The sequence below is a fragment of the Panthera leo genome, chromosome D1 (genome assembly GCF_018350215.1).
Source record: "Panthera leo isolate Ple1 chromosome D1, P.leo_Ple1_pat1.1, whole genome shotgun sequence".
Classification (NCBI taxonomy): domain Eukaryota; kingdom Metazoa; phylum Chordata; class Mammalia; order Carnivora; family Felidae; genus Panthera; species Panthera leo.
In genome coordinates, this window is record NC_056688.1 from 114,256,668 (window position 1) to 114,388,735 (window position 132,068).

General features: G+C 61.0%; 2 protein-coding genes across 13 annotated transcripts; one reads left to right on the forward strand and one right to left on the reverse strand.

The window, feature by feature from the left end:
- Positions 1–1,793: 1,793 nt before the first annotated feature.
- BRSK2 (BR serine/threonine kinase 2) lies at positions 1,794–62,727 on the reverse strand. 10 transcript variants are annotated; one of them, XR_006193642.1, is made up of 22 exons: positions 62,581–62,727; positions 26,331–26,425; positions 24,980–25,065; positions 22,287–22,427; positions 20,456–20,572; positions 19,738–19,771; positions 19,498–19,566; positions 19,260–19,406; positions 18,137–18,168; positions 17,640–17,804; positions 17,450–17,547; positions 17,214–17,364; positions 15,042–15,107; positions 12,934–12,994; positions 11,988–12,195; positions 11,327–11,375; positions 7,847–7,970; positions 6,353–6,533; positions 6,192–6,281; positions 5,906–6,000; positions 3,565–3,612; positions 1,794–1,946 (listed from the first exon to the last, which is right to left on the reverse strand). XR_006193642.1 is itself a non-coding variant. In XM_042905246.1 (21 exons), the coding sequence occupies exons 1-21, from the start codon at positions 62,672–62,674 to the stop codon at positions 1,927–1,929; spliced, it is 2,076 nt and encodes a 691-aa protein (XP_042761180.1). In that variant the 5' UTR covers positions 62,675–62,727; the 3' UTR covers positions 1,794–1,926. The 10 variants fall into 10 exon arrangements, 7 of the variants coding, with proteins under 7 accessions (XP_042761180.1, XP_042761183.1, XP_042761178.1 ...); XR_006193641.1 differs by lacking the exon at positions 1,794–1,946 and adding an exon at positions 2,346–2,387; XM_042905246.1 differs by lacking the exon at positions 5,906–6,000.
- Positions 62,728–112,417: 49,690 nt separating this feature from the next.
- Positions 112,418–130,935, forward strand: LOC122199663 (toll interacting protein). Of its 3 annotated transcripts, none has more exons than XM_042904917.1 (6): positions 112,418–112,564; positions 122,426–122,575; positions 123,746–123,928; positions 125,065–125,217; positions 126,034–126,124; positions 128,511–130,935. In XM_042904917.1, the coding sequence occupies exons 1-6, from the start codon at positions 112,532–112,534 to the stop codon at positions 128,723–128,725; spliced, it is 825 nt and encodes a 274-aa protein (XP_042760851.1). In that variant the 5' UTR covers positions 112,418–112,531; the 3' UTR covers positions 128,726–130,935. The 3 variants fall into 3 exon arrangements, with proteins under 3 accessions (XP_042760851.1, XP_042760853.1, XP_042760852.1); XM_042904918.1 differs by lacking the exon at positions 112,418–112,564 and adding an exon at positions 120,452–120,476; XM_042904919.1 differs by lacking the exons at positions 123,746–123,928; positions 125,065–125,217; positions 126,034–126,124 and having other exon boundaries at positions 128,511–128,659.
- The last annotated feature ends 1,133 nt before the right edge of the window (positions 130,936–132,068 follow it).

Below are 132,068 nucleotides of genomic sequence, written 5' to 3' on the forward strand. Positions count from 1 at the left end.
GGCTGGCCTCTTTGTCTGGAGCGTCCACACCCGGCAGAGCCCAGAGAAATGCACGTGGGGGACAAGAGCTGGACCCGGTTGTCCCACATCCCTGCCCCACCCCCGCCTGGACGGAGACTGGCGTCGGGTATTTTTACTGAAGGAATTTATTGTTCCAGAACTAAGGTTGCTCACAGTTATTTGACAGGGGATACACGGGGTGGGGCTTGTTCGTTTCCGTGACGTCTGCGTGTGTCCCGAGTACAAAAGAGGAAGGCTAACAAGAGGTATTGCTTTCGGTGTCTTCTGTCTCTGGAGAAGCCCCTCCCGCTTGTACCGCGTGGCTTATGCTGTTATAGGTGTTTAATTGTTTCTTATGTATTGAAATCCCAGCCTGTGGTGGGGGGGGGGTCAATGTAACAGAAGCATTAAAAGCTGTCCACGATGGGAGGGGGGCAGGGCGGGCGGGGAGGCGGAAGACACACCAAAAGCAAAGTGGACTCGTTACAGCGAAGGCATGCAATCAAAACCTGCCATCCTGGCCCGCCGCTGGCCTGGTGCCTCCCAACAGCAGCCAGGCCCCCCCCCCCCCCCCCCCCGCACACTCTCAACACCACGGGGGCCTGTGCCACCCTGGAGGGACCGGGCCCACCAACAGAAACAGGCAGAAGCTGGGGACAGGGACGGAGTGAGGCGGCCACACCCCGTGACCTTGCTGTGTACAGAGAACACACACTGCGGAGGACGCCGCCAACTTTTTTCTTTTCTTTTTTTTTTTACTTTTTGTCATTTTAGTAAAAAACCCTGCGGTGCCTCTGCTGTCCCGTGTGTGGGAGCCAGCCCAGGGCCTTCCTCCGACCCCCACTCTCAGACAAAACCAAGATGGTCCCCAGCCTGGGCCTGACAGAGGGGCCCTGGGCAGGGCCATCCTGCTGGGAGACAGCGCCCTGCCCCGTCCCTACCCCCCCACCCCGTGGGACTGGAGTTGCATCTACACAGTAACCGGACAGAACATGGGACAGAGCGAACCGCGCCGTTCTTTAAATATATATATGTGTATGTATATAGAAAGAACCAAGAGCAAAGACCTGAACACAAAACCTAGCCCTGCCCCAGCGGCTCCCCCCACCCCCACACCCTTTTCCAAAAACAACCAAGAAAAAAAAGTTTATAAAAATATCTTGCAGGAATTCTTTAAAGTTTACAGTAGCTTGCCGGCGCTGCACCCACCGGCCTGCCCCCGCCGCCCCCCAGCGCTCCGACGGCTCCCTCCTCAGGGCGCCTCCTCGGCCCCAGACCCCGCCCCGCCCAAGACACACAGATGGCAGGAGGACGCTGCTGCTGCCCCTTCCCTGAACAGAGAAGTGAAAGAAACTCAGTAAGTTAAAACAGCAAATAAATAATACTGATCTCGGCCAGCCGTGGAGCAGGCAGGCGGCTCCGGTGCCTGCAGGGTCAGGGTCCACCCGGGCCAGGCAGGGTCGCCAAGCGCGAGAGCACGCTGCAGCCCCAGGCGAGCGGGGAAGTGGGGGGGGGGGGGGGGGGGGTGGACGCGAGCGAGCGGCGGGGCGGGCGGGCGGCTGCAGGCAGGGGCCGTGCCGGGGGAGGCCGCGTGCAGGCTGGCCGGCGGGCCGGTGACTTGGGCTGTCCCGCCCGCCGCGGCCCGGCCGGGGAGGTCGCCGCGAGTCCGGAGCCCGGCCGGCCGGCCGGCCGGCCGGCGCGGAGGCGCCACGCGGGTGGGCGGGGCCTCGCCGCGGGCGGGGCGGGCGGGGCGGCGCGCGGGTGGGCGGGGCCTCGCCGCGGGCGGGGCGGGCGGCGCGCGGGTGGGCGGGGCCTCGCCGCGGGCGGCAGCAGCAGGAGACGAGAGAGGGCGGGTCCGCGGCAGCTGCCTTCGGTCAGCCGGTGTCCGGCGCGGAGCACAGAGGACGGCCTCGTGGAGGTGACATGTTAACTTTTCGGGATAATTCCTGGTATCAGAGCGGAAACAGTGGCGTTGTCAGAGGCAGGCAGAGAGAGAGACAGTGAGAGAAAGAGCGAGCACGGGCGGGCCCCGCCGCAGGCGCTGGCCCCCGGTGCCCCCTTTCCTTTCCTCCCCGGCTCCGCAACAGTCTAGCCGGGCGGACGGGCGCGGCCCCGGGTCCACGCGGGCGGGCGGGCGGCGGCGGGCGGGCGGGCGGCGGGGCGGCCTTGGGGGCCACTGTCAGGGCCGTGCTGGGGGAGGGGGCTATGTGTCTAAGGCTGCTCGCGGCGGGCGGCGGGCGGCCCCGTCTTGGCCGTGTCCTTGCCCGTTGGGTACTCGGCGTCCCCTCCAGGGCCGGGGCCAGCGGCCGCGGAGTCACCGAGTGGGCCGTGGGCACTCCGCTTGGCGGGCGTGCTGGGGGCCTGGGCCGCCTGCCCGTTCTTCTCGTCTGAAAAAAGTTGTTTAATTACGTCAAAGAAGTTACTCAATGGGCTGCCTGGGTACACAGAACAGAAGACAAAAGAGAAAAAAGAAAAAAGAAAAAAAAAAGAGAAAGAGGAAGGGGGGTAAGGAGAGAGAAAGAGAACAAACAAACAAATGAACGAAAGGGTCTCCACGAGAGAAAGAAAACCCAACGAGATGAGGTCTGAGCCGGGCGTGGCAGGTGGGGGGGGGGGCAGGTGGGCAGCAAGCGAGGGGTGGGGGCAGCAGGTGGAGAGACCCCTCCTCCCTCACCGCGCCTGGCCCTGAGGCCCTGGCCCCCCTTGCACCTCAGCCGCCCCATGGCCTGGCCACCCGGCCAGCCCCACTCTGGAGACCGAGGCAGAAAAGCCACCACTGCCACAAGCCCCAGGGCTGAGCAGGACCCTGGGGCCCCCGGCTGCCTCCTCGCACGGGACCAGGGAGCCTTCTCTGGGCTGGGGAGGCTGGAGCCAGCGTGCCCGCCACGCTCCTCCCGGGAGGCTTGGAGCCCGGCCCCCGGCCAGCCCAGGCAGCACCGCATGGACACAGAGGTCAGCAGCAGACACACAGATGGACGGATGGGTGAACAGGCATGGAGAGCTTGGGTATGGGAGGGCCGGGGGCAGGCAGCCAGAGTGGGGGCCCTGATCCCAGAGGAAGAAGGCAGAGATGGTTTGACCACCCCCACCTGGGGGCCTTGTCCTACTGTCCAGGTGCCTCCGCTCTACCTCTCAAACCTGACTCCCCCAGCCCGGAGCAGTGGGCAGGGGAGTGCGTGCACAGCACCCTCCCCCACCCCACCCTTCAGTGGACAGAAAGCTTTTACAGCAGCCTCCTGCCCAAGGTCTGGAGTCCACCCAGACCCCAGACCAGAGCCCACACAGACCCTTGCTGGCCCTGGGGCGTGGAGACCCTTGACTGATCTGTCTCGGGTTCCCTTCCTGGCCTGCCTGGATCCTAGGGCTGGGCCAGTGGCTGCCCTAGGGGGTGGGTGACCGAGGCTGCTCCTGGCAGAGGTGGGGGGGGGGCTGGGGGGGGGCCCCACGTGTATACAGGGACCCCAGGGTGGCCCTAAGGGTGGCAGGGGTAGCACGCAGCCAGGAGCGGGCTGCAGGTGGGGGTGACAGGCTGGGGGATCCCAGGTGAGCGTGAGGGGTTCTTACCACATTTGGAAAGCCTCCCCGTCATCATTTCCATACAGTTAGTGGTGTCTGGAGCACAGAATGGAGAAAGGAGGGAGGGAGACGCGTGAAAAAGTCTTCCCACTCGGAGCCCAGGCCAGGCACTGCCCTCAGCCTCCGGCCAGGCCCTCAGGGAGGGGCGGAGCCCGGGTTGGGGGCGGGGCCACGGGGAAAGGGGCCGGTGCTGCCGGGCCTGGCACGCTGGAGAAGGAGGCTAGGAGGCTGGGAGGGGTGGAGCCCAGAGCAGGGGCGGGGGGGTTGGGGCAGGTAGGGTGGGTTCCAGCTGGAGTTGGGTGGGACTTGGGGGGAGGGGGGGGTGGAGCCTGGGGTGTGGCCGGCTCAGACTGTGGGCAGTGAGGGGGGTGGGGCAGTATCCTGGTCAGAGGAGGGTCCTGCTGCAACCAGAGCCTGAGGGCAAGACGGGGCCCTGCCCATCGGGTGCCCTGCACCCACCTGGCCCTCCGTCTCCTCTGTCCTGCCCTGGGCCCAAGACATGTGCTCTGGAACGGAGAAGCTCAGGGCTCTGGTTGTGACCTACTCTGGACAGGTGAGTGTCCTCATCCTGCCACTCTGCAGCTCAGGCAGCTGTATCTGCCCCTCAGCCCGTGCTGGCACCCCGTTCCCTTCTGCTGGGCCTTGGGAGTGTTGGTGCTCCAGGGGCCTAGAGTGTAGGGCTCCTCAAGGCTCTCACAGGGGCCTATGCTGGGTGGGATGTGACCTCTTGGCCTCCTTTCCCTAATTGGAGTGACCACCAGGTCTCTTGCCCTAGTAGCTAAGGGGCCCCCGCTTCTGCCCCCTGCTCACAGTGGCTCTAGAACTGAGCTCGACAGACAAGAGCATCCAGACTGCGAGGGAGGGTGCTGGGAAAGGCCAGAGCGTACAGGAGGCCTAGGGATGGGGCCAGGGCATGGGCTAGGATCCTGGATTAGGCTCCCCAGGTCCCAGACCCCCTGAAGGAGGTCAGGGGAGACGGGCCTGGAGCCCAGAGGGGGTACCCGAGAGTTTGCGGGGACACAGCTTTGGACGCAAGGCTGAGTGGGGTCAGGACTAACAGGGGCCCCCGCTTTGGGGTGGGGGCAGGACTGCGGTGGGGTGTGGAGCCCAGGGGAAGAGTAGCGTCCACCTTGCTCACTGCTGTGCCTGGTACTTGGCATGAGGGACGCCGGCTGATGGGCAGAATGACCCAGCCAGGAGCAGGCCTGGGTACCCTCTGGGCAACACACCAGGCCCTGGCCTTCGCTCACCTCCCTCAACAAGCTCTGTCCTTCCCTGGCCTCAGTTTCCCTCTGTCAGCCCTGCTCTGCTCTGATGTGGAGGCCTTGAAGGCTCCCAGGGAGCCAGAGGCACCTGACACCTGTCCCCCCTGCTCCCTGCCTCCAGTGCCAGCCTGGCTCCCAGAGCCCACTCCGTGGGCTTAGGGCTAGCATGCTGGGGGCACCCCAGCCCTGACCTGCCAGTGGGGTGAGGAGGCACACGTTGGGGGTGAAAAGGGTGAAACACATACAATGGAATGAGGATGGCAGGGGCAGGGTGGATGAGCGGGGCTGGTCTGGCCCCTGGGACCCCACCAGGCTGGAAAAGGGGCCCCCTGAGGGGGTGCTCAGAGAGGCAGGGCTTGTGCTGGTCGCCGTGCTCCCCAGACCCTAAACCCAGACTGGGCCGTCACGGCAACAAGTGCCTTACCACCATCCTGACAGGACCCGCACACCCTCGCTAACGGACAGCTGCGTGTGCACATGCCCACCCGGCCCTACACAGGCTCACCCACCCCTGCCGCGGGCACGTAGCCCACTCCCCACCAGGTGCTGAGCAGCGTGGACCCTCAGGCTCTCGGACCCCCAGCACCTCCAGGCCTGGGCAGCCCCTTCTCCCTGTGTGACCACCCCCCCCCCCACCCCGTAGGCCCAGCTGGGGAGTTCTTCCTTTGGGCACTCAGGCCCCCCCGTCTTGCTCAAGGCCAGACGATCACGGGCCTGTCACGGGGAAGTGAGGTGGCAGGTAGCCCCACCGTGTGTCAGCCAGTGTGGGCGCTAGGCCCACAGCCTCGCAGGGTACGGCTGGGGGAGCCCGGAGGGTGGCAGGCTCCCCGCAGGACCTTGGCCACTGCTCTTCTGGAGCCTGCTCTCACCGGCCTGGGGCCAGGCTGCCCGTGTCCGGCTGCTCAGCCTGGGTGCTGGGCCTAGACGGTCTGTCCAGGGCCGGGAGCTGGCCGCTGGATGTGTGAGCGGGCACAGGGTGCCCTTCTTGGGGCCAGTCTGGCTCTCGCCAGAGGCTCTGCCCGCAGCCCCCTCCCTGCCCCTGCGGCGGGGGCCGGACACCTTACCTGCCAGCGTCAGAGGCTACTCTCGTAGCTGGTGGCCACCTTCTGGCCCTTAAGCCCAGCACCCCAGCTTAGTCCTGGCGCTGGCGGGGGGGGTTCTACAGTGGACAAGAGGCGCCTTTCAGTGTGGTGTGCTGGGCCCTACCTCCCTGGGTGTGCAGAGACGGGCCGGCCCACTGCGCCGGGGAGGGCCCTGCCCCCTGGGGGGCAGCGAGGTGGGCACGTCGGAGGGGGGCCACACCCCTGCTCACCAGCCCGCAGGGCAGCCCAAGCTGAGCCCCCGCCTCACCTGACAAATGCTGGGCGGAGGGCTGGTCGTGTGTGCTCAGTAGCTGGGTCTGAATGGTCTCCACGACCCTCTTGAAGCGGCGGCTCGGGCCTGGGGGAGATAGGGGGTCATGCCCAGGCCCAGGGTTAGCCCGGAGCCCGTGCCCTGGGCCAGCGGCTCACCTGACAGGAGCGTGAATGTGACAGAATAGATGCCATTCTCCTTCTGCGCTGCCCCGCCCTCGGTGTAGGTGATGTCCACCTGGAACTTGACCGGCTTCTGGAACACCGCCGGGCCCCCTGTCGCCTTATACTCAGCCCGGAAGCTGGTCTGGGAGATGACGCTGTGGCTGAGGCTGGGGATCTGCAGGGCGGCAGGGTGGTGTGGGTGTGCAGTGCCGAGCCGGTCCTCCACGCCACCCTGTGGACCAGGCTGGAGCCCCTAACCCTGAACTTCCGTGCAGGCTGGGACACGGGAGCCGAGTGGAAGAGGAGAGGGTGGGGGGGAACAGGGAGGCAGGAACAAGGAGGGCAGCGCAGGCCCCTGAGAGCAGCGGCGGTGGCGGCCAGGATCAGCGCTAAAGCCTCTGCTGTGCTTTGCGAAGGTGCCTCCGGAGGCTGAGGCCACTTGGCCATCGCTGAGCTCGGGCAGAGGGGCCCCTGTGCACCTGAGTCACGGGCAGCAAGGGGGCATGCCCCTGAAGACGGACTCAGGAGGTGGTTTTGCCTTGGTGGGGGGGGGGGGGGTCACCCCTAGGACGGTGCTCTGCTGCTCAGGAGAGCAGCCGTGCCAGGAGGCTGAACGAGGTGTCGGCCGAATCCCCATCACACTTGGGAGGAGCACTTGGGAGGGCTTGAGGGAGAGGGAGACCCAGACTGGGGGCACTGAGGAGGCGAGCAGGCAGGCTGCCCCCCACCCCCCACCCTGGGCCTGCTGCTGGCTCCTCCTGGTCCCCGGAGACTTCTCGTCAGCGCTCTAAGCTGTCCCCTCGCCCAAAGGGAACTTTGGCTGCAGCCGGGACGGCAGGGCTGAGGCCTCACTGAGCCCAGGGAACCACACTGGCGGGTCCTGCCCACCCTGGTTGGGGTGGCCCAGCTTGAGCTGCAGGGGTGCCGTGGTCCTGGGGGACCCAGCCCGGGGCGAGGCCGCCTGACAGGACCCGGAAGAAAACGTTCAGGGCTTTTTGCTTCACACACTCAAAGGTCTCGCAAAGACAAAAGGAGCACGCCCAGGGCCTGAGGGCAGCCCACCCTCGGAGCCACCAGGCCTCCGTCAGAGACAAGTGGGGGTGGGAGAGCACACAGGGGACAGGCCTCTGGGACAGTTCCCGAGGCCACGGTATGTCCACCAGACCCAGCAGAGGGCCTTCTGTGTCCAGACCCCACGACCCCTCCCTGGGGAGCTGCTACATGGTTGCCAGTCTCAGTGAGGTGTCACCCCCCGGGGCTCAACCCCAGCCCCCAGCAGTCCCGGCCCTAGGCCCTCGAGGCCCAGCCCCACTGAGCCCCATCTCAGCAGGACTTGTTTCATGCACACCTGTCTCCCGCCCCAGACACACTAGTGCCTCCTCAGGGGCCAGGGGCCCACGTGGTGACCCTCAGGCGCCAGCCAGGGCAGTTGGAGCCAGTGGCTGTGTGGCACGCGCATCGCAGGTGGGTGGGGGCACGGGGGCTCACCGACAGGAAGGCGTGAACAATGTCGGCTTTGATGGAGCTCAAGGGCTTGTCCTTGATAACCACGAAGATCTGCTCCTCCTTCTCCAGGTTGATGAAGTTCCCAAACCACGACTTCTTGGCGAGCCTGGGCAGGGGGGCGGGGGCGGGGGCAGGGGCAGGGTCTGCTCACTGTCGGCAGAGATTCTGGGGACAGGCCCGCGCTCCCCTCCAGGCCGAGGCCGGCTCACTGCCCTGCTGCCCCCTCCCCATCCCCCACTCTTGCTCTGGCTCCCGACTCCTCCCACCCCGCTCCCCTCCCGTGCCCGCCTGGGTCTGGGCAGTGCCCAGCAGAACCCACCACAAAGGAAGGTAGAGCCCAGCCTCACTCCTGCTTCAGCCGCCGAGTTTTGGGGAAATCGGCTCTACACCATCCCTGAGGGAGGTGCCCCTGCCCTGGGGCTGCACGGGGAGCGGGCGCAGCGCGGGAGGCCAGGGTAGGGGGTCGCGGCTGGCCGGGGAACTCTGCACCCACACGTGCACCCACGTGGACACATGGATGGGGGGACGCTGCGTGGAGAATGGGGGCTGGGGGCCCAGGAGGCTGTGTGCCCCTCCCACCTGACGGGGCAGCCTTGGCTCCCCGGGGGCCACCCTCTGTCCTGGAGGGCCAGGGGCCGCCCGGCCGTCCACATTCCTGCTGCCCAGCCCGGTCACCCCGTGGAACACGGAGGCTGCTTCCAACCCAGCTGCTCTACTGGGCAGGGCAGGGGCCGCATCCCCCCGCACACACTGAGCCCCTCACCTCACCGGCGCCCAGGGCTTCCCTTACTGTCCTCTGTCTTCCGTCCGGCCTTGTTATTCTGCCCTGCGTCTGGGGCCACCACGTGCTCAGAGCACACCGGCGCGGGAGACCCTCGGTTGGCCCCACCGTCCTGCCTCCCGCATTCACACACCCGTGCCGGCCCCTCCCTTGGGAGCCCCGAGAGGACAGATGTCGCCTCCAAGAACACATTGCACAGGCCGCGACTCCTGCTTGCCAGCAGGTCCCCACGGCACCGTGACAGAGCCAGCTAACACGACGGAGAGGCCCGTATCCGAGGAACCCGCGTCCTGCCCAGAACCACACGAGCTTGGCGCAGGCCCGGCTCCTGCTGAGCCTTGAGAGGACCACGGCTCGCCGACCGCCTGCAGCAGGGGGCCCAGCGGGGCCGCCCGGGGTCCTGACCCACAGAGCCCGAGAGGAGGAACGCGTGTCGTTGAAGCCGCTAAGCTTTGGAGCGGTCTTCCAGGCCGCCGTCTCGCCGTCTCTCACCGCCTCTCACCGAATCAGTGACACGGGACCCGAGTTCCGCCCGTCAAGCCATCAAACACCCCCATTCAGACCTCGAGGCAGCCAGCGAGGCACAGGCAGGGCCCCGCCGCGCACATTGCTGTGGGCCCAAGCGGCCTCTGCTCAGCTCGGGGACCCCGACCCCACAGTGCACATCCCCCCACCCCCCATTCCTGCCTCCCCGCCAGCCCTCTGCTCTGCTTCCTTGCCCTGGAGCGCAGGCTTCTGCCCCAGCACCCGTCCCCAGGGCCTGCAGCCCAAGAGGTACTCGGGAGTCCGTCTGGAACCCGCCGGGGGTTCTCTTTCTCCTCCTTTGACAGAGATGATAGGAGAGTCACTGAAAACGTCATTTGTTTGTACCCTGGGAGCCCAGCTGTTGGGCAGCCGGCACAAATAGTCCCGTGCCTGAGGGAGCCAGAGAGGCTCTTGCCGGTCGACTCCACAAGTCAGCTCGGCCCCCCGGGCGGCTGCCAGGTGCTGCTGCTTAGACGTGTGGTAGCCAGGCGTCTCTGAGTAAAGCAGACCACTCTCCAGGATGTGGTGGGCCTCCTCCAACCAGGTGAAGGCTTCGAGAGGGAAGGCTGCAGTTTCCCTAAGGAGTTCCGCTCGACAGAGCACCGTGGGGTTCCCCACCTGCACATTTCACACTCGGGGCTGTAACATCACCCAAACCTGCTTATTTCCACCTGCCGAACGCACGGCCTGAGGCCTGCCGGCCCCCACAATCATGTGAGCCAGTTCCGAGAAACAGCCCCACGTGTACACACTGGTGCACTCGCACCCCACCGGGTGGGGGGACCCTGACCGACACGCTGCCGGCGAGGACGTCCCCTGTAGGAGGCGGCGCTGGGGATTAACTGCACCGAGCTCCCTGGGCGGCTGCGCACCTGCCGGGCCCCATAGGGACCCCCAGGAGGGGCGAGGCCCCCAAAGGGACTCAAGAACGGGAAGGCCTCAGGGCATCAGGTGCTATGGGACCTAACTGGTCCGCCAGCACAACAGTCCTGTTACAGGGCTGTCTGTGAGTGGTGACAACAGCAGGAAGGGTCGACGAGGCCCTAACCCAGCACGTGGGGCCCGCCTGCCGCACCTGCCGCGGCCCGGGTGTCCGCCCTGCCTGCAGGCACCGCGTCCCCAGGCCCCGCGGGAAGCCTGCCCCATGGCGGCACCTTCTGCTCAGTCAGCAAGACCGTGGCCTTCGAATGGGCTGCCCATATGAGGCCATGGCGGCTTCCTGCTCCCCTCACTGGCCCTGTCCCACACCCACGCCTCGCTTCCTGTTTGTGCCATGCTGCCAGAGCCGCAGGCCAAGGCCACCACGAGGGCCAGGAGGGTGGGGGCGGGGCCTCTCCAGGGTCTCTGCCACAGTTGAGGCCAGCTGCGGGGTGGCTGTGGCTCCGCTCGCCCATCGCCTCCCACGGGACCTGCTCCTCCTTAATGGCGATGGTTAGCTGAGGGCTTGGTCTGCCCCTGGCACCCTCCTGCAGTGCCACCCTCCGCAGCCCGCTTCCTCCTCCTCCTCCTCGGCCAGCGCCAGGTTTTTGCCTTGAGACCCTCCATCCTGACGAGCCCCCAAATTCCTGGACGCATCCTGGGCTCCACTCCGCCCTTGGAAAGCCCGTGTCAGCACGGCCCAGCGCTCCTCTCCCCGGAGGCTGCCTGCCGCAAGCACCACAGGCTGGTCCTTCGCAGGCCCCCTGTGCCCAGCGCATCCGGGGCTGAGCCTGCGCCCGGAGAGTCGTGAGCACGCCTGGCCACCAGGGCTCGGGCTCAGGGTCCACACGCTTCCCCCAGTGTGGAGCCCGGGCTTTCAGGCCGGTGTGCGGCAGTCTCTCCAAGGCACGGCCGTGCCCTCCCTGGTCTCCAGCCAGGCTCCCTACCCCAGACCCAGTTCCCTGACCTGGCGTTCACAGCACAGGACACAGAGCTGTGAGTGCCGGAGAGGAGGTGTCCCAGAGGCAGGAAGTGGAGGGGGCACCTGGGGCAAGCACAGGGTCACAGGGAGAAGGAATAAGCACCCGGAGGGGCTGGGGTGTTTTACCCCAAAGCCCTCGCGGGTCCCCAGCCCGCCATGTGGGAGGACCCAGCACCAGCCTCCCCACGCACTCGGTGTCTGGGCACCAGGAGGGAGGCCGGTGGCTCACAGTGGACGTTGGGCAGTGGCCACTTACTCTGGGGACGACTCCGGGGTCAGGTTGGACATCTCCTCGGGTGTTGGAACTGTGCACATGGGAAGGACGGGAAGAGAAGGCATGGTGACCCTCTGCCCTTCCCTCACCAGGGATCCCCCTGCGCTGCGGGCAGGGCCTTAGGGAGCCACCCCACAAGCTCCTGGGGGCTCACCACCAGAGCCTAGGGCCGCGGGGCAGTCCCACGGTGCTGTAATCGGGCCGTGCTTTCTCTAGCCTCCAGCCAGCCCCGCTGTCACTGACAGACGGCCATGGTCCCCCCACACCCGCCCATCGGCTGTGCTATAGGCTCCAACAGCCAGCGGAGCTGCCAACCGCCCCTCGGCACCCAGCGCGCAGGAGCAGGCTGGCCACCGCTGCCCCGGTCCCACGGGCTTCTGACTGTCCTCGCCCACACCCGCCCCTCGGCTGGCTCCCCTCCGTGGGCTCAGGTAGCCCGGCCCGGCCACACCCGCCAGGCCCTCGACGTGCACCGTGAGCAGGCTCGGGAGTAAGCAGGCATCGGGGCTGCTGCCTGGGCCCTCGCTGGCCTAGAGGACTCAGGCCACTGCCTGGTGCTTTTGATGGGGTGAACCAGGAAAGTGGGGAGGGGGCGGCCCCTGCCACCCTGCCTGCCCCACCGGTCCCCCTCCCCTCCGCTTACCCTGCAATTTCCGGCGGTGGAAGCGAGGTGACCCCAGGAAACTGTTCTTGATGGAGTTAAGCCGTGTCCTCCAGGGCACCCCTCCGACGCTGGGGCTGGATGGTGGCGTGGGGTTGGGTGTGCCTGCCGGGCTCTCCTTGGGCGTGTGCACGGGCGTCCCCTTAGGGGTGGGGAGGGGACTACCCCTTGGAGAGGGGTGAGGGGTCACCTGTATGGTGGGGACAGATTTGGTGTTCGGTTCAGTCCCAACGGGTGGGAGCCGGGTGGGGGCTGGCATGGTCGGCGGGCCCGGGGGCAGGGCCAGCTGGGGGCCTAGGCCCCCCGGGACAGGGGGTCGGGCCTGGGTGCCGGCCGGGAGTGGGTTGGACTTGGTGCCCTGCAGCGGCTTGTCGGTCAGCTTGGCCTTGCTCGGCAAGGTCTGGGTCTTGGGGTTGGGCCGCGAGGTGGCCTGTGGAGGGAGGGTGTGTCCGGGCCGAGAGGCGCTCCGACAAGCTTCAGGCTCCACGGAGGTGGCCAGGGGGCAGACCACAAAGGGGCTCTCGGGGGGCGGGGGGGGCAGGGCAAACTTTCTAACAGGCTACAGGGCAGGCGCGGAGGGCAGGGATCAGAGCGCGAGGGGTCCCCGAGAGCCACCGTGCATGCGCCCACCCCCGCCCCGCATGCACACACGGCACCAGGAGAACCAGAAAAGCAACGTTCAAGCAGGACCCCAAGGCAGGACCAGCGGGGGCAGGCAGGCGTGGGGGTGGGAGCGGGTGCCATAAAAGTACACAAATAACACAGGAGAAAAACAAACAAAACGAAACAAAACAAAGACGTGCAGTTAGCGAGGGCAGCGGCAACCGCGGGCGGCCCCAGCAGCGGGCGAAGGGGGCCTGCTTCCCCGGCTCTGGGAGCCTCCCCTGCCCCCCCGTGCACGCCGGGCCTGTCGGGGCGGGGGGCTCACCCGGGGGCTGCTCAGCGGGCTGGTGGAGAGGCCCGAGGAGGCGCCGCTGATAGACCTGGACCTGCAGACACAGGGGCGGGCAGGTCAGCTGGGAGGGGCCGTGCTCTCCACTTCCGTCCCCCAGGCGGACCCTCCACGAGGACGGGAGCCCCGGCCGAGAGCCTCGAGGCGGCCCAGGGCTGTCCAGCGGTGCCCCCCACCCCGTCTCTCCCCAGGCCCGAGAGGGCCCCGCAGCCCCATCGGGGTCCCCGTCAGAGCCCCAGTGGGGTGGCTGGCTGCCTGCCCCCCCCAGGGGCTCCGCCTCTTCTCTACGTGGGAGCTGCCCCGGGTCCAAGGCCCAGGCCCAGGACGGCACAGGGGAGCCCTCGGCAAGGGTCTGTCGGGGGCTCAGGTGGCTAGAGGGACGAGGGGAGACGGGTGCCTCCGGTGAGCTGAATCCGGCCCGTGCCTGGTCCATTCTCCAGGCCCCGGGGGCCCTGAGCCCGGCCCAACCCCCAAGGCTGAACTGTCACAGGCCCCGAGTCCTGCGCTTTGCTGAGCACCTCCCATCCTGCCACGTGGGCCACCAGCTGGGCACCAGCCCAACCCTTCCATGCCCATAGCCCACCTGCCCAGCCCAGAGCCACCCACAGCACACCAGCCTGCAGCCCTCTCCTCCTGGCACAGGAGGGCCTGGGCAAGGCAAGACCGGGGTAAGTGTTGGCCGAAACCACGAGCCCAGTCCACCACTGGCCCCACTCGGCCCACAGACCTGGCCGGGCAGGAACCCGGCACCCCAAGAGGCCTCGCTCCACCACACCACACGGCCTCAAGGGAGGGCACACCACGCCCGCTCAGCCCTGGGTACTGGCACCTGCCCCCTTTCGAAGAAGGAGATGGGGGGCGGGGGGGGGCGTGGTGCCGAGGCAGCCACGGGAGAGAAAAGGAAATGAGTGAAGGCCCGCCCCCACCAGCCAGCCTGGCCCTGAGAGGGCTCCCGCCCGCCCGCCGGCCTGCCCGCCCACGCCTTGGCCCAGCCCTTGGGCCTCAGGGAGGAGCTGAGCCCACTCTGACCAGGGCCCCGGCACCTGTGGGCTAGGACCCCATGGCAGCGACCCTCCGACTCCCCCACCTAACACAGCCACGGAGCCAGGGGGTGGCGCTGACCTTGCTTCCGGCCCCGCAGCCCAGCATGCCCACGGCCAGGACAGTGCCCAGAGCCAGGCCTGGGTCCGAAGCTTCCGGATGCTGGCAAAGGAGTGGGGGCCGTCGGTCCCAGCTGGTGCCCACCCCAGCAGCTGCAGGCCAGCAGGGCAGCAGCCGAGAGTGAGGGCCAGCGCCCAGGGCCTGCCTGCCACTAGGCCAGCCATGCGCTTATCACTTGGCACAAGGAAACCAGAAAAGCAGCAGTGGAAGGAACAGGGGTGGGGGCTGCCTCCATACCCTCCTGTCTAAGCAGGCGGCCCCGGAAACCAGGCTGCACCTGCCCGAGACAGAAAGGATGGGGCCGGCACAGAGAACAGCCAGGGCCGGGCGACAGGTAGGCGGCAAGAGGCCAGCGGTGAGCAGGCAGGGACACGGGCAGGTGTGGAGGCAGGGGGAGGGCAACAGGGGTGAGGCCCAACCACCGTTGCCCACAGGCAGCAGGCCCTGCAAGGTTGGGGGGGGTGCTCAGGAACACCAGGCCCCATGCAGAGACCCCTAAGACTGTCATGCCTCCTGCCCCCTCCTGGGGAGCCTGCAGCCGCCTTGGGCTGTCACCTCCACTCTGGCCCCTGTGGGCAGCAGGGTGACCCCAGGACCCAAGGCCAGCACAGAACAGAGGAGGGGAGGTTTACCAGGGCTAACACAGAGGGGGGCCTCACAGCCTGCAAACGCTCGGGGGGTCCCAGGGCAGGGAGAGCGCAGTGGGTCTCCCAGCCCTTCTCAGGCCGGCCATCGGCCTTGCCCCAGCAGCCCACACCTCCTCGGGGCCTCAGCCCTGTCTGGCCCAGGCCCGTCCCCAGCTCGCTGGAGGGTTCCCTCGCCAGAGCTGAGAGGGCCGGATGCGCCTCGGGCCCAGCCCTGCCACCAGGCCCACCGTCGTCTTCGGGGCTGGGGGGCGGGGGATGGGTGGGCAGGGTGTATACCTGTCTTCTTTGCTGAATTGGGGGTGGGCTTCAGCGATATCCAGGCTTTTACTGAACATTGCTTTACTACAGCAGGAACAAAGCGAGAAAACAGAGTTACTGACGCAGCCCCAGCAGGCGGCCTGGGAGGCCGGACCTCCACACAGCTCCACACAGGCCGGGCACGTGGGCGCGAGGGGAGGCCAGGCAGGAGGGTGCCAGGGCCACAGCGCACCCCACCCTGATGACCTGCCGGGCAGGGTGGCCTGGCCAGGCCTTGGAGGATATGCCCAGCACCCACCGGCAGCCCTAGGGCCCCTCCAGCCCCAGTGCCGAGCGGCCAAGCCAGAAGAAGCAGAGTCTGGAGCAGCAGAGGCAAGTTGGGAGGTGCCGGGAGGAAGGGGCTTTTCCAGTGACCGCTGGGACGGCCCACAGCTGACCCGGTCCCAGCACCTCCCATCCCAAGGTGGCCAGGCCCGGAAGGCAGAACGGGAGACTCGGCTCGGTGGCCTCCCACGCCTGGCCCCTGTTCTAAACGGGTGAGGAGGGAGGGACGTGGGGCGGCTGGGATGGGGTGGGCCCCACGTCAGCAGTCGGCCTGCCCTGGGCAGGCCGAACGGGAGGCCAGGAGCAAGGCTCAGGAAAGGTGGGCTGGGGAGAGGTGGCCTCTCACCCTGGGGGCCTCCTGGGGAGAGGGGTGCCCACAACAAGCAGGACGCGAGGCAGTCAGGGCAGGAGCTCAGCCAGCAGACACCTTTCTCCCCACCACCCTAGCCAGCCTCCCAGTGCCAGAGCCCACGGGCAGTGGGCCGTGGTTGTCCGGAGCCAGCCTGTTGCCCCGGGGAAGGCCTGGGACCACCGAGGGAGCCGTGCCCACTTTAATCCTGACAGTGATCCTGTTTCCTGGCAAATTCCTTGGGAGGCCCGGCTGGCCCCAGCACCTAGCCCCCAGCTGACCAGAGAGCTGGGACCTCCCATGGTGGTCTCCATGCCCCAGAACTCTGGCTAAAGCCCCTGCCTGGGCAGGAACATTGGACCTCACCCCAAAAAGACCCCGCCCAGCGCCAGGGTGAGGATTTGACTTGCCAAGGGCCTCTCCCAGCCAGCCAGAGTCCCCGGAGGCTCTGCAGGACCAGGACGCCCTTCCTTCCTCCAGGGGGCGCTGCTGGTTCAGCCCACACCTGCTCGCACCACCCCCCCCCCCCGCGTCCCCTCCCCCTGCCCACCCCATCCCCACCACAGAATTCCATGCCCTTGATCCCAACACTACCACAGGTGACCCAAACATGGGGCCAGCATCGAGTGGGGACAGGCCTCCTAGGTAGCTCTGAACATGGCTTGACCCCAGTGTAGCCAAGTCCAGGCCACTCCAGTCCAGCCCAACCCCTGACTAGCCCGGTTCAACACGGGCCAACAGAGCAAAGCTCTGCTCAGCTCGGCCCAGCCCAGCTCAACCCAGTCCAACCTAATCCATCCCAATCCAGTCTAACCCAGCTCAGTCCAACCCAGTCCACCCCAACCCCACTCGGTTCAGCCCAGTCCAGCCCATCCTATCTCAATCCAGTCCAGTCTAGCCAAGCCCGGCTCAGTCCAGCCCAGTCCAGTCCCAGCCCAGCCCAGCCCGGCTCAGTCCAGCCCAGTCCAGTCCCAGCCCAGCCCAGCCCAGCTCAATCCAGTCCGGGCCAGGCCAGGCCAGCTCAGCCCAGCTCAGTCCAGTCCCGCTCAGTCTAGCCGAGCCCAGTGTAGCTCAGCCCGGCCCAGCCCAGCCCCACCCAGTCCAGCTCAGCCCAGCCCGGCACAGCCAAGTCCAGCACAGCCAAATCCGACTCAGTCCAGTCCAGTCTAGCCCGGTTTAGTCTAGTCCAGCCCAGCCAAATCTAGCTCAGTCTAGCCGAGCCCAGCCCAGCCCAGCCCAGTCCAGCCCAGTCCAGCCCAGTCTAGCCCAGTCCGGCTCAGCCCGGCTCAGCCAAGTCCAGCTCAGTCCAGTCCAGCCCAAGCAGCCCAGGCAGCCCCACCGAGCCCCTGGCACAGCGTGTGGTCCAGCCCCGCCCGGTGGCCTTGGCCCAGCCCCAGGACTAGGGGGCAGAGGTGAGCCACGCCAGGCCCAGCACAGCCCGTGAGGAAGGAGTGCCAATGCCGACCAGGCCGGGCCACCAGGAGGCAGAGTGCTGGGTCCTCCTGGAAGGCACGCACCTCTGGCCATGCTGGGCCATCTCGATGGCCCGCCGCGCGGGCACCGGGGAGCCGCCGTCCGTCACGCTGAGCACCTCCATGGACTTGCGTTCCGGCCGCCGCTTGCCGTGCCGGTTCAGCATTGGGGAGTCCACACGCTTCCGAGGAGGGTCTGTGTGCAGACAGGGGTCAGGGCCAGGCAGCCCGCTGGGCCTGGAGGGGGCAGTGTGGGACCAGGCCGCCCTGGGACCTTATACCTATTTCGTTTCTGGGGGGCAGGTCCTCGTCCTCGTGGCTCGGGTACCTTTCTTTCCGGTCCAGGAGAAGGAAATAAATCATTTTCTCCTGGTTTTCCCTGCAGCGGGTGAGAGGCAGGGAGAAGGGTCGGCAAGTCCGTTCCCCGAGGGGCCCCGCCCGCTGGCCACAGCGCAGCCCCCGCCAACATACTCCTCGGACAGCAGGTCTTGCAACAGCTTGTTGCGGTCCCGGAAGCAGCCCAGCGAGTGCATGCTGTCCAGCACGTCGGGGTCGATGTCCTCCAGGCTGGGCAGCGAGCGGATCTGCACCTTGCGGGGGATGGGCTGCTCCGGCTCGGGCTCGTTCTTGCCCCCTCTGTGGATGACAGGCACCGTGGGGTCACTCACCCCCACCTCTGCAGCCTGGGGCTTCTCCGCCCCCACCCTGAGGTGCTGGGAGGGCGGGGCCCACCCCTTCCTGGGGCCCTGCAGCTTGCTGCTCTCCCTGCACCCGGCCCCTGCACACCTCCTGCGTCCGGCCCGTGCCCAGCGCAGGCCGGCCCGGGGGGCCTTGAGAGCCAGGAGCGGCTGAGGCTGGGAGCCGGCCTGCGCTGGGCTGGGTCGCCCCCCGCCTTCCCTAGCAGGCCCTCCAGGCCACGGTGACGGGTGACAGGCAAAGCAGGTGATGTGGGAGGAAAAGCTACTTACATATACCATATGTGTTTCTGAATGTGCTCTAGCTACAAGGAAAGAGAAACAGGGAGTTAGTACGAGCAGGGAGGGAGGAGCCCACGTTAGGAGGCCAGAGGGGGCGGGAGCACGGGGAGGGAGGACCACAGGAGTGTGCAGAGAGCAGCACCGGAGGGGTGGGGAGGGGAGGGGAGGAGAGAAGGGACGGGGGGGGGGGGCAATGTGGGGGGAGCATGGAGAGGGGCTGCACCCCTGACCTAGTACCCCTGACCCTGCGTATCCCAAGTGGAAGAGGAAATGCTGGCCTAGAGAAAGAAGGAAGGTGGGCAGGGCTGGGGGCTGCAGGCAGGGCTGGGGGCAGAGGGAGTGAGCAGGGAAGCAGAGTGGCCTCCTGGGTCTGGCGGCTCCAGGCCGAGGCCAGGGGAGGAGAGCAGGGGAAGCGGCCAGGGCGGCCCTCCTTGTGCACAGGGAGGGGCTGGGTGCAGGTGTGAGCAGGAGGCTTGGGGGCCAGCCCTGCTCTCCCCCCAACTCCACCCAGGACAGCTTGGCTGGGAGGAGGGGAGAGGGCGGCCCCTTGGGCACGGGCCGCCCCTGTCCTGCAGAGGACAGTCAGGGGAGTCCTGCTGCCCTCGCTCTGGGGACCTGCCATCCCGGCACTAGCTGAGCCCCAGGGAGGCTGGAGACGGCCAGCTGGGGGCCTCTTTCAGAAGTGGGAGCTTACGCCCCGCCACCCTCTCTGGTCCCCAGCTGTCCTGGGGAGCGGTGGTGGGGAACTATTCACACCAACCTAGCCCTGGACAGCCCGGGAGACAGGGGCCTGTATTGCGGGCACCGGCCTGCCAGGCACACCAGCACTCCCAAACCACGTGTGCATCCCTGTGTACCCGCCTGTGCTTGTGCACACACGCCCGCGCAGCTGTGCACACGTGTACGTGCACACGGTTCCAACCCTTGTGCTCCCTCTCACCCACGCCGTACGCACCAAGAGCCCCCATACCACACTCAGGCACGGGCCGGCCCTTCCCTCTGGGAGGAGGCTCCGGAGACGGGAGCCCGGCTCTAACAGGGTGGCCCCGGGCAGGGATCTCGCAAGCTCCCGGGGCGGGGGGGGGGGGGGCCCTCCACGACGCCTGGGACCCACCGTGAGGCGCCGGGCCGCGTCCACCTCGATCATGCCGCGCAGCAGGCTCTGGCAGTCGGGTGGGATGAAGTGCGGCATGTGGAAAACACCCCGCTTCACCTTCTCCAACAGCTGCCTCAGGTTGTCGTCGTCAAAGGGCAGAGCCCCCTGCCGGCAGGGACCGGGGTCACTTCAGGCGGGGCGGAGGCGGGGGGCGGGCAGCACCACGGGAGGGAGGGAGGACGGGCAGGGGGCTCACCACCAACAGGGCGAACAGGATCACGCCGCAGCTCCACACGTCCGCCTTGCGGCCGTCATACTTCTCCCCCTGCAGGCGGCAGTGGGGTTGGCGGGGTAAGCGCCCGGGGTGGGGGGCTTCGCCCAGGCCCAGGGTCGGGGAGGGAGCCAGCCGGGGCCTGGGGGTCCGCACAGCTGACGTGGGGAAGGCCCTTGGTCGGGCAGGGACTCGGGTGGGGGTGTGGGGGCAACAGCCACTTACCCGGATCACCTCGGGGCAGGCGTAGTGGGGGGACCTACAGGCAAAAACGGCGGTCAGGCCCGAGGTCCAAGGCCCCCGGGCCCTGCTGCCTGCCCTGGCTGTCCCACCCCGCCCGGACCTCCAGGCTGCCCCCAGGACCACAGCAGCGCAGACACCCTGAGGCACGCTCTGCCCGCAGCAGATGCCCCACTGTGGGGCCCTCAGGCCCAGCAGGAAGCTCAGGGGACTTTGATGACAACCCCCTTACGACCTAATCCCCGCTGGGTACACTGTGTGCTTCTGGGGGAGACAGGGGCTGTGGAGCCTCTGGGCTCTGCCACGCTCGAGGCCATCTGCCTGCCGTCCGGGTCCCAGGAGAGCACAGTCAGAAGAAGGACCTTGGGGCGCTGCTGAATGGGCCCCGCAGAGAGATGGCCCGCCCGGGATGCCCCTGAGCGAACAGGTGGCCGCTGGGACTGGACCAGCCTTCCGGGACGCGGCCAGAGAGCGGAAGGAGGGTCTGGGCCTGGCGGGTCACTCACTGCACGGCACTTGGGAGCAGAATCAGGGAGCAGAGCCAGAGGTCCTGGGGCTGTGGCCGCCCCACCCCCACCCTGCCCCCGGCCCGCAGCAGAGACCACTGGCGGCCCGTATGGGGGGCGGGGCTGGGGGCCGTGCCCGAGCGCAGGCCTTCAGGGGCAGCGGCCCGGGCCCCTCCTGGCCCTGCGGCTCCGCTCACCCGCAGCTGGTCTCCAGCAGGCTGTCGCCAACCTGCAGCGACGCCATGCCGAAATCCGCGATTCGGATGTTGTTCTTCTCATCCAGTAGAAGGTTTTCTGGCTTCAGATCCCTGTGGCTGGGAAGGAAGGCGGGAATGAGGCTGACCGGTCCCCTAGCTGCCTCCCCCTCCCCCAAAGCCCACCCACACAGCACGGGGCCAATGGCAGCCCAGCCTGGTGATGTCACAGGCAGCCAATCAGAAGTCGCCTGCCTGGCTGCTGGGATGGAGAAACGGGGACCCTCTGGGGTCACACCACGTGCTCCCACCCATCCTGGGCAGGCTCTGCCTTACTCTCTGGGGTCTCCCCACCATAAGAGCTCTGGGCTGAGGCCATCCCGAGCCCCTCCAATCCAGGGTGACCTGGCCCCAGGAGCCCTAAAAAGGCTGAGGAAGGGGCTCCCAGAGCCTTGGGTGGACACCTGGCAGAAGCTTCCTGATGTTCCTGAAAGGGGTCAAAAGAGAATGTGCTGTCTGCCCCAGGGGCACGGGGCGGGGTGGGGGGAGTGCAAGGGTGGGGAGGGGGTACCTGGTGGGGGATGGGCACCTGGTGGGAGACGGGGTGGGGGGTGTGGGTACCTGGTGGGGTGGGGGGCACCTGATGGGATGGGGGGCACCTGGTGGGATGGGGGACACCTGGTGGGAGATGGGGAGGAGGGGCACCTGGTGGGATGGGAGGGCACCTGGTGGGAGACGGGGAGGGGCACCTGGTGGGATGGGAGGGCACCTGGTGGGGTGGGGGGCACCTGGTGGGGGATGGCACCTGATGGGATAGAGGGTATCTGGTAGGGGATGGGAGCACCTGATGGGATGGGGGGGCACCTGGTGGGGTGGGGGGCACCTGGTGGGATGGGGGGCACCTGGTGGGAGGCGGGGAGGGGCACCTGGTGGGATGGGAGGGCACCTGGTGGGGTGGGGGGCACCTGGTGGGGGATGGCACCTGATGGGATAGGGGGGTACCTGGTAGGGGATGGGGGCATCTGATGGGATGGGGGGGCACCTGGTGGGATTAGGGGGCACCTGGGGGGATGGGCACCTGGTGGGAGACGGGGGGGGGGATACCTGTTGGGAGACGGGGGATTACCTGGTGGGGTGGGGGGCACCTGGTGGGGGAGGGTATCTGGTAGGGGATGGGAGCACCTGATGGGATGGGGGGGCACCTGGTGGGGTGGAGAGCACCTGGTGGGATTAGGGGGCACCTGGGGGAATGGGGGGGCACCTGGTGGGGTGGGGCACCTGGTGGGGGATATGGGGGGCATCTGGTGGGGTGGGGGGGCACCTGGGGGAAGGGAGGGCACCTGGTGGGAGATGGGGGGTACCTGGTGGGAGATGGGGGGGTACCTGGTGGGGTGGGGGGCACCTGATGGGATGGGGGGCACCTGGTGGGATGGGAGGCCACCTGGTGGGGTGGGGGGCACCTGGTGGGATTAGGGGGCACCTGGGGGAATGGGGGGGCACCTGGGGGGGTGGGGGAACCTGGTGGGAGACGGGGGGTACCTGGTGGGAGATGGGGGGGTACCTTGTGGGGTGGGGGGCACCTGATGGGATGGGGGCACCTGGTGGGATGGGGGGCCACCTGGTGGGGTGGGGGGTACCTGGGGGATGGGAGGGCACCTGGTGGGGTGGGGGGCACCTGGTAGGGGATGGGGGCACCTGATGGGATGGGGGGCACCTGGTGGGGTGGGGGGCACCTGGGGGGATGGGAGGGCACCTGGTGGGAGACGGGGGGTACCCGGTGGGGGATGGGGGCACCTGATGGGATGGGGGCATCTGGCAGGGTCGGGGCACACACCATATGGAGTGGCTGTGGCAAAAGTCTAGCGCAGAGATGATCTGTCGGAAGAACTTCCGAGCCTCTTTGGGGGTCAGCCTGCCCTTCTTGACAAGGTAGTCGAAGAGCTCTCCACCAGACACGTGTTCTAGCACCAGGTATCTGCAGGGGACAGGTGGGCGTCAGCTGGCTGTGCACCGTGTGGTCAGCCTGCCCCGGTGCCACCCTCTGCCTCGTCCCAGCCTCCGGCACCCTCAGCACGATGGGCCTCCTGGCAGGCCTGCCTCCAGCGCAGCCTCGGGAGGCCTCTGATGCAGGGAAGCTGGGAGCAGGCCATGCCCAACCCCCTGGCTGAGGGGCCGCTGGGCCTCAAGGCAAGAGGGGCGCTGTGGCCGCTGACCCCCATGCAAGCTGGGCTGTGACCCTTCTAGGCCCTCCCCTGCCAGTCCAGGTTGGGCTCCCAGAGCAGGGGAATGAATCAGACGCTTAGGCCTGCGGGGCGCCCAGGCCAACAGGGGAGACCCCAAAACAGGGTGGGCCAAGGGGCTGGGGCAGGGTATGGCTGGGGGGTCCCCCAGGGCTGGCCCTCAAACGGGGTCTTGGAAGACAGCGTAAACAGGGTGGCCCCCCAGCAGGATAGTAACTGCCCCCACTGGCTCAGGGGGCCCTGGGGGCCTGACTGGGGCTGGGGGCTGGGGGCTGGGCCACTAGGGGGTTCTGACAGGGGCCTGGGCTCCCTGGTTCTGTGGGCCAGAGCAGAGCACCTGCCCCAAGGCCAGTGGTCCCCAACCCAGCACTCCCCTACGCTAGCCTGCTTCCTGGTCTGCAGAGCAGGTGGCTGGCAGGGGTCCAGGGATGAAGGGCCCTCTGGGCTCCTGTGCAGGGCAGGATGGGGACAGCTGGAGGGGGCAAGTACAGTCTCTGGCCTGGTGACAGTGGCTGCAGGGGAGGGACCCCACCCCGCCTCTGTGTCCAAGCTCAGCCTCACTGATGCCCGCAGGAACCCCCGAGGACTTGCTGGAAGAGGCCAAGGGCACGGGCAGAGGGCCAGGAGGTAGGGAACCAGCCGTCTCAAAAGCTTGTCTTGCAGGAATGGAGGGCTCAGCAGGGGTGGGGGCATAGGGGGCCTGAGGAGAGAAGGGGCAGGGAGGGGGCACAGGTGGGATTCTGGCAGGAGGGGCCATCCCAGGGGTCCTGCCCTGCTCCTGAGTGGGAGGCCCAAACACAGCACCTCGGTGAAGGGGTCCCCTGCCTGCTCCTTCACCTGCATGCTCCCAGGGCTGCCTTGGCGAGGGTGCTGGGCCCAGCGGGACCCAGCCTGGCCGCCTGATCGCTCTCCTGCTGGCCATGGTGTCCCTGTCATTGGGCCTGTGCCCGGCCGTGCCTCCACTGGGCCTTGCCGTCCCAGGCCCGTCCCTGGCTTCCTGACCCCCACCCCAGGTCCATCCCTGCAAGTGTCTCAACATAAATGAGACACGATGGGTCCCCTACATGTTGTGTGTGAAGGTGGCCAACAATGCCGGCCCCCACACTCACGGGATGTTGCTGGACACTGACCACAAGGTGGGCCCCAGTCAGGCCGATGGTGGCGGGTCGTGCAGGGGTCTCAGGGAGACAGAGTTCCTCGTACTCACTGGTGTCAGGGGCCCCAGGACCACAACCCGCCTCCTGGTGCCCCTACAGCTATACTGACTCATCTCCGGCCCCCACGTGGGTGACTCTGGTCACCCTACCCTCAAACACTTGGAGTTGGCCACTCATGCCACTGGGCCTCCAGCTGCCACAGCTATGAGGAAACTGAGGCCCAAAGAGGGACAGACTTGTCAGGGGTGGGACTAGGACCATCCTCAATCCATGTGCCCAAGCCTTCCTGCTCCCCCAGAGCAGCCCTCACTGTCCGGCTTCGTGCCCCAACCCCCATGGCCCAGGACAGTATGGCCGGGCTGTGGATGGCCACCTGGCGCCAGCCGGCCTGGCCCGTGAGGTGCCCACGTCTTTTCCGGGGGCCCAAAGTCGGGCCTGGGGCTTGGGGCTTGGAGTTGAGACCTCGAGGTCCCCTGGGCCAGACCCCTGCATGCATTTCCTCACTCAATCTGAATGCCCCCAAGAAAAGTGCCACTGGAGCCCCTCCCTGAGGGACAGGGCATCACAGGATGGGGCCCTCCTACAGCCACACAGGCAGTATTGACAGGGCTGAGCGCCCCCTTGCAGTGACCCAGTGACCACCGCCCACACCCCTGGTGAGCTCATTGAGGCCACACGGCGGGCGACCTGGGGCCGGGGGAGGGGGGGGGCAGTCTCCAATTTGCAACCCAGGAGCGCCCAAGATAGTGAGATTTCCGCTGGCCTCTGACCTCGGCAGCACGGGGGTGGGTGCCCAGGGAGGGTGAGGGGCCTGGCGTGGCCATCGAGCCGTCAGCCAACCTGGGGTCCCAGTCCCGTAAGGGAGCAGATGGGGGCCTCAGTGGGAATGGGGAGGGTCCCTGGGGGCCCTGGCACAGTGACTGGGCCAAGTGGTTCCTGTGGCTTGACCCCGGCCCCCAGGCCCTGCCTCCAGAGAAGCCCCGCGCCCTCGGCGGTTCAAGCTGGTGGCTCTGCCGTGGTCTGGGCCAGGAGCACTGACCGTGGACACCCTCTTGAGTTGGCTCCCTCCCCGGGGCCCCACGGCCTCGCCTCTGCCCCCTCCCCAGCTCTCCAGACCCGGCAATACCTACAAATATTTTTTGTTTTCATAAACATCGTGCAGCTTTAGAACGTGAGGGTGTTCGATGAGCTTCAGGATGGCAATCTCCCGCTCCACCTGCACGGGGAGAGAGGTCCAGCTGGGGGCGGGAGCGTCCCCTGCCACCTGCATCCACCCACCCTGTCCCCTCCTACATGCAGCCCTGGGGCCAGGTAGACGCCACGCTGCCCTGACCTCGAGGGGGTCTCTGGCTGGTGGGGAGACAGTAGGATCTGAGTGGGCTGTGCCCCCCGCCCGACACCTCGGTCAGGCTCATGGTGGGGGTGGAGGCTTTGGAGCAGGGCCAGCCTAGATGGGGTCTCCGCCCCTGTGGGCTGGCCCATCCCGTCCCAGGGGCATCACACAAGGGGGGGCCGCCCCTCCGCGCCTCCACCCTGGCCCTGCCAGGCCTTGTGGGCCCCTGCCACTGAGCTCGTCTCTGTTCAGATAGCTTATGTGCATCTTGAACTCAGGGTCCCCAACTGAACACGGTCCCAGGAGCTGTCCAAGGCAAAGTCGGGATCTGCCCCCACCCGTCCAAGCCACTGCTGCCTTCTCTTAAAACTGCCCCACCTTTGGTCCCTGGGGTTCCTCAGTGGGGCCCACCCCAGTCCCTCCCTGCCCTCCTGGCATACTGGCCACACATGCCCGCCTCGGGAGATGTCTGGGGAAATGAGGGAGGCACAGTCCCCAGGGCAGGGGGCAGCCACGGTGATGCGGAGCCCCCAGCATGCCACCCACATGTAGAGGTGTAAGTGCCACACCCCCCAGTGAGCAGGCAGGTGGGGGAACCTGAGGCCTGGGCAACCCCTTCCCACCAAGCACCAGTCCGTGCGGGGCCCGGTCCGGTCCCAAAAGGGGTCCAGATTCCACCACAGGACGGGCTCCCGGGATGGGGGGAGGGAGGGGGGTGGGAAGCAGGAGGAGCTGTTGTGGTCCCTGGGGAACTGTCACTTCCTCAGAGGAAGAGGCCTCCTCCTGGGTCTAACTGGGGAAACTGAGGCCCAGCCAGCTATCCCAGCAGGTTGGTACGGCACCCGGACTGTGCCCCAGGATGCGGCCTGTCCCTCCTGGGCCCCTGGCTGAGGCGAGGAGAAAGGGCGGGCAGGGCTGAGGAGGGAAGCCAGGCGCAAGGTGGTGGCCGTGGTCACCGGACGCCAGCACAGGGAGGCTGCTCTGTAGCCAGGAGCTGCCCGCCCTGGGCTCCAGCAGGAGCGAGTGGGACCCACCTGGGCTGGCTTCTCTGTAACCCCACCCATGGGACCCTCACCACGGGGACCCGCCGCCAGGCTGTCCCCCCAGGCCCCCCAAAGGGCCCCCTTAGGCCCCCCGCCCGAGCTCACCTTCATCAACACAGACTCGCTGAGCTTCTCCCGGTTGACAATTTTGATGGCCACCTTCTGGCATGTGACACAGTGAATCCCCAGCTTCACGAGGCCTGTGGGGTACAGAAGCCCCCTCAGACCCCATCCAGGGCCCCAATCGGTAGGGACCCCACCCACTCCCCACACAGGCCCCTCACTCAGGGTCTGGTTCCTGTCCCCCACCTCTCTCTGCTAAGTATGCCTCAAGCCGGACACCCACAGCCACTGCCCGCCCTCCCAGGCCCCTTGGTCACTGCCCAGAACAGCTCTGTCTTGGAGCAGCAGCCCTGCCCCACACCATGTCCCCCTCCCAGGGACCAGCCCTCTGACCTCCTGGACCCCTCCCCCACGCCCTGGAGGCCATAACAGCGAGAGCCCCCGCCCCAGGCCTTCGGCCACTGCCCAGGCACCTCCAGCAGGGGAGCCAGGGTGCCCTCGGGTTCAGGGCCGCCCCTCCCCACACAACAGTGTCCAGCTCACTGGTGTCCCGGGGACAGCAGGACGGGCCTAAGGCCACTCCCTGGGCAGCACCACCTCAGCCTGCCATGCCCATGCCCCCCGTCCTGGGTTCCCCACAGGACAGAATCCACCTCTGCTCTCATGACCATGCTTCTAGGGCTCACAGTCCTGGTTGCTGCTCCCTTGTCATGTGGCCACAGCCAGGCATCCCCTTCCCCTCCCTGGCTGGGACAGGCCACCAGGGCCACCAGCAGCCTCACCCCTGCTGCAGCCCAGCCACGGCCAGCTGCCGTCCTAACCTCTGGCTGGACCCTGCTGTGGCCTTGGGACCAGGACATCCCCACCTGTCCGTTCCTGAGCCTGGACCCCCAACTGTGACATCCTCCAAGGTGACTGTCATTCTCAGACAGGCGTGTGAAGGTTATCGTGATGGCCCCTACCTCCAGCATTTGGGGACAAGGGGGCAGGACCCTTGACCTTAGCATCGCAGCCCGACCCTGACTTGTGCTCTGCCGGGGGTGCCCCTCCTACGGGGATTGAGGGATGCCCGCGCTGCTTCACCCAGACCTGGTCAAAGTCAGGGCCCGGAGCACATGCCTGCCCCATGTTCGGGGTGACGCAGGCCCCGTTGCTGCTGCTTCGGCCGTGACCTTGAACTCCTCGTGCTCACCAGCTGCTTGGTGTGCTCTTCCCCCACTTTTACGCGGGGCCTAGGTAGGGGAGATTCTTACCAACTTGCAAGAGCCCTTCAACTTTATGAGAAATGGATCCCTCGCCATATGATGGAAAACACGGTCCCTTAATGGACCGCACATCTGTAACTCTGCATGGCCTCCGTGTCCTCCCGTGGAGCGTGGTCACCCCTGACCCTCCAGGCCCAGCTTCTCACTCTCCCCTTGAGTCAATCAGGATGGGCGGGCCTGCCAGCCACAGCCTCTCGGGTGCACAGGGAGCTCTGGGAGGGCACCTTCTTGGGTGGGGCCCGTGGGCCAGAGCTCCCGTGCTCAGCGAAGACAGATGAGCTCCTGGGCTCGGCTTCATGGCCGCTGAGGCCGCTGAGGCCGCTGAGGCCGCTGAGGCCCCCGGCTCCCACCCCAGGAAGGGCTGCAGACCCCTGGGGCCTCTTGGGGCTGCCTTTGCTCTGGCCCTGGGCCCTGTGATTCCGGGTCTGCGGGAGGGGCAGGGAGTGCCCAGCAGGAAGAGGAGACAGCAGGTGCGTTGCTGTCACCCATCTGTAACCCACGGCTGGAGGCCAGGGGGCTCACGGCCTCCAGGACAGAACCGGCCCCACCGCCCGTCCTATCTCCAGACAGCAGGCACAAGCCAGAGTTCGAAGCAGGACTCTGCCTGGCAAGCCCCCAGAACAAGGCTGAAGGGCCAAGGGGACCTGGGGAAACAGGCAGCAAAGGCCACCACCGCAAAGTGGACAGGCTCCTGCGACCCCCCCAGGCTCAGGACAGACGCCTCCCACGAAGAGACACCCGTGGTCCAGACACGCGACCCCCAGAGGGCAGACAGCCATCGCCGCATCTGGGAGAGCACTCCCGAGACCGGACGGTGTGACCTGGGGCCAGCTCTGCCAGACTGTTCGCGCAGCAAAGACCAGGCAGGGACAGGTGTCCTCAAGCGGGAAGGAGTGAAGTGCTTCTGGCTCAGCCACCAGGGTACCCAGCAGACTTGAAAACGCAACACAGCTGGACGGCACAGCAGGGACGACGCGCTTGGGCCGATGGGCGGGGCCCACACGAGGACACACGCGCACACACCGCACACACCAGTGCACGCGCGTCCTTAGAAGGAGGGAATCACAGACGTGCGGGGGAGAAACATCTTCCTGCTTCGAGAAAAGGAAAACAAACGGGTGTCAAAGTGACAGGGCGCTTGACAAACACGCCAGCCGACGGCAGGAGCAGGACACGACCCAGCCGGTGCCACCGCCGTGACCAGAACAGCCATCCTGGCGAGTGCCCCGTGCCGGGCGCTGTGTGAGAAGAGGGACTCCCACTTCGTACACAAGGAAACGCGGTGGTCCCATCGCCAGCCGCTGCACAGCTGCACAGAAAGGCCAAGGGATGAAGGGCCCAGAGGACAATGGATGCCAGACAAGCCCCACGCCACGGGCCCAGCCCCCAACAGCAGCTCACGGGCCTGTGGGGCGGGGCCAGCCAGGAGGCATGGCCAGGTGCGGGGGGTTGCGCTGGGCAGTGACCTGGAACTCTGGCAGCTCCCTCCCTGCCTTCGTCTTCTTCCACTTGCTACCCCCGCCGAGAAAGTCTTCAGGCCCGCAGACTCCTACACACCCCTCAAAACCCAGCGTGGAGGTGCCCCTCCTTAGTGAAGCTTCCCTGCCACCCTGGGAGGTGACCTAGCCCTGGGGGCCTCTGGGGTGGGGTGTCTGGGTTCCCAGCAGGCCTGCCATTTCCCCAGAGGCAGAGAGTGGAGAGTGTGCACCGGGGAGCCCTCCTAAGCAGGCTCGGGATGGTGGGAGGACAGCGTCTGCAGGGAAGCCTGCAATCAGACTAATTCCCCAACCCTGCAGCTGCGCAGGCAGAGCTCCCCACTGTGATGTACGATTGTGTTTGCAGCAAACACGGGCGCACACCAACGCAGGCAAAGTCTGCCGCGTCACAAATGATCTCCGGGGCAGCGGACATGGTCCCGCCCAGGCGGCGGGCGCTTGAGGGTGCTGGACCGCCTGTGTCTGCGCTGCAGGAAGACTCCAGGCATCAAGGAGCCCCAGGGGCATCCCGGGGAGGGCTCAGGCGAAAGGCCAAGGAAGAGCCCCGAGCCCCCCAGGGCTGTCCCACCCACTGGCTCCCCACTGCACCCCAGACTTGGGCACAAACACACCTGTGCCTTAACGGGGGTGCCCACCCCCGGGGGCCCCAAGCCTGGCCAGGAGAGTCCAGAGGCCTGTAGGCCGCCATCTGAGAGCAGAGCCTGCACGCAGGGCCCAGGGCCCCAGACAGTGTGGGGCCCTCCCCGTGCCAGGCTGGGGACAGGGCTCCAGGGGTGCACTCCTGCACTCTCACTCAGCTATTGGGGCCCCTGGGGCCCAGAGGGGGCCAGAGAGCAGGTGGGCGGGGAGCTGCTGGACTGGCTGTGCTCTCCAGGGTGGGCTCAGCAGCTCTCTGCAGGCAGTGCCCGGCCCTCCTGCCCTGGTGGCTCTGACCGGCCCTCACACCTGCTGCGGTGGTCTGGAGGGGGAAGGAGGCTGGCCCTGCGTGTGCTGGGCCCCGAGCGGCTGTGAGGGGGCCAGGGCAGCCCCAGAGCCGTGGGGAGCAGACAGGCGGGGCTGGCAAGGGCCAGACCCTCCGGGGCCCCAGCACGGAGGTGGCCTATGGGGCCTTGGAGGGCCGGGGGCAGTCCTGAGCAGATGCCTCACCCTCTGGCTCCTGGGGCTTGACCTTGCCCTCCCTTCTCTTCGTGGTCATGGTCCTTGGGAATAAAACCATGCTGGAGTGCCCCGAGCCCCGGGAGCCCCCGAGGAGGACCCGGACATCACTGCCCAGACACTGCCCTTCGGTTTGGGCGGAGGTCGGGGAGCAAGTGACGGTGCTGCATCTGGGAGGGAGGGGAACCCTCTGTGCCCCAAGCGCCAGCCCCGTCGCCAAGGAGGGTGGTCAGGGCTGATGGGCGGTGGGACAGCCTGGGGATGGCCCTCCCTACGTGGACAGGTGGGGCTTTCGATGAGCCCCCCACGCTTTCCAGCCTCCAGTGCCATTTCCACCACAAGGGCCAAAGGCGCCCACCTGGGGAAAGCCCTGGTCTGACGTGGCCCCAGGCCTGCCTCTCGATCTCTCAGGGTGGCCTGGCCACAGCCTGCTGCCCTGAGCCTGACCCTCAGGAGTCCTGGTCACTCCATCCACTATCCGCTTCGAGCCCTGCAGACCCCACGGACATGCAGCTCAGCACCCCTGGGGCCCATCCGGTCTGTCCTTCCTTAACGGGGCCAAGAACCGTCCCTGAAGCCCTTGGCCGTCCACTCCTCTCCCTCCAGGCACTGGGGCCCCACGGCATGGCCTCCTCCAAGTGCTTGGGAACACGTCACACAAGCACCCTGCCCCCATTCCTCCACCTGCGGCCGCCAGGTCCAGCGCTCCCCGGGCTGGCTCCACGGCGTCCTGAGCTGAGCACCCTTTTCCAGCCACCCTGCGTGGCTGCTGCAGGGAGGCGGGGACCAAACAGAGGCCTGACTCCTTCTGGTAACATTCCTGTGTGAGGTCCATCTCTGATGTCCCCGTGCGCTGCCCCCCTGCCTGAGCCCCTGGACGGGCAGAAGAGCACGGTGGCCCAATCCCTCCAACCCCCTGCCTCTGTGCATCCTCCCCTCCCTGGCAGGCCCCTGTCCCGTCCCCCGTGGGGGAGCCTGAGAGGAGTCAGGTGACGACGGCAGACCGACCTCGAAGTCTCCCCGCGGAGCCACGTGAGGTCATTAACCGCCAGCGCCACGGCAGGCACCCACTGGCCGCCCTCTCTGTGTGTCCGCCACGTGCCAGGGTGGAGGGCCCTGCGCAGAGAGGAACCCGGAGCACGAGAGGCATGTGCACATGCAGCACAGGCCCCGTGGCATGATCTGCCACGCCTGCACCCCCCGCACTGCCGACTGGCCGCGGGCCGGGGCCAGGTGAGTCCCGAGGGCTCTGCAGGCACCTGGAAACGCCACCGGCCCTGCCTGCAGAGCCCCGTGAAGCGATGCGCACGGGGCCACAAGCAAAGGCAGAAATGACTGCCTCAGCCGCTTCTCATTCCAGTCACCACGTCTAGATCCTGCCATCACCACGGGCGCCCACCCCTGGGGAGCGGAGCCCTTTGGGGCTGGGGCTTCTCTGAACGTGGTGGAGATTTGGGCACTCCCCACCCCCACACCGTCTGCAGGGGCTCCGTGGGTGCCCACGGAGCCCCTGTGCCCCCCTTAGCCACAGGCCGCGGTCCTGCCTCAGGAATTTGCCAGAAGGCCCTTCTTGGTGTCTAGCAGCCTGAAGACCCGGGAGGAAGGTGAGAGTTCAGGGAGAGGGTGGGGGCAGCTGAGCTCCGGAAAAGCCTGTGGAGGAGAGCACGTGGGCCGAGGAGCAGGACACAGCAGTCCCTCTGGGGAGGAGGGTGGCTCTCTGAAATCTGGAACCTGGCCCTGAAGAGGAAGGCCACTGTCCGCGGTGCTGACCAAGCCGCTGCCTGCCCACGGAACCCGCAGTGTGCTCACTCTGGGGGCCTGTGCTGGGTCAGTGGGTCCCTGGGCACGGGGGACAAGGGACAGCAGCTCCTGCCGTGGGTTCTGGGGAGGGAGGCTCATGGGGGGTGGGGGCGGGGGCAGGAAGCTTCTGCTGACCCAGGCACAGCGCCTGCCCAACCTCGTGGGGTTCCCATCTGCGTCTCGGGAGAGACCAGTGTCCGGCCACCAGTGCTCACAGGGCCACCCGAGGGTCACTAACACCTGAGACCATCACTAGCCGCTGCACCTCTGGGACCATGCAGCCAGCTCCCCTGGGGCCGCAAAGCATAGCTAAGAGTGACCCATTTTCTGCCACCTCAACATGCCTCACTCTGGGGCTCTGCTCGCGGGGGTGTGAGGGAGCCCGGCACAGCAGACACGCCTGCCTTCCTGGGGGTGGACAGCCCTGTCACCCCTCCTGCCTGGGCTCTCCTTGGAGGAGGCAGGGAGGTGGCACCACACTGGCTGTTGGAAAAATGAGTCAGCAGGGCTGGTGGCCCTGAGCCAGCCCCCTCCCCCAAGCCGCCCACGGCAGGCAGGGCAGACGCACACCGCCTCGCTGGGGGAAGCTCTGGACATCACAGGTGGTCTCAGCTGCCCCCAGCAGCCTCGTGTTCCTGCCCTGGCCACTGTCCCCACACATACAACCACCCCACGCCAAGGCCAGGACCCACATGCCTGGATCTGGAGGCAGAACCAAAGGGGCAGAGGCCAGGCATGGCGTTCTCCATAGGCCAAGGGTCCCAGATGGGAGCTCGGTGCAGTCAGCCATGCCTGGGGCACGCAGCCAGAGGCAGTGGGCCGCAGAACCAGCCGGCCGGGGGGCTTCCCAAAGAAGCTGAGCACTGAGCTGAGCCCAGAATAGAGCTGGTTTGGGGGCTGCAGAGGCCCCTCCCCCAGCTCCTGGGAGCAGCTCGTGTGCAGAGGCCATGAGGAAGGAGGCACAGGCCCCGCTTGCTGGAAGCCAGCCTCCCAGCCCTGCGGCCCCTCCCACACTGCACCACGCTGGCCCGTGTGGCCAATGAACGGTGGCAGAAAAGAACGCTGCGTCCTTCAAGGAGAGGTGACAGCTACAGCTTCCTTCTGGCGTCCACTCCCCAGGGTCCCTGCGCTGAGGAGCCCACTGCCTTGTCTTGAGGCAAAGAACAGAGGCCTCCAGCCAACGCAGCCTGGCCCTCACCCGCAACCTCGTGAGATTCCTGAGCACAGCTGCCTGGCTCAGCTGCCCCTGGACCCCTGACCCTCAGGAACCACGAGAGAGCGTTTGCTGTCTCAAGCCACCAAGTTTGGGGGTCCCTTGTTAGGTAACAGCAGGTCACAAACACGCTCCGCCCTCCAACCACCAGGGTCGAGGTCTGGCGTCCGGTATGATCTGGACACACGTGGGAAGCAGCCTCCTGGAGTCAGGTGCACGGCCTCACGGACGGCCTGGCGGGTGCTCCCAGACAGGCGCCCCAGCCTGAGTTTCCTCACCTCACCTGTGGAAGTGGGGAACACAGCCCCTCCCACCCGGACCCTTCTGGACAGCATGGAGCTCTCCTGGAGACTCGGTCACCGGAGGAGGGGCACACCAGGCTGTGCCTCTCTCCACACCCGATGGGGTCTCCAGGCTAGAGACCGTCTGCTAGCCTGGCTCAGTCCGGGTCCTATTCCTTGGAACCCACGAACGTGACCTCATTTGGAAAAAGAGCTCTTGCAGAGGTCAACTCTAGATCTCATCGTGAGAATGATGATCCTCCAGAGTGGCCCCTGAAGCCAATGACAAGCACTCTTGTGACAGAGGGGCACAGCAAGCATGCCACACAGACATGAAAGCAGACACGGGGTGGCCAGCAAGCGGCCAGAAGCGGGGAAGGGGACTGGAATGGGCCCCCCCCCACAGCCCTCAGGCCTCCGGCCCCCACAACTGAGACGGGGATATGCTGCTCCGTCGGCCCCAGGGACAGACACTGCGCCTCTTCCACTCACGTATGTATTTCTTGGACCTTTCCGCCATCGTAAACCTCCCAGTGCATCTCAGAAAGCTTCCTATTCATTCGACTGCGACCTCGGCTAAGCACGTGTGTCCAGGGCCCTCACTATAACGGGAGCTTCTCTCCCGGCCCGCCCCACCCCCCCCACACACACACATGCACGCACGCACGCACACACACGCTCAGCAAGCCACTGTGCCTGGCCAGAGCGGGCAGCTGCTACAGCATCAAAGCTCACAGGGCCTCCTGACCCAGCATCAGCCTGAAGGTGTTAAGGACAGGATTTGCGGGAGGGGGTCTGGTCCTGCCTCCTCCGTAAGAGGCTCTCCCCACTGCCCTGCCTGCGTCAGGCACAGCCCTGGGGGGAGGCACCCTGTGAACCGCAGCCTCAGTCACTTGAGCCCTGGCTAAGGCCCTGGGGCAGGTTGGACTCTGGGGGGTGGCCACGCCTGGAGGTGGCCGCCCGCTCCAGCCATGCCGCTGGTCAGGAAGGAGACTCCTAAGTATTTTCCACTTGAACCTCGGTCCTCACAGCAGGGGGCCCATTCTCCTGCCACCGCCCAAGGGGTCAGGGTGAAGCCTGCCCATGCCTGGGCCTGGGGGCAGTGCTTCCCCAGCTGGGTCAGGCACAAGCCCCAGCCCCAGCACCCCCTTTGAACAGGCTCAGGGAGTCAGCTGGGTGGGGCGGAAGCCCAAAGACGCTGAAGGGAATGAGTTCAGGTTCCCACCACAGTGGGGAGGGGGGTCCTTTCAGCACCGTGGACGGGGACCAGTGCAGCCCCACCCCCCTCCCCGCAGCCCTCCGGCTCGGGGGACTTGCTCAGGGCTACACAGCTGGGTGACACCAGAGCCAGGGTGCCCTGGGAAGCCGGTGGTCAGCACTCCCTGGGCACCTCCTCTGACCACACCCCTGCTCCTTCCCGAGCCTGGCTGCCCTCGTTCTGGGGGCCGTGGCATGGCAGTAACCTGTGAGCCCAGGACACCAAGTGGAGCACATACACACGTCTGACCCACCTCGGGCACCTGCGGCAACCCCAGGAGGCGCGCCCCAGGACTCCGGCACCAGGACACTCGGGGCGCATAGGGCCGAGGGACCAGCCCTCCGTGGCTAGAACACCCCCTCCAAAGGGTGAGGGGATGCTGTGGAGGCCCCCCCCTTCCTGGAAGGGCACCCACCTGGTGGCAAGCTGTAGCTGGGGAGAGCCTCCGGGAGGCCAGGACTGCCAGGGGCTCACTGTGCACTCACAGACCAGTGGGCGTGGATCCCGACGGAGGGTTTGAGACCCATGGCCAGGGAGAATGCAAGGTCCCTCTGGACTCAGGTGGGAGGGCATCACTGCGTAGGCCCCACTGGGGGTCCCCAGCCTGGAAACCCTGCAGGTCCTGGCGGCACCTCCCCCTGTGCCCCCTTTTTTTTAATGTTTATTCATTACCGAGAGGTGGAAACTGAGTATGAGCAGGGGAGGGGCAGAGAGAGGGGGAGACACAGAATCCGAAGCAGGCTCCAGGCTCTGAGTCCTCAGCACAGAACCTGACGCGGGGCTCGAACTCACGAACCGTGAGATCATGACCTGAGCCGAAGTCGGTCGCTCAACCGACTGAGCCACCCAGGCGCCCCCCCCACCCCCACCCCGTGCCTCTCTTCACAGCAGGAACTGGAAGACAGTCCAGGTTGTTCCCCACTAGGCTCTGGTGAAAGACGGCGGTGTAGGCCGTGCTGAGGCCCAGCCCCTCCACCCAGGGGCCTGCCACAAGAGGACATTGGGCGGGGCCTCCAGCTGCTTGCCGCCCACTCCCCCCTGCCTCCAGCCCCTTGGGGGTGAGGGGCTTGGGGTCAGGCCCCAGGCCTGGTGTCTATTCTGATGAATAAATGGGCACAGGCCCCACCATCCAGCAGCCCACTGAGCTCTTACCCCGCACCCTGACCAGGCGCCCAGACACCAGATGGGCGACGAGGAAGCCGTTTGGGAGGCTGCCCGCCCCACCCACCCCGAGCCCTCAGCATCGCCCTCTCCTCTCTGCTCCCCCGGGCCGGGACCCAGGGCCGCCAGTGCTCACGTCTGGCTTCCGAGGGGGCTCTGCGGCCGTCGCCGCTGGCGGAGGATTGATTGTGCACCCTCGGGGCGGGGGGGGGGGGCGCCCGGTGGGCGCCTTTGGCTCCCAGGTTCCAGGAGCACCCCTGCCCACGTGGGACACACAGACCCAGCGGATTCGCTTCAGACGCACAGCACCTCTGCAGAAAGGCCGGCCGTGAGCCAGAGCCCCACCCCCCGGCAGCCCTGGGCTCACAGACTCCGACTGACTACTGATGTGGGGGTGGGGGGCGGCCGCTTTGAAGTTGCCCAGACTTCAAAGCGCCTTGTTGCCCGAAGCATCGTCTGGGCCTGCGTTCCTCCCGCGCCCGTGCCCACCAGACCCGACCTCCTTTCCCCTCCTGCAGGCCCTTGCCCCAGCGCTGGGGGAGGGGGAGAAGGGGTGCTAGGCTGGCACCCTGGTTCTCCCGGCCTCCTCCTGGGGCTCCGTGCTCCCCAAACCCTTCTTCCTTCACTTTGGGGGCGGGGAGGTGCGGATCCCCACCCTCAGCTTGCGCGGCGGATCCATAAGCCCCGTGCACCCACGTTTCTGGGCTCCGTGGAGGCCCCGCAGGCCGGCGACACCCCCACGCCCCACCGTCACGCGGCCGGCTCCTGGTTCACACCCACGCATGCTCCTCCCAGGCTGGGAAGGAGGACCCAAGGGGGGGGGGGGCCAGAGAGGGGACAGGGAGGAAGGGGACACTGGCCCCAGCAGGCTCAGTCTCAATATAGATCCCGCCGTTTCCTTCGCCCACCAGGCGCCAGGGGGGAGGCGGTGGCGCGCGTCTCTTGGGAGACAACTGTTCACGCTCTGAAAAGGAACCTCTCAAATTAAATTAATTAAGCCCTGAAATATTTCACACCCGCTGCAGCCGCTGGGCCCCTCTGCCAAGCTCCCCGCCCTCCCCACCCACAGCACCCAAACACCACGTGGGGGCCTGCCACCCCCTCTGCAGGATGCATAGGAGCCCCTCCTCCTGTCACCCTTGACCCCAGGGAGGAAAGGGACATGGGGGAGGGGAGAGGCCGGCTCCATACCCACCCGTCTGCCTCTTCCTGCCTCCCTGGTCATTCGAGAGCTCCTTGCATCACAGGGGGCTCTTCTGGGGCCCAAAGGCCCTTCCCAGGTACAGCGGGCCATCTCTGCCTCTGTGCAGCCCTACCATAGGCAAGGACCTGGCTTGGAAGCTTGGCTCCCCCTCCTCTCCTGGGGCGGGGGCTTCAGTGGCTCCATCAAACTTGGGGTATCCTAATACCCTCTCCACCTGTGTAAAGATGGAATGAGACCCGCCCCCACGCACACACGCCCGCCACCTGAAGCACCCTATACTTGACCCCTTCCCCTCCCAGAGGCAGCCTGGGATTGCGCCCATAAAGAGGCTCAGCTGTGTGTGTGGAGGGGGACTAACCCTGGGCAGAGCCAGGGGGTCTCCACAGGGGGTCAGTCAGGGAGCAGGTCATGAGGGACAGGACAAGGACTGGGCCTGCCAGTCTCCGGGAGACCCAAGGGAAGCTCCAGGTGTCAGCCAGGGAGCACGCGGCAGGCCTGAGGGCAGGGCTGCAAAGACAGATGTGGCACTTATTGAGGGTGTAGAGACGGGAACAGCCCAGGCTGGCACGCCCCTCTCCACGCCAAGAAGGACAGACAGCCTGGGACAAAATCCAGCACTCTAGGGGCCAGGAGGCTGCCCCGAGCAAGTCTTCTTGTTCCGACAGGCCTGATGGCCAGTCCCTGCCCGTGCGCACCTCCCCCGCCCCGACATCCCACACTCTGAGCAGGGGATCCCCCCACCCCCGCCAGAGAGACCCACTTCCCACACGGGAGGAGGCGTGCCACCGTGCAGGCCTCCTCAGTTCGGGAAACAGCCAACTACACGTTACCAGAGGGAGTCCAGGACAGAGAGACAGAACCGACCTGGCGGAAACAGGCGTTCAGAAGTTCTCTTCCTGAATAGCGCAACGACTCGCTCAGATTTAGTAAGCTGCTACATCTGTAAAACAAGAAGCCTGCAGAAAGGATGAGATGTGAGGAAGGAGCTCTGGGAAGTCAAGACTAGCCTTCGGGGGGAAGGGACAGCGGAACGCAGCACCACAGCGTGAGCAGTGCGGCGCGACTGAGCACAGAGACGAGACATGAACCAAGAGGAGCTGAGAGTGGACCGATGTTCCTAAGGCCCAAGGCCCGGTGGGGATGGACACGCCACAGCGAAAGGTCCCGCGGACTCAACATACTTAGCACTGAACAGAAACTCACTGAAGTGGCCACTCGGTCCTGACCCAGCTGAAGTCCCACGTAGATCAAACTGACCGGCCCCACCCTAAATGCCTGACAGGGAGGGATGCGCCCATTCTGGAAAAACCTTACCTGGTGCAGTTGAACTGTTTTTTTTTTTTTTTTTTAATAAACAATATCCAGCATACAATAAAAATGACGCCAGACACAAAGGAGTGGGAAAATGTGACCCTACTCTCAAGAGAAAAAATAGCCAATAGAAGCAGGCCATAGCTAATCCACATATTAAAATTTTCAGAAAAGGACTTTAAAACAACATTATAAATATATACACCTTTTCTCTGTCCTCTCCCTCTTCTTCCCTCATAAATATGTTTTTTAATTACAGAAAAGGAAAGACAAAAAAAAATCCATTGGATGGGCTTAACAGCAGAGCAGACACACACAAAAGGATTAGTGAACTCTATAACAGGTCAATAGAAACTGCCCAAACTGAAATACAGAAAGCAAAAGAATGAAAAACAAACAAACGTAACAGCACATCAGAGACCCATGTGACAATTCCAAAAAGTCTAACATAACTGTAATAGGAGTCCCAGAAAAAGAGGAGAGAAAGAGAGAACAAAGCAAAAGACATATTTTAAGAGATAATGGCCATGATTTTCTCCTAAATGTATTATATACATCAGCCCACAGATCCCTGAGGCTCACTGAACCAAAAGCAGGGCAGAAACGTAGAAAACCGCACCATGGCATATCACTGCTAACCTGATACAATTGAAAGAAAGTGAGAAAATCTTAAAACTAGCCAGAGAAAAAGATGCACTTCACTGGGGGAGTGCCAATAGTGCCTGACTTCTCTCCAGGAAGAGTATGACCAGGAGGCAGTGGCATACCACCTCCTCAGTGCAGGAAGAAATCCTAGAATTCTATACCCAGCAAAAATATCCTTCAATAAAAAAACAAAATAGACACTTGTAGGGATTTCCCCAAGGGGGGCCCTGGCCTAAGACTCTGGGAACAGCAGCTCTAGAGGAACCCCTAAAGAGATAACAAGGGGAAAGCAGTGTAGCAAAAACATTAATACAGTAAAGAAAGTGAAATAATTTTTTTTTTAAAAAAACACCTGGCTGATGCAAAATAAGACAGAAAAAGAGGAACGAGTGTACAAAGAACAAACGGGATAAATAGAAAGATGGCAGATTGAAATCAAACCATAAAAAATTTAAAAAGATTGTCAGAGGGAAAAGGAAGTCTAAGACCTAATTGTGTGTTGTTTACAAGAGACATGCTTTAAATACAAGGACACACGGGTTGGAAGTACAAGGATGATAAAGATGAGACCATGCTGAAGGGTCTCAGCACATGGGAATGAATGGGATCACCCAGAGTGACCCTGGGGTACTCCCGGATGAGGAAGAGCCAGCAAAACAGACTGGGGGAAAATGGATGGTGTGTAGGAAAATAAGGACAAATGTGGAATTTCATAAGCAGAGTGAAAAGAAGAATAGAGGAGAACGTTCCACTGTGTCAAATGCTGCTGGCTAACTAAGGACTGAGAGAGGACCATTGGCTTGTCACCATTCAGGTCACTTCAGTAGGGTAGCAGGGTCAAGAGATAAAGAGAAAAGATGTGGGTTCAACAAGACTAACACTTTTCAGGAGCTTTGATATAAATGGAGGCAAGGAAAAAGGCAGGTGAATCAGACTGGCATCTTTGCTCTGTCCACTGAGGTCAGGAGCTAATGGAACCAAATCTCCCAAGTGCTTGGGGCAAAGGACTCCCTGTGGGGACATGTGTGCACAGAGAAGATAATTTCAGTTCTGGGACTTAGAAATGCTTCTCTTCCACGTAACTTTTCCTAGGAAGTGACTTGACAAAATGAGGTGGTAGTCCAGAAGGAAGCAGCAGATCCCATCCAGGGGGTGTCCTGGGAAACCCCCTGAAGGTGGCTTTTTTAGAAAAACACAGCAGTTTGAAGAAGGACAAAGGGCTCCCAGAATGAGGTTACCATGAAAAAAAGAAAACTAGGTAGAATGGATGATCAATCTGTCTCCCTCCCCACCTCCACCCCTTTCCCTTTCCCTCTCTTTCTCTCCCTCTACACACACACACACACACACACACACACACACACACACACAAAGTTTATGACAAATAGTGCAATGGGGAAAAAAAGGCAACTGGGAACTCCAGAAAAATCAAAGGACTCCAAGAAAGTTGTGGCGATGCAAAAGGAATGCATCACAAATGTAAACATTCACGGGATGTCAGAAAAGACAATCTGTCAAAGGACTTTGAAGCCTCTGATTTTCCCAAATCCATAGCAACCAGGTCCCAGAGCAGAACCACCAGGCGCACACACACAGCTTCCTTCTAGCGGGTTACAGAACTCCAGCCTGGCAAGGGCAGATAATCTGGGCACACCACCGAGCCCAGCACCGAACAGAACTTCCACACTGACAATCATGGAAACCCTCTTTATGACTTCATTTTTGAAGGTCAACCAATAGTCAAACCCCAGAAAACATGGTGTGGCTGACACACACACAGAAATGCTATTTTGCCGGGCAGCGGGGTGGGGGAAGGTGAAAGTATCTTTTAGGAGGATGGGACGGAAGAGATGCCACCCCATCTTGATGGAGCCAGATTAGTGTGGTATTTACAAACTGAGAGCAGGAGTACCCGAGAAGAGCTGTGCTGTCTAGCACCAGTGACAGGGAGGTGCAGGGGCCACTGGGCACTGCCTTAAGTGCCAGTCGAGACTCAGGTGCAAGCTCCCCACCAGGGGGCTGCGCGTGCTGAGCCCCCCACACCCAGACCACTCAGAGTGCAGCCTGCGGACCAGGACAAGATGGGTGGACGTGTGGGCTCGTATCGCACGGACTCTGGGTGTCCTTCCCGCCACTTCACTCTGTCACATCACGCTAACATACTAGGCTGAGAATTACTCAAGGTCGGCTGTCCCGTCACATCTCAGGGGGGGGCTGCAGAACCCCATTCCGGACCACGTGTGGTCTGCTATATGTGCGCCACCTTGGTACAAAATAAAGACAAAACCTACCTCGCAGGGTCTACAGGGCTCGAGAGACCAGCAGCAACCCCTTGGGGCAGCTGGCTCGCCTCCCGGACATCCTGCCAGAAAGCCTGCCTGGCACTCTGCGCAGGCAGCCACCCCGTCCACACCGAGACACAGCTCTGGGCTGGCCAGCCCAGCCAGGAAGCAGCCGGCCAACCAGGTGCCCCACTCCCCCACTTGCAGCCTCGCTTCCCAGCTGCCCCCTCCCCCGGGGCCACACTGCCCCAGCCACTGGGAAGCACCCCATGTGCCAGAGGAGGCCCGGGGTTGCCACAGGAGCCAGTGATGAACTCTATCCATCTTGTTTTGGGTCCCCGCTGGACTTCAAAACTCTTGAGTTGCACAAACCTGTACAAACTAAGCACAGAAGTACTGAGAGTGCTGGGGGCACCAGGCCAGCTGCTCCGGGGCTCCCAAGGCTGCCTTCTCAGGGTGGTGGCCTCGGTGCAGCAGGAGGACAGCCACAGAGTCCCCCTGGAAGCTGGCAGGCCCCACCCTCTCATCGGAGCAAGCCCACTTCAAGGGACAGAGCGTGAACCCGAGGGCCAGCAGGGTGAGGCCACTGCACCTGACCCCGGGAGCTTCTGTTCAAATCACACTGGGTGACCTCCGGGGGGCGACTTTTTTTGGCAAGTGCAGATCTTAGTTCCTACACAAAATATTTTACTTTGCTATCCTTGAAAATGAAAGAAAATTCTTTTTAAACGAAGTTATTTGATGATTGTTTTAGAACTAAAGCACAGATCAAGAAACAGCAGTCATCACTGATTAGCCCATGACAATTGCCAAAGATTCGTTGTATAAAGAAGGGCAGCTAAGAAACAGCCATCTGGGCATCAGGGTGAGATGCAAGAACCTGTCCTGGGGGGGCCATCGTCCAAGGGGGTCCCACGGTTTGGGGCAGGTTCACCACGCAGACCCACAGGCATCCAGACACAGCTGTTGCGGGCAGCCCCACTCACGTGCCAGGACCTGTGGACGAGCCTCGGCCCCAGGGGTGGCCCCAGTCCCAAGCCCTGCAGTGCTGGCCGGGGCTGCCCTTGGCCTTGGTCTTGGAGCCCACCCAGGGGCCACATCCATCTCGATGCATGCAGCCAAGGTCAGGGTCAGCAGTCAGCACATCCAGCACAGCATTCCTGCACTGTCCTGGCGTGGGGGAGGGGGGTCACGGCCACTGCAAGTTCACCCGCCCCTCAACCACCAGTGTCCCTGAAGATGGCATGAGGGGCTGGCAGAGCGGGGGTGGGGGGTGGTAGCGGGTCCCGCTGACTGCAGGGCTGAGGTCAGGACCCCTTCTCCTGGCCCTCACAGCTCTTGGATTAGAGGGGTCAGGGGACAGCAATGGCAGGACAGTGTGGGAAGAGCCCCAGTTCCACAGGCCCAGATGCTTCATGTCTACTCCCCTCCTGAATTAGGGGGCTCTGTCGGGGAGCAGGGGACCCCGAGGGCGGGGTGTGGCTGGCGGGAAGACAGCCTCAGCATCATGGCCCCACATACCCCTGGCCCCAGCCCGGCTGCCCCCCATGTCTCCCTACTCGGTGGCCTCACCCCAAACTTCTGCTGGCTCTGGCCTGCCCCTCCCCGCCTTCCAGGAATAGTTTTCTTACATCGAAAACAGTCGAGCGAAGTCCGACCAGAAAAAAAGCAAGCACTTTACCAGACCAGCTATGAAATTCATTTTTCTCCACCAGCAGGTGCGACAGCCAGCCCGCCCTTTGCCTACAACTTCTCCAAGGGTGGGAGCATGGCAGGTGCCGCCCCAACTCCGAAAAGGACCCCTAGGAAAAGGGACAGGAAGCGGCCCCCACCCCAGGGCCTGGCTGCTCCCCATCTCCTCCAGAGGCCCGTGGGGTGGGGTGGCAGGGGCACACTCCCATCCCAGTCCCCAGCCTTGGGAGCAGGCAGAGACCTTGCCCAGTGGCACAGGGCAGAGGAGAGGGGAGTTCCCACCATAGCCACGGCTTCCCTGGTGCACCCCCCACCCAGGGGGATAGGTCAGCTGTCTGCTCTGAGGCCACGTGCCCAGAGTTCGAGAAGCAGGCTGCAGAGACTATAGACTGGAGGTGGAGGACCGGCCCTCATCACCCCAAAGGGGAGGGCAGCTGCAGGGGCGGGGCGCCGTGGGGGGCGGTGCCAAGCCCACCCCTCCCCCTCTGGTTAGTGCCGGGCAGGGGCGGGGCCTCACAGGAAGACGTGTACACGCACGCACGCACGCACACTAACGGTGCAAGTTTGACGTGATTCCGGTCACCACACACCTCTTTCCTAACGAAAGATCAAGAAGGCAGCCCGCAGCCCGGGCCCTCTGGGGACCTTCTGCCGCACAGGGACCTCACCAGGCCCTGCGCCTCCCACAGCGGTCAATCTCCCTGAGCCCCAGCTCGAGGCCCCTGACGGGGAGATCCAGTCCCGGAAAAGCATCTTTGGGGGGGCCTCAGCACTGGGCCCGGGGCCAGGTCCTCCCCAGTAGCCGCTGACAGGGGCTGCAGGGAGATAGAAGGTGGGGCAGAGGAGGGGTCTCCCGGGCTGATGAGAGACGGTGGTGGGGCCGAGGCACAGACCCAGGTGAACGAATGGGTCAGCCCTCGGGGGTCCCAGGGAAGCCTTTGGGAGGCATCGGGCTGAAGGCTGCAGGGAGGGCACTGCCAGGGCCTTGGTGATGGGGCAGATGCCCCCAGGGTGCTGACAGCAGAGCAACTTGGGATAGGCCCCGGGCTGCCCCGCTCCCTCCGACCCTGGCTTATGTCTGAGCCCCGAGGGCCCCAAGATGCCACAGAGGCACCGGCCCCGTGGCACCGGGTCCTTCCCAACAGGCCTGCAGGGCAGACAGCGCACAAGGCCTAACACCAGCCCAGGCGCAGCAGTCGTGGGGGGGGCGGGGGGGGGCAGGAGGAGGGGCCCGGGGGTGAGCCTTGAGTGCCTGGAGCTGCCTCTGGGGCTGGGGCCAGGCAGCCCCTGCCCGGCCGTGTTGCTGGTCTGGGAGGGTAGCACACGGGAGACGGGCAACAGCGGGGCCTCAGGGGCCGGACCTGGTGGGAGAGCCCGACTGAGGTGGCCTGGTCGGAGGTCCCCAAGCCTTGGCCGGTGGCCCGCGGCCTCCTCTGCCACGGCGTGGGTGGTGGCGGGCCAAGGACTCCTGTCAGGTGCGCGCATTCCCACCTGGGAACCTCACAGCCGGGCCTCACCTGGGGCCGGTGAACGCGCAGAGCCCTTCTCCCGGGTGGCTCTCGCACACTCACATGCACACGTGCACACACGGACTCACACCCACGCAGGGAGATAACCCGGCAGTCGGGGCTGAGCCTGCAGGGTGGAAATGATCTCTGCAGCAGGAGCCACGCTGGCTTTGAGGAGGGGGCACGGGCTCCGTGCGCCCAGGTGATCACCCTGGACAGCCTGGGCCCTCCCACCAGCTACAGAGGAGCAGAGAGGGGACAGGGTGTGTCCCCAGGCCTCACTGGGACACGACCATCCTGGGGTAGCAGGCGCCCCTGTGGTCAGAAGCCAGTGCAGGGCCATGCCCGCTGTTCAGCTGCAGTGCCCCCAACGCTGCCCGCTGACCCAGGCTCGTGGGGGTGTCCGGGTGGGGGCTCTGGCCCAGGAGAGGAGGAAAGAGGGAGGGGAGGGGGCGAGAGGGCCCCACTGTGAGCAGGTGTGAGGCTGGAGCTCCCGGGAAAGGAAGCCCCGAGTGGCTTTGCACTTTGCCCCCGGGGGCCGGGGCCGGGGAGCCTGCTCAGCCTGGTGGCCAGAGCTCCCACCCCACCCCTGAAGGACCCCAGCTGGTCTCCAAACCCTGAGCAGCCTCGTACAAAGCCCTCCCCCTCCTCTCTCCTGCCAAACCGCCATCTGTTGCCATGGCAACGAGAGCAGAAAAGGCAGGCGCACTAAGCGCTCTCCCCCAACCCCCTGCTTTCCCTGCTCCTTGAGCTGAGCGGGCTCCAGGGGCCGCAGCCCACACTGGCCTCGGGGCCTCCCTGCCCCCAGCAGTGGGTCTGGTCTCAGCTCCGGGAACATCTGCCTCCCGCACAAAAGGCCAGATCCCCAACCCAGCCCCCCACCCCCGCCCACCGGGGTCGGACCCCTCCTGCGTCAGGGAATGGCTGGAGGCCTGTCTGGTCCCTGACCCACCACCCCCCGCAGTGCTCCAGGCCACCCACCCGGGCCCCACCCTGAGGCATGCGTAGACACCACGGTCCTGGCTACTGCGTGGCAGGGGACCAACCCGTGGAGACACAGCCGCAGCCCCGCCACCACATGCCGCCTCAAATCACCTGCAGGTGGGCCAAGGAGGCCTCGAGAATAAAGCAAGCACCGGCCCTACTGTCCGCGTCTGGCTGAGGATGCCTGGAGGTCAGGGGCGGGTGCAGTGACAAGAACACACACGGCAGCAGGCGCCACTGGGCGCCCGGTCCCAGCACGGCGCCACTACCATGGTGCGCGGGTCCCACGCCCTGTGAGGCAGACGCTGCCAGGGCCCCTTTTGCGGCGAGGCCCAGGGGCTCAAGGCAGAGTTGGGGGAACCGCAGGAGCCGGAGGATGCCAGCCTCCCCAGTGTGGCCTGACCTTCCTGCCCAGAGGCCCCCATTCCCTGGCCACCTCCCTGGTGAGTCCAGGAGGCAAGGGCAGGGCAGGCCATCTCGAGTCCCCTCGAGCCTGGGGCTGTGGCGTGAAGGCCCCCGTGATGCCACACCTGCCCCAGTTCCTTCCGAGGACACCACTGCCCTGGGACCCAGCCAGCATTTGTGTCTGGGACACCCTACTCCATCCCACCCCAAGCAGGGGCTCGCTCCGGGCTGTAGGAGGAGCCAGGTCGAGGTGGGCCGGGGAGCCCACCCCTCCCCCCAGGACTGTGGAGTCCGGGCGTTGGGGGGTGGGGGGGGAGCCAGGGGACTCCCTGGCAAGGCACCGTGAGCTCCATGGAGCGGGAGGCCAGAGGAGGCCGGGGCTGCCCCACGTCCCCAGGAGGCTGCAGCCTCCTCCCTGAGCTGAAGGACCCAGCCTGCAGGGGGCAGGGCTGGCTGGAGGAGGGAGCGGATTCCCCTCTCCTCCAGAGTCACAGGCTGGGCGCTGGGTGGTTGCCATGGCGACCAGAGGCGGGCGGACTGACAGGGTGGGGGGTGGCGTGTGTGATGCAATGGGACACCCCTCCCTCTCCTCCCCACCCCCGGGACAACTCCCCCAGGACCAGGAGCCCCCAGATGGCCACTCGCCCTGGAGCCAGACAGGAGGGCAGGCACTCCTCCCCCTGCTGCGCTCCCCTGGCCGCCGTCCAGAGCGGGGCATCACCGTCCCTGCCTCCAGGCCGGGCTCCTCCAGGCGCAGCGGGGTCTCCCTCGGCCTGGGCAGCCCACCCACCCAGCCAGCATCCCCAAGGGGCGTCCACCTACTGTGTGCTCAGTTCTGCATCCTATGAGCACCAGGCCCAGGCGCTAGGAGACCCGATGGCCCGACCTGAGAACGACAGGGGGTCCCTCTGCCTGGGGGAGAGGCAGGGGGGAAGGGGAAGGTGCCCACCACCTCCGACACAGCTGGGCCCCAACACCCCTCTGGCCACGGCCCCGTGGGCAGGGAGGGCCGGGCCAGCCGCACGCAGGCACGGGGCAGGACACCCAAGGGGACACCGCGGCCGTGTCTTGGGGGCAGAATGCTGTGAAACCATCAGTTCCGGGGGTACACTGGGTGCAGCGACGGCAAGCAGCTGGCCCGGCCCCCGCGTGCCCCTTTCCGCCCCAACCTCCGCCCACTCCATACTGGGAAATCCGGAGGAACATGCCTTCGGAGGGGCAGGCGAGCGGGGACCAACCAGGTCTCCGGTTCCAACGGTGGCAGACGACCACGTTAGATTTTTACCAACTGGTTTTCAATTCAATGCTGTAAAATCAGCCCAGTGAAATATTTTGATTAAACCCCATAACTATTCAGAAATTCAGTCTGGTAAATTGTGGTTTTTATAAGCTGGTGTTCTGGTTTCAGGAGCCTCGGGACTGGAGGCTGATGACAGGGTCACCTGCCAGTGCCCACAGGCTGGAGGCAGGAAGGTGGTGGGGCTGGGGGCCCGAGGAAGGGTCTGACGCTTTTGGGGAGCAGGCGGCAGAAGACGAGGGCTTGGGGGCTGCCGCGAAGGGAAGGGGGAGGGTCTGGCACAGAAGGAACCCTGTGCGCAAGAAGGCGAGGCTGCAGGGGCTGGGGTCACACCTGCAGTGTGGACGCTGTGGCGTGGCCAGAGGTAGCACTGCTGATGGCCCACACTGCCCAGTCCCCCAGGGAGATGTGGGGCTGTGGGGGTGGGGTGGGGCAGTGCAGGGGCAGCTGGCAGAGCACCCGAGTCAGTGACTGAGTTTCGTGCAGGGGTTAGAGGAGGGGCCGCCAGGAGAGGTGGGCAGCGAGCAGGTCCCAGCAGCAGACACATACCTCAGTCTACCTGCCCAGCAAAGCACAGGTGCGCCTCCCTCCCTTCTCCACACCTGCCGCCCCCCTCCCGCCAGGCCCCAGGGACAGCAGTGGGATCACCGGCCACTGCACACACACACCTGTCACTGCACACACGCCTGTGCACACGCCTGCCCCTGAGCACACACCTGCTCCCGTGTGCACACCTGTCACCATACGCACACACCTGTCACTAGGCACACACACCTGCCGCCGCGCACACGTCACATCTGTCACCGCACACACCTGCCGCTGCACACACACACACCTGCCCCCGCGTGCACACCTGCGCACACCTGCCCCTGCACACACATCTGTCACTGTGTATATACATCTGTCACTGGGCACACCTGTCACTATGCGCAGACACCTGTCCCTGCACACACCTGCAAGGTCCGTGGGGGACCCTCGGGCACAGAGCCAGGCCCAGGGGCACTCACAAGCTAAGGCAGGGGTGGAAATACTTTCTAGAAGCTTCCTGGCCTCCCCACAGCCCCTGCCCTGTAAAGTGGGAGCTGCAGGTGACCAGACACTGGAGGTCGGCCACCCTCCACCCCTGACTGCTTCCCAGCTCCCACGAGCACCCTGGCTGTCCCCAGCCCCCTGACATAGGACACAGTGAAGCCACAGGCAGGTGAGGCCCCCTGCATCCGCTGGCCAGCCCGTGGTCAAGCAGATGAAGTCACAGCCCACCCACCTGTGGTCACCAGGCACCCCTGGTGGCCCCTTTGCCAGAAGCCCTGGGGCGGCTACCCGGGGTGGCCCTGGAGGCCCAGCAGGCTGGAGAAGGAACATGAAAGCGGGTGGACCCCTGTGGCACAGTGAGACCTCCCGTCCCCCAAGTAGGGTTTCTGTGGGAATGTCACAAGAAACAGAGACTGCAGCAGAGCAGAGACCATGGGGGCCACTCTGCACTGTCAATTTGGGGTTTAGCATTGAAAAAAAGACCTGATCTACACTTAAAAAACTACCTGGGGGCGCCTGGGTGGCTCAGTCGGTTAAGCATTTAAGCATCCGACTTCAGCTCAGGTCATGATCTCGTAGTTCATGGGTTCAAGCCCCGTGTCGGGCTCTGTGCTGACAGCTCAGAGCCTGGAGCGTGCTTCAGATTCTGTGTCTCCCTCTCTCTTTGCCCCTCCCCTCCTCACGCTCTGTTTCTGTCTGTCTCTGAAAAATGAATAAACCTTAAAAAAAATAAAATAAAAAAAACAACTATCTGACTTGGATTCCCCAATCACTACGGCAGTTTTGAGTCCCACCCTCCCAGGGGCCAGCAAGCTTGTGTCCCCTCCCTGCTTATGGGGTGGGGGCACATTGAGTCATGCCCTCTTCCTAGAGCCCTGGGAGAGCAGCCCTGGCTCGGGGGTCCTGGGCAGGACAGGGTGGCACTACCTAGAAAAGGAGGCCAGGCCTGGAGCCCACTGTCCAGAACCTGCTGGGTGCTAGCTGTGAGCGGGCCCTGGGCCTCACTTTGCTCCTCCATACCAAGGCACAGAGACCCTGACTGCGGGGAGCACCTGACCCAGAGGGGCTGAGGCCAGAGGCCGATGCTGGGGCAGGGTGGCTGGGCCCAGGGACCCTGGCTGGTGCCCCACATGACACAGATGCCAAGGTTGCAAGGCTGGGGGGGGGGGGGTGGCCATTCCCCGCCTGGCCAAGGCAGACCCTGGAGCCTGGGACCAGGCTTGGGTGAAGCACAGAGGTCTGGGGGTACTCCCAAGCCCCTCTGCCAGGAGTGCGACCTCCCTGGGGGCAAATCCAGACGCGCTTGGCTGCCTCAGGGGAATGTGCTCCCGAGACAGACAGACCGCTGGCCGCAAGGCCCACCTGCAACACCGGCAGGAAGTAGGAGAGCAGCCCTGCGGCCCTTCGCCGCCCCCGCGCAGCGGAGGTTGGGAGCCAGGAGAGCCCGCCCACCCCCGTCCCCGGAAGGACGCGGGAGGGTGTAATCTCCCGCTAGGGGTAATCATAGAATGTGCTTAGCAGGCAGCTTGCTCCAAAGGACAGAGAGAGAGGACACAGTCAAAGACCCGCCTGTCACACGTGTCACCCTCATCCTGCCAAACACCCTCACGGGTCTGAGGACCACTTCCGGGAGGGCCCCCTGCCCACAGCTGTCCACGGTCTCGGAGCCCGGGGCGAGGGGGACGTGTACCCCTGCGACCTCTTCCCTGCTGGGGCTGGCACTCGGGTGGTGGCATCTGCCCCCCAGACGGCGAGAAGGGGCACAAGGTCCCTGCGGTCCTCGATGTGCCCACCACTCCCTGCCCCAAGGGCCCCTGCTCGGCGCCCCCAGACCACTGTCCTGTCCCACGAGCCTCCCCACCCCCACCAGCACCCACTGCCCAGGGACTGGGGCAGGCCAGGTCCTCTGGACACACATGTCCTCTGCCCTGGGAACCCTGCAGGTTAGTCTCAGCTCAGGCCCGCTGTACACGGGCCTGGTTTATGAAGGCCTTGGGGCGCCTGGGTGGCTCAGCGGGTTAAGCGTCCGACTTGGGCTCAGGTCACGATCTCACAGCTCATGGGTTTGAGCTGACAGCTCGGAGCCTGGAGCCTGCTTCCGATTCTGTGTCTCCCTCTCTCTCTGCTCCTCCCCCACTCGTGCTGTCTCTCTCAAAAATAAATAAACATTTTAAAGAATGTTAAAAAATAAATAAATAAATAAACATTAAAAAAACGAAGGCCTGCACCCAAATGCAGGCCACCCATCCAGAGGCCGCACACGCCAGAGAACCCGATGTGATCCTGCCAGCATGGGGTTCCCAGCCTCTGTCTCTGTCCCGCTGACAGGCCCAGGCCCCTCCTGCCCAGGGCTCCAGAGCAGGCAGAGGAGGAGAGGCACAGGGCACCACCCAGGCAACACCTGTCCTGTGCCTGCTCAGAGCTGACGGCCTCGCTCTGCTTGCCCGTGCCATTTCTGGGAGTTGCCAGGCCCCAGGGTAGAGGCACCTAGCGTCCAGAGAAGGAGCACCTCCGTGGGGAGGGCGCGGGCCTGCAGCCCTCCCTGTACGCGGGACTCACTGCACTGGTGAGCCCCCCAGCCAGGGCCTGGGGAGCGTGCCCGCAGCTGCCAGCCCCTCACAGGGGGCCTGGCTCCCCCAGGGGCCCTCACAGAGAGAGACCAGCCGCACGGAGGCTAAGGAGAAGGCTGTTCCTCAGTAGAGAGACCTACTGTTACACCTTAAAGTCCTGCCGCAGAGACAGATGGGCGGGACAGGACCCTGCTCGAGTCACCTGGGGTGTGGTGGCACTGTCACCTAGAGGCCGCCCAGCTGGGGTGACTCAGGATGCTGCAGGATGCTGCAGAAGGAGCAGTGAGTGAGAACCACAGGGCCGGCCAGCCAGCTCAGGTGGTGCCCCGGCCCTCGCCTGGATGCGCCCTCCGCCCCAACACCCCCCGCGGGTCCTCTGGCCCCCCCACAGGGGCATCTGCAGCCCAGCCTGGCCAGGAAGTGGTCCTTCCGCATGCTGACCCACGGACTGAGGAGCACATGGCCTGGGGCAGGGAGTGGCCACCTTTCCGGGTCTCTGGATGTAGGGACAACCGTGACTGGCCCCCCCACCGACCCCGCTGAGCTCCAGGTCCCACTGCTGCAGACACCAGGGCGGTGCACTGTGGAGGGGGTGGTGTGGTATTTAGCCCGCGGCCAGCTGACCCCGAGCTGTGGGCTGTGGGTCTGAGCCGCCCGCAGGCAGAGGGACCCAAGAGGTGGAGGCCTGGATGTGGGCCTGTCCCCGCCTCACAGGGCAACAGCCCTCTGGGGACAATGGCACGCATGCCCGCACCCCTGCCCCTAGTCAGCAGCAAAGCTAGAAGGAATCTGACGGGACCCACTCTGAAACCCTGGGCCGCTGGGCGTCACCTGGGGGCTCCCCTGTAGCCCCTGCCGAGCCCTCCATATGTCTGTTCTGCCGCCTAGGACAACACAGCCCACGTGTACACATGCCCCCCCCCCCCCCCGTGGCTCCGTGGCGTCTGCGGGAGGATGTTCTATCTGTGCCACTTTATGATTAGTTATAAATCCCTTGGGATTTGGGGTTTAGAATCAGCAAACCTCCAATCTGTGACAAGCCCTCTGCCTCTTTAGAGATAAGCCCGCATCAACCCTTCACTATCCGCCAAGCCCACAGCCCTCCAACAACAGGACACACTCCCTCCTCTGCCTCGTTCTCAGACACACACCCCCTCCCTCCCCAGCAAGCCCAGGATGCGGGTTTGGGGCTGAGAGCCTGGCTTCCTGAATTCTACCCAGTTCCCGGTAATGCCCGGGCCCAAGGAGGGGGCTGCAGGAGGGTGACACCTGGCGCCTTCACACCCCCACACTCTGTCCCCCAGGTGAGAGGCTCGAGCAGCCGCACCTGTGACCCAAAACCCAGCCCCCTCAGACACCCCAAGGCCGTCCACCCACGGCTCAGTGTTCTGTAGACACTTTCACACTTCATCCACCCCCAGGTCATGACCCCCGAAACAAGGGGAGCTGGCAGCAAGGCAGGGCAAAAACTGGCCGGTGGGGACCAGACCTCCCCTTCAAGGAGCCCTGACGGTGCAGGGCACCCACAGCCTCTAGGGCATTGGGCCAGGGGACCGGCCGAGAACTCCCAGGTTGTCCTGTGCCCTCACAGCACCCACACACATCTCCAAGGGAACCGGACGGAAGGTTCCTGCCCCAGAGATACAAGGTAAATATCAGAGGGGGGTAGGGGGGCTGCTCTGGGAAGTCACCTCAAATCAACCCCAGAGCCAGAGAAGGTGCCCTCGTGCCCACAGCCTCTGTGAGGCCTGGCTCTCCCCTTGCCCCCAGGAGACTGGGCCAGGGGCTCCTCCTGCAAGAGGAGGGAGAGCCTGGGGGCCGGGGTCTCCCCTGGGAGCACGACAGAAGGCGTGCCACCACTAAGTACATTTAGCACCCAGGCAGCTCCCACCTCCTGCCCCTTGTTAGCACAGAACCGGTCCCACAGCCAGGCGACAGGCACAGGAGGCTGCCAGACACCTGGACCTTCCCACGGCAGCAGAGATTTGAGGACACGCTGCCAGCTGCGGCCTCCCTCACAGGGAACGGAAGCTGCCGACTTCAGCACGGCCCTGCTGGACAGCTCCCCAGCCGCGGGCAGGCCTTTCCAGGGAGAGGGACTGGCCCCTCGCACCCCCACACCCAGGACTGGGCACAGGGCGGTCTTCTCCCCGTCTGAAGGCCCCAGAGTCAGAGCGTGGCCAGCAAGCTGCCCCAGCCTTGTCCCCACAGCCCCCTCCCCGCAAGGATGGCGCAGCAGAGATGGGGGCACGACCCAGGGCTTGTGACTGCTCCCCCTGGAGACTCAGGAAGGGGGGACCGGGTGGGGGGACCACAGGCTGCTGGCAAGGACCAATGAGGGGCACTCCCAGGAACACTGCCTGCCTGCCCCCACCCCACTCCCGTTCCAGCCCTGATGGCCCTGCTCCAGGGACAAGGCTCACAGGGAGCTGGCCCCTGGGCACCGGGGCTCCTGGCAGCCCGGGCCATGCACACATTTGAGGGGCTTAAGGGAGACCCCTCCAGGCCACCACAGCCCTGGTCAGATGGCCCACCACAAAATGCACACACATTCGGGGAACACATTTGCACATACAACGTGAGCCCTGACTGCAGGGCAAGGAGTGGGCACGACTCCCTCAAGCAGCACCCTAACACTAGGCAGGAAACCCAAAAACACGGACACCACAAGGGCGGGGGGGCTCAGCTGCTCCAGTGAAGTCACATGATGAAGCTACAGGCCAGGTGGGCTGGCAGGGCAGGAACACGGGCCCAGGGTGGGCACCTGCCCAGGGTGGGCAGGGCCGTGGCCAACCCCGGCTGAGCTCCGGTCGCTGCACACACTGCTGTCTGTCCGCCCTTCCAGGGAGCCCAAAGCACCCGAGGACAGGGTCCCCGCACCCAGGAGGACCAGGCAGCCCACATTGGGAGGGCGCCTCCCTCATCCACGCTCCTACAGCAGCAGGGGGCACGGGAGGAGGGACCCAGGGAGGAGCATGACCCTGCATGACACGTGCTCCCCACTGGGCCTGGACCTCCGTGTGCACAAGGGGCAGTGATGCGTCCGGACCGGGCAGGTCTGGGGCCCCAGGAAGGGCTGAGCCCCTGCCCTGCTGTGCCCCACAACCGACACCAAGCATAGAGGACCGTGGACTAAAGAACAGAGGCCACACTGCTGCCACACAGGGGGCGGGGGTTGCGAGTGAGGGGCCCCACCCGCATGTGCATCGTCAGGGTGTTAGGGACACGGGCCCCCGAAGTCCCGGCCTCCAGGCAGCGAGGGCAGAGGCCTGGCTGAGGGTGGACACTGGGCCTCCGGGAAACAGCCACTTCAAGTGGAAAACCTAGCATCTGACTGAATTTCTGCCGGTTTGGGGAATCCAGCTACCTTCGCAGGGTGACCTGGTACTGTGCTCTTTCAGGGTCTGTCAGACACACACCGAAATACTGAAGCTGCTCTAGGACTCACCTCCCATTAACGCCGGGTGTGGGGGAGGGAGGGAAACTGGCCTCATGCTGCCGAGGGTGGGCTGGGCTCTGCGGTCGACACCCCAGGAGCAGGGCCACGTTCCAGGGCACTGTGGCACCGTGCGGCAGAGGGAAGGGCAGGATAAGCCCCTTACCGGCTCGGAGCCTGCGGCTGGGGCAGCCGCCACTCTGCGGCCCCGACTGTGCTCCCTGCCCCCACCCCCGACCCGGCCCTGCAGCCCAGCACGGTCGCCCAGCTGGGCCTTGCGACAGCCCCCACCCACTGTCCCCACAGTGCATCTGCCCTCCTTTCTCCCCACGGCCCCCCTCCCCAGCCAGGGCCCCCCTCAGGCAGCATGTCCAGCACACGGCCCGAGCAGGACACACCGGTCCCCTGCGGGTTCGGTCCCGCACGTCCCGCATCACACACGAGAGCGAAGACACAACCATGGAGGTGTGAGACCATCCAAGCGGTCATACAGGTATCAACAGTCTGGGCCGTTCATGGAACAGAGAGTGGGGGCCCTGCGCATGGGCATGACCCCGAGACCCCGGACGGTCACAGCATCCCACACCCGGCCGCTCCTTCCAGGCCCCCGAGCGCCCCGTGCCAGGGGTGGGCGCAGGAGGGATGGATGAGAGAGAGGCCTCGGGGTCGCACCAACCCCACACACCTGAACGATCCCAAGGGACCTGAGCTCCTCACACACACCAAGCCACACACCCTGAAGAACAAAGGGGCTGGAAAGTTCCAGGGTGCTCCTCCCCACAGGCATCAGGGACTCGCCCCCTCGTGCTCCCCGTGCTCAGGAGGAGGCCAGCTCCGTGAGCGCCCTGGGGCTACACCCAGGCTCTCGGCCAGGCGGGCGGGGTTGGGGGAGGGTCTGAAAGGGGTGTTAACAGAGCCTGCAGCTGCCCACCCAGGAAGGGGGCTCCGCCAGCCTCCGCAGACCTTGGCTCCCAACTGCCCCTGCCCAGCTGGGCCCTGGCCGAGAGCCTGAGGCCGCTGTCACCGCCCAGGAAGCTGGACACGGGACCCGGTCTGCCGTTGGACCCACGACTCAGACAGAACCAGGTGAGTTAAGTACCCTGCCTTGGAGCTGCCTCCCACCACAGCCCTGCTTCACCCAGTGGCCACCTCCGTCCCTTGCCTTTCTCATCTCGGCTTGGCCCCTGGGGGAGGCCCCCTACCCAGGGAAACAGCCAGCCAGGACTCAGGTGAGCTCCCAACCCGGCCGGGCCAGCCCAGGCGGTGGCTCCCCGCATCACCTCCACTCTGGCCCCCCGGCCTGCAGTTCAGGCTGAAGTTGGCCCCGGGAGTCAGTCACCCAGGGGCACTCGGGCCAAACCACGCCTCACAGAGGCCACATTCCCGGCCAGGCGGCCTCCCGCCGCCCCCGCAAACTGCCCACGGCAGTGATGTGGAGCCGCAGCCTGACGTGTCCCCGGCTCCTGCTGCGTCACTCAGGCCACACAGGCCCTGTTTAGGCTGCCCTCCCACCTCTGCCCTGGGGCCAGGGAGGCCAGCCCTGCCCTCCAGGGCCCACCCTCGGGCCCCGCCTAAGCCCACAGTGGGCGGCCATGGTGTGGGTGTCCCGAGGTGCCTCCATTACCAGTGGCAGGCCATGAGCCCCCGCTCCCAGGGACCCCCAGTCCCTCCACTAGTGCCCAGCCCGGAACCATAAGGCCCGGAGAGCCTTCTGTCCCCCTCGGCCAGGCTCGCGGGGTGAGCCTGTAGGAGGCCTGTGTGTGAGGACGTGGCGACCACCTGGGGAAGTGGCTCTGTCCTCACAAAGTGACCCCCCCCCCCCGAGGATATCATGTGGTGCTCCTTATCTTTGTGACCCTCAGAGTCCACCCGAGGCCCTGTCAGCCCAGGTTCCAGCAAGGAAACCACCCTGGAAGAAAAGCTCTGCTCCCTTAAGCCCTGGGGCCTCTGGGAGCACTGCTCTGGGGGCTGAGGGGGGGCGCTGCTGCCCAGCTCCAGAACACTGGCCCCTCAGAGACTGCAGAGCAAGGCCGGGGCCACCTCTCAGGGTGGGGCCCAACACAATCCCCGCTTTGTCCCTGCGGCCTCTGTCCCAGCCCAGCCTCCATCCTGTCCAGTGCCCGCGGCAGTCCCGCTCAGCCAGCCGGCACGGCTGGGACAAGGCCTCAGGCAGGGCGCGGGCAGCTCGGCCGTCCTCGGCCAGGACCCGGGGCTCCGGGCCAGGCTCGTGGAGGCCCATCTCAGGCCTGGGGCTGACCTGGCCAGGCACCCAGAATGCTCCAACAGAGAGCGGCTGTAGGAGACACCAGCTCTCCCCACTTCCTGCAGAGTCCAGAGGAACCCAGGGGCGGGGGGGGGGGGGTTCCCCCATCCCCTGAGACCCTGGATGGGACCTGACAGATGTGGACCCACTGTCCTGCCACCAGACACTGCCCACAACAGATGTGCCCCCCGCCACTGACATCATTCCCAGCATGAGCTTCACAAAAGCCGCGGGAAACCCTGCTCTGGGGGGTGGGGGCTGGGGCTCAAAAGCCACCAGCTACTAAGCGCCAGAGTCCACGCTGCCCCTGCTCTGTGCCTCCAGCACAGGACTACCCCGTTAAGTTCCAAGGTGGCCACGAAGGCCGGTGGGCCCCACCCTGCACAGCTGGAGGGACCAGCCAACGTGGGGAGCACGTGGGGCCACGGACAAGCAGCAGGCTTCTCTCTGAGACGCGTGTGGCCCCCGCACTCACTGTGTGGCGACAGGCCTCCAGAAAGCGCAAGCACTCCCCGGCCACAAGGACGCCGTCCACCGGAGGTGGGTACGGGCAGGAGGGAGCTCTGGGGTCCGGGGAGCCCCAGGCACACCCACACCCCAGTGGGCAAAGGCAGGGTGGCCACAGCGGTCAGATGGCTCCTCCCCCCACCCCTGGCATTGCCACCTGGCTGGGGCACTGATCTCAAAGCAGCCTTACCCTCTCAAGTTCCCCCCAGAAACCCGCTCTGAGTCCAGTGGCTTTGAAGGCACAGGTGTTCTCCAAGCCAGAGCACCAGGTAACCACGAAGGTGCCCTGACTGCGTCGTGTCAACACCAGTCACAGACGCTCCGTGGTGTCCGCAGACAGGCAGCATGGCCAAGGCGCCACCCACAGCGTCCAGCCTCTGACGCCGGAAGGACCCGTCTGCTCCAGAAACACTGAAGGTGCCAAGCACGGAGCAGGGCTTATGCTCAGGCAGAGGATACGGACGGTGCACATTCAGGCCCTGAGGTCATCCCACGACACCTGGGTAAACCAGGACAGGAAACAGCCAGAGAAACGTGCCCCCGGGCGGGGCCCAGGCCAGTGCTGGCTTCCTGCAGCAACCCACTTGCTGGCCCCACACAGTCCTTGAGGAGGTGAGTCGGGGAGGGGCCGCGGGGCGGTGGGGGGCGGGGGCACAGCCAGCCAGCCCTGGAGGCCCCGTCCAACACGCATGCTTCACCAAGCGTGGTCAAGCCTGTCAGCAACCAGAGAGGATCCGGATGGCCCTGGCCACCTTTAGGCAGGCTGCGAATGGGGCAGGACCCGGAGCCCCTCACCCCACGGCTTCTGTTGCCCAAACCCAGTCCTGGGCAGCTGTCACCCCTACAGCCTTCTGTGAGGATCCGTTAGAAACAGAGCCCCTCCTTGGGGCTGTGGGCAATGCTGTCCAAGCATCTTAGAGGAAGTGAGAGCCAGCCTCTGCACGTGCAGCTGGGGGCACCCCACTCCCAGATGGTCCTAGAGACATCTCTGCACCCTGGGCACATGGCCTCTGCCCACCCCAGGACTCGTCCACCCCAGAAACCTCCATGCCGAGCTGCCCTCCCTCGACAGGGACAGCCCACCCAGGGACAGCCCTTTGGTCCAGGCGGGGGGCTTCCTGGCAGAGAGCCTGCACTGTGGAAGGTGGGCTGGAGTGCTATCTGTCCCCCTCAGTCATGGGCGGGACACCGACCGACACTGCACAGGCCTCTCCGACAGCTCCCGAGGGGCCAGGGGAGACAGGCATGGGGGGGGGGGGGCTCCCCACAAGCTCTGTCCATGACCATCTGAGAACAGGGTCCTGCTACTCTGAACTTTTAAACCGAGCCTGTGCCTTGAGCAGACTGGAACTGCTCCCCTTGGCCAAAGCACTGAGTTCTGAGCCGGCTTCCTCACTTACGGACAGACGGACTGCACCGTGCCTGCTGCACAGAGGGCGGAGGCTCATGGGGGCAGGGGGAGACCTTCAGACACAACAGGTGGTCCACACATGGCCAGCGGAGGCTGACCACACTCCCTGCCCTGTCCACCTTTGTGGCCATGGCCACGCCCCTTCTCCCGGCCTCAGCCCCCTAAAGCACCCCAGGGCCCACTCCAGCCAATGCCCCGCCCCCCAGCTCCGTGTGCAGGGCCCATGACCTGCAGCCTCTCTGGCTCTCAAGCTGCCTTCTTCTACACAGCTTTCCAAAATCAACTGTGTCCTTCAGGTCGAAGGCACCTCCCCTGACTCCTGCCTCTGGCTCTGCTCCCCCATCTGCTCTGCCCTGGGCCATGGTCACCCCCAGGTCTATCAGACTCTCTCCTTCACCTGTCTCTTCTCCCAGCTCACCTGTGTCTCTCCCTCCCTCCCTCCCTCGTCTCATCTTCACTGGCTTCCCCCACCCCAGGACTTCTCCTCAGCCTGCCTGACCAGCACCCCACACGAATTCTCCTAAAGGTCCCCGGAGACCCTGAAGGGGACACCCCAGTGCCCTCAGCATGGCAGTCTAGATCCTTCCCCCTGGCCCACGCTCCAGCCTTTAAGCCCAGCCAGGTGAGCTGCGGGCTGCCGCCTCACCCGCGTCTTCTCTCATGAGCTGCCCTGGCCATCATCTGAAAGCCCCGGCCCTGCCACCTTGTCCTCAGCTCCCACCTACCAAAGGGTCCCTGAGGGCAGGCTTCACATCCTACTGCGGGCCCAGCTCTGAGAGCCCACCACCTTCCTCTTCCTCCCACAGGGTCCTCCTGGCTTATGGGAGCTGAACCCCATCGACACCTGCTGTGCTCTAGTTTGGGCAGCCCTGCCCTGCTCCATTTCCTGGTGGGGCTGGAAGGGTGAAGGCCAGGGGGCCACATGGCTTACACAATACACACCCCCCCCGGACCTGCTCGGGCCCCACCTGGACCCTCTGGAGGTGCCCCCCGCTCCCCAGCTGAAGAAGCCTTTCCTGGATCAGGGCTGAGTCAGACAGAGCCTCGGCAGTGGACTCCGGCCCGCACAGGGACACCTGCCCCCCACCGGAAGGTGGGTAGGTGCCAAAGACCCACCGGTCCACCGGAGAACATGACGCCTCCCCAGGGCGGCCTCCACAGGTGACCCCAGGACACCGAGGACAGCCATGTAGGGGAGATGCCCTGGCAGAAGGAAGATGACCTCTCAGTCACACCCGCGCTGCCCAGAGGCAGAGGCCTAACGCCCACCCAAGTGACAGAACCCGCTTGCTGAGCCAAGAGCACACAAGCGAGACAGAACCACCGAAAAGATGCTACAGAAAGGACAAGTGGGACCCCACCAGCCACCAGAGGGGCGTCCAGCCAGGCAGAGGGGCAGTCTGCCCACACCTGTGCTCGGCAGCCGGCAGTGTCCCCCCGACTCCCGCATCTGGAGGCAGAGCAGCAGGTCCCCTGGCTCGGGGCTACCGGCTGGGGTACCCGCAGCGGGTGGGCAGCACGAAGCTCACCGCCACCTGGGTGACTCCCTCCCTTTCCAGGGCCCCAGGCAGAGCACACGTGAGGACCGGGGAGGACCCGGGCACAGGCAGTCCAGGGACGGAGGCAGCGCTCGGAAGCTTCGGTCACACAGTCTTCCACTGAGGTCTCTTGGCAGCAAGCCTACCCCGGATAAGGTCAAACGTTTATCTCCCGGGCAAAAGGACAGGCCTGGGAAACTGCAACTCCCTTGGCACCTGATGCCCAAGACCAGCCAGCAAACCGAGTGGCCAGGCCCAGTGCACCCACACCCCCGGGGCCCCACGTCCACCGAAGTCCAGACAACCCTTCCGCAAAAGGGACAGGGAGACAGCCCTCCCGGGAAGCAGGCACTCCCAGGGCCCTGGACGAAGCCACAAGGAACGCAGGATCAACAGATCCCTGGGGAGGGGGCCTCAGCCACAGGGAGAGCCCACTCCCCTCAGAGGGGAGAGGGACCCGAGGAGAAGGCCCGCTGCTTTGTGTCCCACTTGCAGCTGTTTCCTAAACATCACATGGCAACGCGGTGTTGACACCCGCGCGCGGCTTATCCTTTTGTATTCATTACTGTTAATTACGGTGGAAACGTCCCGTAATGAACTGTACAACACTGTAACTCGATGAGGAGTACGGAGACCGGCCCCCACCCGTGGCGACCGGCGAGCGCGGCACACGTAGAATTCACCGCTGTCACCACTCACACGATGATGCTTCCTTATAATCACATTTTACCGGTGCGATAATTAGATTATTTCACTGCTCCCACGTTGTGCTGCCCCAGGCCCCTCCCCCACTGAGGATTTCACCAACTCCAGTTGTTCCTTGCAGGAAACATGCGTATTTTGAACTCAGAGGGACACCGGCTGTCTCCCACCTTGAACCCGGGCCACACCACCCCCCACTCCCAACAGCGCTGCCCTACTGCCGGGGATCCCTCGGGGCCTCAGCGGTTGGCACAGCGGCTGTCTACCCACAGTGGGGGGGGGGGCAGCTCCCCCCCCCCCCCGGGTCCCTTCATACACGCTCTGCCTTAGTTACATCACAACCACTGCCCTCCTGGGAGAGCCCAGGGCCTGGCCCACTTTCCTCCCTAACACCACCTCTTGGCTCCTCCTCCGTGCCGCCCAGAGGGGCTTGGGAAGGGCCTGCATGCAGCCTCCCTGGCAGGAGCAGCTCCCTCCGGCCCCCCCACCCCCACCCCCGCCGTGCACCAGCGGAGTGGGATCAGCACTGCTGCACCCTCGTCTTCCCTTCCTCCTCTCCCCTACCGGCCCTAGGTCCCAGGAACTTCCCAGAGACAGGGAGAAGCAGTCAGTGCCAATCGGACCTCTGGGCTGCCAGGAGAGGCCCATCCTGGGAGAAGAAAGAAAATGGCTGAGCCCAGCCTCCCACAAAGCGACTCTGTGAACGCCTGGCCAGCTGGATGAGACCATGGCCGCTGGGCTAGGACCTAGCCTGATCACCAGAAAGCCAGCCAGGACCGGCCAAGAAGCCCCCTCCTCCCACAGACTGGGGTTTGGGGATCCATGGCCTGGGATCTGGCAGAGGGTCCAGCACCAGCCTCCCTCTCCCTCCCATGGGAGAGCGCAGTGTCGCAGACATTCGGAACAGAGGCTAGGAGGAGCGAGAAAGGCGCTGTCCAGCCCTCACGGCCGCCTCGGTACTCTCCCAGTCCCACCGTGGAGGAAGGTCCCAGCCTGGCCAAGGTGGCCCGGTGGGCCCGCAGGACGCCGTAGGGCCGCCTCCCTGCCTGCCGCCGGGAGTTGGGGGTCGCGGCCGGGGGCGCGAAGCTCGGGGCGCAGCTGCTCGGGCAGCACGCCTATTAGCGCGGCCGCGGCAGACGGCAGATGGGCGCCCGCTCGGCCCCCTCCTCCCGCGGCACAATGGGCCCGGTCGCTCCGGCGCACAATGCGGCCGGGGCCGCGCACCTGCAGCCGGAGCCGAGGGGCGCTGGCCCGGCCCGGCCCGGCCCGTGCGCCCCCGTCCGCGACGCGTGTCCTTGGGCCGCGCCCGGCCGACCGCAGCGGCGCGGCCTACGGGCTCCGCGGCGGGACCCGGTGCCCGGGCGCCCATTGTTCGCGGCCGCCGGCCAGAGCCACGGGCCGGGCCTACGGCTCCCCGCTCGGGACGACCTCCTTCCGCCGCCCCCCCCCCCCCCCGCCCGCCCGCCCGCCCGATCGGCGCACAGTCAGCACGGCCTTCTCGGCGGCCGGCCTGTGCGCCCCGGCGCCCCAGCGCCCCTGGTCCTCCCCAGCGCCCGGCCCGCATCCATGTCCCCAGTCCCCTTCGGTGTCCCCGGTCCCCTGGTACCCCTCCAACCGTGTTCCTGGGCCCCTCGGTACTCCCGCTCCCCCCGGACGCCTGGTCTCCCCGAAACCCCCTGTCCCCTCGGCGCCCTGGTCCCTCAGGCCCCCGTTCTCCGGTGTCCCCCGTCCTCTGCCCCCCCCCACCGTGTCCGGGTCCCCAGACTCCCCACCCCCGTGTCCCCGAGCCCCTTCGGTGTTCCCGGCCCCCCCCCCGCACCCCTTGTCTCCCCGCACCCCTTGTCCCGCGGGTCCCCGGGCCCGGCCCAGCACGCACCTGTCTGCCCCTTGCCCAGCGTCTTCTCCAGCCGGTAGGGCCCCACATACTGCGCGTGCTGCGCCCCGCCGCCGTCCTTCCCCGTCGATGTCATCGCTCCCGGGCCCGGCGCCGGCGAGGTGGGAGCCCCGGGCGGGCGGCGGCGGCAGGGAGGGGCCGCGTCCGTCCGCGTCCGTCCGACCGTCCGTCCGTCCGCGCGTCCGTGCGCTGGGCCGGGTCGGCGGCGCCCGGGCGGGCCGCGCTCGCTCCGCGCCCCCCGCGCCTCCCCGCGCCGCCGCCCCCCGCGCCCGCGGCGCTGCCTCTGCTCTCAGAGAGGACCAGGCGGGCGGGGGCACCAGGCTTCCGCCGCCGCCGCCGCCGCCGCCGCCGAGGCCCGCGCCCCGCGCCCTGCGCCCCCCGCGCACGCCCGTCCGTCAGTCCGCGGCCGCGCAGCCCAGCCGAGCCGAGCCGCCGGGCCGAGCCGAGCCGAGCCGAGCCGAGCCGAGAGGCCGAGCCGAGCCGAGCCGAGCCGAGCTGAGCCGAACGGCCGGGTCGAGCCGAGCCGAGCCGAGCTTAGCGGCCGAGCCGAGCCGAGCCCGAACGAGCGCATAGGGCTGCAGCGGTGGCGGCGAGTGGCTGCTATGCCCGCCAATCATTAGAGTTAGCCAATCATTGACGCCCTAGCCTGTAGCTCCGCCTTTCTGCCCGCCCGGCTACTGAGAGCTCTCCTCGGAGCCCTACTCTGTGAGGCAAGGCGAGGCGAGGCGAGGCGAGGCGAGGCGGGGCGGGGCGGGGCGGGGCGGAGCCGGGGCCAGGGCGGGTCCGGGTCCCGGGGGCGGGGCCGCGCCGGCTGCCTGGGCATCTCCAGCCCTCCGCCGCAGCCCTCGCCCGGCCCGGACCCCTCTCTGGCCCCCGCGCGCCCGCAGGCCCGCTAGCGGCGGTGCAGGCTCATCCCGGGACGCTGCTGCGGCGGGGCCGCCCGGGCAGGGGGCAGCGCACGGCCTGCGGCCACTCCCGGCCCACGCGCGCCGTCCCTGCTGGCCGCGACCACCGCGGTCTGAAGGACTTTCTCGCCCCCTCCCCTGCCCCGGGCGGGGCGGCGCCGCGGAGGCGAGTGGCCGGCCGGGCGGAGACCTTGCGAGGTCTCCGGGACGCCGTGCTCCGCTCGGTTTTCCCGGGTGTCCACGATGACCAGCACAGCGGGGTCAAGGAACTCACCCAAGGTCACACAGCAGCGGCCTCCCTCCGGAGGCGGCTCTCGGGCCTTTGAGCGGACGGGCTCCCGTCGGGTCGGCGGCTGGGGCGGAGCGCGCAGGCCCCGACGGCTCGGGAGAGGCGGCTGCAGAGGTCGCCACACGTGCGGGGCCCCTGTTGCTCCGCAGGAAGACGCCAGCGCTGCAGACGGTGGGGGCGGGGAGGCGAGGGCCGGGGGGCAGGGAGCCCAGAACCCCGCGTGTGCCGGGTCCCGCGACCTCATAGCCGCCGGTGCCCAGGCGCCGCACACCTGCAAGGGTTTGTGCTGCGCGCTCCCCGCTGTTCACCGCCAGCTGCCTTCACTCCCATCAGGACCGTCCGCTGCTCCTGCCCACCCTTGGGGGGGAGGGCTGTGTGAACTGCAAACTCCCAGATCCTTCCAGCCCCCCTCCCGGGGTGGGAGGCGGCCCTAGACTGGGCCCTGCCCGTGTAGGGGTCCCCGCGATGAACATACGGCCAGAGGCTCCGCTCCAGGCCTGGGATTGGGGGCTGGCTGGATGTAAGGAGCATCTGGGACCTTGCACTGAAGTTACCCAGTGGCCAGCTGGAGGCAGAGCAATCAAGGGAGCGTGATGGATGAGGCCCCCCCGTAGGCACAGGTGCCCGAACAAGGGCCAGCGGCTGCCTGCACAACCCCCTGCGCTGGAGTGCTGCCACCACAGTCACCTGGACCCCCAGCCTGCAGGACTTGTGAGGACCCATCTTCCGTGTAACCCCAGTAGCACCCGGCCCTGTTGAAAGCTCTCATCTGGGCGCTCCTGGCTTTCCAGACTCCCACTTTGCGTTGCCACCCCATCCCTTGGCTCCTGGGGTCTCCCCTCTGTGGCCATTTCTCAGTCTTCTCCGTGGGGCCCCCTCACATCGACATCTCTCAGGGCTCCGTGGGGGACCCCTTTCCTTGCCCCTCCATGTCCTCCAGGTGACTGCCTCAGCCTGTTCCTGAGTTGCCAGCCTCACCCCAGCTCCAGGCCGTGGGGCCAGGTCCCTCTCCTTGCGTCTGTTGTACAAATTCTCACACTCAACACTTCCATGGCAGAACACCTCATCTCCCCGTCGTCGTGGGGGTCAAGAGCACGACCCCCCACGGTCAGGCTTCTGTTAGCCCAGTCCAGTGCTGGCCTCAGTGCAGGTGGGAGGCATGGCTGGAGCAGTACACCAGACACTCAAGTGAGAAATAACACGGATACTGCATAAGCACTTCCAGGGCGCTTCCAGCGGCTTCCAGGAGACCATCGTAACCCTACCAGGTCCAGACAAGAATAAGACAAGGAAAGAAGATCCAAGCCCAATATCCCTCAGGAGCCCAGACACAAAACTCCTTAACAGAATATTAGCAAATCAATTTCAACAACGTAGATAAAGAAGAAAACATATGACCAAGTGGGGCAGATTCCAGGAATGTAAAGTGACTTTAACATTTCAGAATTGACTGATGTTCTCACCATGCTAGCAGTCGAATAGAAAAACCATACAATCATTTCAACAGGTGTATATTAAAAAAAAAAAAAAGCATTTGACAGCATTGAATACCGATCTATGATTTCAAAAACAAAAATCTTGGAAAACTAGGACCAGAAGAGATTCTTTCAATCTGATAAAGAAAGGGAATCTGCAAAACCCCCCCAGTGGCTTCTCCCTGGATGGTGGAAGACAGTTGGGATGAGGCAGGAGCGGGTCCCTGCACTATATCTTGAACTGGAGGGGCTTGGCCAACGGAGTAGGATAAAGAAAACAAACCAAAAAAAACAAACAAACAAACACCTGTGTTTCTGCTCTTACAGGATCGGAAAGGAAAAATTAAAGCTATCTCAATTCGCAGATGACATTATTGTCTGTAGAAAACCCTAAGCTACAAAATGCTACCAGAACTAACAAGTGAGTTTGGTGAAATCACAAGATACAAGACCTGTATATAAAAATTCTATTTCTGTATCCTAACAATGGACAATTAGACATTGAAGTTATAAAAACAATACCACCCACAAACAGAATCAAAACCTTGGGATACTTAGAGGTAAATTTAACAAAATGTGTGTGAAATATGCACGCAGGAAACTATAAAATACCACTGAGAGACTAAAAAAGACCTGAATAAATGGAGTCATGCCATGCTCATTGGCGTGGCTCATTCTAAGACTTGTTAAGATATCAAATCTCAGGGCCCCTGGATGGCTCAGTCGGTTAAGCATCCAACTTTAGCTCAGGTCACCATCTCTCGTTCTGTGGATCCAAGCCCCACGTCAGGCTCTGTGCTGACAGCTTGGAGCCTGGATCCTGCTTCGGATTCTGTGTCTCCCTCTCTCTCAGCCCCTCCCCCACTCACTCTCTGTCTCTCAAAAATGAATTGACATTAAAAATTTTTTTTTTAAAAAGATATCAATTCTTGGGGCACCTGGGTGGCTCAGTCGGTTGAGCGTCCCACTTCAGCTCAGGTCATGATCTCACAGTTTGTGAGCTCGAGCCCCACGGTCGGGTTCTATGCTGACAGCTCAGAACCTGGAGCCCGCTTCTGGTTCTGTGTCTCCCTCTCTCTCTGTTCTTCCCCCACTCGTGCTGTCTCTCTCTCTTTCAAAAATAAATAAATATTTAAAAAGATATCAATTCTCCCCAAATTTGACTATATTTTCAATGCAATTTCAAGCAAAACCACAGTGACCTTATTTATTTATTTATTTATTTAATTTTAGAAATTAATAAGCTGACCCTAAAATGCAAAAATCAATATAAAAGACCAAGGAAATCCCAAACAGTGTTGAAGAACAATAAAGTTGGGAGATTCACTCTACCTGATTTCAAGTCTCACTGTAAAGCTGCATCAGTCAAGACAGAATGTTGTTGGCTTAAAGATAGACCTATAAATCAAAATACGACACTAGAGTCCAGAAATCAATAATGATGTTCGTGCCAGTGGGCTTTCAACAAAGGAGCAAAGGTAGTCCAATGAAGAACTGATAATCTTTTCAAAAAAAGGTGCTTAAATAAACATCCATATGCAGATAAGGAGCCTCAACCCTTACCTCACACCATCTACAAATATTGACTAGATTAACTGGCTGATATTAACAAGCACTAAGTAGAAACAGTCCACAGACCTGAACAGAAGATCTGTAAGAATAAAAATTCAAGAAGAAAACACAGGAGAAAATCTTTGTGTCCTCGGGTTAAGCAAAGATTTCTTAGGTAAGATGCAAAAAGCACCAAGCCAATCAATTTTTAAATAACAGTTGGACCCCATCAAAATTAAAAACCTTTGTGCTGCTTCTGTAAAGAAAATGAAAAGCCACAGATTGGGAGGAAATATTTTCGAAACTTCTCTCTAGTAGAAGATTTGTGTCTAGTATACATAGCTTACTAGTCACTAAGATACAAACGGGATTGAAAGATTGGACAAAACACTTCACCCAAGAAGACGCACGGATGGCACATAAGCACATGAGAAAGGGATTAGTCATCCGATACAGGAACGGTAAAACTACAGTGGGGCCCACTGTACGCCCGTTAAGTAAGGGCTGACATTCAGAACACAGACAACACCACCCATGGCGGGAACTCAGAGCACCTGGAACCCTTGGATGTGGCTGATGGGGGATGAGAAATGGTCTGGCCACTTTGGAAACCAGCTTGGCAATGTCTCAAAATCCAACACACACTTGGCACACAATCCAACAGTTCTATTCATAGGTATTTTCCCGAGAAAACGAAAACTTCCGTCCACACAAAGGTTGGACACCAGTGTTTACAGCAGCTTTATCTGTAATCGCCAGAAGTCGGAAGTGCCCCAAATGTCCTTCAGTGGGCCACCGCTGGATGAGAAGTGCATTGCTACGATAAAGAGGGACGCACTGTATGGGCGGATCTCAGGGACATCCTGCCTTGGGAAAGACTCTGGTAACATACCCTCTGATTTCATTCGTACGACGTTACAGAAAAGGCAAGACTGTGGTTATAAGTCTAAAGTCTGAAGCAGGAAGCAGGGCCCTGAAGCCAGGGGTTGGGGGGCAGGGCACCTTGGGCATCCTCATGGGGAGAAGTTACAGTTATTCAGATGGGCAGCTGACCTGACAGGTGGGCAGCTACCTGGCTGTTATTGGCATTCTCAGGGCACAAAGGTGCCTCCTAGCCCCTCTCCCCACCCCTTCACCCACAGGGAAATGGACTTCCCATGCCCATTTGCCAGGGGTGGTGTGTCCAGAAGGGAAGGACAGCGGCCTTCTTTTCCTAGCATTGTTTAAGGACTTGAGGATCCTCTCTGACCCCAACCGCCTTAGGAACTGTCTGTCTTGCCTCTCAGTCTTCCTCTCCTGCTCACGGACCACCCTAGCTATCCCTCCATCCTGTGCATAAACCCCTAGTTCCCTCAGGGGTATACTAGGCCACCTGGCCCACATCTGGCCAGACTCCACCTATCCCTCAACTTCTGCTCTGCCTCTGGGTCTTGGGGGAGGGAGAAGGAGCCCCTGGCCTCCCACCTTCCTCTGCCCCTCTTGTTCTTAGTGTCTCTGAGGAGGATGGCTCTGGGTCCTCCTGCTGGCCACCCAGACTCTCTGCTGTCCTCCCTTCCTCTTCCTGCCCCTAGTGGCTTATCTTGGATGAGGGCCACGTCTGACCCACACATGCCACTCTGGAATGGAATGGTGCAGTCCTGGACATGAGAGGCCTCTGCCCAGTTTATAATCTCCCCTTTGTTGAGAGTAGTCAGGACAGAGAAACAAAAGAGGAGTATCTCTGTACAGCAGTATCAAGCCTCCTGTTCATGAACATGGTCTGTCTCTTCATTACTTAGGTCTGCAATGCTTTGTAGCTTCCAGAATACAGATTGAACAGACCTGTTAAATTTATTCCTTCCTATTATACTTTCTTTTTTTTTAATTCTTTTTTTTTTTTAATTTTTTTTTTTAACGTTTATTTATTTTTGAGACAGAGAGAGACAGAGCGTGAACGGGGGAGGGTAGAGAGAGAGGGAGACACAGAATCTGAAACAGGCTCCAGGCTCTGAGCTGTCAGCACAGAGCCCGACTCGGGGCTCGAACTCACGGACCGTGAGATCATGACCTGAGCCGAAGTCGGCCGCTTAACCGGCTGAGCCACCCAGGCGCCCCTTTTTAATTCTTTTTAACGTTTATTCATATTTTGAGAGACAGAGTGTGAGTGGGGGAGGGGCAGAGAGAGAGGGAGACAGTATCCGAAGAAGGCTCCAGGCTCTGACCTGACAGCACAGAGCCACACGTGGGGCTCTAACTCACAGACCGTGAGATCATGACCTGAGCTGAAGTCAGACGCTTAACCGACTGAGCCACCTAGGCGCCCCTATAATTACTTTCTTAATTTCATTTTCAGGTCACTCTTGCTAGTGTATAGAAACACAAATGTTTGCACTGCATCCTGCACATTTGCCAACCTCACTCATTCTGATAGTTTTTAGTAGAGTCCTCAGGTTTTCTGTATTCAAGCTCGTGCCACCTGCAAATGTAGTTTCACTTCTCCCCCCGCCGCCATCTGGATGTCTTGATTTCTTTTTCTTGCCTTATTATCCTGTCCAGAATCTCCAATACAACGTTGGGTAAAATCAGCAAGGCCACACGTCCTTTTCTTGTTCCTGATGTCATAAGGAGCATATCCAGTCTTTCACTATTAAGCGTGATGTTAGCTGCAGGGTTTTTTGTAAATGCCCTTTATTAGGTGGAAGAAGTTCACTTCTATCCCCAGTTCGTCAAATGTTTTGTTTTGTCTTTTTCCGATCATGATAGGGGGTTGGATTTTGTCAAATGCTCGTTCCACATCTATTGAGATGACAATGTGGTGCTTTTTTTTTTTTAAGCTATTGATATGCTGTATTATATTAACTGATTTTCAAACACCAAACCAGTCTTGCATTGCTGGGTTACACACCACTTGGTCATGTCTATAATTCTTCTTTTATATGCTGCTAGATTCAGTCTGCTAATATTTTGTTGGGGATTTTTGTGTCTATATTCATAGGGTATACTGGTGTGTTGTTCACTTGTAATGTCTTTGTCTTGTTTGGTATCAGGGTTGTTCTAGCCACACAGAACGAGTGGGGAAGTGCTCCCTCCTCTTCTTGGAGCAGTCCATGAAGGACTGGTGTGAATTCTTCATTAGCATTGGGTACAATTTACCAGAGAAGCCATCAGGCCGAGGGTTTGTCCTCATGGGAAGTTTTTAAATTACGGATTCAATCTCTTTACTTGTTATAGGTCTATCCAGGCTTTCTGCTTCTTCTAGAGTCAGCTTTGATGGTTTGTGTCTCTCTAGGACTTCGCCCATCTCCCCGAGTTATCTGATGTGCTGGTGAACATGTATATTCATGTTTCAGAGTCCTTGGGGGGTCTTTGGCTTTACCCTTGCCCCTTATGGGGTAAATACAGCACACAAGGGACCCTCTGAGAATGTAAGTGAGATCTCATTCCTCCTTTGCTCACACCTTCCATGGGTCCTGTGTCACCAGGGTGCCCTCTCTCATGCATGACTGTGTCCACATCTCTTCTTGTAAGGACACCTATAGTATTGGTCTAGTACCCACACTAATGACCAGGCAGTGCTGCCCACTTGACCTGAGGACACAGAAGCCTGGGAGTGTGAGGTTGGGGCAGCCCCCAGGGGCCCTGAGATGATGGCAAAATCAGATTACAACAGAGAGGGAGGGGCGTCTGGCTGGCTCGGTAGGTGGAGAGTGCAACTCTTGATCTCAGGGATGTGAGTTCAAGCACCATGTTGGGTGTGGAGCCTACATTAAAAAAAAAATAAAATAAAAATAGGGGTGCCTGGGAGGGCTCAGTCAGTTGATGGTCTAACTTCAGCTCAGGTCGTGATCTCACAGTTCATGGGTTCAAGCCCTGCATCGGGCTCTGCATGGGTCCAGAGCCTGCTTTGGACCCTCTGTCTCCCTCTCTCTTGGACCCTCCCCCTCTAGCATGCATGCACTCGTTCTCTCTCTCTCTCTCTCAAAAACAAACATTAAAAAAGATAACAAAAATAAATGTAAATAAAATTTAAAAAAAAGAACAGGGAGGAGGAGAGGGCTGGGCTGGGAGACGTATGAGCGGATAGGGATAAAGACAGTACCCCAGGCCTGACCTCTGGCCCAGGAGACCTCTTGTCCTGTGTCCTTGAGGTCATTTTCCACTTTCGCTGGGCTTAGCTAGGTGGGTCACTTGCCACAAGAGATCCTTGACCAAGCCCATCCAGGGCACAAGGGCTGGTGGCAGGGCAGGGGGAGGGACGGTGTCTGGCATCCTCACTGGTTGTTGAAATAAAACCTTTGAGAGCCACCAAGCGCTGCCACTTGTGTCACCCCCACCCCCCACTCGCCTTGGAGGAAAACCTGAGATCGAGTTCTACTTTCTTCCTGGCTGCAATGGTCACCACTCCTTGGGGGTCACGACTCCATCCACTCAGCTCAGGGTGGAGGAGGGAGTGTAGGGCTTGGAGCAGGTGCTGGGACACAGGTCATCCCTTGAGCCCCAGGCGCCTCCCGGCTGTGCCGTGCCGGGACATGCCGGTGCCCAGTGGCTCTGTGGAATGGACTCCTGGCTCTCGGAGCTGACTGGCCCGAGGGTCCCAGTGACAATGTCCCTGCTATTGCTGCCTGCTGGGGGAGAGACCAAGCCCCTGCGGCCTAAGGATGATGGCTCCTCCGCAGACCCCTTTCCAGCCTCCCGCCACAGACACTGAGGCTGTGGCTCCTTCCCCCTCTTCGGGCACAAGAGAAAGAGCTGAAGAGGGAAATGGTGAAGCAAGGAAAGTTCGGGAGTCTGTGCCCGCCTCTGACCAGTGAGGGCTGGCCTGGGGAAAGATGGGTGAGCCCGAGACCAAGACACTGAGAGGCCGGGATCCGGCCTCAGGCCACAGAAAGACTTCCGGTCATTCAGAGGTGGGGTGGGCTGGCCTGGGGCCCCAGGAGGCTCTGAGGTCCTGCCAGCTCAGTGAGGGGCGGGGGGGTAGTGTGCACATCAGTGGGTGGGTGTAGAGCCTCCTACCTGCCAGGTCAAGATAGAGGGCCTAGGCATGGCCTTGCTCCCAGGCCCCTTAGGCGTCATGGGAAGGCAAAGTCACCTGTGTATTTCAACTGGCATTTGAATAAGAAATGGGGAGTTAGGAGCCCCCAGGGTGCTGGAGATTGGCTACGGGACAACGTGAATGTACTTAACACTAGCAAACAGCACCCTTAAAAACGCTTAAGATGGTAAATCTTGTGTATATTTTTAGCTGCAATTAAAAATTTAAAAACAGGCTGGAAAAGAAGACGAGGGTCATATTCTTAAAAGCGGGGTTTTTTGTTCTTTCCCCGCTCCGTGACTTCCGAGGGAGGTGCTGGGAACGGCACAGGCAGCCGGCTGGCGCTGGGGACAGGGGTGGAAGGAGGGCATTGTTTCCCAGTCGGCTCTCCGGGCACTGGCCGGATATTTTTGGAGCATTAATCTGGTTCCTCCGGGGCAGCGCAGTCCCACACCCCCTCCTCCCGCCAAAGAGGAGGAGGAAGGACGAGGCAGGCCAGGCTTTCGATTACACTTCGGGGGTGAACGCAGCGGAGCAGGGCTGCACCTGCGGGGGATGGGGGTGCGTGTTTTCTTCCCCGCGGGAGCTCGAGCTGCGAAGAGCCGGTGCAGAAAGAAACCGCGCCGGGAGCGCTCGAGCACAGAGCTCACCAAGGGGGTCTCCCCGGCTGATTGATAGCGGCCGTATCAAGAGATAAGGACCCTCATACCCCGATGAATAGTGGCCTCATATTCTATGCGTCTCGGGATGGCTGTCTGTGCACTTACTCGATGGATGACGATGGCTGGAGAGGCCCTGGAGAGGCCCCGGCGCGTCCAGGGGAGGACGGCCCGCGCCCCAGCCCCACCTCCAGGTGCCGGGGCTCGGCGCCTGGTAACCAGACCGTGTATTTATGTTTTCAATTTGTTTTTGTTATTATTGTCATCACTGTTATTTGTTTTTTCAGAATTAGAAGTCCATCAGGCATTCGCTCACCCCCAGAAGCGGGTCACATGTCTCCAAAGGGCAGGCAGAGAGCTTTCCTCAGATGTGAGCGGAAGAAAAATGTCTCGTAATTACGTGGAATGTGAATAATTAAACTTACTATAACTCAGTGGATTGAGTCTACGCTTCTCGGAATCTGCCTGTTTCATCACAGGGTAAGCCCGCAAATCACTTCTCCACACGTGACCAGCCCGCGGATTTGCACTAACGCAACGGAAGCGATTCCCGTGACATTGGTGTTTAATAAGGGATTTTTCCCTTGTTTTTTCCGGGACCCCTTCAACACGAGGATGGGTCACTCGGTCTTGACCTGACCCATTTCCTGAGTCATGGGTGAGGGGATGAGGGGGTGAGGCTGTCCATGGTTGGTGTCTGGGCTATCTGATTGGTGTCATGTTGGCTCCGCCCCATCACACGCCCACACGTGCTCACACACTCACACGTGCCCACATGCACTCACACACACTCACACTCACACGCATCCACATTCACAGGTACTCACACAGGCCCACAAACTCCCACTCACGCCCATTCACACACACTCATATGTGCTCGCCAGAGAAGCTTTGGTCTCATCCCACCGCCCCGGACAGCCCCAGTCCGGGGGCCCCAGGCCCCTCCCCAAGGCCCAGGAGGAGGGCTCGAGCTCGGGGCTGGAGCTGCGGGAACAGGGAAGGCCGGTGCTCCCTGGAGGAGTCCTGTGGGGGTGTCTCAGGGGTTCAGATTTGGAATTCTTCCTGGTCGCCCGAAGGTGACCTTTTATAGCTGGGTCCGCCGGTGAAGACCCACGGAAAGTCGCAGAGACCGCGTTCTTGGGCATGTGTCACGTCGGGGGGCCGCAGTTCAGCGGCCGGGACGCGACTGGTCAAGGCTACCGAGGGCTGCCGGCAGCCGGTCCTGGGAGGGACCCATCCCGAAAGGGAGAGGGCGCCACGGGCCCACCGGCACAGAGAAGACACCCCCGCCGGCCCTGCTCTCTTCCCGAGGATTCCCCGTCCCTCAGGTCTGGTCACGCGGGCCACGTGTGGCAGCCCCAGGAGGGCGGCAGAAGACCTGCTCCCTCCCTGGAACGTTCAGCCCTCCAGCCCAACCTCAGGGCCAGGCCGAGGGCACCAGCTCCTTCTGCACTTGGTGCACCTCGGGGCAGCCTTGATCCCACTCGGCGTTCTCCAAGCTTGGAGCTTCCCTGCTTCTGTGGCCTCGTGGCTCCTGTGGTCCCCTTACCCCCACAAACCCTGTGGCTCCCGCGGCTCTGTGCCCCCAGCTCTGGGGCTCACCCTTTCTCCTCCTCTGTACCCCTTCTCAGTCAGTCTTCATGGCCCCCTTTCTGCCGCTGGCCTGCTCACGCGGGCTTTGTGGGGTCTCTGTCTCCCGGTCTCCTGGCCTCTCCTGTACTGGTCCCTGGTCCACAGCACCTCTCCGGAAGATTCCAGCAGGACCCAGTTCCAGGCTCCCCCCGGACTGGCTGTGTCTCCGTCCGTTCCCGTTCTACTGATTTATCTCCCCTCCAACCACTGGCTCCTGAGGAAGGCACTGGCCTTTCTCTTTACCGCCTGGCCCTCTGGGAAGGAACAAATGGCTGGGGTAGGAAGGAACAGAGGGACGTACTCACGGTCCAGGTGAGCAGTGCGGTCTGGGGGCTGGCCTGGGGGGGTCGAGGCAGGACTTCTGCCCCAGCAGCAGGCCGGCCAGAGCAAGGCCTCTGCTGAGGCACCTGACTTCAAGGGTACTCAGGGCGGTTCCCTTGGTCTTGTCAGGCCAGGTCATGTGATGATCATGCCTGGGGGATGGGAACCGGGCCCTGTGTGTCACTTCCTCACTATGGCCTGGATTGTGTGCCCCAAATGTATATGTTGAAGGTAAACCCCAGTACCTCAGAATGTGACCATAACTGGTAATGGGGCCTTTCCAGAGGTGACTGAGATAATACAAAGTCACCGGGATGTGTCCCGATCCCTTGTGAGCGGGGTCCTTACAAGAAGCCAAAATCAGGACACAGACACGGGCAGAGGGACGACCCCGTGAGGACACTGGGAGAGGACGGCCATCCACACACAAGGAGAGAGGCCTCGGGGGGACCCGGCCCCGCCCACACCTGGACCTCGGGCTCTGGCCTTCAGGACAGGGGACAGTGAATGTCCATTGCACGAGCCCCTGGGCTGTGGGGTCTTGTTATGCCTACCCCACCCACGCTCTCCCCGCTGCCCTCCCTCACACAGCCCCTGGTCTGGATATGCTGATGTTAGATGGGTTCCGAGAGCACCCAGGTTCCTGGGACAGGCCGTGGCCCGTCCACGATGCAGGCCTGGGCCCAGGGCGTGGGGGACCAGTTCCTGACCCCAGGCCTGCCCTCCACCCTGGCACAGAGCAGGTCCCTTTCGCTCGTGCGGGCGCCAAGGCCACTTGGCCGTGTGACTTGGGCATGTGGGTGTGGCCACAAGGGGTGACATGTAGGTTCCAGCCCCATCTCTGAAGGGCTCCCCAGAGGAGACACAGGGAGCACACTGACCCCAGAAAGCCCGTGGTGGCTCCACTGGTCCGCACGCGCTCGTTGTGCAGACACGGCCGGTTTGGGGTGTTTGTCATGCAGCAACGGCCGACCAACGCGGGGCCGAAGCCTCCACGGCCTCTCCTACTCCTCTGTACGCCCCGTGAGAGTGCCAGGGGAAACCCACACCCAGCTGCGTGCGCCCCTCACCCCAACCCCAACCCCGGGCTTCGGGCCCTTGTTGCCTCTGACCGGTCACAACCCCAGGTGCGCCTCCAGGACCCAAGGCCCGGATGTCCACACAGGAGGACACGAGAGCATCTCCTTCACGATGCTCAGAGGCCGTGGCACCAAGCGCGTTCCGCTGACGGGGTGCCCTGGGTAAGGCTGAGGCAGTTCCACAGATGACCGAGTTGCCGGTGGGAGGGAGGGAGGCCCGTGACCCCTGCTGAAAACATGGCTCACGCTGAGATTGATGGCACGGGGGAGGGGCGGGATGGCCGTCCTTGTGCTCATGGGTGGCCACTGTGCGAGCCCAGGGGGCAGGGCACAGGGCTTGAGGAGAAAGCACTTCTCAGCTCCCCAGGGGTGGGGTGTGGGGAGCCCTAAAAGCTGTCAGCAGTCAGACACCAAGAGCCGGAGTCAGAGCAGTCACCACCAGGGTTAACCGTCCCGTGCACCCTGCACCCGGCCCTGCTGGGCCTCTGTGGCCCGGGGGCAGCGGCCAGCCCACTGGAGCTGGTGTCGTGAGCCTGTGCATGGGGACAGGAGTGCAGAGGCGTGGGCCAGCCTGGGGCCCCGTGTCACCCCCACTCTCGCCACCACCATGGCCCTCCCCTGCGGTGCCCGGGGGAGCCTGCCCCTTCTGTGAAGCCGGGAGCTTTCTGGGCCCCAGGAGGACCTCTCTACGTGGGCCCCAGGAGGACCTAAGACGGACCTGCCTGGCGGGTGGAGGCCGCTGCCTGAGGGCTGAGGTCAGGCAGGAGGATCTGTCCAGACCGGGACAGCCCCCCAGGGCCCTGAGGCAGGGGGAGGGTGGAGGCTGGCAGGGGCTGCCGCCCTAGGAGAGGGACTCAGGGCACGGTTTGGGCTCAGCCTGTGTCCGAGGATGCTGAGGGCGGACAGCGTAGCACATGGGGCAAGTCTGTGGCTGGATTTAGTGAATAGAAACACGGAATGCGCAGTTGAATTTGAATTTCAGATAAGCAGTGAACATCTTTTTTAGTATAAGTGTGTCCTATGCAATATTTAGGGCATATTTATGCTGGAAAAAATAGTCATTGTTTATCTGAAATTCAAATGTGTCCTACAATCTGCCCAGCAACGCGGTGAGCAGGTTGGGGAGCCCCCCCCCCGCCCCCCACCGCATAAGAGGTGTGTGCAGGTGGGCCAAGTAGGCGGGGATCGTGGGGGGAGCAGGCGGGACGCCAGATCGCTGGGCTGGGCCGCAACCTTGTGGGCTTTCAGCGTGTGTCCTGGGGCCCTGGGGCCTGGAGGGACATTGAGGCAGCAGGGGGGCGGGTGGAGACAGAGCTGCAGAGGTGCTCCCCCTCCACGCTTCAGGTCCAGTGGGGGGACAGAGGGACGAGGCCCAGCCAGAGGACCAACCGCCCCCGGAGCCCAGCGTCCACAGACAGAAACTGCATCTGGCTGTGCTGCCTCCGGCCTCCGGGCTCCCGGGCTCCAGGCAGCCAGTCTGGAGGCCAATCTCGGGAATCGGGACCCAGCAGCACCCGTGTTAGAGTCAGGGCTGCACGACCAGGGTCGGTGACTGAACCTGGCCCGACCTAGACACCCGGCGGCCGGGCCCCATGGACTGCGACGACGCTGCACGTGCCCTGCTTGGTTTTACACGAGGAGCAAACAAGCTGGGGGTAAGAAGGAAACGGGAGGGCTGGGGGTGAACAGACCCGAGCTTTCAAGTCCCTCTGAGCGGATTAGAAACAAGGAGAGACCGGGCAGGACTGCCCGCTGGTGGAATGAAATCCGGCCGCCGGCGTCGGCTGCCCACGTGGCGGGGGTCTCCTCTTTGGCCAAGGCTCTGAGCTCCTCTGGCTCCTGACACCCTGGGGCAGACCCCCCAGCTCCCTGGCTCTACTGAGGACAGGAGGCTCCCTGTGATGGTCCAGACGGGACGGTCCAGCGGTTAGCCTCCCCAGGTCAGGGCTCGGCCCGGCTAGGTTCAGATCCTGCTTCCCCTCCGGGAGGGCAGGCCCCTTCCCTCTCCTGGCCTCTGCTGTCCGTGAGTGAGGGTGGTGGCCGTAGCCCCCGGGGCAGGGTCACAGGGACTGTTGGACGGGGAGGGCATGTTCAGTAAGCGGCCAGGCGGGATCGCATTAGGGGCCTGGCGGAGCGCCCTTCCTGGGCCTGTCCCGTGGACGGTGCCTGGTGGTCTGGCTCAGAGGTCTGCTGAAGACGAAGCCCTGGGGCCTTCTCGGGACGCTCGCCTCTCCGGGCGCGGTTCTGCGGGGGTCAGCGTGAGGGGCCTTGGAAGGCCACCGCCCGCTGAGCAGCCAAGCCCACCCAGGTCCCGCCTTCTCCAGGACCACCATCACACCCACCTCATTGCTGTGAGAGGGCCGGCCCCCATGCCCCTCTGCACCACCCCCACCGTGGTCCCGCAGGCCTTTCCCAGGGCCTTCAGGGGAAGGCCGACCCCCAGGAGGACTTTTACACCTTGGCTTCACGGGCCACTTAGAAGTCCCTGCAGACCCACGGGGCGGGGAGAGCCTCCATCTCAATGCAGCCTGCTGGGCTCGGGGGAGAACGGGGACCGGAGTACAGGACGCGCTAGCCAGCATCAACCTCCAGCCAGCCTTGATCTGACGTCCCCTTCCCCTGTGGCTGCCTCCAGCTGCCAGGCCCGAACATGACCCTTTTCCCTGCCGGATCAATCAGAGGCCCCCAGGCACGCAGCACCCCGAAGCCTCGGCCCCGCCAGGCCTGCCTCCTTCCCTCTAGGCCCAGAGGGAGCAGCACCGGAAGGGCCTCCAAGCCTCCTGCCCCAGGAGCCCCTTGGCTGTGCTGCTGTTGACTGTGGCCCTGGGGCCTCTCGCTCTGCTGACCAGGAAGTCGCTCAGGGAGACTTCCACTGGGCTGCTAACAGGGTGTCGGCTTCTCTCCTCCCGGAAGCCCTCCCAGACACTCCCGCTGGGCGCGGGCCCCTTGTGCTTCCCGGGGACTTGTGTCTATCCAGTGGGGCCCTGGGATCAGCGGCTAGCCTGACAGGGGACCGGGTCATTGGCTGTGGCCAGGGGCCCCTAGCTGCCAGATGCCACCTCCCCCCAAAGGACCAGCCCTGGGGCCCGGGCACAGCTGAGCCCGAGCGGGTGTTGGGGTCCCAGCCGACGAATGGAATCAGAGGACGTGGTTGCAGGAAGGTGAGTGGGTCGTGCAAAGCCTTCCTCGGTGACCCTGCCTCTCCTCTGCCTGCCAGCACGCTCTTGCTCACCGAACGCTCCCCCTGCGTGCACCTGTGTGGTTTACTTTGCAATCATGTCATGCCATCGGATTGACTTTAGGTGTCCCTGCCGCCCTCCTGACGCGGGTGCAGATCCTGAGACTTTGGGGCACATCACCTGCTTGCATCGCACTCTGCAGGGCCTCAGAATGAGGCCGTGTACACGAACAGAGCTCCCAGTTTCATAAAACACGCTTGCTGACGTTATTTCACTCTTGAAGCAGCCCTGCGAGGCGGGCAGAGTCGTCCCCAGTTCACAGGGGATGGGGGTGGGAGGGGGGGACCTGAGGAGCGCGACGAGGGGGCCTGGGGGGCGCCGAGACCCACCTGCCGGCGGTAGGGAGGTCACTGGGCGGGCAGTCGGTCCCCGGTTAGACTGGAAGGCACACCCTGGAAGGACACGGGCGGAATCCGGAGTCCCGCAGGCAGGTGAGCAAGAACCAAGCGGACCCGAAGGCAAGGCGGTCGGTGGGGACGAGCGGGCCCCACGCCAGGCGACGGGGCAGGCACGCTTCCCGATTTCCAGACGTGCAGGTGTTCCCTGGTGACATCCTCGAGAGCACACCCTCGAGGTTGGAGAGCAGCGCCAACCGTTTTCAGCGGGTCACGTTTGCTTCGTGGACCAGAACGCGATTGTGTCTCTCCAGATGTCTACACGTGGGAAGGCGGGAGTTCCAACAGCGTCGCTCCTGGGAACCAGTCTGTTTTATCACGGGATTCGCCTCTCCTATAGAGGTATTGATTTTGTCCCTTGTTTTATTGTCTCTCCGGGAAGTGGGTTAAGATTTCCAACAACAAATGTGGATTTGTCTACTTCTCCACCTAGATCACGCGTTTTTCTTAAACCAAGAGAAAACACATCTGCACCTGAAACCTGAAGATTCGGCAGCACCAGCTCATGACTCCTGCTGAACGCACGCTCGTGTGTGACCCGATGGCAGCACGGCGTGCTCCCGGGGCGCCTCCCAGAGACCCTCACGTGCCCCCGGTGAGCACCGTTCGCACGTCTGGCACCCCACACTCATTTTGCCTGTTCTTGAATTTCGCAGAAATGAAATCAAACTGTACCTAGTCTTTTGTGTCTGGCTTCTTTCACACATAATAATGCTTTAATTTTATTTTTATTTTTAAAGGTATCTCGCAGCTTGATGGAGGTAAAACCGAAATACGAGTGACAAGAGCCAATGGTCACGGCATGAATGCATTCCAGATAAATTAATTTTTTAACTGTGGTAAAATATACAGAGTATGAAAAGTACAGTTTTCACCGTCTCTAAGCTCAGGGGCATTAAGCACATTCACCCTGTTGTGCAGCTGTCCCCACCCTCTGTCTCCAGAAATTTCCATCTTCCCAAATGGAACCTTCGTCCCCATGAAATTTGGACCCCCAGCCCCAGCGCCCACTGTCCACTCTCTGTCCCCGTGAATCACGGACCCCCAGCCCCTCCCCAGCCCCAGCACCCACCGTCCACTCTCTGTCTCCGGGAGTCTGGAGACTCCAGGGGCCTCGTGTGAGTGGATCACACGTGAGCATCACGTTCCCCGGGTCCATCCACGTGGTGGCAGGTGTCAGAACGTCCCTCCTTGTCAGGACTGAGTGACAGTCCCGGGAGGTGACGGACCACGTCTATCCATTCGTCCATAGATGGATACTGGGTTGCTTCCATGTTTCAGCTGCTGTGAACACAGGTGTGCAAACATCCACTCGAGTCCCTGTTCTCAGTTCTTTAAGGTAAATACCCAGTGGTGGGATTGCTGGATCAAACAGTAGTTCTGGAACTACCACACTGTTTTCCACAGCAATTGCACCGATTTGCATTCTCACCGACCACGTGCTTATTGGCCATTCACATATCTTCTTTGGAGAAATGTCTATTCAAGTCCTTTACCCATTTAAAAATAGCATAGTTTGTCTGTTGTTGAATTGCAATAGTTATTTGTATGTTCTGGATATTAATTATTTATCGGTTATACAATCATATAAAATTAACTTTGTAGAATAGTCTGACAAAGGGCACTTAGAATGCTCAAAAGTATAAATGAAAGACTGAAGTCTGTGTTGATCAGGGTCCTTAATCACAGACAACAGAATCCACTGCTGGTAATTTAAGCAGAAAAGGATTTGTTTAAAAAGTCACAAAAACTTATCAGGAATCATTGTCCTAGAAACAATACCCAATCCTGGTAGAGTCCTGCCACCACTGGGGCTTCTGCCTCTGCTCCAGTTAGGAAGCTGCCACCACTAGGAACAGCACCATCTATCAATGCTGGGCAGGTGGAATTCTGAGAGAGTGCCCAGCTTTGCAAAGTCTTTCTCTCCAACCTAGTGCCATTATTGAATCTTTGATCAGTCATTCCAACATTCTATATACATTACAGACTAACAGAAGGAAAACCATGCAATAACAGGAAAGGCCCAATCCATTCAACAGAAAGCAACATTGGGTAGAAAAAGAAACGCAGAACAGTCAGGATAAATAGAACTCATGTAATAACATGACGACTTAGCCCCCAGTATATCTGTAACTATATTAGATATAAAATGGCTAAATGTTCCACTTAAAAGACGAAGATTGTCAGGCTGGATAAAAGGAAATAAAACTCAACGCTGTGATATGTACAGGAGACATATCTAAATCATAAAGATGTAGAAGACTGAAAATAAATGCTGGGAAAGCGAATACCATGTAAGTATTAACCCAAAGAAAGATGAGATAGTTACAACCATATCAGAAACAAATAAACTTTAAGGTAAAAGCTTTACTAGGATAAGGAGGTCACTTCATAATGATAACAGGCCTGTTTCACCAGGAAGATATGAATTCTAAATTTTTATGCACCCAATAACATGGTCTCAAAACACGTAAAGCAGAAATTCACAGTACTTCGAAGAGAGATGGATAATCCCCAGTCATAGTGGGACTTTTTAAATAAAGCTCTCAGTAACTGATACAACAAGTAGAGAAGATGTCAGTAAGCACCTAGATTATATGAACAAACCAACAGCTGCATAGTACCTTTTTTTTTAAGCACATGGATCATTTACATAAACGAATCCTATCCTGGCCCATAAAGCAAGCATTTTAAAAATCAGAAAGGATTGAAAGTGTACGGGGTCTGTTCTCTGACCGCAGTGGAATGACGCTAGAATCCAATAGAGAAAAGATAAGCAGAAAATACTCATGTATTTGGAAATGAAGACAAGCACTTAGTGCCAGATTGTCATTCATTCAGCATAATCCCTATTTGCCTCTGTATTCTTTTCTGTGTCCCGGCAGAGAGAGCTAGCACCAGGATTTCCAGCACCCTGTATAGTATACATTCTGATGGTGAGAGCCCCTTGGGCAAGATGCGGAAGGCAGAGGGAGGGGACAGCCCTTATTTTCCACGGCAGCTGCAGGGAGACCACTGCTGTCAGTGGGGGTAGCTTCCTGGCTTCCAGGGTTCGCCTGAGACTCACCCTTGGCACCACAGGTGGCTGAGATCGCTGGGGCAGCTTCTAGCTACTTTAGTGCTGCAGCCATCTGGGGTCCCTGATCTGGCCTCCCCACCCCCTCTATTCTGGAACTTCCAGATCTCCAGAGAGCGACCTTCCTCCCCTTCAATTTCCAGATTTCTCAGGGTTTGTGTAAGCCTGTAATTTCCTGCAATAAATCTCTTTCTACCCCCAAATACCTAAAGTAACTTCAATTTTTCTGGCCAGCTACCCCCTTCTGACCTTCCCTGGCATCAGCAGTATTTCCAGGAATCGTAGAACCTTAAAAATAGGAATCTGGGTTTAGTTATCAGATCAGGTTAAGTCTGAGGTAAGTAATGACTTTGTGACCATATGAGGCAGGCCGCAGAGAGTCCATGAATATAGTCACTAATGAAATATCACCTCCACTGGTTTGTGACGAGGGGCACATTGAAATGGCTTCCAGTGAAGCCCTTCTAGTGTCATTCCAATGAACGACAGCTTCCAAGGACGAAGGGCTCTCGCAACAGAGGGTTATGATGGCTTGTGACTGGAGACCAGTGAGGTCCTGCTGAGCACACTGGTAGGTTGGCAGCAAGGAAGTGACAAGCTGTGGCCCAAGTTCTCCGCTCAGGGCACGGCCCGAGAACCAGAGTGCTTCTGGTGGCTCTTCTGAAAAAAAGCTTATTTTATTTCTTGTAGTTTTCAGGGCAATTTTTTTTAAAAGAGGACCTCAAATTTAATCTAGCAGGCTAGGGGCGCCTGGGTGGCTCAGTCAGTTGAATGTCCGACTTCGGCTCAAGTCATGATCTCGCGGTCTGTGAGTTCAAGTCCTGCGTCGGGCTCTGTGCTGACAGTTCAGAGCCTGGAGCCTGCTTCTGATTAAGTGTCTCCCTCTCTCTCTGCCCCTCTCCTGCTCACGTTCTGTCTCTCTGTCAAAAATAAAAAAACATTTAAAAAAATTTTAATCTAACAGGCCAATGCATTGCAGCTGAAGTACAGTCCGTGTTTTACCAAGTCTCTTCAGTAAAAGTTAGGGCATTTATTTGGAAAGAGTGCAATCATGAGAACTGGAGTGGATTTTACTGGATCTGAGTCCCCTGAGCACCAAATCCCCTGGACCACCCCCACAAACAGAAGCAGCCCTTTCTCACCATGTGAGGTTGGTGTGTCCGTACCCGGGGATCCTGTGAGGACCTCGCCCAGGGGAACAACCAGGGGACAAGGTGGCAAGTCTCAAGCCTCACCTCCACCAACTCTCATGATTTCCAGATCGATGACTAGAGGCAGGGGTGAAAATGAGCACACAGTCACGCGGACGCAAGGAAAAGACCACATACACCAAATGCAAGTTTTTGCCAACTTATAACAGGGGGAGCCCGGGGCATGTGTGGTAATAGGCTCTGAGAGATGAGGCCACAGAGGGGGCAACATGGCCCCGGGTCAGGTTGGACCGATCACCATGGGCTCACTTGCCAGAGACTCTGGGTTCGGCGAGTTTGTTCAAGAGCAGCTGGCGGTGGCTTTAGACGCTCGTTTGGTTGGTTGACTGAAGCTCAGACACAAAAGAAGGGAGATGTCAGACGGTCTTGGTACAATGGGAGGGAAAGAATGCAAAGGCACAGAGACAGCAATGCTAGAGGGCTTACTGCGTGCACCTGTTCACGCCCGAGTGTCTCTTTGGAGGAAACAGGCATTGGGAATGCGTTGGGGGGCGGGGAGCACCAGCATCCTTGAAAAGTTCTGTGGAATAAGGATGCTGGGGGGAGATGCTCCCGCCGAGGCAGACTCCCTGGATTCAATGGCACAATGTGACCCTGGGTGTCAGAAGCCAGGTGGCACCGCCAGCCACAAGGCGGGTGTCATTGTCTCAACAAGTAACTGCCAGAGCAGTTTTCCCTGCAGGACCTCTGGCAGTGGCTAATTGCTCAAGTGTCCCTAGGACTGAAAAAGACAAGTGACCTCCCAGAGTTTTCGCTGACCCCAATGAGCGACAGGGAACACCTGTAGTCTGGGGGTCCGAGAAATGACTCAGGTCAACACGGTGGAGACTCATGACCCTTCCCAGTCCCAGAACTGAGAGACGCACAGACACAGAGCTCCTGAGCGAGAGGAGTCCAGATCGGGGCGCCTGGCGGGCCTAGTTGGAAGAGCATGCGACGCTTGATCTCAGGGCCATGGGTTCGAGCCCCCCATGGGGTGTAGAGATTACTTAAATAAATAAAACCTAGAAATAAAAAGAGAGAGAGGGAGGGAGGAAGGAAGGAAGGAAGTCAGGAAGGATGGAAGGAAGGAAGGAAGGAAGGAAGGAAGGAAGGAAGGAAGGAAGGAAGGAGGAAGGAAGGAAAGGAGGGAGTCCGGATCTCCTGTTGAAGGGCCGTGAGAACAGCACGGGTGGTGTAGCAGCTTGGGGGCGTCACACGTTCCGTCTAGCCCACCCCCCGCTGTCCTGACCCCAGGACCGGAGCCACAGGCCTCCCTGGGGAAGTCTGAGAGGAACATTTCAGTACGTACTGGCAGTAGTATCTCAGATTTCTATCATGTTTCCTTTTTCCTCATCTACTTGTCGTGCATTTTGGACACGACAGTGGGTTATGTAAACACGGTCATTCTGTCCTCCAGATGCGGTCCGTGTAGTGGAACACAGGAAGCTCTTGTCGGACAAAAGCTATTCTCCTCCACGCGTGGGAGCTGACTGTGGAGGATGGCCGCCTTCACCTGGCAGGGACAGCAGTATGCCTTGGCCCACTGGCCTGGGACTTGTGTCACGTCTCTGTTCTTGTCAAAGTACAGACCTCGGGACCCCCGATCACCCCACAGAACAGAAGGCCAGTTAAGTCTGCCGATGGCACAGCGGTGATCAGACCTGGCAGGAAGTAACAAATGTCCTGATGCCCTTAGGAAGACACTTGAGGCTGGACGGTGGGAGATAAACCCATGAAAACCAAGGACCCTGCCCTCTCAGTGCAGTTTAAGACGCCCTGAGGCCTGGGGTTGGTTAAGGTGCTCACAGCTGCTGTTTGCTCCCCCTGCCACGAGGAGGGAGGCCTCATTGGATTCTGGAGGGGTAATATACTATGTTTAGGGTGCTGTTCTGAACGGGCTCACAGGGACAGGTCCCTGGCAGGTTTGGGCCGCCTTCTGGGCCTCTGCACCGCGACTCCACAGATCGAAGGTGTTTAAAGGGTCCGTGTCGGACGGGGATGCCGTGCGGAGTCTCTGGCAGACCAGGCCTGGCATTTGGGAGGAAGGTCATGCCCTCGTCTGAAAATACCCACTCTGTTTGGAGACTCGGCTCTCCACTGGGCCTTGGTGGGGAGTGACAGCTAGGCCGGGGCCTCGAGGGACACCAGATCCAGCCATTACGCAGAGGGGGGACGCCAAAGGCTGGTGGGTCCTGTGTTGACACCCGGCCCTCGAGGGATCTAAAACTGGGCCCCGTGTGCGAAGGGGACGGGCAGGGAGAGACCCAAGGGGCGGCCGCTCCAGGTTCACAGGTGGCCGCTTAGTAAGCAAGAGAACTTATGTGCGAGGCTCCTCCTGGGCAGCAGCAAGACGACGGGATCCCCGCACCCGCCTCCACATCCGACAGGTTTATAACGAGGCCTTAACTGGGCTCGGTCACGTCTACTGTGCACATCACCACCTCCAGGCCGTGACCTTGAGCAGCCTCCGGGACAGGAAAGGCAAGTGGAACCCGCGTTCCAAGGACGGGGCAGGTGGCGGGGTCGGGAGGAGCTCCCAGGTGCCAGGTCCAGGCTTCTCGATGACCTTCCCCAACATCCGAGGGCACACACCTGTTGCCAGCTTGGGTGGCTCACGCTCCAGCCACAGGGCCGTCTGCCGTGGACCGAATGTTTGTGTCCCCTCCCCCCAGTTCTTATGTCGAAGCCCTGACCCCAGAGTGGCGGCATCAGGGGGCGGGGCCTTTGGAAGGGATGGGGGGGGAGGGGGACGAGGGTGAGGAATCAGCGCCCTTGTGAGAAGGGACAGGACAGAGCTTGCTTCGCTGTCTCCCTGCCCCCGGTGGCACGAAGACGCAAGAGAAGACGGTCGTCCGCAAAGCAGGACGCGGGCCCTGACCAGACGCCACATCCGCGGGCACTTTGGTCTCACACCCGCGGCCGCCAGAGCTGCCGGAGAGGAACGCTTGTGGTGGAGGCCACCGTCTGTGACGTATTCGTAGCATCACATCCCTACCATATTTATGCCACCCAGCCGAGACACCGTCTCCCCCACAACGTGCACCTACGGCCTTCCGGGGTGCCCCACGTGCAAGGGACCGAGGACAGCAAATCCGTCCGGTAGGTGGGGCCGGGAGAGGAAGCGGCTGAGCCTTCGCCTGTTCGTGGGAAGTGGCCGGTGGTTTGTTCGGACGTCCAGGACTTGGAAGCAGTCAGTCGGGAGGGTTGGTGACAAGGACGTCAGGGGCAGACTGTGTGGGTGGACCTTTCCAAACGGGCACGAGGGGGTGGACGACGGGACTGGCCGGGGGATGTCGTGAGTCACGCCTGCTGCTCGCTCCCCGGGCTCATGGGCAGAGCGGTCACGGCGGCCGGGAGCTCCCCATGGCCTCAGATGGGGACCGTCCTCACCACGGCTGAATGGTCCCCACCACTGCTGGGGCCCGACTCGCCGACACCAGAGGCCAGGCTGAGCCCCCAAAGCAGACCCTTCCCCAGAGGGAGAAGCCAGGCACCAGTGTGGACGGTTGACCTCCTCTGACCCAGACCTGGGCCTGGAGCCTTTGGGATTATCCGGGCTCAAAGGCCTGGAGGAGGAGCCGGCGTGGGGGTGGGCGCAGGGCCTCCGCTATTCTGTTTGTCTCTGTGCCCCCCACCCCCCGGGGAGCCCAGAGGGGACACAGAAGGATCCCACCCTCTTTTAAAGTCACATCAGGGCTATCTAAGCAGCACGAGTGCAGGACCCCTGCCCCTTCCCCGGCCTCCCACCTGGGTGCAGGGGTGCAGCCACGAAGCTCCATCCACAGCCCCCCAGCTCTCTGCACCCCTCCTCTCCCCCAGGACCCCCTCCAGGCTGTTGCCTCCTGTTGCCAAACCCAAGGTCACACGTCCTGCGTCTTCCTGCTCCCCCTGCCTGGCGCTCCCCTGGCTTCCTCCTCGCCTCCCTCCCCTCCCTCTCCATCTGCTCTGGGCCCTGGTCTTCTGCCCTTTCTCGCTTTCCTGTCTCACCCACGTCTCTCGCCCATAGTCACCTCTGCCACCCAGACTGTTCCCTGAAGCCCAGGCCGTCCGCCAGCTGGCACCTTGACGCGTCTCCTCTGCATCCAGGGGCACCTTTGACGCGTCGCCTCTGCACCCAGGGGGCACATCGAAGCCGCGGTGTCCAGACTGCACTCCTGATGCCTCCCCCAGGCGGCTCCCTGCACGACTTCCCGCGCTTAGCTCCACAAATGGCAACCCCCCACCCCAGGGCTCACACCCAAGTTGGGGGCACCCTCGACCCCACACCCATGCCTGGTTCTGTAGCAAGTGGTGCTGCCAGCTCCGCCCCCAACGCACATCCTGACACCACACACTCCTCACCTGGCGGTCAGGAGCTTCCTCGCTCACTCACCTTCTCCTCCGCCTCTCCTTTGCCCCAGCCCTGGGGAGGTGTTCCAGCAGCCAGAGCGGTTGGACCCCAATACCATCAGCTTCTGTTCGGACCCTCCAGTGAGTAAACGACTCCCCGTCACCCGAGCCCCTGCCACCTCCCTGACTTGACCTCTACCTACTCTCCTGGCCACCCTCTAACTCTGGCCCTGTTGGCCTACTTGCAGGCTGCACACTCTGGGCCTGCTGCACCCCAGGACCATTGCACCTACCGTCCTCACCCTCTGCAATCCTCCTCCCTGTAATTTGCACGTGGCTGTCCCCATCCGAGGTCTCAGTGCATCCTAACAGAGAGATCTCACTTTCCTCTCTGTTTACACACCACTCTCCCTACACGCACCAGAACTACGAGCGCCTCCCTCCTTTATTCTCCCCTGCCCCATGCAGCCCCAGCAGGATAATATGCAATTTGACATTTACTTCTGCATCTCCAGGAAGTCTCAAAGCTGGGGTCTCATCTGCCTTGTGCACAGAGGCCTCAGTAACACTTTCTGGATGCACATAACTTTGCTATTTGTTTCCCCAAAAATTTTAAATTGTGCTAAAATATACATAACATTAAATGTACCATTTTTAAGTGTGCACCTCAGTGGCATTAAGTGCATTCACAAATGCTGTGCAACTATCTGCTCTCCTCTAGTACCTTTTAACTGGTCACTTTCAGACATTATTCACTAACTTCCATTACGCTAGATGAGGATTAGCTCTGTTATAACTCTTCGCTTGTCCTTTCCCACAGACTCAATATAGAGAAAACTCTAATTTGAATCAATAGGCAATATTTATGCCTTTTTGGCTGAATATTGTTCATCCTAGTGAACAGATAGTGTATATTTCCTTCCTTGTACAGCTTATTGTTTTTCCTGGAGTTTGTTATTGCTGCATATTCTACTTGCATCAATTGCTATCCTTTTATCTTCAATTCTTTCTAATTGTTCTACCCTATTGTAGTAGTTTTCTATTGCTGCTATACCAAATTGTCACAAACTGAGTGGTGAACAACTTGAGAGACATGGGGACCAATGGAAAGTCCTGGAAGCATCTCTGTGTGTCCAGTAGGAGCAGATCATGGAAGCCCTCCCATGAACACAGTGCCAGGCCAGGGACTGAGCATAAGTGAGGAAGAGCGTTACAGGGTTTCCGCCCTAGAACTGGAAGATGGTGCGCACCAGGGAGGAGGTATGACAGCAGCAGGTGTCACCCGATGGATATATGACATTAAGGGCAAAGGCACAGAATCAGTACCTGCTCCACCAGAGATGTGCCTCCTTGGCTCCCTCCGTCCCTGGAGTGCAGGGCCACCCAGCTTCGTTTGGCACTCTGCCCCAGCATACAGGCCCTCAGACAAGCAACCGCTCTGAGACCGATTAAGTTCTGCAGTAAGCGTTTGCCTGCATGGCACCAGACAGCCAGAGGTGTTTCCAGAGAAGGCCAGCCTCCAGCTGAACCTGGAAAGAGAGGGGGATATGCGTTCCTAGGGGGAAGAAGGGGGACCTGAAAAGTGGAGGAATATAAGGAAGGGCCAGCTGGCCGGCAGAGACAGCCAGAGCAGTGAGGTGTGGCTGAGGGGCACACCTGGGAACAGTGTTGGAGCAAGGCTTGCATCAGCAGACCAGGGCAGCACCATGGAGCCCGCAAGTCAGGCTCAGCCCCAGGGTAGGAAGCAAATCTGATGGGATGGGCACCCCAGATGGCTTGTGGGTAGGAAGGGGCTGGGTGTCGTGACAGTCAGGGGAGTCAGCCGAGACAACCCAGGATGAAACACGGAGAGGGCAGGAGGAGAGGCCACCAGAAGGTTCTAGAAGGACAGCAGGGACACCAGCCTGTGTTTGTGTCTGAGCCTGGGCCGCCTGCAGCCCCGAAGCCCACACCCAAAGGGCTCTGAAGTGCCTCAACAGCAGGCCGTGGGCATTCTGGGCATGTGTTCTGTACCTGAAAGGCCAGTCCCCGTGGTCACTGCCGGGCCCGGGGGGTGGGAGCCCACAGCCAGCATCTCGGGGGAGGGACAAAGGCAACAAAGACGGCAGCTGGGGCACCGAGCCTGTCCCCATGCAGCCAGCCAGCCTCTCCTCCCCCAGAGTCAGGCCAGATGGAGCAGCTGGGGCCTTGGGGACTCAGGGCCTTTGTGCCCTTGGTCCGGTGACAGCCACAAACCATCCATCAAACTGAAGGACCCTCATTCAAATTCTAATAGGAAAGGGGCCAGGAGGCAGGGGCTTCCCTGGGACTGCCCTCCCTGCCTCCCCCGCTGACCACCCTGCAAGCCAAGAGCCGTCCACACCAGCATCGCAAGGCCCCACAAAGCGGGGCACACGTAAGTGGAGGGGGGGCTCTCCTCTGGGAAACTCGGGACACGTGTTTTTGGTGGCTTTCCCAGGGACCCACGTGAATCGTGCCACCTGCCACAGGAAGAGCAGCAAACTGCCCGGGTCAGCTGGCGGAGCTGCTCCCCACCCCCCTCCGCACCCCCCCCCTCCCCCGACACTGTGGGTGGGGCTCTGAGGCTGAGGCGGTAGACGTGCGTCCCATGAGGGGCTGGATTTTCGGGGGAGCTGTCAGTCCAGCTGGCATCTTGTTTGTTGAGTTACAAATGCCCGTTCCCCTGGTGGTGGTGCCCCACGCTGGGGTGCAACTGTGTGCACCGGTGACCGGGGCAGCCGCTCTGCCCCCGGGGCTCCCCACCACCACCACCACCCCACCCCCCGCCCACGGCCTCCAGCTTAGCCTCAGGCCTTTGTTTTCATTGGGTCCAGAACGTGGGTGGTGGAGAGGGGTGCCAGCGGCCCGATGGGCAGGGAGGGGCCCCGAGGCAGCAGCGCAGTGGGTAAGGGTAGCCTGAACACAGGTGAGGGGTTTGCAAAGCAGGTTCCGGCGGGCATGGCAAGGACTTGGAATTTTATTGCAAAGAAATACGCAACCCAGGCCACATCCCCCTCCTGCGGACCCTCACCACCAGCCAGAAGTGGGGGTGAGGGTGACGGGAAAGCCACAGCCAACTCTCAGCTTTCTTTCTGCCTAAACAGCTGGGTGGTGGCTCTTCCATTTACAGAGACAGCGTGGCTGGTGGAGCCGAGCCCACAGGGACACACGGGGAACCGTCTTTCTCCAGTGGCAGGTGACACACGGCTAGGACGCAGCTCACGAAGCCACGCGTCCACCCCGCGGCACCCTGGGCGGATCAGGGCCTCTCCTGAAATCAGAAAGTGCACTGCGGCCTGACCGACTTCAGTCCCCCCCGGTGTCAAAGCCTTTCCTCCCCGCCCCACAGAACCTAGGCTGGCGCTTCCGGTGGAGAAGGGGGTGGGCTCCTCGCCCCTCTCCCTCTTTCCCTGCTGCTTCTCTTGATTGGCTCCCCCGAGGGGATGAAGGAGGAGGGCGGGCTCCCCTCCTGCCACCCACAACCGTGGCTGCCCCCATGATGCTGTCTCCAGCAGGGCCCCTCCCCGGCAGCACACCCACGGCCTCCTGCTGCTGCTTCCCCGAGCCACCCCTATTGGACCCCAGAAGCGGCTCCCCAGCTGCCTGGATCAGAAGCAGGGAGCCCTGTCCAAGGCCGGGCCGGGCTGTGCAGGGCGGGCGCCTCCCACCCGTGCGCGACGGCCGAGGGCCTCTCGGGAGGAGTGGACTCTTCCCCACAGGCTTCTGGGCCGTGTTCTTGAAACATTGGCCGGCTGTCCTCTCCAGAGGCCTTATTCTAAGGCTGATGCTGAGGCGCCCGGGGGGCTCAGTCGGTTGAGCGTCCGACTTCGGCTCACGTCATGATCTCGCAGTTTATGAGTTCGAGCCCCACGTCGGGCTCTGCGCTGCCGGCTCAGAACCCGGAGCCTGCTTCGGATTCTGTGCCTCCCTCTCTCTCTGCCCCTCCCCTGCTCATGCTCTGTCTCTCTCTCTCTCTCTCTCTCTCTCTTTCAAAAGTAAATAAACATTGGGGGCACCTGGGTGGTTCAGTGGGCTAAGAGTTTGGCTCTTGATTTCAGCTCAGGTCTTGATCTCAGGGTCGTGAGTTCAAGCCCCACGTTGGGCTCCACGTTGGACACGGAGCCTACTAACAAAACAAAACAAAACAAAACAAAACAAACAAAAGTAAATAAACATTAAAAAAAAAAGTTCTGGAGGTGGACGGGGGGCACCGCAGCACAAGATGAGAATGCCTCTCACTAGAACGGTTAAAATGGTAACTTTTATGTTATGTGTATTTCTCCGCAGTGAAAAATCAGCAAACAGACATCAGTTGTTGACGCGCTGGCAGCAAACCATGGGAAATGGGGTTTGGAAACGAGATTTACAAAAGCATCAAAAACACCCAATACCTGGGAAGCTAACAGAAAACGTGTAAGAACACCGTTACGGCACTTTCAGGGCACTTGAAGACCGTCACTGAGAATGGGGAAACCCACCGTCTTCACGGACCGGAAGACTCAGTCTTGTTGGGGTGTCCGTCCCCCCAAGCGTTCCACCCACGTCTTACCGCAGAGTTTGGGGGGATGCGTGTGATGTCTACCGAGCGAGTAGGGCCGTGGCGGCGGGTCTCTGACGTCGTGAGACGGAGAAAGTGCCTCTGCGTTCCTGGTTCCCTGGGTTGTCACCATGAAAGTCTTAGTGCACCGGTGTGTGTAACAGACTCCCCAGCGGGGGCCCCTCGCCTGCACACACCAGCCTCCTCTCCGGCCAGGCTCGCTCGCTGACTCCAGTGGCCCTTGTTTCGTTTAGGCCAGCACGGAAACGACCCTGTCCTCGCCACGCGTGCGAAGCCTCCATCACTCTAGACGAGGAAACAGTGCTTCGCCCCGGGCGGGGGTGTAGGGGCAGGAGACAGCAGCGTGTGCGCGGCTCCTACGGGCTGTTTGTGTCTCCGCTCCCCCGTGACACGGTCCCTGGCTTTGTCTTTCACATCCTTATTTCCCTGGTGTGTGTCTGTGTGTACGGCCGTGTGATTGTGTGTGTGTACCTCTGTGGGTATGACGATGCGTGTCTGTGCACATGTGTCTGCGTGTACCTCTGGTGGTGTGTCTGTGACTGCGTGTGTACCTCTGTGTGTACCGTCGTGCGGATCTGGGTCTGCGTACAAATTTCTGGGTGTGCATCTGTCTGTGATTGTGTGTGTGCTTGTGTGTACGGCTGTGTGTGTCTGTCTGTGTGTCTGTACAGATTTCTGGGTGTGTGTCCGTCTGGTTGTGTGCATGTGTGCGTGTGTACGATTGTGCATGTCTGTGTACTTGTGTGTGCTTATGTGTCTGTAAGCCTTTCTGGGTGTGTGTCTGTGACTGTGTGTGTATCTCTGTGTATTATCGTGCACGTCTGGGTCTGTGTCTGTACAGATTTCTGGGTGTGTGTCTGATTGTGTGCGTGTGTGTGTGTGCATGGCTGCGTGTGTCGGTGTACATGTGTCTGTACGTATTTCTGGGTGTGTGTCTGTCTGTGATTCTGTGTGTGTGTATGTGTGTATGTGTACAGATGTGTATGTGTATATGGCTGTGTGTCTGTGTATGTGTGTCTGTGATTGTGTGTGTGTGTCTGTGTATGTGTGTCTGCCTGATTGTGTGTGTGTGATGGCTGCGTGTGTGTGTATATGTATCTCTGTGTGTGTCTGTGTGTGTGTCTGTCTGTGATTGTGTATGTGTGTGGGTGTGGGTGTCTGTGTGTGTCTGATTGTGTGTGTCTGTGTGTGTCAGATGGCTGTGTGTGTATGTGTGTGTGTCTGGGTGTGTGCGTGTGTGTGTGTGTGTGTGAGAGAGAGAGAGATGGCTGTGTGTATGTCTGTCTGAGTGTGTGTGTGTGGATGTGTGTTTGTGTCTGTGTGTGTGCCTGTGTGTGTGTCTGTGTGTGTGTTACGGCTGTGTGTGTCTGGGTGTGTGTGTGTCTGTCTGTCTGGGTGTGTGCTGAAGTGGGAGGCTCGCGCACACCCGGCTCTGCCACCATCTTTCACCGGACGTCGGGCACCCGCCCGTGTAAGGGAGGCTCGGCGTGTTCCTCGGAGCCACGTGGGATGCCCTGCTACGTGGCCTCCCCAATGTGGCCAGAGGGGTGGAGGGGTGTGGCCACCATTTCACATCTTCCTGGTCCTTGTTCCTTCCCGTGTCCTGCCTCTGGGGGGTCCTGTCAGGGCAGCGCCTGAGAGGCAGGGGTCCCTGTCTGGCTGCCCGTCCCCGCCGGTGACACCGGCCCCTCGCTAGAGCCTGGCGCAGAGGACACGCCCCGACGTCCCCAGGAGTGACTGAGGCAATGAACGCGTCCATTTTACCCCCTGTTGCCTTCGAAGACGATCCGCTCCACCACAGTTTTCACATTTACGGGTAAAACTTATGTGCAAAGTTCTCTAAACTCTTTCAGTCTCTTTGGGAACTGTCTTTATTTTCCTTTTTGTCTTTTTCTTACTTCGATCAAACTAATTTTTTTCTAAGTCCGGCTTCGGGTTTTACGGAGCAAGTCTACCGCTTAACTTCCTATTTTACTAATTTGCATCTTGCCTTCAGCGACTCCTTCCCCAGGGTGCATCTTGCTGTCCCTCGTTCCAGCCTCAGTGTTTTCTTTTCATCCTCACTGTTTTCCAAAAAGCCTGGAGGTTTCGCTGTGGACTCACGGTGTTTCATTTCTACGCAGCTTGTAACTCGTTTTCTTCCTCTTTAACCAGAAAGTTACCTAGAGAGGTGTTTTCAAGTGTCCAGGGAGCCCATTCCGGTGTTGGGGGAGGGAGCACCTAGCAAGCAAGCGCGGGACCCGGGGCACCCCCCACCCCCCTCACTGTGCGTGCTCCCGAGAAGATGGGGTTTTCTGTTTGTTTCTCCCCTTCTCTCGGTCGTGCACACACTGGCCCCGAGGGAACCCAATCCCGGGCACCTGCTTATCTGCTTCCCTCTTGCTCGGTCACTGGTCACTCTGTGGGGCCTCAGAGGGTTTCACTGTGATGGCGGGGCCGTTCGAGACCTAAGCTTTGCTTTCTGCGCTTTGGGGGCGAGCCAGGGGCTGCGGGTCGGTAAGTGTTGTCTTTTTGGAGGATTACACCGTCAGTCAGTGCAAAACGTCCCTCCTTTTCCCTCTCAAGCCTACTAAGCGAGCATTTGTGCTACACAACCGTCTGGTTCGTCTGCCTGGGACCTTAACCCGCCCTTGTTGAGAGCTTCCTCTCCGTGTGGTTCCCGATGGTGCCTGTGGCCCTCTGAGCCGGAGGCCTCCGTGGAAGCGACACCCTCCACACTTGTCCATGATCGCTGGTGCCTTTGTGCTTTCCCGTGTCCCGTTTTGCATTTCCTGTTTACGGAGGGTCTGGCCGCCGCCCCTCCAGTCTGTCACTGTATTGATTGGGTTTTCCTTGTCCGAGGCTACGGTCGGGGGTTTGCGCCCTACCTGAGTTCTGCTGGTGCTCCCCTGGAGGACCTGGACGCCACCTCCCGCCGCCTCCCGCTGGGGCATCCAGAGGAGCCGTGGCTGGGGAGCACCGTTGTACCGTTGGGGAGCACGGACGCAGGGAGCTGGGTCAGAGAGCGATAAGGGACACGTGGACATCTGCCCAGCCAGTGTTCGCGGTGCTTGGAGCCCGTGCACCCGGGCAGCGGCCGCCCGCACCCTCGTCGGCGAGCTCGTCCTCTCGGCTCCCCGGGAGAAGCCCTTGTGTTCTGGGCTTGAAGGCCTCACGTAAAACCCCCTACACATGCGTGAACACGCACACGTCCCTGCGCACACTCACATGTGTGTGCACACACATGCACTCACATGCAGACACACCGCACCCACACCCACACACTCACGTGTCTGCAAATGTAAAACACACCAAAGTCCCTATGCACACTTACATGCGGGCACACTCATGTGTGTGCAGATGGAGCACACCCATGTGTCCCTGTGCACACTCATGTGCGCACGCCCTCACGTGTCCCTGTGCACGTTTCTGTCTGTGCGCACTGTGTGTAAATGCCACACACCTACGTGTCCTGTGCACATTTCCACGTGTGCACGCTCACGTGTGCAAATGCCACACGCCTATGTGTCCCTGTGCATATTTCTGTGTGTGCACACTCGTGTGTGGAGGCAGCACACATCCACGTGTCCCCTGTGCACTCACGCGTATGCTCATTCGCGTGTGCAAGTGCCACACGCCCGCGTGTCCCTGTGCATGTTTACATGTACGTGCACGCTCACATGTGTGCACTGTCACGCCGGCCCCACAGCTGTAGTGACGGGATGCCAGGGGCAGGGTCCGCCGACACACCCAGACGAGAGGCACGAAACCGTGCTGGCCAGTGTGGAGCACACAGGGGCTGGTGTGGCCTTTGCAGGGACTGCTGAGCCCCCAGAGGCTCGGCCATGCAGGCAGGACACGCTTCCTGTTGGTGGCTAAGCAGCTGGCGGTCACTGAGGAGCCTCAGTGGAGGGATGGCTCCCAGCTGTCAGCCCGGGGCCCAGGGGCAGACAGAGGACCAGGACGGGACAGGTGCAGGGAAGGTGGGAGCCTCGGCTGTGGATGGGCCCTGGAGAAGAGAGACCCTGGCCCAGAAGGAAGATCAGAGGAAGGTCAATCACAGCAAATGGGGAACCAGCGTGTGGACATGAAAGAGAACCCTGGGAGGGGAGAGTCGCAGAGACAGAGAGACAAAGAGAGACAGAGACAGACAGAGGCCGCCCCAGGGGACCCTCTAGACCTGGACGGTGGAGTCCAGAGGGGACAGTGGGCTCTGGTGAGGAAGGTGCCCAGAACCTACAGACACCCTGTTTGCCCAGTGAACTGGGCCCACGTGGTGAGGGCTGGGGGGGGAGGGGGGGCGCCTGGGGGCAGCAGAGCCTGAGTCCCGCACATGGTGCCTCCCCGCATGGCTGCCCGTGTCCCCTGTGGGTCATCTCTGCACACAGACACTGCCTGTCCGCACTGGTCATCACCTCCCTGCATGGGTACCCCCGTGTCCCCCACAGAGCGCCTCCCCACATGGATGCTGCCTGTCCACACTGGTGACCTCCCCACGTGTCACCACCACCACCACTACCATCCCCCCACCCCTCGGCCACATCCCCACACATCACCTCCCGGCAGGACTCCCTGTGTCCCCGTGGGTTGCCATCAGAGGGCGCCACCGAGCAAGGGGGGGTGTGACAAGGGCCCAGCGAAGAAGTGGAGGGACTGAGGGTTTCTCCAGGACACCTGCGCCAAGAAGGCGAGAAGGTGCGAAGGCCACATGGGGCAGGCGCTGGGCCCTGGGGGGGAGCGGGCGGGCGGGGGGTGCGCAGGGCTCTGTTGGGGGGGGGGGCGAAGCCAGCTTGGGAAAGGAGGTGCCCGACCGTGCGCGGGAGCCCCCGAGAGAGAGGTTCCAGTGGGCCCTGGGTCGCTGGGCGTCACGCCTGCTGCAGACCACAGGGGTGGCTGGCGGGTCCCTTGTTCCCTGCCTTGCCTGCGTCTGTGGGTGCTCCTCCACGTGAGGACAGACAGGGCTCCACCTTCCTTGAGCCCTGTTGTCAACACTGTCCCTAGCTCTTTCCGCATTCTTAGACACTCAGCAAAGCAGCGAATGGAGGTTTCCTCAGTGTGACCCCTCCGACGGGCGGTGGGCACGCGGACCTGGAGAGCACGCTCACCCCTGCATCTCAGGGTGGGTCCGCTGGGCGCCACGGCCCCGGGCAGCCCCCTCTGGGCACACAGAAGGATGCCAGCCCATTTCTAGGAAGTGGTGACTGGTGAGTCTGAACTGCCTTTGTCCTTTGTCTTTGCTGTAATTTATTTAACTGCAAGTTTACGGACATTACCTGTTAACAGTGACTCAGCCCGTCAGAGGCTTGCTAGTCCCTGGAAATTTAGAGGTCAGATCTGCAAGCCTGTGGGGTCCACTTCAGCAGCCGCTGGGCAGAACTTAAAAACAAAGCAACGGGCCCAAAATGGAGCTGCCTTTGCTACGTTCCACGTCACCAAACTGAGACTTAGAGTTTGGCTCTCCGAGAAATGGAATCTGTCAACCAGGAATCGCCACCGGCCACCTGCCCACCTGTTCCTGTGGCTTCCGCGGGTGGGTCTCACTGTGCACAGCGCCCGGAGCTCCTGTCTGTCTGCTAGATGGGACACTTCCCACTCGGGAAGTGTCGGATAAAGCCGGTAAGATCTGTAACAATTACTCCATTGAACGAAACTCTGGCATTAGCTGGTTGCATGGTCCCCACAAGGAGAAAACTCGGAGTTACCATCGGGAAGAGCCTGTTTTCCTGAAGTCTGTCCTGAGAGTGAAAATAAGGAAAAGGAGAGAGGGCTGGAAGAGGCCACCACAGAGAGGCAGGCCTTCAGGTGCAGAGGAGGGGCTGGAGTCAGATGCAAGGGGGCTGGGTGGTGAGGGGTGAAGGTGGGGACAGGTTGGGAGTGAGGGGCTGGGGTGTGTGTGCTGGGGGTGGGTGGGGAAGGAGCCGGAAGGGAGGCCGGCACTCACAAGACCATCCTCCCTCCAGCCGGGTGGGGACACACAGCAGATCCACGGGACAGAGCCGGCCAGAAGGTTCAGCTCCGTCTGGATGATACGTTAGAAATAAATTAAAAACGATGGGGCGCCTGGCTGGCTCAGTACGAAGAGCATACGGCTCTTGATCTCAGGGTCATGAGTTCGAGCCCCATGCTGGGTACGGAGATTACTTAAGTAAGTAAATGAAAACTTTAAAAACAAACATAAACACATACAAACCCAGCCTCCGTTACAACCCAGTGCTGTTGCCAGAGATTCTGCTATTTGAAACTTGCCCCTTGAAACATCTCTGAATTAGTTAACACTTGGAAAATTAACACCCAATGTTTTGCAAAGAGCTGCTATTTATAGGAATTTGGGACTTAGCAGATTCTCTAGAAAGGCCATTCTCACACAGCTATTTTACCTGCTGACTCTGTCTCTTGTCCTGGACGGCTTTGTGTGTGTCTGCCCCGGGCACACCCATCCTATGCTATCAGGGAAGGGAGAGCCGGGCCCCTGAGTAGCCTCGTCATGCGGGACATCTCTCTTGTACAAACTCATCCACTCAGTCCCCTCCCCCACTCTTCGTGTGATCTTGGGTAAGGTGCTCAGATTCCCTGACCTCAGTTTCCCTGTTGGCCTGAGCCCAGGTCCCAGGGAGCAGGTGAAGCTGCCCAGGAGTGTGAACAGAGTCTTAACACAGGAGGTGACATAGAGCGGGTCTCGATGGATGAATAGATGTATTCTAGGCAGCAGGTGGTGGATAGGGACTTGCAGGCAGAGGGATCGGGGGGATGAACACAGAGATTTGGGTGCGTGGTACAGTCTGCATGAAAGCCCCGGCCCCTCCCCGCAGACCTCACCCGTGCATCTCTCCATCTGGCTTTTATCTGCTCCCTTTAATATCCTTTGTGATCAGCCAGTAATCTAGTAAGTAAACTGGTTTCCTGAGTCCCGTGAGCCGCACCAGCAAACTAATCAAACCCAAGGACAGTCGTGGGAACCTCCGATTTCCGGCCGGCGGGGCAGAAGCAGAGTGACAACACGAAGTGGGGGCCGCCTTGGGGGGCTGGGCTGTTGCCTGTGGGGCTGACGCTGTCTCCAGATAGACTGGGCCAGAATTGAATGGGATTTGTAGGACACCCAGCTGGTGCCAGAGGATTGCTTGGGGAGAGGGTGGGAACGAGGTGTTGTAATAACCAAGAAAAATGAAGACACGTCCACATAAAACCTCACAATGTCCACAGTGGCATTATTCATAAAGGCGGCGGGGCGCCTGGGTGGCGCAGTTGGTTAAGCGTCCGACTTCAGCCAGGTCACGATCTCGCGGTCCGTGAGTTCGAGCCCCGCGTCGGGCTCTGGGCTGATGGCTCGGAGCCTGGAGCCTGTTTCCGATTCTGTGTCTCCCTCTCTCTCTGCCCCTCCCCTGTTCATGCTCTGTCTCTCTCTGTCCCAAAAATAAAAAAAAAAAAAAAAAAAAAAAAAAAAAAAAGTTGAAAAAAAGAAAAAAAAAAAAAGGCGGCTAGTGGAAGAAATGGGTAAGCAAAACGCTGTCTGTGCAGGGAGTGGCTGGCCAGCAAAAAGTATGAAGCGGGAGTGAATGCAGGAGCTCAGAGGCCCCCGCACGTCTCTGTTCACCGCCCATGACTCACAACAGGGACAAGGCGGAGGCAGCCCAAGGGTCCATGGACAGATGAACAAATAAGTAAGACGCGGTCCATCGGCACACTGGCCTGTCGCTCGGCCTTAAAAAGGACGGACACTGACTCCCGCCACAACGGGAGGTTGTGCCAGGGGCCGGGCGGGGGGTGACTAGGAAGGGGGCGCAGGGCATCTGTATGGGGTGGGGGTGTTCTGGACGCCCTAACGGCCATCAGGTTGTGCTGTTGCAGTGGGTGGGCCCTAGGGTGTGTGAACTGGGGGAGGGGCGGGGAAGCGGGTGACCCAGAGCAGGACAAGGCAGGTGGGGGCGGTGGACGTGGAGGACGCTGAACACTGAACAAGGGACTGCTAAGAATCTGCCCTTGCCTTCTTCCAACACCGGGGCCACGGCCCAAATCCAGGGCCACGTTCCCCGGCCACTGGTTTTGCATCTTCTTGCCGGGTCACGTCCCGCATCCTCAGAAGGGAGCCCAGCCTCTTCTTCCGGGGCAGAAGCAGGAACAGGCGGTGGAGGGGTGCGGCCTGCCCACCGGTGCAGCTCTGCCTTCGAGTGGTAAGCCTGGGTCAAGTCTGGCCTGCTGCCCTCGGACCCCGCCGGGGAGCCACGCCTGTGTCCTGGTCTGCACACGCGCAGAGGCCGGGGGACGAGCGAGCAGGTTCTGGACGCTCTGAGAGTTAGGAGTGTGCCGCGTTCCTTCCTCCTCCCGGTCCCGGCGGACCTGGACCCAGCCCGGGGCGGGCCACCTGCTACCGCGCTGGGACCGCGGAGCGGAGGAAGGCGGGGCCGAGGGGCGGGACCGGGGAGGGAGGGACCGAGGAGGGAGGGACTGAGGGGCGGGTCCGAGGAGGGATGGACCTAGGGCCAGGTCCGAGGTGGGAGGGGCGATGGGGCGGGGCCTGGAAGGGCGGGGCCGGAGGGGCTGGGACTATGGGACGGGGCCGGGGGAGGGCGGGGCTGTGGGCGGTGCCTATGGGGGCGGGGCGGGAAGGGCGGGTCTGTGGGGCGGGGCCGGGTGGGCGGGGGCCGGGGCCGGGGCGAGATCTGTGGGCGGGGCCGGGGCGGGGCCGGGGAGGCGTACCAGGCGCGCTCCACCTGAGCAGTGCTTTCTCTGGGTCTGGCAGTTTTCACCGCAGAAAAGCTTTATTGTGCATGTCTTAAAAGTCCTGTTTGTAGTTTCTCACCTTGCTGGTCTTTTCCTGTCTTTAATCTGGCCCGAAACGCCTCTGCCCTCCCGGGACCGGTGCCTGGAAACACTGTGCTTCCTTCGGGTCGCGCTGGAGCGCACCTGCCTCCTGTGTGCTCGCTGGGGGATTCGCTTGAGCGTGGCCAGGCCTTCCGTCCCTTTCTGGAACGATGTGGGCCACTTCTTCCCATAGAAAAGAGACGCGTTCTGGCGCCCTGGGAGGTGCGGGACCCTATCTGTGGCTAGTGATTCCGGGGGAGGCCCCTGCTGTGGGAGCAGTGGAATGGTAGCCATCTGCCAACCTGAGTGCAGACCCTGGGGGGCAGCGTGTCAGTGCTTCGAGGACCGAGTATCAGGCACCATAGCGCTGCTTCCCTGGTGGGGAGACAGCATGCGCTCCCCGCAGGCTTTCCCCCCAATACGCAGTCAGAGAAGAAGCAGCCAGCACAAGTATGCAGCAGGGCTAGAGTCTGGGTAGAAGGCAGAGGTGCGTTATTTCACTGAGCCACGCAGGGGCCGGAGTAACCAGGGCATGGAAATATGAGGAATGATAGGAGGTGGGCGAGTGTCCTGGGGCGACGGTGACAAAGTCCCGAAGATGGGGAGGCTCATACAACATTCATCGTCCCCCAGTCCTGGAGGCCGGAGCCCGAGGTACAGGCGTGGGCGGGACCGGGGCCTCCCAAAGCCTCTCTCCTTGTATGTAGACAGCTGTCCTCTCCCTGTGTCCTCACGGGGTCGTCCCTCTGTGTGTGTCTGTGTCCTGATTCCCTCTTCTTACAAGGACCCCAGTCACATGGGACCAGGACACACCCTGGTGACCACATTTCCTCAATCACCCCTGTAAAGCCCCATCTCCAGATACAGGCATGTCCTGGGCGGGGGGTCAGAACCCCCACATAGGAGCCTGGGGGGATGGGTGCGCCACTGTCTATCTACTCACAGGTTGATGGACATTTGGGTTGAGTCCCGTTGTGGATGCCATGTAAGCATTCTTTGTACAGACATGTGCCTTGATTCCTCTCAGGGAAGGACCTGGGGGTGGGATCTGATGGTAGGAATTCGCTTAGTCTTTCAAGAAACTGCTGAACCGCCTTCCCAGAGCCACACCGTATTGCCCCTGCCAGGCAAGCTCGGGGTCTTGGCCAGCCCTCTGCACCCTCGCTGGAACTGGCAGGGTCTATCTTTCCTAATAGGTGCGCAGTGGCATCGCTCTGCAGGTTTTAATTTGCATCTCCCCGGTGTCTAACATGCTGACAGGCTTTTCACATATGCTTACTTGCCACCCATATAGCTTCTTGGATGAAGTGTCTGTTCAAATGTTTTGCCCATTTTTTTTTTTTTTTTTTTGAGAGAGAGGGAGCGTGTGCACAAGTCGGGGAAGGACAGAGAGGGAGAGAGAATCTTTTTTTTTTTTTTAGTGTTTATTTGTTTTTGAGAGACAGAGTGCAAGCAGAGGAAGAGCAGAGAGAGAGGGAGACACAGAATCTGAAGCAGGCTCCAGGCTCCGAACTGTCAGCACAGAGCCCGACACAGGGCTTGAACCCACAAACTGTGAGATCATGACCTGAGCTGAAATCCAGAGTTGGATTCTCAACCGAATGAGCCACCTAGGTGCCCCTGTTTTGCCCATATTTAATTGGGTGATTTTCTTTTTATTGTGTTAAAAAGTTCTTGATATATGTCACATACGAATCTGTTATCAGATATATGATTTGCAAGTGTTTTCTCTTGGCCTGTGGCTTGTCTTTTTATTTTCTTAACTTTGGAGAGCAAAGCTATTAAGTTGAATGACATCCAGTTCATCAGTGTTTTCTCTTATGCACTGGGCTTTGCTATTGTATCTAGAAAATGTTTACTTAGTCAAGATCACAAAGGTTTTCTCCTGTTTTCTTGAGGAAGATTTGTATGTTCACGTTTACACATAGATCTGTGATTCATGTTTCGTTAACTTTTGCTAAATGGTGCCAGATATGGATCAAGGTTCATTGTTTTGCATAGGGATATCCGAGTTTTTGAGGAATCCAGCACCATTTGAGAAAACACCATCCTTTTTCCAATGAATTGCCTTGGTGTTTTTGCAAGAAATTCATGAACCAACCACTAGTTTCTGGTCTGGCATGTAAGGAGCTTAGGAGTCCCCGCTGCTTCCACATCGTGGAAGAGCTGAACACACAGGCACCAGCAGCTCTCCCGTGGTCCCTAAGAGGAGTGAGGTCAAAGGGCGCAGCGTGGCCGCAGCACAGGCCAGTTGTCCAGGTGACCCACAGCTGGAGGTCCGCGTGCGCCAGCCTGGGAGACGAGGCTCCGGGGCCCAGCGGTCAGGGAGGAGGCCACCCCACTGTGGGGTCCCCACCTGGAGCTCCCGGGCTCCCACAGTGGACGCTGGGGAGAATGATCTGTGTCGGGAGGGCCCCGGGCCAGCGGTGGGGATCCTCCAGGGCCTGCTGGGCCTGCTCAGAAGGCCACCGTCAGGGACACGAGTGAACCAGAGCCTAACCGACCGCAGGAAGGGGTGTGCCCGACTCCGGCCGCTGCAGGGGTGGGGAAAGCTGAGAAGCACCAATGAAGGTCAAAGCCCAGGGGGCCTGCTCACTTGAGACTGACCCCCACTCGCTGCACCTAGGACACGGCCACCCTGGGCTGCCACCCCACTGCCACCTCACTGCCACCTCACCCCCAGCCCAGTCGCAGCGGCTTCTCGAAGACACAGGGCAGCAGCAGATGTGGCCAGTTCATCAGGGCTACCGGGGCTGGCAGACCCGGGGGTAAAACTACTGGGATTAATACGCTCAGGGCTCCGATGGATGCGGCCGACCATGTGCAGGAACAGAGGGTCAAGGTGAGCAGAGAGAAGGAAGTCCTGAGAGAACGGGCAGGAGACGTCGGGGATTCACCACAGCGTGGTAGAAACAAAGACTGTCCTTGTGGGGTCATCGGGAGACTGGACGCGGCCGGCGGAAGAATCTCGGGGCTTGAGGACAAGAGAAGAGAAACCCTCAAAACTGAACATGAGAAAGGCTTCATTCTCACAGAGTGAACAAAACCGAACAGGGTAGCCGAGGCCCCGGGCTCACCACAGACGTGCCACACGTGCGTCACGGGGACACCCGTTCTGTCTATAAGTAGACATCTCACCTGGATGCCCCTTGTTTCGTTTTGCTGCCTCACTGGCCTGGCTGCAGCCTCCACACAAGGTTGAACAGAAGTGGCGAGAGTGGGCGCCCTCGCCTGGTTCTGCGGCTTGCAGGAGAGCCCCCGGTCCCTGTCTGCAGCACCCACTTTACTGATGCCCCGTCACCATTGGAGGTGCCCCCCTACTCCTGTCTTGCAGAAAGTTAGCATCTAGGATGGATTTGGGGTTTTGTCAGACACTTTTTCTGACTACTCGGATGCTCATCTGGCGTTTCTTTTTCAGTCTATGAATACAAGAAGGTACTTCACAGGACGGTTTCCCGATGTTAAACCACCCTTGTGTTCCTGGGATAAACGCCATGTTGTCACGATGTATCATCCTTCCTACAAGTGGGCCAGTTCAATTTACTAAACATTTGGTTAAGAATTGTGCATCTTGGTCGTAAGGGATGCTGGCTTGAGTTTTCCTGGGATGTCTCTATCCGGTTTCAGTGCCACCACGATGCTGGCTTCACAGAATCAGCCGAGTAGCACTTCTTCTGTTTTCTGGAGGAGTTTGTGTGGCATTGAGATTATTCCTTTCTCAGATATTCGTAGAATTCGCCAGCAAAGCCATTTCAGTCTGGAGTTTTCTTCGTGGAAAGGCTTTTAACTTTTTTAATAAAGAACTGCTTGCGTTATGTTTTTTCTCCAGCGAGCTTTGATGATGCTTGTCTCTTAAGGATTTTTTCCATTACGTTCTCTTTCATGTAACTCAAGTGAAGTCGTTCACAACATTCCCTCATTGTTCTTTTTTTAAATTGAAGCACAGTTAAGTGCCTGGGTGGCTCAGTTGGTTAAGTGTCCGACTTTGGCTCAGGTCAGGATCTCCCAGTTCGTGTGTTCGAGCCCCACATAGGGCTCTGTGCTGACAGCTCAGAGCCTAGATCTTGCTTCGGATTCTGTGTCTCCCTCTCTCTCTGTCCCTCCCCCACTCGTGCTCTGTCTCTCTCTCTCTCTCTCTCTCAAATATAAATAGACATTTAAAAGTAAATAAATAAACCAATAAATGGAAGCATCATTGACAGATAATATTGTACTAGTTTCGGATGCACAACATAGTGATCTGATAGTTGCATACGATGCTGTCACCACAGTAAAGTACAGCTACCACCTGTTGTCACACAGAGTGATGACTGTCTTTCCTATGCCATGCATTATGTCCCCACCCGTGGAAGCCACCAGACTGTGCTCTGTATCTATGAATCTGTTCCTGTTTTGTTCTGTTTGTTCGTTTGTTTTGTTTTTAGGTTCCACGTGTAAGTGAAATCATATAGTATTTGTCCTTCTCTGATTTCTTTCACTTAGCATAATACTGTCTGGGGCCATTGATGCAAAGGGCCAGATCTCATCCTCTTGTTAACTTTTTTTAATGTTTTATTATTTATTTTGGAGGACTCCCCCTTCACATCCTCGCCAACACCTATTTCTTGTCTTTTTGACGCGAGTCATTCGGACAGGTGTCAGGTGACGTCTCACAGTGGTTTTGCTTTGTGTTTCCCTGATGACGAGTGATGTTGAGCATCTTTTCACGTGTCTGCTGGACATCTGGAAGTGTTCTTTGGAAAAGTGTCCACTCGGGTCCTCTGCTCATTTTCCAGTTGGATCGTCTGTTTTGATGTTGAGGTGTATGAATTCTTTATATATTTTAAATAGTAACCCCTCGTGGGACATATAATTTGCAAATATCATCCCCCATTCAGTAGATTGCCTTTTCATTGTGTTGATGGTTTTCCTTTGCTGTGCAGAGGCCTTTGGTTTGACGTAGCCCTGCTATTTCGTTTGTGTTGTTCTTGCCTGAGGAGACGTGTCCAAAAATTTTGCTGGAACCGATGTCCAAGAGTTTACTACCTCTATTTTCCAAAAAAAAAAAAATTTTTAATGTTTTTATTTATTTTTGAGACAGAGCATGAGAGCATGAGCAGGGGAGGGGTAGAGAGACAGGGAGACACAGAATATGAAGCAGGTTCCAGGCTCTGAGCTGTCAGCACAGAGCCCAACGTGGGGCTCGAACTCATCATGACCTGAGCTGAAGTTGGACGCTTAACCGACTGAGCCAATCAGGCGCCCCATACTGCCTCTATTTTCTTTTAGGAATTCTATGGCTTTAGGTCTTATGCTTAAACCTTTAATCCATTTTGGACTTTTTTCATGTAAGGTGTGAGAAGGTCGTCCAGTTTCATTCTTTTGCATGTGGCTGTCCAGTTTTCCCAGCTCCATTTACTGAAGAGACTGTCCTCTCCCCACTGTGTATGATTGTCTCCTTGTCATAGATGAATAGACCCTGTAAGTGTGGGTTTTTACTTCTGGGCTCTCTGTTCTGTTCCACTGGCCCCTGTGTCTGGTTTTGTGCCAGCACCATACTGTGTGGATGACTATAGATTTGTAGGATGGTTTGAGATCTGGGAGTGTGGTGCCTCCTGCTTTGTTCTTTCTCAGGATTGCTTTGGCCCTTTATTATTCTTCTGGTATGTGTAGAATTTGTAGCGATGCCAACTTTCTCATTCCTGGAATTGGCAATTTGTGTCTTCTCTCTGTTTTTCCTTATCAGTCTGCCCAGAGGTTGATCAATTTTATTGGTGTTCTAAAAAAATTAGCTTTTGTTCCTACTGCTTTTCTCTGTGGTCTTTCTGTTTTCTATGCCATTGATTTATTTAATGACTTTATTTTTTCCTTGTTCCCTGCTTACTTAGAATTTAATTCACTCTTCTTTTTCTCGTGTCTAAAGGTGAAAGCTGATGGGGCGCCTGGGTGGCTCAGTCTGTTGGACATCCGACTTTGGCTCAGGTCACGATCTCACTGTTCGTGGGTTCGAGCCCCGTATTGGGCTCTGTGCTGACAGCTTGGAGCCTGGAGCCTGCTTCGGATTCTGTGTCCCCCTCTCTCTCTGCCCCTCCCCTGCTGGCACTCTGTCTCTCTGTGTCTCAAAATTAAATAAACGTTAAAAAATTAAAAAAAAAAATACAGCTGATGTCAGTGATTTCAGCCTTCCTTCTTCTCTGACATAGGCATGGATTTTCCCCACATACTATGTTAGCTGTATCCCACAAAACATAGTGTGTTGTTTTTAATCTTCACTCAGTTCAAAACACTACCCTTCCTTTTAATATCTTCTTTGATACATGGGCTATTTAGTTTCCAGGTATTTGGGGGGATTTTCTAGATATATTTTTAATATCAATTTCCAATTTAATTCTCTTTTGGTCAAAGAGTATAATTTGTATGATTTGAATCTTTTAGACTGTTTCCCGGCTTAAAATATGGTCTATGTATGGTTCAGTGAGCACTTAAAACTGTGTTTTGCTGTTGTTGGAGTTTTCTGAAAATGTCCATCATCTGTTTGACCGTGTCGTTTGGGTCTTTTGCACTCTTACTAAGTTCCCCTCCATCCTGCTGAACGTTGAGGGAGGGCGTGGGACCCCCAGCTCTCCTTGCGGTCATGTTTTGTTCTAAGTGTTCTGACGCCCTGTAACTGGATGTATAAACTCTTAGGATCTTTATGTCCTCTTGATATGTCTGTCTCTTTGTCATTTAAAAACGATCGACTTTATCCCTGGAGGTGTTAAGGCAGACCATGCTGAGTGGTCCACTCAGTGTCCTGTCCGTCATGTGAGTTTTGCTCCGACTGGTGGGAATAGGAGTGGTCCAGGCTCCAGGGGGGCTGGTGGTATTACTCCGTAGTTCTTACAAGTGGTTCTTTCCGCAGCCTTGGGCAGCTTTACCCCATGTGTTTGCTGATCTGTCGGGCGGTTCTCTACAGACACCATCGCTCTTTCTCTGTGTGGGGCCCCCGCCCCCTGCACCCCACAGCACCAGTGCCCGGTCTCCTGGCTGCCTCTGGTCTCTGCCCGGCTGCCCCTCCCTGCCGGGCAGACCGGAAGCTCTCTCCGAGGTGAGCTGAGGCAGTCACGGGGATCACCTTGTTTCCTGTGTCACCAGGACCGCTGCCCTGGCTAGTGTCTTAAAAGTTCTGCTTACAACATTTGAGTGGATTTACGAAGCGCACACAAGCTGTTCTGTGGACACTGACTTTATCGTCTGTCCCTATCGCGTACTATCCTATGTGTATTTCCTTCATATTTTGTTTATTTTTTCTTCCAAAGGTGCACGATGAGGTTGCCAACTTCTGCCACACAGCCATGCAACAGACAGCCCGGGCGGGTTCGCTTGTGGGTCAGCGTGAGGGTTTCCAGAACACGTCCTCCGGGGACGGCTCACGGGCAGCGTTTCCTGAGCTCGGCTGCTCTGCCCCTTCAGGGGGCCTCCACCAGTGTGCGCTCCCACTCCCGGCAGCCAGGCAGGAGCTTCCCGACCCAATCCTCAGCTGGACCTGCGGCCCCTCCTCGCTAATCGCTAATCGTGGCTCTTCTGGCCAAGGTCACGTTGTTTCTCTTGCCGGCAGTGAGCTGAGCACTCCACGGGGCCTGTCCAAGCTTGGGGCTTCCAGTTTATACCTGTTCATTCAGGGTTCATCTCTCTGGTCTCCCTTTTCCTTTCATGGGATTCGGTGACTTACGGGAGGTATTTATATGTTGCAGGCACTAGTTAGTTGCTGGTGGAAGACATTATAAACATTTTCATCCTTCACTTGTTATCCTGACCTTCCACACAGATAAGAAAAACATGTCCTCCAAAAGATTGTTTTGGAAATTAACGAGACAATAGATGCGAAATGTACAGAACAATGAGGGGTAGAGACTGAGCACTCAAAATGTTATTCTGACATTATTATGTCTCAAGAACCCCACCCAAGACATACAGAAAGCCTGTGTGGGGCTCCCAAGTACATTAGGGCACCCCATGAACACCATGGATACTGAGACCTGTGTGTGCCATTGGAACCTGGACGGAGAGGTCAGGAGAGTGGAATCCCGTGACAATGTGGAAATGGACTGGCAGCACTGATGTCACTGTAATGCCCCCGATTTCGAATCCGAGAGACCACCAAGGAGCCGATACCGATGCAAACGCACGAGGGTTTATGTGCAAGCTCGAGCTTGGGCCCAAGTATACCCGACACAGCGGAGCAGGGACTTGGACCCCTAGGTTAAGGGGCGTAGCAGTTTTTTGGGGGCCAGTGGCGAATGAGATTGTAACACACACAGAAGGTTGCACATTCATGTCAGTCCACACGCAGGTGGCCAACTGAATTACAATTTACCCTACACTAACTGTTTGAACTAGCCTATCACTCTGGTCAGAATTGGCGCACAAGTTTGGCGAGCAAAAGGCGGGGTTTACGTTTCTTGGCGGTTAGGGGTTCCGCATTCCTAAATGAGCCGGTTTCCAGTAAGGGTGTGCTCAGCGGCTTGACTAGGGTGGGGGAGTGTCTTAGGTCATAGGGGGTTATACATGAGATGGTGGGTGTAGCACAAAACGGAGTTAGTCTTGCTCTGCTTGTCCAGGGGTAGGGGGTTTTTGTTAAATTTCTTGGGTCCCACAGTCACAGGCAGTGACACTACTCAGGGGACACAGCGGCAGGGCTCAGAATGTCAGCACTGGATCTCTGAGACACCACAAGCAATCAGTCAAAGGAAGCAGTGTTTAATAAGAGTTCCCTGTACCACCTACACTTAGCCCAGGAATAATCTGCCTTTGCTTCTCCTGCACCAGGCACGTTCTCTGCCCAGTTCTGTGGCCCCTGCTCCACTCACTAAAGCCCCATGACGGTGGCTCATTAATTCCACCTAAAGCCCCACTCCAGGTTTGAAAAACCCCTTTCCCACCTCACTCTCATTATTTCCACCCACCAGCACCCTGTGCCCTTCTCAAGGACATCTAGTCCGTATCCTGATTGTCAGCTTGCTTGGCCTGCTGACCACCTTGGTCTCATGTTTGATTTCCTAAGTAGCCCCCGTCTCACTGTCTACACCACCTCCCAACTCCTCCACTCTTGCTCAAATTTTCCTAGACGGATCCAAGCCGAGGTGATGGCTTGTCCTGACTTTATCCTTCGCAAACATGACATAGATGTTGGATTCCTCCGGTGTCTATTGGATCAATTCCATGAAAGCCAGGAATTGCTTTTTTGTTTGGCGTGAGATAGGGGTCCAATTTAAGTTTTTCCCAAGTACAGCCAATTGTTTTAGTAAATTTATTGAAAAAAGTTTCCTTTCCCAACTGTTCAGCCAGGCCAGCACCCTTGTAAATCATTTCCATATTCTGTTCCATCAATGAATCTGTCTATCCCCGTATCAACATCAAAACCTCAATTGCTAGTTTTACAATACATTTTGACATCTCATAGGACAGTTCCTTCCCATCTCTTCCTCCTTTTCTTCCTTCTTCTAGAATGTTCTGGCTATTATTCAGCTTTTGTTCTTCCATACACATTTTAGAATCAGCTTGTTAAATTTCTTTTGAAAACGCTCTTTTGGGATTTTAATGAGAATTTATTTTGTAGGGCAATTTGAGGGAGAATTGGCAGATTTCTGGTACTGAGCACTCCTATCCATGAATTTGGTATATAGTTCTTAACCAATTCAGGTATTCTTTAATATCTTTCAATAAAGTTTTACAATTTTTGTTTAACAATCTTTAAAAGGTTTTATTTCTAAGTCTTTTCTACTTGACAAAACTCCATCCTCTGGTTAGTGCTGATATTTAGATGCACGTGTAGGACAGTCTCCACCTTTCTCTGATTTTTTTGTGCTCCAGAAGTTGACCTCCACAGGTTGGGTTAAACGGGGGGGGGGGGGGGGGGGGGGGGGGGGGGCACCAGGAGATGAGTGTGGGGGGAAGTGAAGAGGTCAGAGTATTTATTTCCCCAGACCCCTCCCCCAGGCCTGGGGTTCAGAGGACTTCATTCCTGTGCAAAAGCCACACCTTCTACCAAGGAAGCCTCTTTCCCTGCTTAGGGCTCCCTCACCATGACTCACTCCTTCACTTAACTCTGCCTCTCTTTTGTAACTAGTTCATTTATTAAAATCCCTCCAATTATCTTTCTGAGCATACCATCTGTTTCTTGCTGGGACCCCGACTGATACAGTAATTGCTACCGGAAGTGGCCCCAGAAAACACTCTCAAAATGGGATTCTAGGATTGAGTTGCTCATCTATTTGATGAGCACATGGATAAAATCCCTGCCAAGGGGAACTTGAGTGCTGGGGATGTGTGTCATGCACTGGCATCCCAATTCCTCAAATTGTCACCAGTGGTGCCATGGGACGTAGTCCAAGTGGAGGGTACATATATGGGTAGTCCGGCGGCGGAAGACTCCCAGTTGGTCTGGCATATATGCTGACTGCACAGACTACGTAGTGAGTGGGTCAGCCACTTGTGACAGCCCTGGTGAGTGTGCACAGCGGGAAAGGACGGTCCAGGTCAAGTGTACCAAGTTGGAGTGATTACCGGTTGCAACTAAGGAGAACATCACGAAGGACTGGGTTTCTGCAGGTAATGATGCAGAAGGTGTGAGGAAGCGGGTTTCTGCTCTGGTTCTGACGCTGTCAGGGGGCAGAGGTAATTCTGTGTTCCGACTTCTCGTCTGGACGGAGAGAAGGCCAGGGGAGGCTAGAGCGCCGCAGGTGATCCCCGAAGCGGACGCGGGGAAAGCACGGGAGGGGGTTGGGAAGCAGTCCTGGCCCTGAGGGCGTGCGTGCGGTCGCACACGACTACGGCGGCCGCAGCCTCGCCGCGCCCGGTGGTAGCGAGTGGCCCGTGCACCGGCCCTCGCGCGACAGCGGGCACCGCGACTGGTTCTCCGAGACCGGCCGCACCCCAGCAGCTCCCTCGCCCCCGTCGCACCAACACATCTGCGTGTAAGGGCTCCCCCGCCCCGAGAATTTGGGGCAGCTGCAGGACTACCCGGTCGCTTTGCCTCCGCTCCGCTCGGAGGCTCCGAGGTGGAGAATCCTGAAGTCACCCGCCCCAGCACCTGGCTGCCCCTCCGCTCCACTGCAGCAGAGCCGCGCGCCCTGCGAGGCCTCCGCCAGCCACGTGATCGGCGCGCCCGGCCGGCGCGCATGCGCACACGGCCAGCTCGGGAGCCATTTCGCGGGGCTGCGGCCCGAAGATATCAGCTACGCAGGCGCCTGCCGGGAGCGCGCGTGCGTGCGTGCATGCGTGCGGCGCCGGAAGGGGTGGGGCGGACACGGCGCCTGCGCAGTGGGCGGTGCGGGGGCGGGGCCGGCCGTCAGCTGACCGAGGCGGCGGCGGCGGCGGCGGCGGCGGCGGCCTCGCGGGGACAGCAGTCGGCGTCGCAGACTCCGGCGCCGAGGGTTGCGGGCGCGTCCGCTCCCGGTGGGCGAGGCGGAGGCCGCGTAGCATCATGGCGACCACCGTCAGCACGCAGCGCGGGCCGGTGAGGGTCCGGGCGGGGGACGGGAAGCGGGGAGCGGCAGGCTCCGGAGCCTCTGGGAGGGCCCGACATCGGGCTCTAGGCGGGGCGGCAGCGCGGCGGGGCCGGCCCGGAACGGGGGAGGCCCCGCACCCCGGGCGGAGCAGGCACCCCACCCCGCCCTCTCGGTGGGTTCCCTGGACGGGGGAGGCCGCCTGTACCCGGCTGGGTCCCCCTGACGGAGACCCCACCCACTCCGGTGGGTGCCACCCCGCACCCCGGGTAGAGGAGGTCCCTGGCACCCCGGATGGTCCTCACATGAAGGAGGCTCCTCAAGACTGTCTCTCTATAGAGGAGGACCCTGAACCCCAGATGGTCTCTGCGCTTCTCCCAGGAAGTGTGAGGTTCACAAGCCGCTTCCCGGGTCAGAGGCCACTTCTCAACCCCTATGGTTGTTTATTTTTTCTTTGTTTTTGCAAATGAGAGGGTGGGAACCGAGGACCTGGGAGGGACCTTCCCAGTTCTCCTTCTGAGGGCTCCTGTCTGGTCCCCAAAGCTCATTGGGCTGTTGCAGGAGAGCAAGTGTAGACTGGCTCAGGATGGCTCCAGGGTGAGGCGGCTTCCCAGCAGCTCATTCAGACTGCATCAGGGACAGGTCGTCACAAACGGGGAGGTTTTTATCGACAGCAGCTCAACGCGGACAGTAGAGGACTGTTTTGGCCCTTTTGAGTAGGAAAAAGGTTTCTCTGATGTGATGCCTTCATGTGTTTTCAGTTAAGTCAGCTCCTGCGTGTAGGCTCCCAGGTAGCAGGGCTTCTCATGGTTCAGAGGGGACGTGGATGACTCCTGTTTGTGAAGACCAGAGGAGAATCTTCTCAGAACGTTGTTCCCGAGCTTGAAAGGAAAACCAGGTTTTGTTAGGAGCCCGCTTTAGGTCCAGACACTTATCAGACCTTAGTGTGGAAGCGTCCAGAGCCTGCGAGGGAGTTCTGGGCCCCTCCTCGCAGTGTGTCCATCTTTCCGTCTTCAGTGACTTACCGCGGGCGGGCTCACTGCCAGCAGGTTCCCATTTTATGCAGCTGGGTGATCCGAGAAGCAAGGGACCAGATCAGCAGCTTGTCTCTCTTCCCACATCCTCCTCCCAGGAGCAGTGGGCTCCTGGCCTGTCACGTGTCCCCAGCCTCCTGGGAGCTCCTTTCCCTCCTGGGAACTTGTGCGGAACTTCACTGGTGGCACGAGACTGAGTGTAAACACATACAAAGCTGGGCTCGGTGTCCTGTGTGAAGGGAGCAGTCAGGGAAGGTGAGCGCGTCCCGGTACCGAGGGGACATTCAGCTCGGTGACAGCACACAGCGGAAGCCCCGTACACCCCATAGCGAGCGAGTAGGAGTGTCCGTGCTCACACATATGGGGTCTGTGCCCTCCCAGGGTTCCTGGTCCGACTTCCTCGGTGTGCGCTGTTTCCCGGCATGTGTGACACTCGTGTGGCCTGCATCCGCGTGTGGGTGTGCAGCACACGGCTTGTCCACGTGCAGTAACGTTACGTGTGGGCCAGAGCTGCTGGGGGCTCCAGGGAGGTGTCAGCAGGGGCTGGGGTCTTGAGTGCCAGTGACGTACTCAGCCGTGACGTTGCTCGTGATGTTTGGGGCGGCCGGGTATGCCCGCCGTCAGGTTCTTCCAGCGCAGCACGGGAAACAAACGGGTCAAAAGCACGCAGACGAGCCACACACTCAGAGCTGTGCGTCTTAACTCCAGGTGGCCTGTCACTATCGGGGTTGGGGTGGGTAGGGTTCTCGTGGGAGGTGCCACAAGCCCTGACACCTGAGGGAGGAGCTGGCGTTGTGGGGCTGGGGCTGGGAAGCAGGCAGGCCCGGAGGGAGAGAGGGTGGGCGCCTGCGGCACTGAGGGCAGCGGGCACGGCCAGGGTGCTTTTCCAGACAAAAGGCCCACGGGCAGCGAATGGGTTTGCTGCTTGGGCTTCATCCGGTCGCTACAGTGTAAACCTGCTCTCACAGCTGGTGCCTGGCACGCAGCCCACCGCTCCCCTCCGGGCTCACCGGCGGGCGGTGGCAGTTGTTAAGGGTCTGGTGGTTCTCCTCTAGCCAGGGCGCGCTGACTTGATCGAGCCCCACTCCCTGTGGAGGAACAGGACTAACACGGGTGCCGGGCCGTGAACAGAAGGCAGCTGCCGTCCCAGCTGGTGGTGGCGAAGCGAGCATTTGTCAGTGCTGGGGTGCCGGGTCCTGAACGTTAGCCCTATGCCGGCGGGCCCCATCCCAGCGTGCTGCACCAGCACTCCAGGGGACCCAGAGCCTGGACTCACTGGGGGTACTCTGAAGTCCGACCACCGGACCACCGCCTCCCGCAGAGTCCCCCCGCTAGGGTAGCCTGCCTGGGGCGTGGGGTTCCTGTGTCCTTGCTCAGGGAAGCCTGAGGGGTGGGGCGGGGCCAGGACAGGGCGGGGTTAGCTCCTCCGGGTTGCCCCTGCTCTGCGTCGTCCCTTCAGCGGGGCTGAGAGGGGTCTTTGGCATTTGTCTGTCCAGGCTGGTTTCTTCCCGGAGCCTCAGCCGAGTGATGCCCCTGACCCATGCTGTTTGCCCCACTGGTAACAGTGCTGGTGTTCCTGTAACGACAACCTTTTTCTTTCCAGGGTTTCTGTCCAGCGCACAGACTCTTGAGAGGCACCTGATGGGCCCCCTGCCTTGTTAGAACTCAGGGGAGTTCACTCGGTGGTGCCATCAGCTCATGGGGATGGGGATCAAGGCTCAGTCAGAGGCAGCATCAGCTTTTTTGGGCTCCCTCACAGATGTGTGGGTGGCCCCCACGGAGTTCAGGCTGCTGGGGCCCTGGCTGAGCACGACCCCTGGTCATCCTTCTAGAGGGGCTGATCAGTCAGCAGGTTTGGGCTGAGCCCACCGCCCTCCCCTTGAATACCCCCTTCCCTCCTGACCCAAGGTGCTCTGCTAGGTGGTGTTCCAGTGACCTGAGGCCCTGCAGGTCCTCATCAGCCTCATTGACAACGATTGTTTTTGAAAGATAACGTGGTAGGAACGTTCTCACTTGCACATAAATGTAAACAAACGAACGTGTAATTATATAACTAAATGCAAAGAAGTTGCAAATGTAGATAGCAGTGTGCAGATACTGATAATTATTGCTGAACCAGTGACTTCATCAGGGATGGCAGAGGGTGGTGTTTGTATTTTGTCCCGTGTTCTGTGGTGATTAACTGGGACTGTGTGTCCTGAAACAGTTGTACAGCAAAGGCTGGATCAGGCTCCGTTCTTGCTCGGGAACTTCCGGGATTCGCAGGGAAGAGTGGTTTTCTCTTCAGGCTCGTGTTTGGCGTTTCTTTTCTGGGCACCATGGCGAGCCCACGGGCCTCCTGCTCACACTGTCTGCCGTGGCACGCCTTCTTCTGCTCCAGTGGACCCACCTGCCCTGCCAGCCCCTCCCCGCTGGCCCGGGTCCTACGGCTGGTGGGCAGCCCGTTTCTCTCTGCTCTGGCCCGAGGCTGCTGCATCCAGGGTCGGAATTCTGGACCTTTCCGTAGGTCACACCTTGTTGGGGTGCGGTGACCTTACTGACTGCACAGAACCTTTCTTATTTTGTCTGATGTTAGTGTGGGAATGTTTGCCTTAGGGTTTTTTGGGTTTTTTTCCCATTCTTTGACTTGATATCTTTCTGCACATTTATATTTAAGATTGGTTTATCGTCAACAGTATGTAGATTTTTAAAGTCAAATCTAAGAAGTGTCTTTGTTTTTTAAGTGAAACATGTTAAGTAATTTTATATAGTTATACACATGTTCTTTTCAGATGTTTTCCTTTGCACATATGTTTGTCCATTTTTTCTTTTTTTCTCCTTCTTTTGGGTTGATTAAATACAGTTTTTGAAATTCAGTTTTTTCTTCTTTTCTGCCCTCTTCGTTGTTATCGTAGAAGCTTTAACATGCATTCTTACCGGGGTCTGAAGTCAGTTATATTTACCCGCCTCCTGATCAGGACGTAACCCTGAGGGACGTCTTCCCAACGGGGGTGCAATTTTGTTACATATGCCGTTGCTGTTTCCTCTTCCTGTTCCTCAGACCTCTGGGCCACTTTGTTTTGCTTTGAGAATTTCCGCTGGAGGCTGGCTGTCCCGGGTTTGGTTTTGAAATGCCACCCGCCGCCCCTCTTCTCGCCTGTGCAGGGCTCTGGCCTGACTGTCGTCCAGGTCCGCACGTGCCGTCCTTCCCCTGGCATCGGCCGCCCCCCCCCCCCCCCCCCCCCCGCATTCCCAGGGCCCTCCCCCCATCCCCCAACCCTGTCCTGGGTCAGCACTGTGGGCCCAGAGGTCTCAGTCCGGTTCGCTGAGTGACACTGAGCTCTGACTGTGGGCCAGTTGTCTGGCGTCTCTGCTCCTGGTCACCCGACTCGCGAAAGGACGGACTGTGGCATGAATGCAGCCTGGCCCGGGCCCAACCCGCAGGAAGCACCTGAACGAGTGAGCTGCTAGGTTCCTGCAAATTCATTTCCGCTTCTCGAGGAACCCTGCACTTCCCCACGGCCGTCGGTGCCCTTTTGTGGGCACCATTTACCGTCCCCCACACCTCCCACCACTCTGCCCTGACACTGTGGGGGCCGAGGGGCTGCTGGTGCAGGGCTATGGACCCTGGGAGGGCCGCTGCGTGAGCTGAGGGCAGGAGGCCCCTGGAGGCCGCCTGAGCTTTGGGGGACCGTGGGCGGAGGGCGTTCTGAACAGGGACACGGCAGCGGTGCACTCAGGGTTCAGGGGCTCCCCCGGCCGAGTTCTCAGGCACTCTGGGCACGGTCCTCACCCATGAGCCAGCGGACAGCAGCCTTTCCCTGCTCTGAGGCCACTGTCTCTACCTGGACTGTCCTTGCACCAGCTCCTTCTCTTTTCTTTTTTTAAATTGTTTTTAAAGGTTTATTTGTTTATTTTGAGAGAGGGGGAAGGGAAGGGGCAGAGAAAGAGAATTCCAAGCAGGTTCCGCGCTGTCTACCCAGAGCCCGACGCGGGACTCGAACCTGTGAACCACGAGATCGTGACCTGAGCTGAAATCAAGAGTTGGATGCCCAACCGGCTGAGCCCCCCAGGTGCCCCTCCCCCTTTTCTGCGTGTCCTCGCTCACTTGGGGACCCTGGCTTCAGGTCCCCAACACCATAGTGGCTGCCTGCCTCCTCCCTCCTCCTAGGTCTCCTTCCTGAACTCCACATCTGTGTGTCCTGCCGCTCCTTGCCTTCTCCCCAGAAGGTTCCAGACAGCGCCAGGCAGCCCCTGCTTCTCTCACACCTTCCCCTGCATCCCCGCCCCCCCCCCCCAATCCCGTATGGAAGTGGTTCCACCCTGCACAGCACTCAGGCTGGAACATTTGGATGACCTCGCCTCCCCTCTGTCCCCTTAGGAAGCCCTGCCTCTCTGCCTTCAGAGCAGACAGAATCTGTTTCTCTGCCTCTGTGCCACCCACACACCGCCATCCTCGTCCAACCGGCCCACCCGCCGTCACACTCTGCGGTTGGATGCCAGGCGGGGCTCAGTGAGAGACACGGCAGGCCTGGCTCCTCGCTGCCCAGGCTCCCTCCCTTGGGACGTTGGGGCCAGCGCCTCGGCCCCCGTGCAGTGGGGACTCAGTCAGCGGCCAGGCTGGGGGTCAGAGTCACCCCCCCATGCGGTCACTTGGGGGGACAGGCCACAGGGTGTGATAGGCCGCAGCAGGACAGGCCCCCGGGACCGTGGGGAGGCTCCAGGGCCCCTGGCCCACCAGACACCGTCCCGAGGTTGGGGGTCCTTGTCCCGTGAGCACCTGACTTCGCCGCCAGGCCCTTGGCATCCCTGCGGTTCTTGGCCACATGGGCTTCTGTTTCTGTGCGGTCACATTCCTCCATCCCCTTCGGCCGCAGTTCCAGTCGTGAGTGATGTGGAACGAGAGCTGTGGGATGAACCAGGGACCACGGAGGCATTTGTGTGGGGTCCCCTCTGGGTCATGGTGTGGGGTCCGGAGGCCTGAGTGCGTCCTCACGGCGGATGCCAGCCCCCGGAAGGTGCGGAAGGAACCCAAGGCCTCAGCGTGGCCGACGGCCCGCACGTCGCCACGGTTTTGTTGGGCGTCGTGTTGCCCGGGACTCGGTGGGGGACGCAGGCGCTGTGCCTCGTGGCAGCTGCTCTCACGTTAGTTTTCGTGCCACAGGATCTCTCTGTCCTGCCACCGAGCCGAGGCGCCAAAAAGAACATCCAGCGGTGGATTAGGAAGTACTTTTTCACACCACGCGAAAGTTAAAAGTTCATTAAAAATTTTCCAGATGTTTTACTGGAAAAGTAACAGTTGAATGAATTTTTAAATTCTTGGGTATGTCGGTACTACATTTGCATGAATAGCTAACGAGTATGCGTAATTTGATGTGAGTAAATAAGTCACATTAGAGGTTGCTCAGCAAAAACGGATACCAAGTGGAGTGTCCATGGCTTTTCAGTTTTTAACGTAACTTTTAACGTAGAAACTTGAGTCGTTCTTAGCCCCACATTAACTGAAGAGTCCCGTTTGTACGTAGAGCGTGAGTGGGCGCACGGGACAGGAGCCCTAGACGGTGTGTCTGCAGCCCTAGACTCGACGAGGGGCAGCAGGCGGAAGTGGTTTGCAGCGCTCCTTGAGAGACCGCCTGCCCCAGGCCTGGGTCGGGACTCTGTGTTCAGCCTGTAAGTGTGAGCCAGGTTGCATTTTCAGATGTGATCTGCTATTTACGTTGTAGCAGGAGTGATCGTTCTCTTTTCCCTCCGGGCTGGGAGCCAGGATAAAGCATGTGTTTTTACGTGACCCTTCCTCCATCACAATGTGGCAAAAATCAGTCCTGAACATTGAATACGTGTCAGTAATACAGGTGTTACCGTGGCCTTTGCAGACTGTCACTGGGGCAGGGGGGTTCCTGTCGGCGCCTGGACGTGCGTGGGACACCTGACGCGTCACCATTTTGTCATGAGCAGGGACTGGTTAAGGTGGTGGAACCTGCTCGCTCGGACGAACTTGGGCTGCGACAGCGGGCAGGCCTGTCTGGCAGCTCCTGGGCAGCAGGTGCATAACCAAGATTTTGTAAGATTTTTACTTTGTAGGAAGTGAAGCACGGTGTCCTTCCTCTTTCTTCCTTGTTAAGTTAAATTGGAATTTTTTCTAATAAACCTGAAATTTTAGAGTTACGGATCAGTTGCAGACGGTGTGGAGAGCTGTAGTGTGCTCTCATAGACAGTATATCTGCACCTCGTGTCACCAAGGTCCACTGGTCACAGCCAGAGACCTGGCTTTGGCTTTGGTACGTGACTGCCACTGCAGGTTTGATTTGGACACCCCACGTTTCTCCCCCCGTCCCTCCTGGGCTCAGGTTCCGGCAAGGGCCCCGTGTGGCATCCAGCTGCCATAGGTCGTCCGTGGCCTGCGCTCCGGGGCCATCTCAGACTTTGCTTGTTCTGGGGACTGTGACAGCCTAAGGCCTGCCGCTCGGGGATTCTGTAATGCGTCCCTCGGGTGGGAGAAGACCATGGGACACGATGTCCTCCGGGCTTCTCAGGAACCTGGTGTCCCCCAGCCTGTCAGTGCTCATGGGGTCCACCTCTCTCCCTTCCCGTGTTTTGTTTGTGCTATTAATTCATGTGATAAAAATCCTTGTCTCACATTTATAGTTTTAGCGTTAAAACCTTGTTGGAAAAGAATACTATGTCTTTGGCGTTTGATACAATTTTATCCTCCCTCACCCCCAATTAAAAAGCAGAGTGTTCTCCTTAAGCCCAGATGAGTTCTGGAAGTCCTGTACTGACGATGGGACGAAGGAGATAGACATACGATCCCCATGCCTGAGCAGCACGCTGTCACCACCATCCCTGCGTATGCGTGTGTGGTCCACAGCCCACCCTGCCGGGTCCTCTGAGCTGCGGTGTGTGGCATGGGGTAAGCAGTTACTCTCAGACAAAATGAGAATGTGGTCCGCGTGCGTGAGTCTGTCTGCCAGCCGTGGGTGCAGGCATCGGCCACAGACCCTGCGGGCGGAGGCTGCGAGGCCCATGGACGGTCGGCAAGGCAGCATCCGGCCCGGTGTCGGCTGGGTAGAGCTCCGGCTGGGGACGTGGCTCCCGTCTGCCCACAGCAACTGGCAACTGACATCGGTCTCACAGCCGTGAAGCCGGCCACAGCATCTCGGCCCTCCGGGAGGGCATGCGCCCTTCTTTGCGAGGCGAGCCCTGGGCCCTCCTGGTGAGCCGGGAGGCCCCCTGGGAGGCAGCGCTCTCCTCACCTGGCAACGCTGGGCCTCCCGGGCGCTGCTGCCTTCCCTTCAGTCTGTAATGAGTACTCAGGGCCCCTCCAGGCTGCCCGGTCCAGACACAGAGAATGAAAACCAATGAGATGCTGCCCCCGCCAGGCGCCGAGATCACTCCTGCACGTCCCAGCGTGGGAGGGGCCTGGCGTGGGGTGCAGCCAGGAGAGGTGTGCTCTTGCTTGGCAATGAAAAGCTGCCGGGGCACCCAGCTGACTGCTGCCAAGGTGGGAGTGGCCGGGGAGAGTCCCTGGGCCTGGGGTCCTGAGTTGGTTTCCATTGGTTTCCGGGCCTGGTTTGGGTGGCCTCCAGGCCTGAGATGGGGACACCGACAGGAACCTAGACCTTTCTGGGGACTTTTGAAATGAAACAGCAAAAGGCACTTGGGGAGAAATGCTTCCCCAGTGGTGCTTGTGAGCTCAGCGAGTGTGGAGCTTTCTGGAATTCTGCTGGATGCCTGGTCCATCCGGAAGTCCAGAACTCCAGCAATTGAGGCCTTAGGGTAGCCAGCACCTGGACGGCTGAAGTGGTCCCTAGTGGCTGTTGTCAGTAAATGCAGTCTGCCATAACTCAAAATAATGCTGCTTGGAGGCTCTTGTCCAGAGTCCCGTGTGGTGTCCCCGTGGGGCAGCTAAGGAGGACCCCGGACCACCACAGGCAGCACCGGCCCTGTGCCGCAGCTCGTGTCCCGTCTCGAGGACAGGCCCTGCTCCCTTCTGAGGGGGTCTGTGGTCCCAGGGGCCGTGCCAGTAGTTTATCTGGGCATTCCAGACCCCGAACCCAGGGAGGCGGCGGTGTGAGGCTGCTCGGGGTGGTGAACACCCAGTGGGTCCTTGCTCTGCTGGCCCCGGGACACAGCCGCCCCCTCTGCTCGTGTGTGCCGGGGGGAGCCTTGTCCAGGGCCAGCACCGCCATATGTCGCGACCGACTCCCGCTTCAGCCGCTGCCCCTTCACGGACGACTGGCTCCTGGGAACCTTCGGGCCACCGCGCAGCCCACCTCCTGGCGCGTCCCCGCCCCACCTGGGAGCCGGGCCCTTCTCGGGAGGCCAGGCCACCTCTTGGACATAGGGTTCAGCAAGAGGCAGAGGGGTGAGGTCTCTGGGGCTCTGGTTTGTCTGTTCCTTCTGTCTTCTGGGGTGGTGCTGAGCTTGAACTGTTGCAGGCGAGGGTTTTCCGTGTGGATAGAAACCCAGCTTCCAATTTCGTCTCGCTCCTTGTTTGAACGAGCACGTGGCGGCCCACGGGCCCAGCTCGCCCTGGTGGCAGCAGGGAAAGCAGATCACAGACACGCAGGCAGAGGGTGTGCGACACCTGGATGTGGCCTGAGACTGTCCAGGGAGCCGGTGTGAGCAGGAGAGTCCGTGGTTAGTGTCCAGAGCAGGTGGCGAGCCCCCAGGGAGGCCGGTGTGCGACCCCTTTGTCCCGAGTGACAGGGCTCCTGGCCAGAGAGCAGCCGCCGTGGGCGCGGGCAGCGCGGTGGTTCGGGGCGCTCGGGCTGCAGACCCTCCTCCCACGGGCCCCTCACTGCGTAGACGAAGAGGCTGAGCTCCCACCCCGCTAACGCGCGTGCGCTCTCCCCGAAGGTGTACGTCGGCGAGCTCCCGCAGGACTTCCTCCGCATCACGCCCACGGCCGCGCAGCAGCAGGTGCAGCTGGACGCGCAGGCAGCCCGGCAGCTGCAGTACGGAGGCGCGGTGGGTGCCGTGGGCCGCCTCAGCGTCACCGTGGTGCAGGTGGGTGTCCCGCGTGGGGAGCGCCGGCCCCGGCTGCCGTGCCACGCTTTCTGCGTGGACGCGTGCTTTGCCGAGGCGCGCTCCTGAAACGTAGCTGGTGAAGCGATAGACGTGAAAAGTAGCGACAGTTGCCAGGTTCTACCAGACGGAGCAGGGATAGTCAGTAACAGCTCCACGGGCTCGTGCTCCGGGCCGGGCACCGCTCCTGTGTGTGGACGGCCTCGCGGCTGCCGGGAAGGTGAAGGCGTGAGGGTGGGCCGGCAGCCCCTCCAGGCCGGCCCTGGCTGCCGAACGGATCCCAAGGAAAGCCAAATGCGCTGTCAGGATCTAAAGTGGTTTTGGTCAGCACGACTTCCTGTAAAACCGCGAAGCGAGGGAAGTCACTGCACGCGGTTTTGAGGAGACGCACACATACAGCAGACAGAGCCACGGTCGGGCCTCGCGAGTTCCGTGGGTTTTATGGTGACCACGAGTCCCAGATACTAACTCTGGCCACGCCCCCAGGGCCGATGGGGTCACCTCAGGTACACACGAGCCACCCGTGCGCACCCTCCACACGGTCCTCCCGGACCCTCATGGCCTGGGCTCCCACTTTGCCCGCTGGGCCTCGCGGCGTGGCCCGTGGCTTCCCGCTACCTGTGTGGTCACCCTTCCTCCCCTGGTCTTCGCCCAGCCCCCACCAGGGCTGTTCCCTCGTGTGCCCTTGTGGGGTTCTGTGTGGAGCCATTACGGTCCAGTCGGACCCACTTGGAATGAGCCTTTGCTGACCGACCGCCTGGGCCCCCGGAGCCTTCCGCCTTCATCCGCGTCCACGCCTTCTCTTCCCTGCAAACGTAGCCTGTCTGGCCGAAGGCTGGGCTCCTCGGGGTTCATGACGCGCAGCAGTGGACAGAGGACAGAAGGTGAAGCCGGGCCGCGGCTCCAGGGTGGCTCTTGGCTCTGATCAGCCTCTTCAGAGGGGACGTCGGAGGAGCTGCCCTGCGTGGCCCAGCGGCTCCCTTCACTTGACCGGTGGCCTGCTGCCCCCGTTGCCCACGGGCACAATTGTAGCCACGTCCTGCTCCCGGGAAAATGCCGGAAGTGGGGAGTTGGGGGGTGGAAGGCTGAGGTGGATGTGCAGCTCTCACTGTGGTGGCGGCTGCTTGTTTAGTAACGTTGGTCGTGTTTCAGGCCAAGCTGGCGAAGAATTACGGCATGACCCGCATGGACCCGTACTGCCGACTGCGCCTGGGCTACGCGGTGTACGAGACGCCCACCGCCCACAACGGCGCCAAGAACCCTCGCTGGAATAAAGTCATCCAGTGCACGGTGCCCCCTGGCGTGGACTCCTTCTACCTGGAGATCTTTGACGAGGTGAGAGGTTCTGCCGCCTTCACGGGCCCGGCAGGTGCAGGCCGCGCACGGCGATGCCAGAGCCACGGGTGCCCTGCCTTCCCGCCACTGAGGCTGCCCAGGAGCTGCAGGTGTGCCCCGACACAGGGTGCGTCATGGCTTTGTGACGGGGTGTCCCCGGAGGCGGGGGAAAGTATACGTCCCATGCAGCTACATTCAGAAGCAGCATCACCAGGGACAGGGACACCAGGCACTCTGTGGAGACGGTGTTGACGCGTCTCCCCTTCCTCAAGTGCCAAACTCGTCCACAAACCCGAGGCTTGTGGAGGCCGGCCTTCATGACCAGGTGGGATGTAAAGTGTGTCAGACCCCATGCTGGGTGGGAGTGGGGTTCTTGGGCAAGTTGCCAGCCCCCCGGGTGTTCCTGAGGGGGATCAGATGCAGTGGGGCTCTTCCTGAGCCCGGTCCTCTGGGCCCCTGTGTGGGACAGCCCAGCCTTCCACGGCCCGGCCCGGGAGCTCCGGGGGCTCTGGTCGGCAGGATGAGAGGTCACGGAGTTGGGCAGCAGCAGGGCTGAGAGGTGGACCCCTCCCCCCGCCAGTGTGGTGCCCTCGGCTCTTTTTCCTTCCAGGTTCCTTCCTCCTACCCCATCTCTCCCTTTGCTTAGCAACAGGAGGGGAAGAACAGAGTGCATGGTTAGCAGGGAGAGTGCCTCCTTTCCCCCGTCCATGCCCACTGGGCTTTGGACTTGCAAGGGATTCAGGGAGGGCGGGCAGAGACGAGACCACGCATCTCCAGACACTGACCACGGCTCTCCTGACCTTACAGGAATGAGGGCGGGGCCCCGTGGGGTCCTCTCTTCCCCTGGTGGGGACTTGTATAAGGCAGAGAGAGGGGCAGCCCCCCCCCCCCCCCCCCCCAGGCCGTGCCCTCACTGCCTGGACCAGGGCTGAAGGATGCACAGTGCCAGGGGCCAGATACTAGGGTGGGGGGGGGGAGGAACAACTCTTTGGAGGAGGCAGGCCCAGGGACGGGGCTTCAGGGTGAGGCTGTGGGTGGGGCCTCGGGTAAGAGGTGGCACTGTGGGGCGGGACCGCTGGGTGAGGGCGGGGCCTCAGGGCAGTGGTGGCCCGTGTGTCTCCCCCCGTCTCCCTCAGCGAGCCTTCTCCATGGACGACCGCATCGCCTGGACACACGTCACCATTCCCGAGTCCCTGAAGCAGGGCAAGGTGGAGGACGAGTGGTACAGCCTGAGTGGCCGGCAGGGTGATGACAAGGAGGGCATGATCAACCTGGTCATGTCCTACACGGTGAGGGCATGGGCCACGTGGGCAGGCTGAGTGGCAGCTAAGCTCAGTGGAGCTGTTTGTCCCCGAGGGACGGGACCTTGGCCAGCAGGTATCAGGTGTTTTGGCGGGAGGAGCGGCGTTGTGTGGTGGCCTGTGGCCGGGGGGCAGACTCACCCCGTGGCGGAGAGGGGTCTCAGGGCCACACGGCGTTTAAGGGAGAAGCTGCCGGCCCTCGGGTCCCCTGGCTTGTGTGGCTCCATCGTCAACCCGCTGCTCTTGGGGTGGGAAGCAGGGGCGGAGGGGTCTGGGACCCTGGGCTCTTGCCACTGCCTTTGTCCCCCCAAGGGAGTGGTGGTGTCCTTGTTTTCACTTTGCCTCAAGGAAGTCCGCTGCAGGTGTGGTGGCAGGGAGGTGGTCGGGCTGTGAGGGTGGTCTCCCAGCCCGGCAGAGTTTCGTCCCCGCTGCTCATCCCTGGGCTGTTGGAAAGCAAATCCCAACACCGATGTGATTTTACTCACAAACGTCTCGTTACGCGGCTTTAACAGTTTTCACGTAAACACAGAATCGTGACCGCGATAGCTGAGCGGTTAAGATTTTAGAGGCAGTCAGGAAATGTTACAGGTGCTGACGCAGAGAGTACTGACTTGCTTCCCTGAACCGTGTTCCCTTCCGATCGCATCTCCATCGGAGGCTCTAAACAACCCCTGTAGCCGAACCACTCGCCCCGACCTTCCGCCAGGGCAGTGTTGGGACATCCACGTGGGCAGGGCCACACGGGAGGTTTCAGTGTGTGCTGTGTTCTTCTGTGACCCCGTGATCGTCCTTGGTGTGTTCTAGGCGCTGCCGGCTGCCGTGATGATGCCGCCTCAGCCTGTGGTCCTGATGCCCACCGTGTACCAGCAAGGTGTCGGCTACGTGCCCATCACAGGTGTGTGCCACTTCTCCTGCCCTGGACTCTCGTAGTGCAGCGTGGAGGCTGAGCCCTGTCTGCATGTGACTCGTGGGGCCCTTCCAAACACAAGGGTCTGGTCTTACATTTGAATCTTTTACGCGACTGTGGAATATAGGATTTTTTTCCCTTGATCATTGGCAAGTTGAAGTTGACGAGGTATGGAAACGTAATTTCTAAACACGTTAGCGTATGCGTTACCGGCACGAAAGATCACGCTCTGTGGGGCAGAGTGAACCGTATGCCCTGATGTTCCCGTTGTGTCGTGTTCATTCACTTTTATAAAAGTAGCGATTTGTGGCTGTATGGCAAAATCCAATTGGATTGTAGCTTTCACGCCTTTGAATTTTCAAACTTTAACGTCAGCTGTTGGCGGACTCCCGCTCCTGGCTGCAACGGTGACTGGACTTCACCAGCCCCTGCGGTAGATGGCCGTAAAAGTAGGCAGCAGGTGGGCAGGGCAGGATGGTGATCCCTCCCTGAGAGAAGGGGGGCGGGGCAGCCCCGGGTCACCGTGGCCTCTACCTGAGATGGCACGGTGCAGGGAGTCGGGTCAGAGCACAGTGCCGTGGGGAGCCCTGCTTTGCGTTGAGGTCAGCGTGAGGACCTCTGTCCTTGGGTCTCAGTGGCGCCCTTCCCTGTGGCGGTTAAAGGGTCTGTGTGAGCTTATGGTTTAACTGCCCCTCGTTGGAGGTTGGAGGACGAACAGGCACCTTGTGGGGCTCACCAAAGGTATGAGCGCCCGGGGCGGCCGTAACAGAGTCCCACAGACAGTGATAGCCTAAGGCAGCAGAAATCTCTTTTCGCCCTTCTGGAGGCCAAAGCACAAAGTCGAGGCACGGGCGGGCCGTGCTCCCGGGAGTCGGCAGCAGAGGTGCTGGGGTGGGACCCTTGTGGTCCCCTCTAGCTTCTGGGGCTCAGGCGGCCTGGGCTGTGGCTGCCTCGCTGCCTCTGCCTCCATGGTCACGGGGCCCCTCCTGGGGTCTGTGCCTGTACGTCTTTTCTCCGGGCGCTGCTCCCGACGGCCATCTTGTTCACGTGTGCCCAGGTGGGGACCTCACACGTGTTTCTGGGGGACGTGCGGGGACCCACACGGCCAGCAGCACCAGGACACATTCGGTTAACGGAAAGTCTGCCTTGTCAGGAGACCAGATGTGTCACTGGCCTTTTTCTGGTTTCTTAGTTCATTCTATAAATGAGAACTTTGTGCTCAAGTTTGCCCTAAAATGTTTATTTTGGGAAAGGCCAGACTTCTGTATAGTTGGAGACTTTGAACTTCTCTTTTGACGTGCATCAGTAAGTTTTGGGGCATGGAGTTGCAGGAAGTTACCAAGGAGAGGAAGTCGTGTTTGCCTGGACGTCTCGGACCGAGGCGCCACCGGCCCCAGTCGCATTTCCCGCAAACAAGGACTTGCACCCGCTGCCCCTGTTTGCGTGAAGCTTGTGCTGCAGCGTCTCCTTTGCTGCGAACACAGACTCCCTGACCTCATCAGGAGGGTGTGCATGTGCGTGACGAGTGAAGTGTGGTGTGCGAGTGTGTGCGTGCGCACCTGTGACCTGCGGTGTTCGTGTGCATGGGTGTGCGCATACGTGACGCGTGTGTCTGCGGACCCTGCTTCCGGAGGGCAGGCAGAACCTTTGAGCTGTGGCCCCCACGGGAGGGGGCTAACTATAGGTGCTACCCCCCCCCCCCCCCAGCCCCAGCAGGCAGAGACCCATGAGCTGCAGGGGTGGGGTGGGGGTCCCATGGGGGAGCTGATCCTGGGAGCGCTAAGAGCCTTTCAGAAGTTCTCTCTGCTTCCGGGTTTTTCTGAGCCAAAGTAGTACCTGGGAGGCACGGTGGCCGTGGAGCCAGGGCGTGAAGGACGCCAGTTCCTGAGAGATGGCGAAAGGTGCCCCCTGGTCTGGAAAATCCTCCGCCGCTGTTCTGCCCGTGTTTCCATCCATCCTGTAGACAGTGGACTGGAGAGCTGGGTCCGCGGTTCCTCGCGGCTTGGCGTGCGATAAGAAATGCTCGCGGGTGCGTGCCTGGCTCTCGGGTTTCACTAGCGTGCTCGTGCGCGGCAGAGGGACCCGCCTGGTGCACGGCCCGCGCCGTGGTCACTAGCAGGCCATCCACCCCCTGTGCCGGCCGTTCCCTGGCAGAATTTCTTTGTGGCCTTCAGGTCCCGCAGGCGGGCCCCTGTGGTATGATCCGGGACTTTAAGAGACCGCAGCTCGAGCGGCGCATCCCGGCTCTGGGATAGCGAGCACCTGCTGGGGAGGAAGGCCGCGGGCGGTGGAGTCGTGCGTGGGGCCGTGGGCCGGAGCTCGGTGTGGGCGTGGGTACCATCGTGTGTGCCCCTCAACCGCATCTCACTTGCAGGTGTGCCCGCCGTGTGCGGCCCTGGCGTGGTGCCCGTGGCCCTGCCCCCGGCGGCCGTGAGCACCCAGCCCCGCTGCAGCGAGGAGGATCTGAAGGCCATCCAGGACATGTTCCCCAACATGGACCGGGAGGTGACCCGCTCCGTGCTGGAAGCCCAGAGAGGGGACAGGGACGCAGCCATCAACTCCCTGCTCCAGATGGGCGAAGAGTCCTAGGGCCCCGGCCGCCACGCTGCCTCTGCCCCTGTCGACTTGCCGGCCCCGCCCCCCTCCCCGTTCCTGCGAAGGAGCCCCGTGTAGCCTTTTCTCAGCCATCTGTAGCCCCAGTCCTCACCCTCGTTTGGGATGCATGCGGGTCGTTGGTCCCCAGCCGCTGAGTGCCACCACCGCTTGGGTGCGGGTGTGGGCGGGCCTGTCCCCCGCTTTGTCGGGAGAAGAGTGGGCACGTGCGCCGTGTCCTGTCCACACGCTCTGCCCCCTGCCGCTTAGGGACCTGTGTCTTCAAGTGCCGTGTGCTTCTGCTCCGCAGGCTGTCCCGAGAGCGCTCCGTGCGAGCAGCCTGACTCTGCCGGCGCTTTAGAAAGCGTCCCGTGCCCTCCTGGTTTGACGATGGCATGCGGTTACTTTACTTAGTTGGGGTAGACCTCGTGTTTCAGGCACATAGAGCATTGACAGCCGATTGGGATGATTTTTCCAGGTCACGCTTCAAATTCACGTCCGTCCCTTGTTCCTTGCCTGTGGTCCGGGGCCGCTCACCAGCGTCCTGGGCAGGCTGACCTCTGTGTTGCCAGCCAGCAGCAGGCTCAGCGCTGATGTCCGTCCACCCGCCCGTCCCCACCCGTGGGCTCTGGAGCAGGGCTGCCCTGGGGACCCTGTTAAGCGTTTTCCTGCCGTGTCTCACGCCGACTTTGTGGGCTGTTTTTCCGAGGGACTGCCCTCCGCTCCCTGACCAGCTCTTGGAACAGAACGTAAAACTGAGGGTGAAAAGTAGAAGGGGCAGTACTTTGTATTTGTTTATTAAAGGGTATCAGGAACCGTTGGCTTACAACTGACGTTGATTTAAGTAAACGTGTACCAGTCCTGCGGGTTCGGTTTGGACAAAAAAATAGCAAACCGATGAATGTTCGAGGCTTCCTAGAGGCAAGGGGTGCGTGTGCGGCGCTGTGGACCGCGTGGCGGCCGAGGCTCCCGTTGTGACCACAGGATGGGACAGGGTGGGGGACACCTGGTGGAAATCTGCAACGCGGGAGGGGGCTCGGGCACTGCCTAGCCCAGGCGCGTGCACGCACGCTTGCCTCCAGACGGTCTTGTTGCCGTGGGCCCCGCAGCCCCCAGCCGTGTGGCCCTGCGAAGGCTCAGCCTGAGGACCGGACTCCGTCCAGCCTTCGCTGCACGCGGGGCCTCCTGTCGGTTGGAGGGTGCTGCCGCCAGCGGCGAGTGCGTGGTGGCCCGGGGTCGGCGCACAGAAGCCTGAAGGAGCGTGTCCGGCCGGCGTGGCGGCCTCACCAGGCGAGGGTTCTCCGTGAAGATTTGCCTCCACCGAGTCCCGACCGCCGGCTAGGACGTGGGAGCCCTGCCTTCTCGCGAAGCAGGAGTTCCCACATCGGACGGTTTGGGCCCGCGTCCTCGCGCAGATTCCTCCCCAGACGGGCGAAAGCATCGGGCAGGCCTGCGGCTCTCACTTGGGGGCGACCTTCACGGACACACATCCGGGACCCCAGGTCCCCCCCGGGCCCCGGTGCCGCCTTCCGCCTTAAAGCTGTGGGGGTGTTTGTGCGTGTCAGGGACGCGCTCCCCTCGGGGACAGGCACCAGGCTTGCTCACAGGGCCTCGGCTGGCAGGAGAGGGACCCTGAACCTGTCGCTTCTGCTCCCCTTTTCTTGCCAACACCGTGTTTGTGGCGTCCTAGAGAGCCCGCACCCGGCCGGCCATCGCTGCCTGTGCTAGGCTGTCCTTTCCTCCTGCGCGCCCCGCTGTCCTGCGTGTGGGCTCGTGCCTGTGGCGGCCCGCTCCTCCCGGGGGACGTCACGGTTCCTCCGAAGCGGCCGAGGGACGTGCTTCTCGCACGGCTGTGGCGTGGCCGCCACGGACTCCCACGAGCCAGGGCGGCTACTGGTGCCGGGGCCTCCGCCCTCTGCGAGCCGGTCGGTGGCGTTTCCTCTGGTGGCGGCCCCGGCGCTGTCAGGGCGGTGAGGATGCGGTGTCTGTGCACGTGGGTCCTTCCCGCGGCTCCTTCGGCGAACAGACCCCCTCCGGCGGCACGTCTGCGGCTGCTGGCGGGAACGATCCTCGGAGCTTTCTCGAGTGTCTGTTGGGGTGCAGAGTCCAGATCTATCTTTGTAAAATATATTTTTGCTTATCAGCCTTCTAATTTAATAAATGATATCTATAAAAATAGAGAATTAAACTCCTCCGATGAAACTTGACCGTCTTGGTTCCCGAGTGATTTTTCACTTTGCTTGGAGCGCACTGGCTAATAAATCACTTGCAGGATGTACGACTGGAGGGAAAAGCCGCTGGCTCGGTTCAGAACGTTACCCTGAAAGGTGTGTTCCCGGCAGGAGGTTTGCGGTTTGGATTCCAGGGACGGGGAGGAGGCCCCGGTGCCGCGGTTGGGACTTGTGCTGCGTTTGCGCCTGGAGTCACGACCTCACCTCCGGGGACTCGGGCTCCGAGTGGGGCTCCGGTGCCCGAGGGGCTGCGGCAGCAGGCCGGCCTTCACGGCCCGGCCCGCAAGGGAGGTGGCCCTGCGCCCCCACCCCGTCCCCAAGGTGGGGTCCCGCAGGGTGTGCTGCTCCACGGGGCTCGCTGCCGCTGGCTCTGTGTCCCCATAAATGCCTTCTGCCCACAGCGGCTGAGGACGGCGTGTGCTCATGCCGACGGCACGTGAGGAAGCCAGGAGCTCGCCTCGTTCGGACCCTGGGCGCAGCACCCAGAGTGCCAGCGAGGCCGAGCTCGCTGCAGGGCTGAGCTAGAAGAAGACGTCCCCGAGCGCCTGGGGGTGCTGCATGGAGCGTTGGGGGGGACGGGGGGGTCCGTCTGTCTGCTCCCCAACGTTCCCCAGACGCGCACCACGAGGCAGGCGCTCCGTCGTGCTGGCAGGTGCTGTGGTCCTAGGCACCCAGGACGAGCCTTCTCAAGGCCACGGGCCTGGCTCCCGATGGAGGAGCTGCTGTCCAGCTGGTGCGAGAAGGAGCTGGAAGGGAAGGCAGCCCAAGGAGGCAAGCCGGAGATTGCTGGAAGCCCGCAGCCCTGGGAGCCCCCGAGGAGAGATCGTGCTGCGTGCCGGGAGCAGAAGCACGTTCTTCCTGGAAGGACACGGTGTGGGCCCGGCCTCCGGGGACCGAGTGGGCACACGGCCCCAGGACGTCTGTGTGCACGGGAGCGGCCGTGAAGCACGGCTTGGGAGCATGAGACCTTCAGACCTGCCCCGAACACCAGCGGGGACTTAAAATGGGAAAACAGGGCAAAACGCAGAGTGGGAGCAGAGGACGAGAGGCTGGGAGACCGGAAAGAAGCCCGCAACCGCCGGAAGTGAGGACACAGCCACTGGGCTTGG

Excerpts from the sequence above, each read along its gene's own strand:
- BRSK2 (XM_042905244.1), bottom strand. The coding sequence starts at position 62,674 with ATGACATCGACGGGGAAGGACGGCGGCGGGGCGCAGCACGCGCAGTAT. Across the intron at positions 15,108-17,213 it reads ATGGCCCAGCATGGCCAGAG|TAAAGCAATGTTCAGTAAAA; the intron begins GTGCGTGCCTTC and ends TTCCTGCTGTAG. Across the intron at positions 6,534-7,846 it reads TTGTTCACGCCTTCCTGTCG|ATCCCCAGCCTCAGCCACAG; the intron begins GTGAGCCCCCGT and ends GCCGCCCTGCAG.
- LOC122199663 (XM_042904917.1), top strand. The coding sequence starts at position 112,532 with ATGGCGACCACCGTCAGCACGCAGCGCGGGCCG. Across the intron at positions 123,929-125,064 it reads ACCTGGAGATCTTTGACGAG|CGAGCCTTCTCCATGGACGA; the intron begins GTGAGAGGTTCT and ends CGTCTCCCTCAG. Across the intron at positions 126,125-128,510 it reads CGGCTACGTGCCCATCACAG|GTGTGCCCGCCGTGTGCGGC; the intron begins GTGTGTGCCACT and ends TCTCACTTGCAG.